At 39.5% G+C, this 117,510-nt stretch overlaps 7 protein-coding genes, 2 long non-coding RNA genes and 19 pseudogenes across 11 annotated transcripts in view; 23 read left to right on the top strand and 5 right to left on the bottom strand.

Annotated features, from left to right (window-relative positions):
* Positions 1-2,258: 2,258 nt before the first annotated feature.
* LOC147943501 (uncharacterized) lies at positions 2,259-3,238 on the bottom strand. Its single transcript, XM_087512263.1, has 2 exons — positions 2,729-3,238; positions 2,259-2,681 (listed from the first exon to the last, which is right to left on the bottom strand). Exons 1-2 carry the CDS (start codon positions 3,236-3,238, stop codon positions 2,259-2,261), a joined length of 933 nt encoding a protein of 310 aa, XP_087368389.1.
* Positions 3,239-4,901: 1,663 nt separating this feature from the next.
* On the top strand, positions 4,902-6,179 carry LOC104789088 (putative F-box protein At3g23960 pseudogene; annotated as a pseudogene).
* Positions 6,180-9,048: 2,869 nt separating this feature from the next.
* Positions 9,049-10,263, top strand: LOC104789087 (F-box protein DOR pseudogene; annotated as a pseudogene).
* Positions 10,264-13,003: 2,740 nt separating this feature from the next.
* LOC104786399 (F-box protein DOR pseudogene) lies at positions 13,004-14,547 on the top strand (annotated as a pseudogene).
* Positions 14,548-15,468: 921 nt separating this feature from the next.
* On the top strand, positions 15,469-16,906 carry LOC104786398 (putative F-box protein At3g23960 pseudogene; annotated as a pseudogene). The gene has a single exon (XR_015556624.1). The product of XR_015556624.1 is annotated as a putative F-box protein At3g23960 pseudogene (transcript).
* A 3,129-nt stretch (positions 16,907-20,035) lies between these two features.
* LOC104786397 (uncharacterized) lies at positions 20,036-23,688 on the top strand (annotated as a pseudogene). Its single transcript, XR_015556623.1, has 4 exons — positions 20,036-22,335; positions 22,407-22,929; positions 23,000-23,099; positions 23,187-23,688. The product of XR_015556623.1 is annotated as an uncharacterized LOC104786397 (transcript).
* A 3,712-nt stretch (positions 23,689-27,400) lies between these two features.
* On the top strand, positions 27,401-30,075 carry LOC147943500 (uncharacterized). The gene is made up of 5 exons (XM_087512262.1): positions 27,401-27,439; positions 27,558-27,629; positions 27,731-28,639; positions 28,702-29,454; positions 29,533-30,075. The coding sequence occupies exons 1-5, from the start codon at positions 27,401-27,403 to the stop codon at positions 30,073-30,075; spliced, it is 2,316 nt and encodes a 771-aa protein (XP_087368388.1).
* A 2,266-nt stretch (positions 30,076-32,341) lies between these two features.
* LOC147943499 (uncharacterized) lies at positions 32,342-37,125 on the bottom strand (annotated as a pseudogene).
* Positions 37,126-37,317: 192 nt separating this feature from the next.
* Positions 37,318-39,518, top strand: LOC104733767 (uncharacterized). Its single transcript, XM_087512261.1, has 7 exons — positions 37,318-37,417; positions 37,462-37,602; positions 37,753-37,963; positions 38,049-38,175; positions 38,266-38,553; positions 38,651-38,881; positions 39,081-39,518. The coding sequence occupies exons 1-7, from the start codon at positions 37,318-37,320 to the stop codon at positions 39,516-39,518; spliced, it is 1,536 nt and encodes a 511-aa protein (XP_087368387.1).
* Positions 39,519-40,570: 1,052 nt separating this feature from the next.
* Positions 40,571-41,743, top strand: LOC147943498 (putative F-box protein At3g23960 pseudogene; annotated as a pseudogene).
* On the top strand, positions 41,630-48,950 carry LOC147943496 (uncharacterized). Its single transcript, XM_087449751.1, has 6 exons — positions 41,630-41,849; positions 47,054-47,264; positions 47,350-47,476; positions 47,567-47,854; positions 47,952-48,182; positions 48,382-48,950. The coding sequence occupies exons 2-6, from the start codon at positions 47,056-47,058 to the stop codon at positions 48,817-48,819; spliced, it is 1,293 nt and encodes a 430-aa protein (XP_087305877.1). The 5' UTR covers positions 41,630-41,849; positions 47,054-47,055; the 3' UTR covers positions 48,820-48,950.
* LOC147943497 (F-box protein DOR pseudogene) lies at positions 44,172-45,434 on the top strand (annotated as a pseudogene).
* Positions 48,951-49,867: 917 nt separating the features above from the next.
* LOC147943495 (putative F-box protein At3g23960 pseudogene) lies at positions 49,868-51,040 on the top strand (annotated as a pseudogene).
* A 2,438-nt stretch (positions 51,041-53,478) lies between these two features.
* Positions 53,479-54,760, top strand: LOC147943494 (F-box protein DOR pseudogene; annotated as a pseudogene).
* A 1,163-nt stretch (positions 54,761-55,923) lies between these two features.
* Positions 55,924-58,175, top strand: LOC147943493 (uncharacterized). Its single transcript, XM_087512260.1, has 7 exons — positions 55,924-56,023; positions 56,138-56,209; positions 56,361-56,571; positions 56,657-56,783; positions 56,874-57,161; positions 57,259-57,489; positions 57,689-58,175. Exons 1-7 carry the CDS (start codon positions 55,924-55,926, stop codon positions 57,959-57,961), a joined length of 1,302 nt encoding a protein of 433 aa, XP_087368386.1. The 3' UTR covers positions 57,962-58,175.
* A 1,002-nt stretch (positions 58,176-59,177) lies between these two features.
* Positions 59,178-60,350, top strand: LOC147943492 (putative F-box protein At3g23960 pseudogene; annotated as a pseudogene).
* A 2,434-nt stretch (positions 60,351-62,784) lies between these two features.
* LOC147943491 (F-box protein DOR pseudogene) lies at positions 62,785-64,066 on the top strand (annotated as a pseudogene).
* Positions 64,067-65,229: 1,163 nt separating this feature from the next.
* On the top strand, positions 65,230-67,481 carry LOC147943490 (uncharacterized). The gene is made up of 7 exons (XM_087512259.1): positions 65,230-65,329; positions 65,444-65,515; positions 65,667-65,877; positions 65,963-66,089; positions 66,180-66,467; positions 66,565-66,795; positions 66,995-67,481. The coding sequence occupies exons 1-7, from the start codon at positions 65,230-65,232 to the stop codon at positions 67,265-67,267; spliced, it is 1,302 nt and encodes a 433-aa protein (XP_087368385.1). The 3' UTR covers positions 67,268-67,481.
* A 1,002-nt stretch (positions 67,482-68,483) lies between these two features.
* LOC147943489 (putative F-box protein At3g23960 pseudogene) lies at positions 68,484-69,656 on the top strand (annotated as a pseudogene).
* Positions 69,657-72,084: 2,428 nt separating this feature from the next.
* LOC147943488 (F-box protein DOR pseudogene) lies at positions 72,085-73,463 on the top strand (annotated as a pseudogene).
* Positions 73,464-75,963: 2,500 nt separating this feature from the next.
* LOC147943487 (uncharacterized) lies at positions 75,964-77,218 on the bottom strand (annotated as a pseudogene).
* Positions 77,218-77,854, top strand: LOC147943486 (uncharacterized). The gene is made up of 2 exons (XR_015598152.1): positions 77,218-77,483; positions 77,582-77,854. It is a non-coding gene; the product is annotated as an uncharacterized LOC147943486 (long non-coding RNA).
* A 19,495-nt stretch (positions 77,855-97,349) lies between these two features.
* Positions 97,350-100,954, bottom strand: LOC147943485 (uncharacterized). Its single transcript, XM_087512258.1, has 7 exons — positions 99,729-100,954; positions 98,604-98,699; positions 98,281-98,339; positions 98,165-98,235; positions 97,727-98,083; positions 97,514-97,633; positions 97,350-97,415 (listed from the first exon to the last, which is right to left on the bottom strand). Exons 1-7 carry the CDS (start codon positions 100,952-100,954, stop codon positions 97,350-97,352), a joined length of 1,995 nt encoding a protein of 664 aa, XP_087368384.1.
* Positions 100,955-104,627: 3,673 nt separating this feature from the next.
* On the top strand, positions 104,628-104,939 carry LOC147943484 (putative F-box protein At3g23960 pseudogene; annotated as a pseudogene).
* Positions 104,940-108,391: 3,452 nt separating this feature from the next.
* Positions 108,392-109,564, top strand: LOC147943483 (putative F-box protein At3g23960 pseudogene; annotated as a pseudogene).
* Positions 109,565-111,994: 2,430 nt separating this feature from the next.
* LOC147943482 (F-box protein DOR pseudogene) lies at positions 111,995-113,373 on the top strand (annotated as a pseudogene).
* A 2,500-nt stretch (positions 113,374-115,873) lies between these two features.
* On the bottom strand, positions 115,874-117,129 carry LOC147943481 (uncharacterized; annotated as a pseudogene).
* Positions 117,129-117,510, top strand: part of LOC147943480 (uncharacterized) — a 637-nt gene continuing 255 nt past the window's right edge. The window contains exons 1-2 of the long non-coding RNA XR_015598147.1: positions 117,129-117,394; positions 117,493-117,510. The exon at positions 117,493-117,510 is cut by the window's right edge and continues 255 nt beyond it. This is a non-coding gene — a long non-coding RNA (uncharacterized LOC147943480). The remainder of the gene's footprint in view (positions 117,395-117,492) is intronic.

Genomic DNA, 117,510 nt, shown 5'->3' with positions numbered 1-117,510 from the left:
AGTCTACTCTTGGTCTTTGAGAGAATCCTTGTGCTACAAGCCGTGCTTTGTATCTCACGATTTCATTCTTCTCATTTCTCTTTCTTACAAAGACCCACTTATGTCCAACTGGTTTAATTTCAGGTGTTATCCTCAAGATCGGACCAAACACCTCTCTCTTCCTCAAAGAGTTTAGCTCCACATCAATAGCTTCTTTCCATTTAAGCCAATCTTTGCTTTGAGTGCACTCTAATATAGATGTGGGCTCTAGATCCTCATTCAGTTCAAGTGCTACCTTGTATGCGAAAATATCATCGACGTCGATATCCTTACGGTTCCAAGTAATTCCAGACATGATGTAATTGATCGATATCTCATCGTTACCAATATTCTCAGGACCTAGAGGTTCAGCGTCCTGAACCCCATCCGGCTCCTTACCATGTGCCGCGGCCATGTCTGTTTTCTCGGTAATTCCCTGAACCTCGGTATGTTTTGCACCTTTAGTCTTTCGAGGATTTTTATCTTTGGAACCTAATGGTCTACCTCGTTTCAAACGGGTTTTAGACTCTGTAGCAACTTGAGTATTGTGTTCCTTCTGAACATCAATTCGTACTGGTGCATTGCAAGCTGGTATGTACGATTTAGTCACTCTCTTTGGGTCAGCAAAGGAATCTGGCAATTGATTAGCTAGCTGCTGTAAATGTATAATCTTTTGAACCTCTGCATCACATGCTAGAGTTCGAGGATCTTGCCAATTTAAGGATGTTTGATTCCATGTTAATTCCTTGACCAGCTTGCTATTCTCTCCACCCATTACAGGGAATTCGGACTCAACAAATTGACAGTCCGCGTATCTGGCCTTAAATAAATCTCCTGTGAGTGGCTCGAGATACTTTATGATGGTGGGAGACTCATATCCAACATATATTCCCATCCTCCTCTGAGGTCCCATCTTAGTTCTCTGTGGTGGAGCAATCGGTACATAAACGGTACAACCGAATGTCTTGAGATGGGATATGTCTGGCTCATGACCCGTTAATAGTTGGGATGGTGAATACTTATGCTCACTAGATGGCCTGATGCGTATGAGCTCTGCTGCATGCAATACTGCGTGTCCCCAAGCCGACACAGGGAGCTTCGACCTCATTAACAATGGTCGAGCTATCATTTGTATTCGTTTAATGAAGGACTCAGCCAGTCCGTTTTGTGTATGGACATGTGCCACAGGATGTTCCACACTCACCCCCATGGACATACAGTAATCATTAAATGCTTGGGATGTGAATTCACCAGCATTATCTAGACGTATAGTCTTAAGTGGAAAGTCTGGAAAGTGTGCTCTTAGCCTTATAATCTGAGCCAACATCTTTGCAAAGGCGAGATTTCTTGTGGATAACAAGCAAACATGCGACCATCTGGTCGATGCATCTATCATCACCATAAAATATCTAAACGACCCACTAGATGGGTGTATTGGTCCGCATATATCTCCCTGAATTCTTTCCAGAAAGTTTAAAGTCTCTCTTGTGACTTTCACTGGTGAAGGCCGTATAACAAGTTTCCCTTGTGCGCATGCTACACACGTGAGATGTTTAGGGATAACTTTCCTTTCATTTAGGTTGTGCCCATTCGAACTCTTAATTAGTTTACGCATCATGTTCGAACCCGGATGGCCTAGCCGGTCATGCCATAAAGTGAATTCTTCACTAAACATTCTATGCTTTGCCAAGTTAGCCTCTATCATATTTATCTTAGCATGGTACAAGCCAGTGGCTAGTGCAGGTATAGTCTCTAGGACCTTCTTTTGTCCATTCACATTTTCTGTAATGTATAGGAACTCTCTAGTTCCTTCACCCTTGGTTTCCACATGATAACCATTTAATCTTATATCTTTAAAGCTCAACAAATTTCTCTTGGAGCTGGGTGAGTATAAGGCATCACTTAATTCAATGTGTGTTCCATTAGGCAACAACACGTGAGCCTGGCCGTAGCCCTCTATAAGGTTTGCTATACCCGCAATTGTACTAACATTGGCACTTTTCATGGTGAGGTTTATAAAATATCTTTTATCTCTTAAAATAGTGTGGCTGGATCCACTGTCCACCACTAGTTCACTCATATCCTCAGCCATTTCTATAAAACAACATTTGTGTTTTAACTCAATAAGGCAAATAATTTATAAAATAAATCCTTGAATTTAAACCAAATCAATTATCCAATACATAGAAATAAATCAAGCATAAAAGCATAGTCTTAAACCAAAATAAAAACCGAAAAATTCATTCATTCTCTGTAAAGAGGTCGGAAGTCTCTAGGGAGTCATCATTCTCATGATCGAAGTCTCCTTCATCATCGAGATGCACCAAGTTAGCTTCTGAGTTTTTCTTCAAACTTTCTTGATATGCATCAATAAGATGTTTGGGAGTTCTGCAGTTTTTCATCCAGTGGTTTGACATACCACATCGGTGACAAACCGATTTTGCCTTAGCTTGTGGCTTCGAGATACCACGGCCTCTACCACCGCGTCCGCGGCCAGCTTGGCCCCCTCGACCACCACGTCCTCTACCACCACGGCCGCGGCCGTAGTGTCTCTCTCTGTGGACGTAGTTGGTCTCTTTGGGCTCTTTAGGCTCCTTAGGCTCTGTAGAACTTTTCTTTCCCGCATCCACTTTGTGTGCTTCTGGTAATGGGGCTGTACCGCACTATTCATCAGCAACAGCTCATTGTTCTGCTCAGCTAGCAGTAACACCTCATTGAGTGCCCCATACTCGGTATACTTTGTTTGCCGGTATTGTTGCTGAAGAACCATGTTATTAGGGCTAAAGGTAGACAAAGTCTTATCAATTAGCTCCTTCTCTGTAACCACCGTACCACACAGCCTAAGGACTGAGACAATCCTAAAAAGCTCAGAGTTATACTCGTCCAGGGTTTTCAAGTCCTGGATCCTTAGGTGTTTCCACTCATACTCGGCCTTTGGAAGGAGCACCGTCTTTTGGTGCCCATATCGCCGTTTAAGCGTTGTCCAAAGGTCGAAGGGGTCCTCAATAAATAGGTACTGGTTCTTGAGACTCTCAGCAATGTGGTGATGCATATGCTGGATACACTTGTTCTTATTCTTGTCCGAGGTCTTGTTACCCTCTTCGACACACTCGTACAAGTCTTTTGACTTCAAGTTGATCTTGGTGTTCATTGCCCATAGCAAGTAATTGTCACCAGAAGCATTTAAGACTGGATAGTCTAAGCTCTTAAGGCTTGCCATCTGCATACGACAGAAATAGACATCCGAATATTAGCATGCGATATTTGAGATCGAACCATGCACTCAATCATTAGGACATGCGATATTTGAGATCGAACCATGTCTTAGGCCATGCGATATTTGAGACCGACCATGCCTTGTTATATTTGGTTTTTGGTTTAAATTCATGCATGCAAGACAACAAAAGCAAATAGGCTAATGCATGCAACAATTTCAAGTAGGATTTCCTTTTTCTTAAGTTTCCTTTTTACTCTAGGATTTAGTCTCTTTAAAACTTTGGATAATTGCTAAATTAATTTAGAGACTTATCATGATCAATATTTTAATTCCGAATTCATGATCTCACAATTATGGAAATTTAACAAAATAATTCCACTTGAGCGGATTCAATCCTAGAACACAATTCTAGTTCATGCGGCCAATTCTCCAATATACTATCATGGTCCGATTTAATTATATGATGCATGAACAATCCAAGTCTATCATCCTAGAACAGTTAGATTAAATCTCTTCTATGCTTCTAACAATTTAATTCTAGGTTCTTATGCAACACAAATAATCAAGCAACTTTAAACAATTTAAATCAACCAAAATCGGATTTCAAAGCTTGATGTATAAGGTGCAATTGTCAATCAATCTAACAATCCTAATCAACCGATTTTTAAGTCTTAGGATTTATAGGATTCAAGGTTTGTTAGATTGTATACTTGGATATTTTAGGGTTCCATAGTTTTAAGTTCAAGTTCGATTATAGGGTTTTGAGAAGGTTTGAACTTTGTTTACCTTAACACCTTAGGGTTCTGACTGGATAGGATCTGGGAGCTAAAGACCTCAGATATCACGAACCTCGAACCTTGAACTGCTTCCACGGACCACGAACTTGCTTCCCACGAACCACGAACCGCGAACAGCTTCCTCGCGAGCAACTCCTTGCGCGCGAACTCACCCCCGAGCCTAGTAACTATAAACCTCGATAGGGTTTTAATAGAAACTCGATCACAAGCTAAGGATGCTTGTGTATCGGACAGAACTTTGAGATCAAGAGATTCTCGAAGAAGGAGAAAGAACAAGAGGCGGTTTTAGGGTGTTTAGGGAAGAAGGATCGGCGGCTGCCTATTAGGGTTTTTAGGGTTAGAGACTCGTGCTGATAACGTGTTATGAAAGTAGAGTTTAGGGATAAAACTCTTGTGTTTATTATTGATAATTCCCAAAGATTACATGCATATATATAGTAGAGTACAATGTCTAGGGTTAAACCGACTTAAGGATTAAGGGCCGAGTAAGGCTTTGGCCAATGGGCCGAAGCTGTATGGACTGAGTAAAGCCTATGGACCGAGACTCCATACCTTAGTACATGGGCCGGTCTAGTGAGTCCACTAAGTGTTTCACAACACTCATTCCAATCCAATCATGTATGTTTCCAGATTTTCATATCACAAGTCGGACACAACCAAAAAAGAAAGAATCAGATCAGCTTTGAATGAACTTCCGATATTGGGCCTTAATGTTTGGACTACGAGGGCTTTCTCTAAAAACAAGATTGCATTATCGACTATTTTTGAGTCTTAGACGAAATAAGGTGACAAACTTTTTAATACGACGTTATTTTTTACTTTGTTCCAACTTAGGCGAATCTAGGGTTTACCGCAGCAGAGTCTCCACCATGAAATCACGTAGTCAGAACGTCTCGGAGGATCTTCTAACCATATCTCGACCCAATACGCGATCGATAACCTTAAGTAATGGAAGAGGAAACTCATTGCCGATCTCAATCGATCTCGTTATCGATATATTCTTGAGGTTACCGGTAAAATCTATAGCAACATGTCGTTGCGTATCAAAGCTCTGGAACGCCGTACTTAGCTGTCAAGATTTCACGGAGTTGTTCTTGACAAGATCTTACAATCGCCCGCAAATCTTGTATGCGTGTGAAGACAACAAAAGATTCGTCTTCTTCTCCTCACATGAGCCTCACAATACTGTTGAGATGTCGTCTGTGTCTCCGAATCATCTTACGCATTTCCCCAGTTCTAATGAAATCTTTGGTCCTAGCAACGGCTTCGTCTTTCTTAATGGTTTGCGGACATTAAAGGGGAAGAAAAATAAAGGACTGTTGGTGTCGGTGCTATTTAACCCTAGCACGGCACAATATATAACTTTACCTAAAATGAAGAGGAATACTATGATTGGGCTGCAAGGCTATGAATGTGATGGCATACAATTCAAGCTGATGAATTATTTGGGGTATGATCCGATTGAAAAACAACTCAAGGTATTGTCCATGACCTTGCCATATGGAATACATGATGAGAACTTTTTGGAGTATCAAGTTCTAACGCTAGGAGCTAGGAAACCTTCATGGAGAATTATCAAGTGTTGCGTACCCCATTTCTCTGGTTGTAAAGGGATATGCATTGATGGTAATTTGTACTATGTAGCTAGGATCAACAGGTCTTTCGAGGTTTATATGATCGCTTGTTTTGATTTTAGGTATGAGAAGTTCAGTTTTATGAAAGTCATAGAAACTTTCAAGAGAGACCTGCCTGTTACAACAACTCTGATAAACTATAATGGTAAACTAGGTTCGCTTATCTCGGATGAGTCCAACAGCCACTATGTTAGTAGAAATAGTACATGTTTTGAGTTGTGGGTACTAGATGACGCTGGAAAACGTGAATGGACGAAGCATGTTTACGTGTTACCTCCTCTGTGGAAGAATCTAGTTGGGGAGGACAAGTTACACTTTGTTTGAATGATTGGTACGAATGAAATTGTGTTGTCACCGAATCATCAATATGTGCCTTCCTATGTTTTCTACTACAACATCGAGAGAAACACGATCATAAGAGTTAAAATCCAAGGAATGGAAGCGTTTGACGGTAACAGATTTCGCACATTTCTAAACCATGTGGAGAACGTGAAACTTATTCAACCTTTTTAGGACTTTAAAACTGACATTTTGTAACATGCTAGTTTAGTTATATATAAAAAAAGCCATCTCGTCTGGCTGATTCAACTAGGGGATGATATAAAATCTTGTTATTGTAAATTATATAAATATTACTAGGAGTTGCTCCGTGCTACTCACGGATTTGTCTTCATATTTTTCCGTAAGTTTAGTTTTTAAAACAGCTAATTATTACGATATTATTTTATACAACCCAAATATCTATATATATATATATATATTTTTTAATTACATTTTGGGTTCTACCCTTTTATTTATATATATTTATAAAGTTAATCCCTAAAATTTTTCCAAAAATAGCATTACATCAGATTTTGTTTACTAAATATTTCACATACTATTCCAACTTAAAAAAAATACAGTATTGATGGAAACATAAATTATGATATATTTAACCACACCTTCTATTTTGTATTGAAGATATTCTTTCTATGAATCTTTTGCAAAGAAAGAAAACAACAATTTGATTACTATTTTGTTTTCCAAAACCTGTGAGCTTTGATTCTTAAAATAAGAAAAACTTCGATTCACATCTATTTAAATATTATAATTAATAAATATAAACTTAATAAAATTTTAAAATATTACTGTAAAATTAAAAATTTTTAAATACTATATAATATGGTTATATAGTAGATAGTTTATAAAAATGACATGTTGAAATTAATAAAATATCATTAAATTTGTGCTAATACGGGTTAAATCCTTATTTTATTATTTGTCAACACTATTAATATCAGAATATTTGACATATAAAAATTAAGTTGATTAACTAAGATTGTTTAAAATAATTAAATCATTAGGTAAAATATGACTTAATCATAGTATATAAATGACTTACTATGTATATAGATCCACTATTTTCTGTTATATTAATTAAAATCAAAATAGAATCTTAAACACTAAACAAAAAAAATTAAATATAACAAACAGATGTTCATAAAGTATATTTCGGGTTAAAAAAATAATATAAACATTTAGCTGCACAAACAATCAGAAAATGTAGTTATTCCTCTATTTGGAAAACATCCAATATTTAATACACAAATACAATATAAAATATAAATAATAATAATAATTATATGCACGTGGTGTACCGTAGGTTAAAATCTAGTATATATTATAATCTTATATCCTTAAATTATTTAATCATCAAATTATTTGTTAAGAGAAAAAAATTATTATGTAAATTCAATTGAATTACACTAAATATTTAAAGAAACAAAATAACACTTGTGAAAGAAGAGATCATCAAATGATAATCTTTTGGAGCTTGCCAAAAGAAAACTTTACTTTAGTATTAAATTATATAATATAGTAAGGTTTCTTTCAACTCTTACTCTAAGAATCATCATTATATATTAAAATTCTTTTAAAATCAAATACACATGCAATTATTTATTTTCTTTTATAAATATTTTAAAATGATTGCATAAATCATCAAAAGATGAACAATAATAAAAATAATTTAAATTTTTGGAAAAATTATTCAAGACTTAGTAAGATAATATTTCTTCTAAAGTTAGGAACTTCACAAAAACGGATTAGCCGAACAACGATATTATTGTTACCAGTGTTTTGTTGTTTGTTGGAAACTGAATCGAGGGTAGAATAGAGAATAAATGTTTTAGTTTTCATATTAATTTGAAAGAGGATGTGTTTGTATAGTAATAGGTTATTTTTAGAAAACCAAACTTTATAGAATGTTTGAACCTTTAAAAGAAAGAAGGGATTGAGATCAAATATTAGATATCATAAATTTGCAAGTGTTTCAAAATAATAAGTTAAAAATGAGAAGTAATCTAAACAAAAATGAAAATTGAGGAAAAATAGTGGGTAGATATAAGGCAATGCATAAAATGATGGTATTATTTCAAATTAAAACATAACTGATTATGTTCATAATTTATTCTGAAATTCCTAATATGAAAACTTAGAAATTTTATGTAATTCAAAAATACCATGATGTTTGAAATAATAAGTGTGAATCTAAGAAAATAATTATAGAATTAGATTAAAACATCTCACAATCTTACGTAGTTTCCAGAAAATAAGCTCAAAATTTTAATTTTATATAAACAATTTTTTAAAAAGTTAAACTAATTTACTTAAATAATACCATCCCACCATCTTATTTAAATTTGATTCTGCTTGTGCCTATGAAAATTATATAAGATTCAAACACAGAAATTAAACCCAAAAATTCAAACCTATAAATTTAATTTAATATTGGTTTAGTTCTAAGATGAAACCAACCATACACTGATATAAGGTGACTCTAGATTCTTGAAGGCTGCATATGTTTCTTATTAAAAAATAGAGGAAAAAAATGTTGATGTTTTTTTTTTTGGTTTTATGGGCCTGTAGTTAATTAGGTCCAAAGGAAAAAAGTACAGGTGTCAGAAAAATAGTTAGCCAAGTGTGATGTGATGTTAAGAAAAACTTTCTCATATTATATAAGATTCCAAAACAGAGAAGTCTCGTCAAAATGTGATGTCCGGATGCTAAATAAAGGTTTAGATCCAAGAATTGGTCATCATGTTTCTATAAACCTCGCCACAAAAGGATGTTTGACTAGCCTTTGTAGAACAACAGTAGAAGAGGTAAATCACAAGTGGAGAAAGCATCAACCTATTTTACAAAATTAGAATAATTTTGCTGAATTACATTAAACTCATAATACAATTTTTAGAAATATTTTTAATTAATATCCTGAGCGATTTTATTTTATTTCCAGTGGAGATAAACTTTAGGAACATTACTTTTTTACTTATTCTCGTAACACAGTTGGTAACTCAGCGAAATCTAGTTTAGGGTTAGGGTTTAACGCAGTCTCCTCGCAATGAAATCACAGCAGCAACACGTCTCGGAGGATGATCCTCAAACCATCGTTGCACTCAACTCACGAGCTTCAAAGTCAGTCAATGGTGGAGAAAACTCAGATGCGATCCCAGTTGATCTCATCTTCGAAATACTCTTGAAATTGCCGACGAAATCTATAGCGAGATGTCGCTGTGTATCGAAGCTCTGGTCTTCCATACTTGTCCGTCCAGATTTCACGGAGTTGTTCTTGACTAGATCTACAACTCCCCCGCAAGTCTTGTTCTCCAGCCCAAATAACCGCGAGTTGTTCTTCTTCACGGCACCGCAGGTCCAAAATCCAGATCAGAACTCTTCTCTTGTATCCCGGCCTTATCACACGAAGCCCCCCTTTGATTGTTGTTCCCCTCGAATTTGTGTTCCTGTCGGCGGTTTGGTCTGTCTTATATATAAGCGGAACTTAGAGGGAGGGAATGAAATAGTACCAATGATATGCAAACCTAGCACTGGACGACAAGCCTTACCTTTACCCGCATTGAAGACGACAAGGGTTCAGGTGAAAAGCTTTTTTGTTTATGATCCCATTGGTAAACTATTTAAGGTATTATTGTCCATGATCTTGCCATGTCATGGAAACGAAGGGAACTGTAAGGAGTGTCAAATTCTGACATTAGGGACTCAAACACTTTCATGGAGAAAGATTGATTGTTGTATACCCCATCGTCCTATATATCGTGGGATATGCATTGATGGCTGTTTGTATTATCAAGCTTTGGTCGATGATCACCGTTCAGGGGTTTCTACGATAGTTTGCTTTGATGTTAGGTCTGAAACGTTTAGATTTGTGAAGAAAGATATAGCGATGTCTAGTGAATCAACTCTGGTTAACTATGAGGGTAGATTAGGTGCACTTCAGTCAGATAGGGGTAATAAAAGAGTTAATAGCCAAACTAGAAGTCTTGAGTTGTGGGTTCTGGTAGACGCTGAGAAAAATGAATGGTCGAATAACGTATATGACTTGCCCCCGTTGTGGAAGAATATAGTTCCAAAGGCTGAGTTATGTTTTGTTGGATTGACTAGTACAAATGATATTGTGTTGTCCGAACGCAATCCATTTGACATTTTCTGGATTTTCTACTACAATCTCGAGAGGCACACAATCATAAAAGTTGAAATCCAAGGAATGGATGTGTATTTCTCTTACTATCATAGAGTTCAAACCTATCTAAACGTGTAATGGATGTGTGAAGCTTTTGCAATTGTAACGGCTCATGAGCTCCTAGTATTCATCTTTTTTGGATACTATATTTATTCCTCTTCGCGGCGGTGATCTAGCGCCTAGCGCCTATAACACCTTAAAATTTATTTTATAGATTTTATGAAAATGTAATTAAATGATATAATAAAGTTAAAAAGAGAATATAAAAATTTAGTTTTAGATGTTAATTATATTTGAGTCTCATATATATATTTGTATAATAATTAAAATTTAACCCATGAGTATTATTATAATATTAATATTATATTATCATATCATATGAACAAAGAGTTCTTAAAATTCTTAAAATTTATTTTAAAGATTTTATGAAAATGTAATTAAATGATATAATTAAGTTAAAAAGGGAACTTAAAAATTTAATTTTGGATGTTAATTATACTTTTGGAAAACTAATGTAAATATTATTAAAAATTAAGGACAAATAAGATAAATAGTGTCTCGAGCTCTGTGAGTGCAACACATCATCATTTTGTGTGAGAATGTTTCTCTTTTAATATATAAGGGATGTTTTTACTGTAATTTTTATTTACAAAATGTATAATATTTATCAGTAATTAGAATCTAAAATTTGATTGTGTAGTATATATATATATATATATATATTGTATAATAATTAAAATTTAACCAATGAGAATTATTATAATATCAATATTATATTATCATATCATATGAACAAAGAGTTCTTAAAATTCTTAAAATTTATTTTATAGATTTTATGAAAATGTAATTAAATGATATAATAAAGTTAAAAAGAGAATATAAGAATTTAGTTTTGGATGTTAATTATATTTTTGGAAAACTGATGTAAATATTAAAAATTAAGGACAAACAAAGGAAATAGTATCTGAAACTCTCTGAGTGCAACACATCAGCATTTTGTGTGAGAATGCTTATCTTTTAATATATAAGGGATGATATAATAAAGTTAAAAAGAGAATATAAGAATTTAGTTTTGGATGTTAATTATATTTTTGGAAAACTGATGTAAATATTAAAAATTAAGGACAAACAAAGAAAATAGTGTCTGAAGCTCTGTGAGTGCAACACATCAGCATTTTGTGTGAGAATGCTTCTCTTTTAATATATAAGGGATGTTTTTACTGTAATTGTTATTTACAAAATGTATAATATTTATCGGTAATTAGAATCCAAAATTTGATTGTGTAGTATATATATATATATTTTTGTATAATACTTAAAATTTAACCCATGAGAATTATTATAATATCAATATTATATTATCATATCATATGAACAAAGAGTTCTTAAAAATCTTAAAATTTATTTTATAGGTTTTATGAAAATGTAATTAAATGATATAATTAAGTTAAAAAGAGAATATAAGAATTTAATTTTGGATGTTAATTATATTTTTGGAAAACTGATGTAAATATTATAAAAACTAAGGACAAATAAAGGAAATAGTGTCTGGAGCTCTGTGAGTGCGACACATCAGCATTTTGTGTGAGAATGTTTCTCTTTTAATATATAAGGGATGAAAATGTAATTAAATGATATAATTAAGTTAAAAAGAGAATATAAGAATTTAATTTTGGATGTTAATTATATTTTTGGAAAACTGATGTAAATATTATTAAAAATTAAAGACAAATAAAGAAATAGTATCTGGAGCTATGTGAGTGCGATACATCAGCATTTTGTGTGAGAATGCTTCTCTTTTAATATATAAGGGATATATGTTACAAAGATTAAAAAAAAATTATAAATTATAAACAAAAGTAAAAAAATACATTTATTTAATTTATATTAACAACATATAAATATTTATAATTACGTATATATATACATATATATAACTTAATAATTTAAATATATGTAGTTAAGAAAATATATATATATTTAAATAAAATTTATGTAATTTTAAGTGGTTTAGACGGTCATCTAGGCGTCTGATGAGCGTCTAGATGGCGTCTAGGCGGCCGCCTAGACCGCTTTCTTTAACACTGATATATATACATTGAAGAATGGTTGTTCTAAAGTAAGTTTTAGCCTTGTATACTCGTTTCTTCATGAATAAAGCCACTTTGTGACCTTTGTATTGATGAGTTATATGTTTAGTCATCCATAGATCTCCATCTCTCGCGCGCATGTCCCTTGATGTATACATTTAAAATCCATCTCTTGTGGCAGCTTCAGCAAGGGGATGATATATAGTACTAATCCAAAAGAGAGGATTCTAAAATTTGAAATTCTGATGCTAGATGAAAGGTGGAAGAGTTTTTAGATTCAAGAAATTATCATAACCTTGCCGAAAGGAGGTTGTGAAGCTATTTTGGTTCCATATTGATTGTATCAATTATCATAATTCTTTTAAAATACTGTTTTTTTTTTATCAAGAATTGAAAACTTCTCGAGAGATTATCGAGGTCGTCATAGAATGAAGTTCTATTTTGTGATGATTCATTTACTAAAGAAGCTTAAATGAATCAAATGTTTATATGAAAAATCCGTATCATGTATAAAAAAATGAAAATTCAAAACCATTTTTGTGGATTATATTTCAAAATTAAAAATTACTCAAACCGGGTAATTGAAAATATTTTCATTCATTATCCTAAGATTAAGTACCGATCTGTATTGTTAGAATATGAAGAAAACCAAAACATAAACTGGTACGGTTACGGATACCGGTACGGTTCTTGATTTTAATTTTGTTATATCCAATTGTTGTCTCAATCATCTGGGGAAACCAAAAAAAAAAAAAAAGGCAATAAGTGTGGTTCGTCGTCTACGACGGAAACTAGGGTTGAAGGAATCAGTGTGGTTCGTCGTCTACGACGGAAACTAGGGTTGAAGGAAGTGTCTCCGCCATGAAAACACGACGGCAACACGACTCTGAAGATGCTCTAACCATTTCCCGGCGCAGTACCTCCAACCTCAATGAACGGAAGAAGAGAACAATCAGAGCCGATCCCAGTTGATCTCATTTTCGAAATCCTCTTGAAATTGCCGACGAAATGTATAGCGAGATGTCGCTGCGTATCGAAGCTCTGGTACTCCATACTCCTCCGTCCAGATTTCACAGAGTTGTACTTGACCAGATCTTCAACTCGCCCGCAACTCTTATTCGCCTGCGAAAAAAAAAACGAGCTGTTCTTCTTCACGGCACCGCAATTCCAAAATCAAAATGAGTACTCGTCTCTTGTGTCCGCGAGTTATCAGATGAAGACTCCCTTTCAACGTTTTTTCAACTCTCAAATCTGTGGTCATGTCGGCGGTTTGGTCTGTCTTACACATCCGCGGGTCTTTAATAAAAGGAAGGAAATTATACCAATGATATGCAACCCCAGCACTAGTCAAGCCTTACCTTTACCCAAAGTGAAGACGAGGAGAGTTAAAGTGAGAACCTTTGTGGTTTATGATCCCATTGCTAAACTATTCAAACTATTGTCTATGACTTGGCCATGTTATGGAACCAGCGGGAAGAATTGTGAGGAGTATCAGGTTCTGACATTAGGGGCTCAGACACTTCTCTGGAGAATGGTTGATTGTTGTTTACCCCATCATCCTGTAGACGATGGGATATGCATTGATGGTTGTTTGTATTATCAAGCTATGGTCGATTTCGGTTCAGGGCATTATACAATAGTTTGCTTTGATGTTAGGTCTGAAACGTTTAGATTTGTTAAGAAAGCTAGGGGCATGGCGCTGTATGGTGCTTCAGTTCTGGTAAACTATGAGGGTAGATTAGGTCAACTTCAGTCAGATGGGCTTCACATAGCTGGAATAGTTACTTGCCATACTAGAAGTCTTGAGTTGTGGGTTCTAGTGGATGCTGAGAAACATGAATGGTCGAAGTTTGTATATGCATTGCCATCTATGTGGAAGAATGTTGTTGCAGAGGCTGAGTTATACATTGTTGGAAGGACCAGTACAAATGATATTGTGTTGTCGCGGCACTATTCATCGGACGTTTTCTACTACAATCCCGAGAGGAACACAGTCATAAGAGTTGAATTCCAAGGAATGGATGTGTTTAACCATCTTAGAGTCCACACCTTTCTGAACCATGTGGAGGACGTAAAGCTTATGCAACTGTAATGGAGATCATGTGCTCTTATGACCATCTCTCCCATGTCCTTTTTTTTTATTTATGTAATAAGATACTTATATGTTAGTCGTCCATAGGTTAAGACCATCTCTCGCATGTCCCTTTTTTTGTTTTATTCATGTAAGATATATGTTTTGCTAACATGAATAAGAGCAGAGTAGTTACTTTTCTTTTCTGTGTTTCTTATATTCTAGCATCTTTATCTCCTTGATATGCGATTAAAAAAGCTATCTCGTGTGGCACATTCAGCAAGGGGATGGATGATATTGATAGATAGTCTTGTTATTTGCAGAATCTTTAATAAATACTAATCTAAAACAGAGATTTCTTAAATTTGATATTCTGATGCTAGATCAAGGTAGAAGAGTTAAGAACAAGAATATTGCTTTTTAAGTTAAAGGTTTCTGCTTGACCTTGGCAAAAGGATGGTTGTGAAACCCTTGTTGCAGAGCTAGTTTTGTACCATTTCGATTGAATCAAGTAGAACCTGCGTTTTATGATACCAGAGAACAGAGTCTTAACAAATAGAATGGTTTTGGCTGGTTTTGTGTAGTGTATCTTTCTACTGGTTTTGTGTAGTGTATCTCCTTTTGGCTTGCTTATTTGGATAACTATTTTGTAATTTTCTCTCAGTTTCTATGGATATGTTTTCTATACTTATAGAATTTGTTCAGTACACTCGGGAGCAATTTGAGTTGTCCTAATTAAAGCCTAAACTTTAGGTTTTTAAACATGAATTGGGTGATCGTCTAACTTGATTTCTGACTGTAGCCTCTAAATTTAAGTGGCTTTTTTACAAATTGTATAAAACTCTGTGTGCATACAAACAGTATACTGGAAAGGCCAAGTAATCATACACATCAGCTCACAAAATAACGAGGAAAAAAAAAAGTGTTTACATCACATATTTACACATGAATCATGCACAAAGATTAGCATCTAGAAATGTGAATTAATGTTTTTGTTGATCAAATTACCTCCTTGAACCAAAATCTTGATCCTTTTATAAATGTGCAAGTTGGATAAACGGGCCCTAAAGTTTGGGCTACATGGGCTTTTCTCTTAACCAATATTACATACACGTTGTTGTTTTTGTTAACTTTGTTTTTTTTTTTAATACTCTGTCCCAAAAAACAAAAACGAGTCTAGGACGATCAGCAGTGTCTCCACCACACCAATGAAATCGCGGCGGCTAAACGTCTCAGACGATCGTCTAACCATTTCTCGACGCAACACGCGATCGATAACCTTAGTAAATGGAAGAGGAAATTCATTGCCGATCTCAATTGACCTCGTTATCGAGATATTCTCGTGGCTGCCGGCGAAATCCATAGCTAGATGTCGTTGCGTGTCGAAGCTCTGGAACGCCGTACTCCGCCGCCCAGATTTCACGGAGTTGCACTTGAGCAGATCTTCTTCCAGCCCGAAGCTCTTGTTCGTCTTGCGCAACATGAATGGGTTCGTCTTCTTCACCTCACATCTGCCTCAAAATCCTGTTGATAACTCGTCCATTGCTGTAGCCTCCAATCGTCTTAGCCATTTCCCTTGTCGCAATGGAATCGTTGGTCCAAGTAACGGCTTCGTCCTTCTTAGAGGTGTCATGGGAATGAAAAAGCATTTGTTTGTGTCGTTGCTATTTAACCCCAGCACCGGACAAGTGTTACCTTTACCAGCAGTGAACACGAGGAGCAGGAGGTTTGGGATGATTATTTGTATGGGGTGTGATTCAGTTAACAAACAGTTAAAGGTATTGTCCGTTACCTTGTCTGATGAAGGATCAGATTTTGAGAAATTTGAGTATCAAGTTCTGACGGTAGGAATTGGAAAACCATCATGGAGAATGGTCGAATGTTGCAGACCGCATTTACCCGGAACTCGAAAGATATGCATCAATGGTGTTTACTACTATACAGCTCGTGTCAACATGTTTTCTAGAGACTCTGTAATAGTTTGTTTTGATTTTATTTCTGAGAAGTTCAGCTTTCTGAACCTCAGTGGACCGATGGAAGCTCCAACAGATCTGATTAATTACAATGGCAAGCTAGGTTTGCTTGTGTCTGACTTTTGTCATGGAGGAAATACAAGATTCGAGTTATGGGTTCTTCAAGACTTGGAGAAAAAGGAATGGTCGCATCATGTTTATGTATTTTCTCCTGTTTGGCAGAATGCAGTTGAGAAGACCATCTTACACTTATCTGGAGTGGTTGGTACAACTGAATTTGTGTTTTTGCCGATGACACTGTCTGATCCTTTCTATGTTTTCTACTACAATGTCGAGAAGAACACTGTCGTTAGAGTTGGAGTCCGAGGAATGGAAGCGTTTAAACGTTATAGTGTTGACGCCTTTGCAAATCATGTAGAGAATGTGGAGCTTATTCGAGCATTTTAGGAATCTGTAACTTGAGATTGTGTAACATTAACTTGTTTGGCTCTTTAAGTTCTTATCTGACAAGGATTAATGACCATGTGTACTAGTTATCATTTTGTTTGCTTATTGGACATTAGTATGTTTTGTTTCCTGTGATAAAAGGGATATGCATCTGATAGGTTCTCTAAGGCATGTAATATGAGAAAGAAAAGCGTGAAGAAGCATGACTAATGTGCTGGCACGTGAAGAACTGAAGTGGGAAATGGAAGCGTTTTAACATAACAGTTTTTTTCCACCTTTGTAGACCACATAGAAGATGTGAAACTTATGGAAGTGTCTTTTTAGGATTTTGTAACTTAAAGAGAGATTTTGTAACGTTAGCTAGAACTAAGGCTCTTCAGTTGTCATCATGAGGATCATGGGATCTTAATTCAGTCCATAACTTGTAGTTTATCTCCTTTTGGCTTATTGGATGACTATATTCTGTTATTTTTTTGAGATTCTTTTCTGGATATATATGTTTGAACACTAGAGTCTACAGAATATGTTCAGTACACTCCTAAGCCTAAAAAGATTATGGGTGAAAAATATACCGAGAAGGCGAAGTGCTTGGTTAAGAAGAAAATGTTTGGCAAGACAGACACTCATATCATCAGTAGAAAACTAAAATTACGGTCACAAATACAGAGCGACAGAGGAAAAATAAAAACAGAGTGCTTTACATCACATCTTCGTATGAATTTATACAGAAAGTAAAGTTTGGGCATATAGACTGTGAATTAAATGTTTTTATTGATCCTTTCTTTTGTTCTTTGACATCAAAGGTATCACAAGCCGGGTGGGCATTTTAACCGAACCAAACCAAACCAAACCAACCAAACTCAAACCGACCCAAACCAAAACCCAAATATACACTCAAACCATTTGGTTAGGTTTTTCCTCAACCTGAACGGTTATCGATAACCCAATGTGTTTATGTTAATCAATATTATTAGATTTGGAAATATGTAAGAGCAAGTGCATTAGCGTTAGTTTGGTTTGTCCTTCGGTATTAAAATTTTAAATTTAGATCGAAATAAACCAATTCTCGAAGAAACGTTCCTCCAAACGGGACGTAATTTGCTGCGTCCTTCTTTACACGTGGCAGCGTCTGCGTGGTTGGTGTTGTTTGGGTAGGGCGAACCCAAAAATCGGTTCGTCCAGTTCATTTGTGTTTTCTCTCCGACTCACTACAATTTAAATTTAAAATATTATTATTTTATTCAGGAGACCAAAATATTATTATTTTATTCAGGGGATCAACTGTGAGAGACACCAATGCTCATATCAAACTTAAGAAACTCTGAAAATAATCTTATTATATTTGAGGGACCAAAATGTATCCTACACCAATGCCCATGCTCTAAGCTCACAAGTACTACACACGATTGCATATTGCCAAAAGGAGGTTGTGAACTTCTACTTAATAGGCATTTGATTATAATATGGTTGGTTTTTTTAGGTTTTTTTTTTCGTGGTTTATTTGAATTATTCAATTTATAAGTTGCTGATTATTTTAGGATATCAAAAGACAATGAATTTGGTGAAGTGACCTTAGTGTAGTGGCAGGAGGTAAGTCCATTTGTAGAAGGCACCATCACACGAGGGATCGAGTCTGCTTCCTACGAATGTAGGAATTTGGCTAATGGGCCGGCCAGTTGTGGCCCAATGGTTGACAAAAAAAAAAGGACAATGAATTTGTTTCTTACATTAATTGATTTTTCTTGAACCGAATTAAAACTGATCCGAACCAAACCAAACCGAACACAAACCAAACAAAACTAACTTTGGTTGAGTTTTATGAAAAACCGAATAAACCGAACCCAAACCAAACCCGAAGGTTAACCAAAATTCTCACCCCTGCTGGCCAGACACTAAAGGGGGTGTATTGAAACAATGGTGGAGGATTCTATGGTGTGAGAACTGAGAATGAGCTTCTCCTTCCGAAGTGATTTAAATGTGGAGGAGCTTATCGCCGTAAAAAAGTTCCGAGCTGAATTGAGAGAGAGTTTGAGAGTTTGAATTTGTATTGCTGTTGTTGGAAAAAATATTCGATCCCTTACAAGTGACACCCCCCTTACATACTTATACCCACTAATTTATGACCCAATTAATGCACAATTAATAGGACACGATTTGCGCGGACCAATTAATCCTCTTGAATGCAGGAATCTTTGACCGGGCTCGAGCTGCGAGCTGACCAGCACGAAGTATCTCCGCGCTCTCTTCCTTTCTCTGGGCCTGATGGGCCGATCAGTAATCCGCTCTTGGCCCATCAGATAGGCCCGGCCCAGGTCCTCTTGCCTATCGCCCGAGATGACAGATCGTGGGTACAACATATGGGATTTAGGAAATTTGGAATTTTGATAGATTTTAGGAAAGTTGATATGATTTATGGTAAAATTCTTTCAAATCTCACCTAAAACTATGAGATTTGGATTTCTGTATTTTTAACTATACAAATCCTCTCAAATCCTCCAGAATTCCTAAAACTTATTAAAATCGAAATCCACAAACTGTTTTGAATAACAATGGATTTTAAAGTAGATTTTTAAATCATCAGTTCAATAACAGTGGATTTCAGGAGACTTTTTAAAATCCCCAATAGAATAACATAGGATTTGTAATTTTTATACAACACTAGTAAAAATGTATCGTATAGCCACTTCACCGTCACGGTCACTCCGTGGCATTTTTCAAAATAGTGACGAAACAGTCACATAAAGTCACGAAAATGAAAAAAGATTAAAAACGTGACTATGACGTGGTATAATCGTGGCTAAAAGAGTCACGACATAGTCACGGCAGTGACTGTCACTAATATAGCCACGCAAATTCACGTTAAATTCGTGAGAACAAAGTCACAAAGTAAAAATGTGATAAATTGGTGACAATATAAGCAGGCCCGTTTCTAAGGGTGGCAAGTGGGACAAAAGCCTAAGGTCCAAAATGTTTTTTTTGTTAAAACTTTTAAACGAAAAGGCCATAAAAAACACAAAAACAAAAAATTTAGTGTTAGAAAGGCCTACAAATTTGTATTGTCTACGGGCCAAAATTTTTTAAAGACGGGCCTGAACTTAGCCACAGTATATCCACACAATTTTCGTGGCTAGGGGAGTAGTCAAATCAAATAATTGAAAAACAGAGCCTCCGTCGTAGTCGAAGTCTGATTTCCGTAGTGGAGCAGAGAATATATTCGATTTTTTTCCACGGGCAGAAGAGTGTGACTATATTCATGTCTATGAGTTAGCCACTGAAGAAATCGTTGCTCTTTCATGGATACATTAGTGTCCCTTTAAAATAAAAAGTCGATTTCTTCAGAGACAAAATTGTTTTTTTTTTGGTTTCAGACAATTGTTTCAGTTCATCTTCTCTTCTCTTATTTCTTTTTTCTTTTTATGTCTCATTTTCTCTTTCTTCCTCACTCTATCAAATGTCTCGTTATTTTCAAAGTAGAGAATGGATGGATCGACATATTGATCCAACAAGAAATCGTGTATCAGAAGAGTTTTTAGAGGGAATTGATGTTTTTCTTGCGTTTGCTTGTAGTCAAGCATCTTACAAAGAGTCAGGCACTATATTGTGTCCTTGTGCACGGTGTAAAAATCGAAAGCAGAGAGATGCAAAAACTGTATCTAGCCATCTTTTTCGAGTTGGATTTAAGGGAAACTACTATGTTTGGTCAAGCCATGGAGAATGTTACTATGATGCTGGTGAATCCTCGAGAGCAAATCATTTTTCCGGTGAAGAAGCAATGTGGGATGAACAACACACAAATTTCACGACTGGTAATGATGAGAATTATCCATATGCAAATATTAATGAGGGGCAAGACGTGTCATCAGCCCATGTACAAGAGAATCTGATGGAAACAACCAACGAAGAACCATACCATGATAGCATTTTCCAAGCTTTTGAAGCAGCCAATCAACCTCTTTACGATGGGTGTGCTGAAGGAATTTCTCAACTATATCTTGCTTCACGTATGATGAAGGCAAAAAGCGATTACAATATGGTAGAGGCATGTGTTGATGAGATATCACAGACTATCAAAGATGTTTTGCCCAAACCAAATGCAGCTCCTGCATCATATTACGAGGCAAAAAAGTTGACAAGAGCACTTGGGCTGCCTGTTAAAAAAATTGATGTTTGTGAGGATAACTGCATGCTCTTCTGGAAGGAGGATCGATCACTTCTATGCTGTCGGTTTTGTGGTAAAGATAGATACCATCCAAACAATGGAAAAGGAAAAAGTCGACCAAAACAGAGGATGTTTTATATGCCAATAACAGAGCGGTTAATGCGGCTATACCAATTAGAGACAACTGCATCTCAAATGCGCTGGCATGCTGAGCATTTGTCTCCTGAAGGAGAAATGCATCACCCATCAGATGGAGCAGCATGGAAGCATTTTAATGAGGTATATCCTCATTTCGCAGCTGAAAGTCGCAATGTATATCTTGGCTTGTCAACAGATGGATTTAACCCAATTGGTATGAATGGTGAGGCACATTCAGTTTGGCCTGTGATTATAACTCCTTATAATTTACCCCCTGGCATGTGTATGAAAAGGGAATATTTCTTCTTGTCGATACTAGTTCCTGGGCCAAAACATCCAAAGAAAAGTCTACACATCTATCTTCAGCCATTGATTGAAGAATTAAAGAGTTTGTGGAGTGACGGTGTGGAAACGTACGATATATCAAAGAAACAAAAATTTACGATGAGAGTTGCATTGATGTGGAAAATCAATGATTTTCCAGCATATGGCATGGTCTCTGGTTGGATGACGCATGGGCGTTTAGCATGTCCATACTGTTTAGACGAGACACAATCGTTTTGGTTACAAAATGGAAGGAAGCATAGTTGGTTCGATTGCCACAGAAAGTTTTTGCCTCAAGATCATCCTTATAGACGAAATGTGCAAGCATTTAGACGAGGCAAAGCAGTTACAGAAGATCCTCCACCATGGTTGAATGGAGAAGAAATTCTATACGAAAGAATAAATAACATTGTTGGGTTATCAAAAACAGTTGATTGTGGAGGAAATGGACATGAGAAGCCTGCTCGAACTGTAAATGGATATGGGGTTCATCATAATTGGGTCAAAAAGAGTATATTTTGGGAGTTGCCGTACTGGGAAATCTTCTTCTTCGACACAACCTTGATTTCATGCATGTTGAGAAAAATTTCTTTGATAATCTCATCAACACAGTATTAAATGTTCCAGGAAAGACCAAAGACAACATAAAATCAAGGTTGGATCTCTTAGCATTGTGTAGAAGATCGAGCCTTCATATACAACAAGACGGAACGATGCCTGTGCCAAACTTTAGGCTATCAAATGAAGGTAAACGAGAATTCCTTCTATGGTTAAAAAATGATATAAGATTTCCAGATGGGTATGCATCGAAGTTTGGTCGTTGTGTTGACATAAATCGTTGGAAGTTATCGGGTCTGAAAAGTCATGATTGTCACGTTATCATGCAACGACTTCTCCCATTTGCGTTTTTGGAACTTCTTCCCAAAAATGTTCACACGGCAATTTCAGGTAATATATTCGATGTTATTTATGTACTTTAACTTGATAAAAGACTAATGTTTGTTAATATATATGTGTAGATATTGCACTCTTCTTTCGAGATATATCAGCAAAGATTTTACGAAATGAAGATGTTAATCTTTTGAAAGCTAATATCGCGGTGAAGCTTTGTAACTTAGAGAAAATATTTCCTCCATCGTTCTTTGATGTTATGGAACACCTTCCCATACACCTTCCAGATGAAGCTGCTTTAGGTGGTCCAGTTCAATATAGGTGGATGTATCCATTTGAGAGATACATGTATCATCTGAAAAAGAAAGTCAAGAACAAGGCACACATTGCAGGTTCAATAGTAGCACAATGTCTGAACGAAGAGATTTCAAATGCATCAGCAAATTTCTTTGGAAATCCAGAAGTTAAAGATGAACCAATAGGTCCTGGAGATATTCGATTTACATATGATGATCCAGATGTGCCGAGCTTTTTTTATCATGAAGGTCGAGCTGGTGGGAAAGCAACAAATAAATGGTTAACAGATGATGACTACACCGTGCTCCAAACATTTATGTTGCTTAATTGTGACAAATTTGAGCCATATGAAAGGTATTGATTTCAGTTTCTATGGATAACATATTTAATTTCAGAACTAAAACTTTTTTTCTTACAAAAACAGAGTGTTTGAAGAGTATATGGCAGAGCGTAACCCACAAATGACTAGTAACGAACTGCAGATAGCGAAAGACCAACACTTTGCGCAATGGGTTAAAGACTACGTGAGTTCTATAAAAAACTCAGGTTGTTATTCTATAAAAAAATTTGCAGGTTCACTGAAAATACTAACTATGATATTCAATTTGCAGATTAACAATGCAACCGAGTCATATCAATTTCCCTTGTGGATGTTAGATTTCGTACAAGGTCCAAGACGTAGTTATTCATCATGGCCTATATATTTCTCAAGAGGATATTGTTTCCACACACATAACCATGGACAAAATAAGAAAACTCAACATTACGGCGTTTGTGTTCGCGGAACGACCGACATGGATTATTACGGGCTAATAGAGGAGATCATGATGATCGAATACCATGGTGCTGTTGGATTGAAGGCTATGATTTTCAAATGCAGGTGGTTTGATACAACGGAAGGTGAGGGAATGCGCAAACATCCAGCAGGCATTATTGATGTTTCACCACGCAGACAATACCATAAATATGATCCATTTGTATTAGCTGGTAACTGTGATCAGGTGTGTTTTATTCCTTATCCACGTGTGCATCATAACTCCGCAACTGACTGGTGGGCTTGTACGAAAGTTATGCCTCGAGAGAGATGTGAAACATCTGAAATTGCTCTAATTGCATTACAAGATGATACACATAATCATGTGGTGGCACCAAGTTCAATGATGCGAGTTGAAACACATGTCGTTGAAGATGCTTCAGACTATGATACGTTGCCGGTGTCTCCTCCTAATGATGAATACGTATCAGAAGACGAATTAGAAGATTTGTGTGATGATTCTGATTCTGATACTGATTATGATGTCGATTATGGTTCTAGTTAAGTTTAGTTCAATTCTAGTGTTTGGAATTCAGTTCTCTGTTTGGTTCTCTGTTTGGACACAATAATATTCAGTTGTATTTTCGAATTTGTTCTCTGTTTGGAATTCAATTCTCTGTTTTATTCTATCCTGCAGTTTTTCTTCGTTAAGATGGTGATATTGGTTGTGTCATGTTTTGTTCTATCCTGCAGTTTTTTTTGTCTTGTTTTGTTCTGTCCTGCAGTTTTCCATCAGATTATGGTTAAAGATAATCATCTTCTTCTACTAGGCACAAAGCATTAGGGAGGACTGGGATCAACATACGTAATATATATTGAATGAATACTTATAACTAATAGATGGTTTGGAAACAAATTTGGTCTTTAATCTAGGGAACAATACAGCAGCGTACATGGCTCCAAATAAATTATTCAGGTCTTGCTCTTTCTCTCTGTTTTGGTTTTTGGATGAATACGTCAGAAAAAAACAGAATGGCTTACAAGACATAATGATTAGAATAAAGTGATAAATGATCAAACTCTCGTTGGTCTCTTTATCATCTCTTGATGATAGTATGATCAAACTAGGATTCTTTCACGTGTAAATTTGTTTCATTATGTTTGGTAACTAATTTTCTACCAAAGAGTCAAATTATATCCTTTACAATATATGTAAATCCCACTTAATATCATATATAAAAACACATGTTTTTCTATACGTTATCGTGTTTTAATTTAATATCATGCTTTGTAAGTTTTACCAAATTATTAAAGTTGAATTGGACCAGCGAAAAAACCAAATTATTTGGTTTTCCCGGTGCAAAAAAGATTAAACACCAAAAAAAATTTGGTTTCCCGGGTTAATGGAGTAAGACTAAATTTTACACCAAAATAATTTTGGTGTCCCGGGTTAATGGTGTATAACTTTTACACCAAAATTAATTTTGGTTTCCCGGTTTAGGTTAAAACAAAGAAAACCCTCGCCCTTATATCTTTGCCTCCGTTCCTTTACATTAACACTTAGAAAAAAAACCCTCGCTCTCAACGAAAACCCTCGCTCTCAAATCTTTTCCTCAACAAAACAATTCTCAAAAACAAACGTATTCTCCAATTCGAATCGGGATGGCTTCCTCCGGTCAAGCCTTTGACCGTCGTCGCTCACGGCCTTCTTGTTGATGTATGAAATCCACAATATAAATAATAAGAGTAAAGTGGGATGAATCGGATCTGGTCCTTTTATTTAACGTAGAATTTGCAGAAGGGTTTACAGGAAAAATGGCGATTACAGAGCAAAATGCAGTTAATATGAAAATAATTGCTTTTCTCTCTCAAATTGCCCAGAATTTCGGATCCCTTTTCTGACAATGATGTCAGGTATTTATAGTGGAACCTTGACCTAGGGTTTCTTCTGTCTTCAGGCAAAATGACGATTTTGCCCCTACGGCCTGTTGGGCCTGATCCAAGACTTTTGGCCCAAAATCTCTTCAGAATCTTATGTTTGGGCTTCAGGAACGTTGGGGGCAAAGCCCATATCCAACAATGGTCCCCCCTTAGTCCGATGTGCGATGGCTTGCTTGAGCCCGTCGGTTACAGTTCTGCATTTCTAGGTCTGTTTTGCAGAAGGAACAGAAGATTTTTAAGAGCTTTTTCGCCTTCCGGAGGGTTCAGGGATGGATAGTGTGTTGGGCACGTTTTTCGAGGTATCCGGGAGATTCCGGGATGAACAGTGCATCGGGCACGTTTTTCGAGGTATCCGGGAGATTCCGGGATGAACAGTGCGTCGGGCACGTTTTTCGAGGTCAGTTGGGCTTTAAACGGGAGCTTTCTGTATTCTGCACGTTTCCCGAGGCGCGGGAAATGGAAAAAACTTAGAAACTAGGGTTTTCTTGGTCAACGTGCTGGTCCCCCCATATATATATATATGTCTTTGACCTAGTCTTTACTCATTAATCTTCTTCTCTCCACAAGGTAAATTCTTTTCTCTTTCTCCCTTATCTCTTCCTTACTTCATTTTTTGCTTTAAATTTTTGGTGTTTGTTCGACTATGGTCTCGCCGAGACTGGATCCTTGCCGCCGGCCATGATGTTTTGTCGCCGCCCGGTATCCTCCCGCCTACCGCCGAATTTCTTTTACCGCCGGTCATTGTTCTCGCCGATTCCTCCATTGCTACGCGCCGCCGACCCTTGCCGCCGTGGGAGGTTCTAACCGCTGCGGGAGACTTTGCTCCGGAGGTGTCGCGTTCATGCCGGTTCTTTGCCCGAACGGCCTGATGACTCCGCGTTTTCTGCCACCATCACGAGGCTTCGTGGTCTCGCCGTTCGAAATTGCTCATCCCGCCGTCGAATCTCGCCATATACAGCCGGGACCGTGAGGCATCCTGGTCGGGCCACCGTGATGCATCCGCCCAGATCCGCCACCGTGCCGCCGCGTCTTTGTTTGTCGCCTTCGCGCGACCTCAAGATTCGTGCGAGCATGATGTTGTGACGCCGTGGCCGCCGGACTGAGCCGAGACCGTGAGGCGTCTCGGCTCCTCGCCTCTGCTCGTTTTCGTTCCTGGCGTGCTCCGGTGTGACAGTGCGTGTAGATCCGGTTGCGAGCAGGACTTGATGCGGAGGCGTGTTGACGCACTTGTCGACGTACCTTGGAGTGGCGTGGTGGGCTCGAGATCGTGAGTTTTGCGGATGCGATGGCGAGGTCAGGGTCGGTATGCTTGTCTTCGCCCGGATGGTGAGGTTGTTTTGCGCGGAGGGCGAGTCCGTGTCGCGATGTGATGAGCTTGGTGTGTTGATGTCTGGGCAAACTTAAGATTATTAGCGCGTGAAATCCTGACGAACTCTAGTTGGCGAGCTCACATAAGAGATTCGGGATCGAGATTGGCGGCCTCGAGTGTTTCGCGAGTTGACGTGATCACGGCAAACTGGAGATTTTGACGGTGTAGTTCGTGATGCTGGGGCGTGCTTGCGGAATGGCGTGCCGGGATTGATAACCCGAACCGTTTGTGCTGGCGAGGTCGGTGTCTCGTGCACTGGAGCGGCAAGGTTTGGACTTTTGGCTGGCGAGGTCAAAAATCTTGCTGGTGAGATTGCTATATTTGTACGTGGGCGAGCTGGGTTCGTGGGCGAGCTGGGTTCGTGGGCGAGCTGGTTTCGTGGGCGTGATAGAGGCTTGGGTTACGGCGAAGTTAACTGCGAGATGGGTTCCATCCGGGGCTGGCGAGCTGGAGACCTTAACAGTGAGCGGTTCGTGGCGCTGTAGCGTGCTCTCTGGTCTTGATACGGGAACTTTGGCTTGGTGATGGTTCGTATGCTGTTCGAGATCAAGAGGTCTGCCACTGGTGAGCTCGATTTTGCGAGGTGGAAGAGGGCGAGCTCGAGTTCAGGTTGATGGTGGAGCTCGCGGGATTAGATACGGTGATGCTAATGTGCGTATTCGACAAGTTGTGCTCGCGTGACATCATGGCGAGACCGAAATTTATGATGGGGAGCTCGCGAGTGTACCTGCGGAACGTTGATGTGGTGATGCCTCCACGAGATGGTGAGCGGCGAGCTCGATGTTGCGAGAAATGCTAAAGTACGTATGAAGCTGGCGAGCTGGAGATTTGCCGGTGAAGTAGTTTGTGGCGCTAGGATGTGCTTGCGGGATGACGAGCTGAGATTGAGATCGTGGTGAGCTCACACTTTGGCGTGAGGGTTCCGTTGAATCTGACGAGCTCATCGCAATCGGAATGCGGGGAAGCGACAGTGACGGAGCGCAGCGTGCAGTACGTAGTTCATTCCGGTGTGATCGTTCTATCCGGATTTTGCGGTGCTTTCAAGATATCTTTACTCCCATACTGACCGGTTGCTTGGTTGGTTTTGCCAGGGCGCCATGGCTTCGGGAGATGACTTCTTTGGTGACATTCCGGAAGAGCTCGAAAATGACCAGTATGGCGCGTCAGATGGGGACCTCGACGAGACGGGAAGGGAATTTCCTTGGTGGGAGCCATCAGAAGGAAACGGTGTTGTGACGGATTTGGCGGATCTTTCGGTAGATGAGGTTCGGGAGCTCGAAGAAATGTTCCCGATGGGTGACCAGGCACTCAGCCTGATTCCTCTTCCTCTTGGTCGGCGTCGTGGTAAGGTTCTTCCGTACGTGGAACGAACTGTTGTGGAGGATTCTCCTAGGTCTCTGGTCGCTGGTCTAGCTGTTGGTGATAGAATTCCGAGGCGGTGCAGAGACCGTACGGGAAATGAGGAACGCATTTCCCGTGACGCAGGGAGTACATTATGCGATGAGGATTCCCTAGCCCGCGTCCTTGATCTCTTCCAAACGCCAAACAGTCTGAAGTTCGTGCTACCGAGTGCAGACGAGCGCCCGTGGGACTGCTCTGAAGGTCATCTCTGCGTTTACGAAGATTATTTTACCGATGGCGGTCTGTGGTTCCCTGTCCCAGAATTTCTGAAGAGCTTTTGTGCGCGTCGGGAGATTCCGCTCTCGCAGTTGTCGATTTCCAGCGTCCGTAATGCAGTGGGGCTTGCGATAATTAGCAACCATATGAAAGTCAAGATGAGCACAGACCTCTTTGAGTTGCTGACTCGATTCCTACGTGACAAATCGGGGCTATGCGTTGCTTGTTGTGCGATCGGACTCATGATCATAAGTGGCCAGAGGAGTCATATCCATGATTGGCATAGGCGGTTTTTCTTTGTGGAGATAAACGATGCTTCGGTTGAAGATCCCGGGACGACCTGTCCTCCTGCTTGGAACTTCAACCCCGGTAGCCGTTACTGGGTTGGGCTCCTATCGTTTAGGTGTTTCTAACTGTTTTCTGATCTTATGTTTTATCTTTGCAGGAAAACCGCCATCTTCAGCTGCGCGCGACTTGGGAACTGTTGACAGAGGTGCTGCTTTTATTAGGTGTAAGGTTTTACGGTGGCCGAGAGTTCTTTCTCATCTCAAGACTTGTGAGTTTTGCGGTTTATCCTCATTTTCGAGATTCACGTGCTTTCATGACTAAGACGTACATTTATCCTGTAGGTTCGCGGACTGGATTGCAAATGGGGGACTGTCCGATGCCATGCTACGCTGACCTGTTCGATGCTGAGGAGGTGCCAGCTGTTGCTACCGAGGTTGTTGCGCCGAACGCTGAGACCGGCTTGGAGGTCGTTGCTGTGGAGCTCGAGGATGGCGAGGTTCCTGCTCCCGCGGGTGAGACTGACCGCATATCCCGTTCTGCCGAGGTTGATGCTGCTCGTGCCGCGAAGAAGCCTTCCTTGGTGTCTCGTAGGAGTGTTTCAGCAGCTGGTGGCGATCGCTCCTGGAAGAGATCATTACGTTCGAGTCCCCGGAGTGATGCTGGAGGTAGTTCTAGGCGTCCTCATCATGCAGAAGATGGGCGCGGGGAATTCGACCCGCAGACGGAAGATGGTCGTGAAGATCACTCCTTCTCATATCGCTACGACGTGAAGGACCAGGCGCTCGTTGGGAACTCGCGAGCTTGTGCGGACCTCGCTAGCAGGATTGACGGTGACTCTGCTCTGCTTCTTACCTCTCGTGATTTGGCTTGTCAAGACTCGTACGAGCAAGCCGTTCGTCGACAGTTTCAGGTTTGTATTCTACCTCTCAGTTCGCCCCGATACGGATTTTACTCAGTCATAATCAAATTATTTCGTTTGGTGCTTTAGGCGATGAGCTGGATCAACCATCTCGCTGGCGACTGTGATGATAAGGTGCGCGCCGCTAGGAAGGAGACCTCGCTTGCTCAGGATGCATGTGTTCGGGCTGAGCGGTCAAGCAAAGAAAACGCAGCGATGGTCAAGGAGCTCACGGCTTCACTCAAGCAATCTCAGCGCAAGTTCACCTCCGAAACGGAGCGACTCAGGAAAGCGAGGGATGAGCGCGTAGAGGAGGAGCGTGCCAAGGCTGCTATCGTGATCAAGGCACATGAGGAGCGTATTGATCGTTTTAGGAAGCATGTGATCGCAACACGCAAGAAACAGCCCCATTTGCTCACTCTTAGCAAAGTGACCGGAACTAAACAATGTTTTACGAAGTTGATCAGTAGAGGTATTGCTATTCCCGAAGAGAGGATGGCGCGTCTTGCTACTGGCGAGAAGGAGTTCACGGCAAAATCGAACGGGGTTGTGGTGCCGCCGCTTCATGATGATGATCTCGAGCCATTCCCGGAAGCTGCTGGTGGAGGTGCTGATGATGTCGCAAACGAGTGATATGTCCTCGTATTATTACTTATCGTTATTGCTTTTGAGTTTCACTTGTTATTTCGTACTTGGTTGCTGAGTGCTTCTGTACTTCTCCTTCAGATGTTTGCAAACTCGTTTGCTTTTGCTTTATAAACTTGGTTATTTGCTCTCTTGCACAAGTGTTGATTATTGCCGAATTTTTGTTTTCTTCGTAATGATGAAGTTGCTTTCGTTTTATCTTTTATCGTTGCGGGGCATATTTTGCGGTGCAGGACGTCTCCTGGCTTATCCTGGATATGTTATTCCCCGTAACTGCGAGAGTAGAAAAGACGGACTTGTCGTACTAGTTAGGTGCGTTCAGTCGTGACCGGCTTACCCTGTGGGTGCTGCAGGAATCGCGAGAGTGTGCGAGTCGGGGTCTTCGGCTTATTCACTCTGCGCCCTGCTAGCTTTGCGAGTCTGGGCTCGGCTTATAAATCCTTGCCGAAGTAAGGACGTGGATTATTTCACCACGGCACTCATGCGGAGCGCTTGCGAGTATGGACTCGGCTTTTATTCTTTACCGAAATAAAGTATGGATTATTTCACCATTACATTCATGCGGAACGTAGAACTTTACACCTGGCCAAGGCGTCAGTGTAAAGACGAAGGATTTGCGCGAAAATTTTATTTTTTATTAAAGTAATAGTTGGACCTCGTGAAAGGCTGCCTACGTACCCTCGAGAGGGATCAAACCAATCGTAGTTCGTATTACATAAGAATGCTCGGTGACGAGCTGGTTTTTTTTTTTTTTTTTTTTTTTGATAAACATGCTCCAAGTTGATTGACTAATGGTAGTAGCGCTTGAGGTTGGTGGAATTCCAGGATCGCGGGACTGGTGTGCCGTCCATTTCGAGTAGCTGATAGACTCCTGGCTTGACTATCTTCGAGACTAAGTAGGGATCTTCCCAATGCGCGCCAAGCTTTCCTGCGTTCTTCTCCGTGGTGTTTTCGAAGACTTTGCGGAGGACGAGATCTCCCTCGTCAAAGTAACGAGATTTGACTTTTTTGTTGTAGAACTTTGCGGCAGCTTGCTGGTAGTTCTGGATGCGCAATAGTGCCTGGTCGCGCTCTTCTTCGATGAAAAGGAGTCTGTCACATAGCATTTTGTCATTCAGCTCCGGATTGTATATGAGCATAGATCGTCGGAGTGTCGGGATTCCCACTTCGGCAGGTGCGAGTGCCTCCATACCGTATGCGAGTGAAAACGGGGTTCGTCCGGTGGAAGTGCGCGGGGAAGTTTGGTGAGACCACAAAACGCCGTCGAGTTCGTCTGCCCAGAGTCCTTTCTTCGCGTCGAGTCGTTTCTTAATCCCGGCGAGGATTGTCTTGTTTGTTGCTGCGGCTTATCCGTTGTCCTGCGGGTATCGTGGAGTTGACTTGCTAAGACGTATCCGCCACCCAGGGCAGAAACCTTCAAACTGGAGAGAAATAAATTGTGGGCCGTTGTCACATACGATTTCGTATGGAAGTCCATGCCTGCATATAATATTTTTCCACACAAAGTTCTGGACTTCATTAGCTTCGAGCGAGGCATACGACTCTGCTTCAACCCACTTTGTAAAGTAGTCCGTCATAATGAGGAGATATTTCTTTTGATTTGACGGAGTTAGGGGGCCGACGATATCCATGGCCCATCGCATGAAAGGGTAAGGTGGGGATGTGGTCCTCAGGAGTTCTGTCGGAGAATGGATGAATGGTGCATGTCGCTGACATTTTTTACACTTGTTTGCGAATGCAGTACAATCGGCAACCATGGTCGGCCAGAAATGGCCATTGCGACGAATTCGAAGTGCCAATGCTCACCCCCCGAGTGGTTACCTCCAGCGCCTTCGTGGACTTCTCGCATGATGTCGTTGACGTCCTTTGTATTAACGCAGATAAGAAGTGCGCCATTTGCCTCCCAACGAAACAAGCTACCATCCAACATCGTGTAGTGTGCGCTCTTGACGCAAAGTCGTCTTGCTTCCCACTTGTCTTTCGGCATAATTCCGTCCGTGATGAATGCTATAATTTCAGTTTGCCAGTCGTCTCGCGAGGAGGTATCGGGTGCTGGCACGGGAATAGCTGGAGGTGCTGAGGTTGGAACGGGCGTGGTGGAAGTGCTTGCGTTTGTGGCCGTTGAGGCTGATCTCGTGACTGCCAAGACGACTGCCGAGCTAGCGCTCGGGTTTGCTGATGCTTCTGTTGAAAGTGCGGCTTCAATGAGTTCGACGTCAATACTTGGTTGATCAATGCTTTCCACCGGAATTACTCAACGGAGGTCTGGGTCCAATGTAGAGGCTAGCGTTGCAAGTGCGTCTGCGGGAGCATTGTCGCTGCGTGGAATCTTGACGAGCTCAAAGAACTCAAACTGTTGTGAGAGGTCGCGGACGACTTTCAGATAAGCATCCATGCGTGCGTGTCTTGTTGCATAATCCCCACTGAATTGGTGCGTGACCAGCTGTGAATCGCAGTATGCTTGTATCTTTTTGACTCTGATTCCGTGTGCGAGGCGTAATCCAGCGATTAGCGCTTCATACTCAGCATCGTTGTTTGTGGCAGTGAAAGCAAGGCGGAATGACTGCTCTAAGATTTCTCATGTCAGCGAGGTAAGGCGTACGCCCGCTCCCGAGCCCATCTTCGAAGAAGCACCATCAACGTGAAGTGACCATATCTCGGGTGGAGGTGAGTCAACTTCGAGTTCCGGAGAGAGTTCAACGAGAAAATCTGCGAGGACTTGTGATTTTGCGCAGGTGCGATTCTTGTATTCGATGTCATACTCGCTCAATTCAACTGCCCACTTCGCTAGACGACCTGACTGACTTGGGCTGTGAAGGATTGTTCTAAGGGGCTGGTTGGTCAGGACTTCGACTGTATGAGATTGGAAGTAAGGGCGAAGCTTGCGAGCTGATATTACCACCGCGTATGCCAGCTTCTCAAGAGTCGGGTACCGAAGTTCTGCACCATCGAGAGTTTTGCTCACATAGAAGATTGGATGTTGCTCTCCACGATCTTCTCTGACAAGCACACCACTTACAGCTGAACAGGAAATGGCGATGTAGAGATACAAAGTTTCTCCTTGCTCGGGTTTAGCCAGGACTGGCGGGGATGACAAGTAATCCTTCAACTGCGTGAATGCTAGCTCGCATTTCTCATCCCATTCAAAACGTTTGTTGCCGCGAAGAAGCTGATAAAATGGCAAACACTTGTCTGTCGAGCGAGAGATGAAATGGTTAAGTGCAGCAATGCGTCCAGTTAGACGCTGAACCTCGCGTGTATTCCTAAGAGAAGGGAGGTTGATGATTGCCGAGATCTGTTTTGGATTTGCTTCTATGCCGCGCTTCGTAACGAGGTATCCCAAAAACTCTCCGGAAGTGACCCCAAATGTGCATTTCGCTGGATTCAGCTTCATGTTGTACTTGTTGAGTATCTCGAAACATTGTTTTAGGTGTGCGACGTGGTCTGCGGCCTGAGCTGATTTGACGAGCATATCATCAATGTAGACTTCCATCGTTCTCCCTAGCTGACTTGCAAACATCCGGTTCACTAATCGCTGATACGTTGCACCCGCGTTTTTTAGTCCGAAGGGCATGACTCTGTAGCAGAAGGTACCCTGTTCAGTAATGAACGCAGTTTTCTCGCGATCATCTTTGTGCATCATTTTCTGGTTGTAGCCTGAGAACGCGTCCATGAAAGACAACAACTCGTTTCCTGCTGTGGCTTCGACGAGCTGATCAATGCGCGGAAGAGAAAAACTGTCTTTCGGACAAGCTCTGTTGAGGTCTGTAAAGTCGACGCAGACTCTCCATGTTCCGTTCTTCTTCTTAACGACGACGGGGTTACTCAGCCAATCTGGGTAACGCACTTCTGTAATTGATCCCGCATCTAGTAGCTTCCGTACCTCATCATTGACCGCGGTTGTGCGTTCTGCTCCAAGCTTTCGACGCTTTTGCTTGACGGGCTTGTAAGTCAGGTCAACGTTGAGCTCGTGGCTGGTAATGCTTGGATCGATCCCGGTCATATGATCTATCGTCCATGCAAATGTGGTTGCGTTTTTGCGCAAAAACTGGACGAGCTCGTCTCGCAGAGCCATTGGTAACTCGGAGCCTATTCCCACGCAGCGTTTGGGATCGGACAAATCGATGTTGACTTGGATTACAGACTCCTTAGAAGGAGGTGTGCGTGGGTCTCGCGGTGGAGTTGATTCAGCAATTACGAAAGCCCTTGCGTTCCGCATCTTTTTCTCAGTGATAAAACAGGTCCGTGCCATCAGAGGGTCTCCGCGCAGCGTATAGATTCCGTATGCATTCGGGAACTTAACACATTGATGATATGTAGAAGCAACAGCGTGCATCTTGTGGAGCCATGGTGTTCCCAGAATGACATTGTAGACGATGGGTTTGTCCACAATTGCGAAGTTGAAGCACTGCATTGTCACGCCGACGTAGATTGGAAGTGTTATAGTTCCGACAGTCATGATGGTGTCTCCATCGAATCCCGTCAAAGGCTGCATTTCATGGACTGTGTTGCGCAGATCAATCTCCATCTGGATCAGTACATCCTTGAATATCACGTTGACCGAGCTTCCGGTGTCAATAAGGATTCTTGTCACTGAACTTTCTCCGATTACCATTTCTACGACAAGTGGGTCATTGTTCGGACTAGCGTTGCGTGCGTCTTCTTCAGTAAACGTAATTGGTGCTGTGGATGTCTTGAACATGTTGCTGTGAGAAGGCATGTTGCGCTTTGTTTCTGTTTCGCGACAGTAGGCTTGGATTGATCTAACAGAATCGCGGCATGTTGACAAGCCGCCCATAATCATGTTGATCCTTTGGCGAGGAGCTGGTGGTTCATCGTGCTCTTCTGCTTCATGATTCCGTTTGGGGGGAGGAGGTAAGCGAGCGACTTCCTGTTCTCGGTCATTTTGTGCCCATGCTCGGTCATCCTGTGCGACAGCTTCCTCTTCGCGCCGTCTGTCGTGCTGCTGTTCGTCTCTTAGGCAATACTGGTTATCTTTGTGTGTGACAAATTTTCTCCGCTCTCGTTCTACATCGACGTCACCTTTTTGTACTTATTCAGAAGCAGCATTTGAAGTGTTTTGCACTCCTCAGTCGAATGTCCGTTGAACCTGTGGGACTCGCAGTACGGTCGCTTGCCTTTGAAGCCGGGATTATCGGATTCGCGGTTCCATTTGTTCCAAGACTTGTTCGGTTGTTCTTTTCCATCAATTGCAAACATCGTCGCTTTTCTTCCTTTCTCGGCTCGGGCGTAGTCCTTGTTGTAGTGTTGGCGTGGTTCGTGGTACTCATCTACGGCTTTTCCTTTTGAGTCTGGAGTCTTTTCAGATGCTTTTTCGGTTGTACCAGGTTGATCGGGGTTCCTCTTACCTCTGTCTTCTTCGACTAGGATATATCGGTTGGCGCGTGCGAGTACTTCCCCCAAGCTTGTGACAGGCAAGATTGTTAGATCGTCCTTGAACCTGGTTCCCCGAGCGAGCGCATTTTTTAGTGCGCCGATTGCTGATTCGTCACTTATAGATAGTCGGGACACGACATCCTTAAATCTATCCATGAAAGCCCGTAGTGATTCGTCTTGTTTCTGATACATCCTCCATAGATCGGCATTTGACGCGGGTGTGCGCATGAAGCACTGGTGATGCTGAAGGAATGCACTTGTTAATGCTTCGTATCCATCGATCGAGTTGGCCTCGAGTCTTGAAAACCAATTTAGCGCTTCGCCGGAAAGACTCTCGACAAACAGCTGACAGCTCCCTGCATCTGCTTCCTCAGGTGAAAAATACGATCGACTGATGTGTATTGTCATTGACTTCAGGAAGACGGTGGGATCGCCTTTTCCATCGTATGGAATTGGTCTGTTCTTGCTATTGTTGGGATTATGCTTGACCCTAACTCCTGAAACTCTTGTAGTGAAAGGTGAACGTCTTGCATCCGCTAGGACGGTTTCTAGCTCTGGTGCTGCACTTGTTGCTCGGTGCATCTGAGTCGTAAGTGTTTGCAGCTGAGCTTGCATCTGCTGAAGTTCTTGCCGTAGCGCGTGATTCTCAGCATTCTCGGAGCGACTTGGATCAGCACGCTGATCTGCGGAGACCTGACTGGCCTGAAAATGTACCCTTGGCTGCTCACCATTGGGTCCGACGATGATCGACGAGAGACGGGGCCTTCCATTAACGTTGTGCTCAGCTCTTGGTATGTTAGCGGTGTAATGGTTAGCTTGCGGAGCATGGTGGTCAGCTCGTGGAGCATAGAGGTCAGCTCGCGGAGCGTTGAGGTCAGCTCGCGGAGCGTGGAGGTCAGCTCGCGGAGCGTTGAGGTCAGCTCGCGGAGCGTTGAGGTCAGCTCGCGGAGCGTTGAAGTCAGCTCGCGGAGCGTTGAGGTCAGCTCGCGGAGCGTTGAAGTCAGCTCGCGGAGCGTTGAGGTCAGCTCGCGGAGCCTTGAGATCAGCTCGCGGAGCGTTGAGGTAAGCTCGTGGAGTGCGTGGTGCCAATGCGTCATCCTCCTGTCGCCGATGATACCTTGCATGGTCATTTCGTCCTTGCGATTCTATCTGCGCCGCTTGACCGCTCATCTTGTCCAAGGTTCTTCGTACAGCTTCGTCAAGCGCGGCTTGACTGATTTTCACGTGTCTGGATGATCGACGGGGGTAAATGTCGCGCGTAGTGCCCATATCTTCGCGGCCATTTGGAGCGTCTTCAACAGCTACTCGATCAGGAAGGATTGCTCCATTGGTTCCGCCATTTGTCGGAGCGACACGCATAGCGCCTACGGCTTCACGGTCGGTTGGATTGACTCCAGTGGTTTCGCGAACAGGGGACGTAACGCCTTCGGCTACGCCATTGGTGGGAGCGACACGCGTAGTGCCTACGGCTGCGCGGTCAGTGAGTGTTGCGTCCTCGCCCGTTACTGCTTCGGGCCTGTTGACGCCTTGGAGTTGGTTGGTCCTCGCACGGGTGCGCCCCCATACGGTGCGTGGAGGAGACACGTCGCAGGCTGGGGAGGAGTTCACGCCTTCGTTGCTTGAGTGATTGGTCTGAGACATGCTTCTGGTTTTCCGAAAACGCCTTGTTCTTCAAATTCTTCTCGTCAAAATGAAAGGATCTCGTTCGGCCCCACGGTGGGCGCCAAATTGTTGATGTATGAAATCGACAATATAAATAATAAGAGTAAAGTGGGATGAATCGGATATGGTCTTTTTATTTAACGTAGAATTTGCAGAAGGGTTTACAGAAAAATGGCGATTACAGAGCTAAATGCAGTTAATATGAAAATAATTGCTTTTCTCTCTCAAATTGCCCAGAATTTCGGATCCCCTTTTCTGACAATGATGTCAGGTATTTATAGTGGGACCTTGACCTAGGGTTTCTTCTGTCTTCAGGCAAAATGACGATTTTGCCCCTGCGGCCTGTTGGGCCTGATCCAAGACTTTTGGCCCAAAATCTCTTCAGAATCTTCTGTTTGGGCTTCAGGAACGTTGGGGGAAAGCCCATATCCAACACTTCTGACTTGAATCTGCCGGGTAAATCGTATTCTTCTCTTTCTCGATATGAGTTTCTTCCCTTTCAATGTATAAACGTTTAGGTTTTTGGATCTGTTTGAGAGTTCTGCTTTGTTTAGGTTTTCGGTCTGTTTCAATGTATAAACGATATGTGTTATGCTTTGTTTTCAGATATGCAACAGAGAAGGCCTACAAGGTCTTCACCTTTAGGTTCTCCCAGTCCTCCAGGTCCTTCCATGCCTCTAGAAGCTATTGGATCTACAAGCGCAGCATCTTCAGCTGCAAACAACTACGCTCGTAGAACCGAAGACGCATTACTACGTGCTGCCTCAAGAGAAGGCCAACCACACCTCCATCCAAGGAAAATCAATGGTGCTTTATGGTAAGTTAAAAGGCAAAATTCTATGAATGTCTATAGCATGAATGTATAATTTTTTTGTCTCTGATTCTCATTTTTCTTCTGCCAGGTTTGGTATAGACCCCTGTGTCCACAAATTCATCCGGACAACTTGGCAAGGCAACTACATGGGACCATGGTCAAGCTGGAAATTTGTTCCTCAGGAGAGGAAAACAAACTGGTGGCAAACTTTTGTGGTAAGTGTTTAGAATTTATACTACTATTTCTTACTTTACATTTGTAAGTTTACTTACTCATATTTACTAATGTTTCTTTTAATGTTGTAGCAAAACTTTTATTGGGAGTCTCGATTTTATAACCTGGTCTACTTCCTCTGGAAACTGCATACGCAAACTACAATCTGTCAGCGCATCAGCAAGAAGAAGAGGGAAGGTAAGAAACCTAAGTACATTGATGATGAGGATTGGACTGAACTGCTGGAGCAATGGGCAACCGAAGCAGCAATTCAGAGGAGCCAGTCAGCTGCTAATTCTCGTACATCAGATCCTGATGGCAAAGGGATGCACAAACATTGTGCAGGTCCTCAGAACTTTTTAAAGATTGAGTATGATATGGTAATGATAAACTGTTAAACCTCTCTTTTTTGTTTCTATCTTAGTATAAATCCGTAATAAATATACTTCTGTTTTTTTTTTCTCTTTTATTGTGCAGATGATTGCGTCTGGTCTTGATCAACCACCACCTTTCACGGATCTTGTGCGGAAGACTCACACTCGTAAAGATGGAACTTTCATTGATGAACGAGCTAAGTCCCTTGTACTTGATGTAGAGGAAGCTGTTACACTGATTACGAATGATGATGGATCTCCCACTTCTGTCAACCAAACTGACTCAAGTGATGCTACTCCTACCCACATTCTGGTAAACCAAGAATATCTCAAGGTACTCTTGAAATAACTTTCACTTTTGTATTACGTGGATTATGTTTTGTATGATGTATGCACGTTTCATTCACAATCCATAAGAGAATGTTAATTGTTTTGATTTAGTTTTTGTTGTGACTGGATGTTTTTGACTTATGGTCTGAATGTTTGTCTTTGATTGTTGGTTGATACTCATTTGGTTTTATATCCATTCACAGCGGGGTAAGTCAAGCAAAGGACGCATTTATGGAATAGGCAGTGTTCAATACCGGGATTTCGATCCTTCTGAGACTGTCCCAGCTTCTCTTCAACGCAATCTCGACATAGACTTGCGTATCTCTGGCTTGGAAAAGAACTCTGAAACTGTCAACACTAATGTTGAAACGCTCAAGGCTGACATGACAACACTCAAAGATGATATGGTTGCCTTGAAGAGTGAGTTCAAGGACGAGATGGCTGCAGCACGAGCTTCACTAAATGTGATTCTACAGGCTCTTGGGGTGAATTCTGCTACTGTCCAACAGGTTAATCATACTCAACCTTCTGTTCCTGCTGCAACACCTAGTAATTCCACTGCCCTGAATGCCACAATGCCTAATATTGCCTCGACCTCGACTCCACCTTTGACTCAAGCTCAACAAGCTGACTTTGCTTGATTGTTTATCTTTTAGCTTTGCAAAATATTTGCAACTTTTGTAAGACTTAATCGGCTTTTGTAAGTTTTTTGGAATCTCTTGGATCTTTTTGTAAAACTTTGGAAATATATGATATTGTATTTTAGATTTTATATTTCACGTTTTCAGTTTTTATAATTTCTATTTCATGTTTCAGATTTAGAAATTTTAGGGTAAATGTTTCAATATTTTATTGAATCTGCAATCCACGATTAGTCACATAAATATTTGTGACATAGTAATTTTGTCACAATGGCAATGTCACGATGGTTCGTGGTTAGGAAATGGCACTGTTTAGACACAAGTGGTTTGTGTCCACTATAGTCACTGAATAGACATGAACATAATCGTGGCTAGCTGACCACGAAAATATGCCTGACCATTTCGTGGCAATTACTCTCACGAAATAAGCGTGCCAAAATCGTGGCTAATAACCACGAAAATCTGCCTGGCTATTCCGTGGCAAATATTGTTACGAAACACGCGTGCCAAAATCGTGGCTATAACGTCACGAAAAGCCACGAAATATTTTAGTCCACGATCGTATAGACACGATATTTTTCCGTGTCATGCCGGGTCTGTTGGATCATATAGCCACGAAAATATGACCTTATTCACGGAATATTCCATGGCTATAGGCTCTGTTTTTACTAGTGCAAATCACCTAAAATGTCAAGTTGAATACACCCCCCAAATATTATCACAATGTGAATGCCTTCTTCTCTGAATTCTTGGTCAATGCATGTTTCCAAATTTTGTATTTTTTTTTTTTATAAATCCTAATCCAATAAACGGGCCTGAACATTTGGGCTAGATGGGCTTTCTTTTAACCAAAGATTTTTGATTAACAGAGAAAAACTCTAAACTTTATTATACTGCGTGTTTAGGGCAAAGTGAGACTACATTATTATTTTTTTGTTGTTTTTGTACATTGAAGAATCTGAGGCGGGTCTAGGGTTCTTCTTGCTGCAGTGTCTCCAGTCTCCACCATGAAATCACGGCGTCAGAACATTTCTCGGCGCAATACGCGATCGATGACCTTTGTAAATGGAAGAGGAAACACGTTGCCGATCTCAATCGAACTCGTGATGGAGATATTCTCGTGGCTGCCGGCGAAATCTATAGCGAGATGTCGTTGCGTGTCGAAGCTCTGGAACGCCGTACTACGCCGCCCAGATTTCACGGAGCTGTACTTGACCAGATCTTATTCTGACCGCCCGCAGCTCTTGTTCGCCTTCCGCGACGAAAAGGAAAATGGGTTCGTCTTCTTCTCCTTACAGCATCCTCAAAACCCTGTTGAGAACTCGTCCTTTGCTGCAGCCACCAGTCGTTTTACCCATTCCCTCAAATTATATGATATCGTTGGTATTAGTAACGGCTTCGTCCTTCTTAGAGGTATCAAGAGAAATCCTCCAGGAGTGTTGTCGTTGCTATTCAACCCCAGCACCGGACAATCGTTACTTTTACCGGAAGTGAAACCGGTAGTGAAGCCCGATTGCTATATGATTGGGCTGACTAAGTTTATGGGGTATGATCCAGTTAAGAAACAGTTCAAGGTATTGTCCGCTAACATGTCAGGTGTATGCGGAGATTATGAAAGATATGACGAGTTTCAAGTTCTGACACTAGGAATTGGGAAACCATCATGGAGAATGGTCGAATGTTGCTTACCCCATTATCCCAAATCTGGAGGGATATGCATCAATGGTGTTTTCTACTATCTAGGTGCGGCCGACAGGGGTTTTGATCAATCAATAATGGTAGTTTGTATTGATTTAACTTCTGAGAAGTTCAGCTTTCTGAACTTCAGTGGACCGATGCAAGGTGCAACTACTCTGATAAATTACAATGGGAAACTAGGTTCCCTTATGTCTAAATATTTTTATGGGAGAGATACAAGTTTTGAGTTGTGGGTTCTCGACGACTTGGAAAAAAAGGAATGGTCCAAGCATGTTTTTGTATTATATCCTCCTGTTTGGCAGCATGCAGTTGAGGGGGCCACATTACGCTTTTTCGGAGTGGTTGGTACAAATGAATTTGTGTTTGTGCCGGCATTTCTGTATAAGCCTTTCTATGTTTTCTACTACAATGTTGAGAAGAACACTGTCGTAAGAGTTGGAGTTAGAGGAATGAAAGGGTTTTATGGTGATAGTGTTGACGACTTTTCAAACCATGTGGAGAATGTGGAGCTTATTCGAGCATTTTAGGAATTTATAACTTGAAGAGGTTGTGTAACATAGCTCTTTAAAAGTTCTCATCATAAAGACCATGGGAATCTTACTTGAGTCGTCGTTATTTCTCCGCATCTCTTGGGTAAGTTATCATTTTGTTTCCTTGTTGGATATGTATGTTATGTTTCCGGTGAATCTGTGATGTTGTGAAACTTATGTGGATACTTAATGAATCTTATTATCTTATTTATCACTTTACATAATTGCTAGATCAGCTTTAACGAACCTCCGATATTTAGGCCTAAATTTTAGGCTAAATGGGGTTTCCCTTAAACAAAAAAGCATGCACAATCTTTTTTTCGAAATGGAGATTGCAAACTCGGTATCTCCACCATGAAATCACGGCGGCGGCACGTCTCGGAGGATGGTCTAACCATTTCCCGACGACGCAATACACGATCGAATACCTCACTTAATTAGTGAAAGAGAACATTCATTTCCGATCCCAACAGATCTCATTAACGAGAGATATTCTCGATGTTGCCGTCGAAATCTATAGCTATACGTCGTTGCGTATCCAAGTTCTGGGCCACCATACTTAGACTTCCAGATTTCACGGAGTTGTTCTTGACCAAAACATCAGCTCGCCCGCAGCTGTTGTTTGCTTGCGAAACAAACCAAGGGTTGGTCTTCTTCTCCTCACACCAGTCTCCTCATCAAAGCCAATCAGCTTGCACATTTCCCCAACGCATGTGGACTCATTGGTCCTAGCAACGGCGTCGTCTGTCTTACTGAAAAACGGATCTTAAAGGGAAGGAAAAATCCAGCGTTGGTGTCGGTTATATGTAACCCTAGCACCGGAGAATCTTTAACTTTACCTAGAATGAAGACGAGGAAGAGGAGTGGGCTGAGAAGCTATTTTGGGTATGATCCGGTTAAGAAACAATTCAAGGTACTGTATATGACTTGGTCATTTGATGGGATCTGTAAGGAGCATCAGATTCTGACGTTGGGAACAGGGAAATTGTCATGGAGAATGATCCAATGTTGCTCACCACATGATCCCATACATTAAAATCAAGGGATATGCATCAATGGTGTTTACTACTATATAGCTCGTGTCAACATGTTTTCTGAAGAGTATATGATAGTTTGTTTTGATTTTAGGTCTGAGAAGTTTATTATTTTAAAAGTCATGGAGACTTTAAACATGTTGCCCAAACCATGTAGTCGTCGACGTTGGAGAGAGTCATCGGCCGGAGTGATACACTTCCCGGAGGCAAAAAGCTCATGCTTGGTTGCCTTTCTTGTAAGTCCATCCCCATATAGGATAGTGATGATCGTTTGAGATATCACATCACTATGTCTAAGCGGTGACTTTTATAGACAGATCACGATCTTACAAAACAATATAGGGATCCTCCCTATAGCTTTATTGACTTTAAAAACAACACTAAAATAGTACCATTTGCTATAGTTGTTAAAGGTAAGCGGTCCAAACGTCTTCTTTGTTATTTTTTGTTAACTACGTGCCTTATAGTCAACAAAAGTTTAGAATTAAACTAAAAAATCAATCAAAATTAAAGCTTTATTTCAACATATACAAAGCTGATGTTTTTTTCACCACTTTTGCAAAGTTCAGGTTTTTATGACGTTTTTCCGATAAAAAAATAGAGATAAAGTTATAAATTAGTAAATTTATAAACTTAGTTGGAAGAAAAAATGCCAAAAAACATGATTTATTTAATATTTTCCAAAAACATGAATTTTTATCGGTAATATGATTTATTTAATATTTGCCGAATCACCAATATGTGCTAATCTTTAACATGAATGTATAATTTAACACTAACAAACATAGTCTCAAATTTTAAATATATATATATATTATTAATTATATTATATTATAATTGAAAATAATAATATACACCAACTTTTAATGGAGAACATGAATTTATAATTTAACAAGAGAAATTGAATAACGTAACCTCTTGATATTAAAAAAAAAAAACTTTAAATTTTTGTGTTTGTTTGAAAAAAAAAAACTTTTCTTTTCTTTATCCTAATAATTGTAACTCTTGATAGTAATTGTTGTTCTATTAAATATATGATAGCTTTATTTTTCTCCTATATCTAGTATTTTACAAATATTTACACAATTATTATATGTGATGATAGAAATATCAAAATTTATATTTATGTTACCTTTATTCATATTTCATTTTGATATTTTTTTTGGTTGTATTTTTTTTCATTTTGTTTTTAATTTATATTTTAGTGTAAATTATTGTTTTTAATAATAATAAAATATTACAAAATATGAGAGAATTAATTGATGTATTAAATTTAGATTTTATGTTATGAACGAAAAGACAAAAGAGAGAAAAACCAACTTTATATAATAAGATATAGATTAGTACATAAAGAAAACTTTAGAACATTGCTTTAGGGTTTAACGCAGTCTCTCCGTCATGAAATCACAGCAGCAACACGTCTCGGAGGATGGTCCTATTGCACTCAACTCACGAGCTTCAAAGTCAGTCAATATATGGTGGAGAAAACTCAGATGCGATCCCAGTTGATCTCATCTTCGAAATACTCTTGAAATTGCCGACGAAATCTATAGCGAGATGTCGTTGTGTATCGAAGCTATGGTCTTCCATACTTCTCCGTACAGATTTCATGGAGTTATTCTTGACCAGATCTACAACTCCCCCGAAACTCTTGTTCTCCAGCCCAAATAACGACGAGTTGTTCTTCTTCACGGCACCGCAGGTCCAAAATCCAGATCAGAACTCTTCTCTTGTATCCCGGCCTTATCACACGAAGCCCCCCTTTGATTGTTGTTCCCCTCGAATTTGTGTTCCTGTTGGCGGTTTGGTCTGTCTTATATATCAGCGGAACTTAGAGGGAGGGAAGGAAATAGTACCAATGATATGCAAACCTAGCACTGGACGACAAGCCTTACCTTTACCCGCATTGAAGACGACAAGGGTTCAGGTGAAAAGCTTTTTTGTTTATGATCCCATTGGTAAACTATTCAAGGTATTATTGTCCATGACCTTGCCACGTCATAGAAACGAAGGGAACTGTAAGGAGTGTCAAATTCTGACATTAGGGACTCAAACACTTTCATGGAGAAAGATTGATTGTTGTATACCCCATCGTCCTATATATCGTGGGATATGCATTGATGGCTGTTTGTATTATCAAGCTTTGGTCGATGATCACCGTTCAGGGGTTTCTACGATAGTTTGCTTTGATGTTAGGTCTGAAACGTTTAGATTTGTGAAGAAAGATATAGCAATGTCTAGTGAATCAACTCTGGTTAACTATGAGGGTAGATTAGGTGCACTTCAGTCAGATAGGGGTAATAAGTTACTAGCCAAACTAGAAGTCTTGAGTTGTGGATTCTGGTAGACGCTGAGAAAAATGAATGGTCGTATATGACTTGCCCCCGTTGTGGAAGAATATAGTTCCAAAGGCTGAGTTATGTTTTGTTGGATTGACTAGTACAAATGATATTGTGTTGTCCGAACGCTATCCATTTACCATTTTCAATATTTTCTACTACAATCTCGAGAGGCACACAATCATAAAAGTTGAAATCCAAGGAATGGATGTGTACTGCCATCTTAGAGTTCAAACCTATCTAGACCAGGTGGAGGACGTGAAGCTCTGGTGCTGCACTTGTTGCTCGGTGCATCTGAGTCGTAAGTGTTTGCAGCTGAGCTTGCATTTGCTGAAGTTCTTGCCGTAGCGCGTGATTCTCCGCATTCTCGGAGCGACTTGGATCAGCACGCTGATCTGCGGAGACCTGACTGGCCTGAAAATGTACCCTTGGCTGCTCACCATTGGGTCCGACGATGATCGACGAGAGACGGGGCCTTCCATTAACGTTGTGCTCAGCTCTTGGTATGTTAGCGGTGTAATGGTTAGCTTGCGGAGCATGGTGGTCAGCTCGTGGAGCATAGAGGTCAGCTCGCGGAGCGTTGAGGTCAGCTCGCGGAGCGTGGAGGTCAGCTCGCGGAGCGTTGAGGTCAGCTCGCGGAGCGTTGAGGTCAGCTCGCGGAGCGTTGAAGTCAGCTCGCGGAGCGTTGAGGTCAGCTCGTGGAGCGTTGAAGTCAGCTCGCGGAGCGTTGAGGTCAGCTCGCGGAGCGTTGAGATCAGCTCGCGGAGCGTTGAGGTCAGCTCGTGGAGTGCGTGGTGCCAATGCGTCATCCTCCTGTCGCCGATGATACCTTGCATGGTCATTTCGTCCTTGCGATTCTATCTGCGCCGCTTGACCGCTCATCTTGTCCAAGGTTCTTCGTACAGCTTCGTCAAGCGCGGCTTGACTGATTTTCACGTGTCTGGATGATCGACGGGGGTAAATGTCGCGCGTAGTGCCCATATCTTTGCGGCCATTTGGAGCGTCTTCAACAGCTACTCGATCAGGAAGGATTGCTCCATTGGTTCCGCCATTTGTCGGAGCGACACGCGTAGCGCCTACGGCTTCACGGTCGGTTGGATTGACTCCAGTGGTTTCGCGAACAAGGGACGTAACGCCTTCGGCTACGCCATTGGTGGGAGCGACACGCGTAGTGCCTACGGCTGCGCGGTCAGTGAGTGTTGCGTCCTCGCACGGGTGCGCCCCCATACGGTGCGTGGAGGAGACACGTCGCAGGCTGGGGAGGAGTTCACGCCTTCGTTGCTTGAGTGATTGGTCTGAGACATGCTTCTGGTTTTCCGAAAACGCCTTGTTCTTCAAATTCTTCTCGTCAAAATGAAAGGATCTCGTTCGGCCCCACGGTGGGCGCCAAATTGTTGATGTATGAAATCGACAATATAAATAATAAGAGTAAAGTGGGATGAATCGGATATGGTCCTTTTATTTAACGTAGAATTTGTAGAAGGGTTTACAGAAAAAATGGCGATTACAGAGCTAAATGCAGTTAATATGAAAATAATTGCTTTTCTCTCTCAAATTGCCCAGAATTTCGGATTCCCTTTTCTGACAATGATGTCAGGTATTTATAGTGGGACCTTGACCTAGGGTTTCTTCTGTCTTCAGGCAAAATGACGATTTTGCCCCTGCGGCCTGTTGGGCCTGATCCAAGACTTTTGGCCCAAAATCTCTTCAGAATCTTCTGTTTGGGCTTCAGGAACGTTGGGGGCAAAGCCCATATCCAACACTTCTGACTTGAATCTGCCGGGTAAATCGTATTCTTCTCTTTCTCGATATGAGTTTCTTCCCTTTCAATGTATAAACGTTTAGGTTTTTGGATCTGTTTTGAGAGTTCTGCTTTGTTTAGGTTTTCGGTCTGTTTCAATGTATAAACGATATGTGTTATGCTTTGTTTTCAGATATGCAACAGAGAAGGCCTACAAGGTCTTCACCTTTAGGTTCTCCCAGTCCTCCAGGTCCTTCCATGCCTCCAGGAGCTATTGGATCTACAAGCGCAGCATCTTCAGCTGCAAACAACTACGCTCGTAGAACCGAAGACGCATTACTACGTGCTGCCTCAAGAGAAGGCCAACCACACCTCCATCCAAGGAAAATCAATGGTGCTTTATGGTAAGTTAAAAGGCAAAATTCTATGAATGTCTATAGCATGAATGTATAATTTTTTTGTCTCTGATTCTCATTTTTCTTCTGCCAGGTTTGGTATAGACCCCTTTGTCCACAAATTCATCCGGACAACTTGGCAAGGCAACTACATGGGACCATGGTCAAGCTGGAAATTTGTTCCTCAGGAGAGGAAAACAAACTGGTGGCAAACTTTTGTGGTAAATGTTTAGAATTTATACTACTATTTCTTACTTTACATTTGTAAGTTTACTTACTCATATTTACTAATGTTTCTTTTAATGTTGTAGCAAAACTTTTATTGGGAGTCTCGATTTCATAACCTGGTCTACTTCCTCTGGAAACTGCATACGCAAACTACAATCTGTCAGCGCATCAGCAAGAAGAAGAGGGAAGGTAAGAAACCTAAGTACATTGATGATGAGGATTGGACTGAACTGCTGGAGCAATGGGCAACCGAAGCAGCAATTCAGAGGAGCCAGTCAGCTGCTAATTCTCGTACATCAGATCCTGATGGCAAAGGGATGCACAAACATTGTGCAGGTCCTCAGAACTTTTTAAAGATTGAGTATGATATGGTAATGATAAACTGTTAAACCTCTCTTTTTTGTTTCTATCTTAGTATAAATCCGTAATAAACATACTTCTGTTTGTTTTTTCTCTTTTATTGTGCAGATGATTGCGTCTGGTCTTGATCAACCACCACCTTTCACGGATCTTGTGCGGAAGACTCACACTCGTAAAGATGGAACTTTCATTGATGAACGAGCTAAGTCCCTTGTACTTGATGTAGAGGAAGCTGTTACACTGATTACGAATGATGATGGATCTCCCACTTCTGTCAACCAAACTGACTCAAGTGATGCTACTCCTACCCACATTCTGCTAAACCAAGAATATCTCAAGGTACTCTTGAAATAACTTTCACTTTTGTATTACGTGGATTATGTTTTGTATGATGTATGCACGTTTCATTCACAATCCATAAGAGAATGTTAATTGTTTTGAATTAGTTTTTGTTGTGACTGGATGTTTTTGACTTCTGGTCTGAATGTTTGTCTTTGATTGTTGGTTGATACTCATTTGGTTTTATATCCATTCACAGCGGGGTAAGTCAAGCAAAGGACGCATTTATGGAATAGGCAGTGTTCAATACCAGGATTTCGATCCTTCTGAGACTGTCCCAGCTTCTCTTCAACGCAATCTCGACATAGACTTGCGTATCTCTGGCTTGGAAAAGAACTCTGAAACTGTCAACACTAATGTTGAAACGCTCAAGGCTGACATGACAACACTCAAAGATGATATGGTTGCCTTGAAGAGTGAGTTCAAGGACGAGATGGCTGCAGCACGAGCTTCACTAAATGTGATTCTACAGGCTCTTGGGGTGAATTCTGCTACTGTCCAACAGGTTAATCATACTCAACCTTCTGTTCCTGCTGCAACACCTAGTAATCCCACTGCCCTGAATGCCACAATGCCTAATATTGCCTCGACCTCGACTCCACCTTTGACTCAAGCTCAACAAGCTGACTTTGCTTGATTGTTTATCTTTTAGCTTTGCAAAATATTTGCAACTTTTGTAAGACTTAATCGGCTTTTGTAAGTTTTTTGGAATCTCTTGGATCTTTTTGTAAAACTTTGGAAATATATGATATTGTATTTTAGATTTTATATTTCACGTTTTCAGTTTTTATAATTTCTATTTCATGTTTCAGATTTAGAAATTTTAGGGTAAATGTTTCAATATTTTATTGAATCTGCAATCCACGATTAGTCACATAAATATTTGTGACATAGTAATTTTGTCACAATGGCAATGTCACGATGGTTCGTGGTTAGGAAATGGCACTGTTTAGACACAAGTGGTTTGTGTCCACTATAGTCACTGAATAGACATGAACATAATCGTGGCTAGCTGACCACGAAAATATGCCTGACCATTTCGTGGCAATTACTCTCACGAAATAAGCGTGCCAAAATCGTGGCTAATAACCACGAAAATCTGCCTGGCTATTCCGTGGCAAATATTGTTACGAAACACGCGTGCCAAAATCGTGGCTATAACGTCACGAAAAGCCACGAAATATTTTAGTCCACGATCGTATAGACACGATATGTTTCCGTGTCATGCCGTGTCTGTTGGATCATATAGCCATGAAAATATGACCTTATTCACGGAATATTCCATGGCTATAGGCTCTGTTTTTACTAGTGCAAATCACCTAAAATGTCAAGTTGAATACACCCCCAAATATTATCACAATGTGAATGCCTTCTTCTCTGAATTCTTGGTCAATGCATGTTTCCAAATTTTTTTTTTTTTTTTATAAATCCTAATCCAATAAACGGGCCTGAACATTTGGGCTAGATGGGCTTTCTTTTAACCAAAGATTTTTGATTAACAGAGAAAAACTCTAAACTTTATTATACTGCGTGTTTAGGGCAAAGTGAGACTACATTATTATTTTTTTGTTGTTTTTGTACATTGAAGAATCTGAGGCGGGTCTAGGGTTCTTCTTGCTGCAGTGTCTCCAGTCTCCACCATGAAATCACGGCGTCAGAACATTTCTCGGCGCAATACGCGATCGATGACCTTTGTAAATGGAAGAGGAAACACGTTGCCGATCTCAATCGAACTCGTGATGGAGATATTCTCGTGGCTGCCGGCGAAATCTATAGCGAGATGTCGTTGCGTGTCGAAGCTCTGGAACGCCGTACTACGCCGCCCAGATTTCACGGAGCTGTACTTGACCAGATCTTATTCTGACCGCCCGCAGCTCTTGTTCGCCTTCCGCGACGAAAAGGAAAATGGGTTCGTCTTCTTCTCCTTACAGCATCCTCAAAACCCTGTTGAGAACTCGTCCTTTGCTGCAGCCACCAGTCGTTTTACCCATTCCCTCAAATTATATGATATCGTTGGTATTAGTAACGGCTTCGTCCTTCTTAGAGGTATCAAGAGAAATCCTCCAGGAGTGTTGTCGTTGCTATTCAACCCCAGCACCGGACAATCGTTACTTTTACCGGAAGTGAAACCGGTAGTGAAGCCCGATTGCTATATGATTGGGCTGACTAAGTTTATGGGGTATGATCCAGTTAAGAAACAGTTCAAGGTATTGTCCGCTAACATGTCAGGTGTATGCGGAGATTATGAAAGATATGACGAGTTTCAAGTTCTGACACTAGGAATTGGGAAACCATCATGGAGAATGGTCGAATGTTGCTTACCCCATTATCCCAAATCTGGAGGGATATGCATCAATGGTGTTTTCTACTATCTAGGTGCGGCCGACAGGGGTTTTGATCAATCAATAATGGTAGTTTGTATTGATTTAACTTCTGAGAAGTTCAGCTTTCTGAACTTCAGTGGACCGATGCAAGGTGCAACTACTCTGATAAATTACAATGGGAAACTAGGTTCCCTTATGTCTAAATATTTTTATGGGAGAGATACAAGTTTTGAGTTGTGGGTTCTCGACGACTTGGAAAAAAAGGAATGGTCCAAGCATGTTTTTGTATTATATCCTCCTGTTTGGCAGCATGCAGTTGAGGGGGCCACATTACGCTTTTTCGGAGTGGTTGGTACAAATGAATTTGTGTTTGTGCCGGCATTTCTGTATAAGCCTTTCTATGTTTTCTACTACAATGTTGAGAAGAACACTGTCGTAAGAGTTGGAGTTAGAGGAATGAAAGGGTTTTATGGTGATAGTGTTGACGACTTTTCAAACCATGTGGAGAATGTGGAGCTTATTCGAGCATTTTAGGAATTTATAACTTGAAGAGGTTGTGTAACATAGCTCTTTAAAAGTTCTCATCATAAAGACCATGGGAATCTTACTTGAGTCGTCGTTATTTCTCCGCATCTCTTGGGTAAGTTATCATTTTGTTTCCTTGTTGGATATGTATGTTATGTTTCCGGTGAATCTGTGATGTTGTGAAACTTATGTGGATACTTAATGAATCTTATTATCTTATTTATCACTTTACATAATTGCTAGATCAGCTTTAACGAACCTCCGATATTTAGGCCTAAATTTTAGGCTAAATGGGGTTTCCCTTAAACAAAAAAGCATGCACAATCTTTTTTTCGAAATGGAGATTGCAAACTCGGTATCTCCACCATGAAATCACGGCGGCGGCACGTCTCGGAGGATGGTCTAACCATTTCTCGACGACGCAATACACGATCGAATACCTCACTTAATTAGTGAAAGAGAACATTCATTTCCGATCCCAACAGATCTCATTAACGAGAGATATTCTCGATGTTGCCGTCGAAATCTATAGCTATACGTCGTTGCGTATCCAAGTTCTGGGCCACCATACTTAGACTTCCAGATTTCACGGAGTTGTTCTTGACCAAAACATCAGCTCGCCCGCAGCTGTTGTTTGCTTGCGAAACAAACCAAGGGTTGGTCTTCTTCTCCTCACACCAGTCTCCTCATCAAAGCCAATCAGCTTGCACATTTCCCCAACGCATGTGGACTCATTGGTCCTAGCAACGGCGTCGTCTGTCTTACTGAAAAACGGATCTTAAAGGGAAGGAAAAATCCAGCGTTGGTGTCGGTTATATGTAACCCTAGCACCGGAGAATCTTTAACTTTACCTAGAATGAAGACGAGGAAGAGGAGTGGGCTGAGAAGCTATTTTGGGTATGATCCGGTTAAGAAACAATTCAAGGTACTGTATATGACTTGGTCATTTGATGGGATCTGTAAGGAGCATCAGATTCTGACGTTGGGAACAGGGAAATTGTCATGGAGAATGATCCAATGTTGCTCACCACATGATCCCATACATTAAAATCAAGGGATATGCATCAATGGTGTTTACTACTATATAGCTCGTGTCAACATGTTTTCTGAAGAGTATATGATAGTTTGTTTTGATTTTAGGTCTGAGAAGTTTATTATTTTAAAAGTCATGGAGACTTTAAACATGTTGCCCAAACCATGTAGTCGTCGACGTTGGAGAGAGTCATCGGCCGGAGTGATACACTTCCCGGAGGCAAAAAGCTCATGCTTGGTTGCCTTTCTTGTAAGTCCATCCCCATATAGGATAGTGATGATCGTTTGAGATATCACATCACTATGTCTAAGCGGTGACTTTTATAGACAGATCACGATCTTACAAAACAATATAGGGATCCTCCCTATAGCTTTATTGACTTTAAAAACAACACTAAAATAGTACCATTTGCTATAGTTGTTAAAGGTAAGCGGTCCAAACGTCTTCTTTGTTATTTTTTGTTAACTACGTGCCTTATAGTCAACAAAAGTTTAGAATTAAACTAAAAAATCAATCAAAATTAAAGCTTTATTTCAACATATACAAAGCTGATGTTTTTTTCACCACTTTTGCAAAGTTCAGGTTTTTATGACGTTTTTCCGATAAAAAAATAGAGATAAAGTTATAAATTAGTAAATTTATAAACTTAGTTGGAAGAAAAAATGCCAAAAAACATGATTTATTTAATATTTTCCAAAAACATGAATTTTTATCGGTAATATGATTTATTTAATATTTGCCGAATCACCAATATGTGCTAATCTTTAACATGAATGTATAATTTAACACTAACAAACATAGTCTCAAATTTTAAATATATATATATATATATATATATTATTAATTATATTATATTATAATTGAAAATAATAATATACACCAACTTTTAATGGAGAACATGAATTTATAATTTAACAAGAGAAATTGAATAACGTAACCTCTTGATATTAAAAAAAAAAAACTTTAAATTTTTGTGTTTGTTTGAAAAAAAAAAACTTTTCTTTTCTTTATCCTAATAATTGTAACTCTTGATAGTAATTGTTGTTCTATTAAATATATGATAGCTTTATTTTTCTCCTATATCTAGTATTTTACAAATATTTACACAATTATTATATGTGATGATAGAAATATCAAAATTTATATTTATGTTACCTTTATTCATATTTCATTTTGATATTTTTTTTGGTTGTATTTTTTTTCATTTTGTTTTTAATTTATATTTTAGTGTAAATTATTGTTTTTAATAATAATAAAATATTACAAAATATGAGAGAATTAATTGATGTATTAAATTTAGATTTTATGTTATGAACGAAAAGACAAAAGAGAGAAAAACCAACTTTATATAATAAGATATAGATTAGTACATAAAGAAAACTTTAGAACATTGCTTTAGGGTTTAACGCAGTCTCTCCGTCATGAAATCACAGCAGCAACACGTCTCGGAGGATGGTCCTATTGCACTCAACTCACGAGCTTCAAAGTCAGTCAATATATGGTGGAGAAAACTCAGATGCGATCCCAGTTGATCTCATCTTCGAAATACTCTTGAAATTGCCGACGAAATCTATAGCGAGATGTCGTTGTGTATCGAAGCTATGGTCTTCCATACTTCTCCGTACAGATTTCATGGAGTTATTCTTGACCAGATCTACAACTCCCCCGAAACTCTTGTTCTCCAGCCCAAATAACGACGAGTTGTTCTTCTTCACGGCACCGCAGGTCCAAAATCCAGATCAGAACTCTTCTCTTGTATCCCGGCCTTATCACACGAAGCCCCCCTTTGATTGTTGTTCCCCTCGAATTTGTGTTCCTGTTGGCGGTTTGGTCTGTCTTATATATCAGCGGAACTTAGAGGGAGGGAAGGAAATAGTACCAATGATATGCAAACCTAGCACTGGACGACAAGCCTTACCTTTACCCGCATTGAAGACGACAAGGGTTCAGGTGAAAAGCTTTTTTGTTTATGATCCCATTGGTAAACTATTCAAGGTATTATTGTCCATGACCTTGCCACGTCATAGAAACGAAGGGAACTGTAAGGAGTGTCAAATTCTGACATTAGGGACTCAAACACTTTCATGGAGAAAGATTGATTGTTGTATACCCCATCGTCCTATATATCGTGGGATATGCATTGATGGCTGTTTGTATTATCAAGCTTTGGTCGATGATCACCGTTCAGGGGTTTCTACGATAGTTTGCTTTGATGTTAGGTCTGAAACGTTTAGATTTGTGAAGAAAGATATAGCAATGTCTAGTGAATCAACTCTGGTTAACTATGAGGGTAGATTAGGTGCACTTCAGTCAGATAGGGGTAATAAGTTACTAGCCAAACTAGAAGTCTTGAGTTGTGGGTTCTGGTAGACGCTGAGAAAAATGAATGGTCGTATATGACTTGCCCCCGTTGTGGAAGAATATAGTTCCAAAGGCTGAGTTATGTTTTGTTGGATTGACTAGTACAAATGATATTGTGTTGTCCGAACGCTATCCATTTACCATTTTCAATATTTTCTACTACAATCTCGAGAGGCACACAATCATAAAAGTTGAAATCCAAGGAATGGATGTGTACTGCCATCTTAGAGTTCAAACCTATCTAGACCAGGTGGAGGACGTGAAGCTCTGGTGCTGCACTTGTTGCTCGGTGCATCTGAGTCGTAAGTGTTTGCAGCTGAGCTTGCATTTGCTGAAGTTCTTGCCGTAGCGCGTGATTCTCAGCATTCTCGGAGCGACTTGGATCAGCACGCTGATCTGCGGAGACCTGACTGGCCTGAAAATGTACCCTTGGCTGCTCACCATTGGGTCCGACGATGATCGACGAGAGACGGGGCCTTCCATTAACGTTGTGCTCAGCTCTTGGTATGTTAGCGGTGTAATGGTTAGCTTGCGGAGCATGGTGGTCAGCTCGTGGAGCATAGAGGTCAGCTCGCGGAGCGTTGAGGTCAGCTCGCGGAGCGTGGAGGTCAGCTCGCGGAGCGTTGAGGTCAGCTCGCGGAGCGTTGAGGTCAGCTCGCGGAGCGTTGAAGTCAGCTCGCGGAGCGTTGAGGTCAGCTCGTGGAGCGTTGAAGTCAGCTCGCGGAGCGTTGAGGTCAGCTCGCGGAGCGTTGAGATCAGCTCGCGGAGCGTTGAGGTCAGCTCGTGGAGTGCGTGGTGCCAATGCGTCATCCTCCTGTCGCCGATGATACCTTGCATGGTCATTTCGTCCTTGCGATTCTATCTGCGCCGCTTGACCGCTCATCTTGTCCAAGGTTCTTCGTACAGCTTCGTCAAGCGCGGCTTGACTGATTTTCACGTGTCTGGATGATCGACGGGGGTAAATGTCGCGCGTAGTGCCCATATCTTTGCGGCCATTTGGAGCGTCTTCAACAGCTACTCGATCAGGAAGGATTGCTCCATTGGTTCCGCCATTTGTCGGAGCGACACGCGTAGCGCCTACGGCTTCACGGTCGGTTGGATTGACTCCAGTGGTTTCGCGAACAAGGGACGTAACGCCTTCGGCTACGCCATTGGTGGGAGCGACACGCGTAGTGCCTACGGCTGCGCGGTCAGTGAGTGTTGCGTCCTCGCACGGGTGCGCCCCCATACGGTGCGTGGAGGAGACACGTCGCAGGCTGGGGAGGAGTTCACGCCTTCGTTGCTTGAGTGATTGGTCTGAGACATGCTTCTGGTTTTCCGAAAACGCCTTGTTCTTCAAATTCTTCTCGTCAAAATGAAAGGATCTCGTTCGGCCCCACGGTGGGCGCCAAATTGTTGATGTATGAAATCGACAATATAAATAATAAGAGTAAAGTGGGATGAATCGGATATGGTCCTTTTATTTAACGTAGAATTTGTAGAAGGGTTTACAGAAAAAATGGCGATTACAGAGCTAAATGCAGTTAATATGAAAATAATTGCTTTTCTCTCTCAAATTGCCCAGAATTTCGGATTCCCTTTTCTGACAATGATGTCAGGTATTTATAGTGGGACCTTGACCTAGGGTTTCTTCTGTCTTCAGGCAAAATGACGATTTTGCCCCTGCGGCCTGTTGGGCCTGATCCAAGACTTTTGGCCCAAAATCTCTTCAGAATCTTCTGTTTGGGCTTCAGGAACGTTGGGGGCAAAGCCCATATCCAACACTTCTGACTTGAATCTGCCGGGTAAATCGTATTCTTCTCTTTCTCGATATGAGTTTCTTCCCTTTCAATGTATAAACGTTTAGGTTTTTGGATCTGTTTTGAGAGTTCTGCTTTGTTTAGGTTTTCGGTCTGTTTCAATGTATAAACGATATGTGTTATGCTTTGTTTTCAGATATGCAACAGAGAAGGCCTACAAGGTCTTCACCTTTAGGTTCTCCCAGTCCTCCAGGTCCTTCCATGCCTCCAGGAGCTATTGGATCTACAAGCGCAGCATCTTCAGCTGCAAACAACTACGCTCGTAGAACTGAAGACGCATTACTACGTGCTGCCTCAAGAGAAGGCCAACCACACCTCCATCCAAGGAAAATCAATGGTGCTTTATGGTAAGTTAAAAGGCAAAATTCTATGAATGTCTATAGCATGAATGTATAATTTTTTTGTCTCTGATTCTCATTTTTCTTCTGCCAGGTTTGGTATAGACCCCTTTGTCCACAAATTCATCCGGACAACTTGGCAAGGCAACTACATGGGACCATGGTCAAGCTGGAAATTTGTTCCTCAGGAGAGGAAAACAAACTGGTGGCAAACTTTTGTGGTAAATGTTTAGAATTTATACTACTATTTCTTACTTTACATTTGTAAGTTTACTTAGTCATATTTACTAATGTTTCTTTTAATGTTGTAGCAAAACTTTTATTGGGAGTCTCGATTTCATAACCTGGTCTACTTCCTCTGGAAACTGCATACGCAAACTACAATCTGTCAGCGCATCAGCAAGAAGAAGAGGGAAGTTAAGAAACCTAAGTACATTGATGATGAGGATTGGACTGAACTGCTGGAGCAATGGGCAACCGAAGCAGCAATTCAGAGGAGCCAGTCAGCTGCTAATTCTCGTACATCAGATCCTGATGGCAAAGGGATGCACAAACATTGTGCAGGTCCTCAGAACTTTTTAAAGATTGAGTATGATATGGTAATGATAAACTGTTAAACCTCTCTTTTTTGTTTCTATCTTAGTATAAATCCGTAATAAACATACTTCTGTTTTTTTTTTCTCTTTTATTGTGCAGATGATTGCGTCTGGTCTTGATCAACCACCACCTTTCACGGATCTTGTGCGGAAGACTCACACTCGTAAAGATGGAACTTTCATTGATGAACGAGCTAAGTCCCTTGTACTTGATGTAGAGGAAGCTGTTACACTGATTACGAATGATGATGGATCTCCCACTTCTATCAACCAAACTGACTCAAGTGATGCTACTCCTACCCACATTCTGCTAAACCAAGAATATCTCAAGGTACTCTTGAAATAACTTTCACTTTTGTATTACGTGGATTATGTTTTGTATGATGTATGCACGTTTCATTCACAATCCATAAGAGAATGTTAATTGTTTTGATTTAGTTTTTGTTGTGACTGGATGTTTTTGACTTCTGGTCTGAATGTTTGTCTTTGATTGTTGGTTGATACTCATTTGGTTTTATATCCATTCACAGCGGGGTAAGTCAAGCAAAGGACGCATTTATGGAATAGGCAGTGTTCAATACCAGGATTTCGATCCTTCTGAGACTGTCCCAGCTTCTCTTCAACGCAATCTCGACATAGACTTGCGTATCTCTGGCTTGGAAAAGAACTCTGAAACTGTCAACACTAATGTTGAAACGCTCAAGGCTGACATGACAACACTCAAAGATGATATGGTTGCCTTGAAGAGTGAGTTCAAGGACGAGATGGCTGCAGCACGAGCTTCACTAAATGTGATTCTATAGGCTCTTGGGGTGAATTCTGCTACTGTCCAACAGGTTAATCATACTCAACCTTCTGTTCCTGCTGCAACACCTAGTAATCCCACTGCCCTGAATGCCACAATGCCTAATATTGCCTCGACCTCGACTCCACCTTTGACTCAAGCTCAACAAGCTGACTTTGCTTGATTGTTTATCTTTTAGCTTTGCAAAATATTTGCAACTTTTGTAAGACTTAATCGGCTTTTGTAAGTTTTTTGGAATCTCTTGGATCTTTTTGTAAAACTTTGGAAATATATGATATTGTATTTTAGATTTTATATTTCACGTTTTCAGTTTTTATAATTTCTATTTCATGTTTCAGATTTAGAAATTTTAGGGTAAATGTTTCAATATTTTATTGAATCTGCAATCCACGATTAGTCACATAAATATTTGTGACATAGTAATTTTGTCACAATGGCAATGTCACGATGGTTCGTGGTTAGGAAATGGCACTGTTTAGACACAAGTGGTTTGTGTCCACTATAGTCACTGAATAGACATGAACATAATCGTGGCTAGCTGACCACGAAAATATGCCTGACCATTTCGTGGCAATTACTCTCACGAAATAAGCGTGCCAAAATCGTGGCTAATAACCACGAAAATCTGCCTGGCTATTCCGTGGCAAATATTGTTACGAAACACGCGTGCCAAAATCGTGGCTATAACGTCACGAAAAGCCACAAAATATTTTAGTCCACGATCGTATAGACACGATATTTTTTCGTGTCATGCCGGGTCTGTTGGATCATATAGCCACGAAAATATGACCTTATTCACGGAATATTCCATGGCTATAGGCTCTGTTTTTACTAGTGCAAATCACCTAAAATGTCAAGTTGAATACACCCCCCAAATATTATCACAATGTGAATGCCTTCTTCTCTGAATTCTTGGTCAATGCATGTTTCCAAATTTTGTATTTTTTTTTTTATAAATCCTAATCCAATAAACGGGCCTGAACATTTGGGCTAGATGGGCTTTCTTTTAACCAAAGATTTTTGATTAACAGAGAAAAACTCTAAACTTTATTATACTGCGTGTTTAGGGCAAAGTGAGACTACATTATTATTTTTTTGTTGTTTTTGTACATTGAAGAATCTGAGGCGGGTCTAGGGTTCTTCTTGCTGCAGTGTCTCCAGTCTCCACCATGAAATCACGGCGTCAGAACATTTCTCGGCGCAATACGCGATCGATGACCTTTGTAAATGGAAGAGGAAACACGTTGCCGATCTCAATCGAACTCGTGATGGAGATATTCTCGTGGCTGCCGGCGAAATCTATAGCGAGATGTCGTTGCGTGTCGAAGCTCTGGAACGCCGTACTACGCCGCCCAGATTTCACGGAGCTGTACTTGACCAGATCTTATTCTGACCGCCCGCAGCTCTTGTTCGCCTTCCGCGACGAAAAGGAAAATGGGTTCGTCTTCTTCTCCTTACAGCATCCTCAAAACCCTGTTGAGAACTCGTCCTTTGCTGCAGCCACCAGTCGTTTTACCCATTCCCTCAAATTATATGATATCGTTGGTATTAGTAACGGCTTCGTCCTTCTTAGAGGTATCAAGAGAAATCCTCCAGGAGTGTTGTCGTTGCTATTCAACCCCAGCACCGGACAATCGTTACTTTTACCGGAAGTGAAACCGGTAGTGAAGCCCGATTGCTATATGATTGGGCTGACTAAGTTTATGGGGTATGATCCAGTTAAGAAACAGTTCAAGGTATTGTCCGCTAACATGTCAGGTGTATGCGGAGATTATGAAAGATATGACGAGTTTCAAGTTCTGACACTAGGAATTGGGAAACCATCATGGAGAATGGTCGAATGTTGCTTACCCCATTATCCCAAATCTGGAGGGATATGCATCAATGGTGTTTTCTACTATCTAGGTGCGGCCGACAGGGGTTTTGATCAATCAATAATGGTAGTTTGTATTGATTTAACTTCTGAGAAGTTCAGCTTTCTGAACTTCAGTGGACCGATGCAAGGTGCAACTACTCTGATAAATTACAATGGGAAACTAGGTTCCCTTATGTCTAAATATTTTTATGGGAGAGATACAAGTTTTGAGTTGTGGGTTCTCGACGACTTGGAAAAAAAGGAATGGTCCAAGCATGTTTTTGTATTATATCCTCCTGTTTGGCAGCATGCAGTTGAGGGGGCCACATTACGCTTTTTCGGAGTGGTTGGTACAAATGAATTTGTGTTTGTGCCGGCATTTCTGTATAAGCCTTTCTATGTTTTCTACTACAATGTTGAGAAGAACACTGTCGTAAGAGTTGGAGTTAGAGGAATGAAAGGGTTTTATGGTGATAGTGTTGACGACTTTTCAAACCATGTGGAGAATGTGGAGCTTATTCGAGCATTTTAGGAATTTATAACTTGAAGAGGTTGTGTAACATAGCTCTTTAAAAGTTCTCATCATAAAGACCATGGGAATCTTACTTGAGTCGTCGTTATTTCTCCGCATCTCTTGGGTAAGTTATCATTTTGTTTCCTTGTTGGATATGTATGTTATGTTTCCGGTGAATCTGTGATGTTGTGAAACTTATGTGGATACTTAATGAATCTTATTATCTTATTTATCACTTTACATAATTGCTAGATCAGCTTTAACGAACCTCCGATATTTAGGCCTAAATTTTAGGCTAAATGGGGTTTCCCTTAAACAAAAAAGCATGCACAATCTTTTTTTCGAAATGGAGATTGCAAACTCGGTATCTCCACCATGAAATCACGGCGGCGGCACGTCTCGGAGGATGGTCTAACCATTTCCCGACGACGCAATACACGATCGAATACCTCACTTAATTAGTGAAAGAGAACATTCATTTCCGATCCCAACAGATCTCATTAACGAGAGATATTCTCGATGTTGCCGTCGAAATCTATAGCTATACGTCGTTGCGTATCCAAGTTCTGGGCCACCATACTTAGACTTCCAGATTTCACGGAGTTGTTCTTGACCAAAACATCAGCTCGCCCGCAGCTGTTGTTTGCTTGCGAAACAAACCAAGGGTTGGTCTTCTTCTCCTCACACCAGTCTCCTCATCAAAGCCAATCAGCTTGCACATTTCCCCAACGCATGTGGACTCATTGGTCCTAGCAACGGCGTCGTCTGTCTTACTGAAAAACGGATCTTAAAGGGAAGGAAAAATCCAGCGTTGGTGTCGGTTATATGTAACCCTAGCACCGGAGAATCTTTAACTTTACCTAGAATGAAGACGAGGAAGAGGAGTGGGCTGAGAAGCTATTTTGGGTATGATCCGGTTAAGAAACAATTCAAGGTACTGTATATGACTTGGTCATTTGATGGGATCTGTAAGGAGCATCAGATTCTGACGTTGGGAACAGGGAAATTGTCATGGAGAATGATCCAATGTTGCTCACCACATGATCCCATACATTAAAATCAAGGGATATGCATCAATGGTGTTTACTACTATATAGCTCGTGTCAACATGTTTTCTGAAGAGTATATGATAGTTTGTTTTGATTTTAGGTCTGAGAAGTTTATTATTTTAAAAGTCATGGAGACTTTAAACATGTTGCCCAAACCATGTAGTCGTCGACGTTGGAGAGAGTCATCGGCCGGAGTGATACACTTCCCGGAGGCAAAAAGCTCATGCTTGGTTGCCTTTCTTGTAAGTCCATCCCCATATAGGATAGTGATGATCGTTTGAGATATCACATCACTATGTCTAAGCGGTGACTTTTATAGACAGATCACGATCTTACAAAACAATATAGGGATCCTCCCTATAGCTTTATTGACTTTAAAAACAACACTAAAATAGTACCATTTGCTATAGTTGTTAAAGGTAAGCGGTCCAAACGTCTTCTTTGTTATTTTTTGTTAACTACGTGCCTTATAGTCAACAAAAGTTTAGAATTAAACTAAAAAGTCAATCAAAATTAAAGCTTTATTTCAACATATACAAAGCTGATGTTTTTTTCACCACTTTTGCAAAGTTCAGGTTTTTATGACGTTTTTCCGATAAAAAAATAGAGATAAAGTTATAAATTAGTAAATTTATAAACTTAGTTGGAAGAAAAAAGGCCAAAAAACATGATTTATTTAATATTTTCCAAAAACATGAATTTTTATCGGTAATATGATTTATTTAATATTTGCCGAATCACCAATATGTGCTAATCTTTAACATGAATGTATAATTTAACACTAACAAACATAGTCTCAAATTTTAAATATATATATATATATATATTATTAATTATATTATATTATAATTGAAAATAATAATATACACCAACTTTTAATGGAGAACATGAATTTATAATTTAACAAGAGAAATTGAATAACGTAACCTCTTGATATTAAAAAAAAAAAACTTTAAATTTTTGTGTTTGTTTGAAAAAAAAAAACTTTTCTTTTCTTTATCCTAATAATTGTAACTCTTGATAGTAATTGTTGTTCTATTAAATATATGATAGCTTTATTTTTCTCCTATATCTAGTATTTTACAAATATTTACACAATTATTATATGTGATGATAGAAATATCAAAATTTATATTTATGTTACCTTTATTCATATTTCATTTTGATATTTTTTTTGGTTGTATTTTTTTTCATTTTGTTTTTAATTTATATTTTAGTGTAAATTATTGTTTTTAATAATAATAAAATATTACAAAATATGAGAGAATTAATTGATGTATTAAATTTAGATTTTATGTTATGAACGAAAAGACAAAAGAGAGAAAAACCAACTTTATATAATAAGATATAGATTAGTACATAAAGAAAACTTTAGAACGTTGCTTTAGGGTTTAACGCAGTCTCTCCGTCATGAAATCACAGCAGCAACACGTCTCGGAGGATGGTCCTATTGCACTCAACTCACGAGCTTCAAAGTCAGTCAATATATGGTGGAGAAAACTCAGATGCGATCCCAGTTGATCTCATCTTCGAAATACTCTTGAAATTGCCGACGAAATCTATAGCGAGATGTCGTTGTGTATCGAAGCTATGGTCTTCCATACTTCTCCGTACAGATTTCATGGAGTTATTCTTGACCAGATCTACAACTCCCCCGAAACTCTTGTTCTCCAGCCCAAATAACGACGAGTTGTTCTTCTTCACGGCACCGCAGGTCCAAAATCCAGATCAGAACTCTTCTCTTGTATCCCGGCCTTATCACACGAAGCCCCCCTTTGATTGTTGTTCCCCTCGAATTTGTGTTCCTGTTGGCGGTTTGGTCTGTCTTATATATCAGCGGAACTTAGAGGGAGGGAAGGAAATAGTACCAATGATATGCAAACCTAGCACTGGACGACAAGCCTTACCTTTACCCGCATTGAAGACGACAAGGGTTCAGGTGAAAAGCTTTTTTGTTTATGATCCCATTGGTAAACTATTCAAGGTATTATTGTCCATGACCTTGCCACGTCATAGAAACGAAGGGAACTGTAAGGAGTGTCAAATTCTGACATTAGGGACTCAAACACTTTCATGGAGAAAGATTGATTGTTGTATACCCCATCGTCCTATATATCGTGGGATATGCATTGATGGCTGTTTGTATTATCAAGCTTTGGTCGATGATCACCGTTCAGGGGTTTCTACGATAGTTTGCTTTGATGTTAGGTCTGAAACGTTTAGATTTGTGAAGAAAGATATAGCAATGTCTAGTGAATCAACTCTGGTTAACTATGAGGGTAGATTAGGTGCACTTCAGTCAGATAGGGGTAATAAGTTACTAGCCAAACTAGAAGTCTTGAGTTGTGGGTTCTGGTAGACGCTGAGAAAAATGAATGGTCGTATATGACTTGCCCCCGTTGTGGAAGAATATAGTTCCAAAGGCTGAGTTATGTTTTGTTGGATTGACTAGTACAAATGATATTGTGTTGTCCGAACGCTATCCATTTACCATTTTCAATATTTTCTACTACAATCTCGAGAGGCACACAATCATAAAAGTTGAAATCCAAGGAATGGATGTGTACTGCCATCTTAGAGTTCAAACCTATCTAGACCAGGTGGAGGACGTGAAGCTCTGGTGCTGCACTTGTTGCTCGGTGCATCTGAGTCGTAAGTGTTTGCAGCTGAGCTTGCATTTGCTGAAGTTCTTGCCGTAGCGCGTGATTCTCAGCATTCTCGGAGCGACTTGGATCAGCACGCTGATCTGCGGAGACCTGACTGGCCTGAAAATGTACCCTTGGCTGCTCACCATTGGGTCCGACGATGATCGACGAGAGACGGGGCCTTCCATTAACGTTGTGCTCAGCTCTTGGTATGTTAGCGGTGTAATGGTTAGCTTGCGGAGCATGGTGGTCAGCTCGTGGAGCATAGAGGTCAGCTCGCGGAGCGTTGAGGTCAGCTCGCGGAGCGTGGAGGTCAGCTCGCGGAGCGTTGAGGTCAGCTCGCGGAGCGTTGAGGTCAGCTCGCGGAGCGTTGAAGTCAGCTCGCGGAGCGTTGAGGTCAGCTCGTGGAGCGTTGAAGTCAGCTCGCGGAGCGTTGAGGTCAGCTCGCGGAGCGTTGAGATCAGCTCGCGGAGCGTTGAGGTCAGCTCGTGGAGTGCGTGGTGCCAATGCGTCATCCTCCTGTCGCCGATGATACCTTGCATGGTCATTTCGTCCTTGCGATTCTATCTGCGCCGCTTGACCGCTCATCTTGTCCAAGGTTCTTCGTACAGCTTCGTCAAGCGCGGCTTGACTGATTTTCACGTGTCTGGATGATCGACGGGGGTAAATGTCGCGCGTAGTGCCCATATCTTTGCGGCCATTTGGAGCGTCTTCAACAGCTACTCGATCAGGAAGGATTGCTCCATTGGTTCCGCCATTTGTCGGAGCGACACGCGTAGCGCCTACGGCTTCACGGTCGGTTGGATTGACTCCAGTGGTTTCGCGAACAAGGGACGTAACGCCTTCGGCTACGCCATTGGTGGGAGCGACACGCGTAGTGCCTACGGCTGCGCGGTCAGTGAGTGTTGCGTCCTCGCACGGGTGCGCCCCCATACGGTGCGTGGAGGAGACACGTCGCAGGCTGGGGAGGAGTTCACGCCTTCGTTGCTTGAGTGATTGGTCTGAGACATGCTTCTGGTTTTCCGAAAACGCCTTGTTCTTCAAATTCTTCTCGTCAAAATGAAAGGATCTCGTTCGGCCCCACGGTGGGCGCCAAATTGTTGATGTATGAAATCGACAATATAAATAATAAGAGTAAAGTGGGATGAATCGGATATGGTCCTTTTATTTAACGTAGAATTTGTAGAAGGGTTTACAGAAAAAATGGCGATTACAGAGCTAAATGCAGTTAATATGAAAATAATTGCTTTTCTCTCTCAAATTGCCCAGAATTTCGGATTCCCTTTTCTGACAATGATGTCAGGTATTTATAGTGGGACCTTGACCTAGGGTTTCTTCTGTCTTCAGGCAAAATGACGATTTTGCCCCTGCGGCCTGTTGGGCCTGATCCAAGACTTTTGGCCCAAAATCTCTTCAGAATCTTCTGTTTGGGCTTCAGGAACGTTGGGGGCAAAGCCCATATCCAACACTTCTGACTTGAATCTGCCGGGTAAATCGTATTCTTCTCTTTCTCGATATGAGTTTCTTCCCTTTCAATGTATAAACGTTTAGGTTTTTGGATCTGTTTTGAGAGTTCTGCTTTGTTTAGGTTTTCGGTCTGTTTCAATGTATAAACGATATGTGTTATGCTTTGTTTTCAGATATGCAACAGAGAAGGCCTACAAGGTCTTCACCTTTAGGTTCTCCCAGTCCTCCAGGTCCTTCCATGCCTCCAGGAGCTATTGGATCTACAAGCGCAGCATCTTCAGCTGCAAACAACTACGCTCGTAGAACCGAAGACGCATTACTACGTGCTGCCTCAAGAGAAGGCCAACCACACCTCCATCCAAGGAAAATCAATGGTGCTTTATGGTAAGTTAAAAGGCAAAATTCTATGAATGTCTATAGCATGAATGTATAATTTTTTTGTCTCTGATTCTCATTTTTCTTCTGCCAGGTTTGGTATAGACCCCTTTGTCCACAAATTCATCCGGACAACTTGGCAAGGCAACTACATGGGACCATGGTCAAGCTGGAAATTTGTTCCTCAGGAGAGGAAAACAAACTGGTGGCAAACTTTTGTGGTAAATGTTTAGAATTTATACTACTATTTCTTACTTTACATTTGTAAGTTTACTTAGTCATATTTACTAATGTTTCTTTTAATGTTGTAGCAAAACTTTTATTGGGAGTCTCGATTTCATAACCTGGTCTACTTCCTCTGGAAACTGCATACGCAAACTACAATCTGTCAGCGCATCAGCAAGAAGAAGAGGGAAGGTAAGAAACCTAAGTACATTGATGATGAGGATTGGACTGAACTGCTGGAGCAATGGGCAACCGAAGCAGCAATTCAGAGGAGCCAGTCAGCTGCTAATTCTCGTACATCAGATCCTGATGGCAAAGGGATGCACAAACATTGTGCAGGTCCTCAGAACTTTTTAAAGATTGAGTATGATATGGTAATGATAAACTGTTAAACCTCTCTTTTTTGTTTCTATCTTAGTATAAATCCGTAATAAACATACTTCTGTTTTTTTTTTCTCTTTTATTGTGCAGATGATTGCGTCTGGTCTTGATCAACCACCACCTTTCACGGATCTTGTGCGGAAGACTCACACTCGTAAAGATGGAACTTTCATTGATGAACGAGCTAAGTCCCTTGTACTTGATGTAGAGGAAGCTGTTACACTGATTACGAATGATGATGGATCTCCCACTTCTATCAACCAAACTGACTCAAGTGATGCTACTCCTACCCACATTCTGCTAAACCAAGAATATCTCAAGGTACTCTTGAAATAACTTTCACTTTTGTATTACGTGGATTATGTTTTGTATGATGTATGCACGTTTCATTCACAATCCATAAGAGAATGTTAATTGTTTTGATTTAGTTTTTGTTGTGACTGGATGTTTTTGACTTCTGGTCTGAATGTTTGTCTTTGATTGTTGGTTGATACTCATTTGGTTTTATATCCATTCACAGCGGGGTAAGTCAAGCAAAGGACGCATTTATGGAATAGGCAGTGTTCAATACCAGGATTTCGATCCTTCTGAGACTGTCCCAGCTTCTCTTCAACGCAATCTCGACATAGACTTGCGTATCTCTGGCTTGGAAAAGAACTCTGAAACTGTCAACACTAATGTTGAAACGCTCAAGGCTGACATGACAACACTCAAAGATGATATGGTTGCCTTGAAGAGTGAGTTCAAGGACGAGATGGCTGCAGCACGAGCTTCACTAAATGTGATTCTATAGGCTCTTGGGGTGAATTCTGCTACTGTCCAACAGGTTAATCATACTCAACCTTCTGTTCCTGCTGCAACACCTAGTAATCCCACTGCCCTGAATGCCACAATGCCTAATATTGCCTCGACCTCGACTCCACCTTTGACTCAAGCTCAACAAGCTGACTTTGCTTGATTGTTTATCTTTTAGCTTTGCAAAATATTTGCAACTTTTGTAAGACTTAATCGGCTTTTGTAAGTTTTTTGGAATCTCTTGGATCTTTTTGTAAAACTTTGGAAATATATGATATTGTATTTTAGATTTTATATTTCACGTTTTCAGTTTTTATAATTTCTATTTCATGTTTCAGATTTAGAAATTTTAGGGTAAATGTTTCAATATTTTATTGAATCTGCAATCCACGATTAGTCACATAAATATTTGTGACATAGTAATTTTGTCACAATGGCAATGTCACGATGGTTCGTGGTTAGGAAATGGCACTGTTTAGACACAAGTGGTTTGTGTCCACTATAGTCACTGAATAGACATGAACATAATCGTGGCTAGCTGACCACGAAAATATGCCTGACCATTTCGTGGCAATTACTCTCACGAAATAAGCGTGCCAAAATCGTGGCTAATAACCACGAAAATCTGCCTGGCTATTCCGTGGCAAATATTGTTACGAAACACGCGTGCCAAAATCGTGGCTATAACGTCACGAAAAGCCACGAAATATTTTAGTCCACGATCGTATAGACACGATATTTTTCCGTGTCATGCCGGGTCTGTTGGATCATATAGCCACGAAAATATGACCTTATTCACGGAATATTCCATGGCTATAGGCTCTGTTTTTACTAGTGCAAATCACCTAAAATGTCAAGTTGAATACACCCCCCAAATATTATCACAATGTGAATGCCTTCTTCTCTGAATTCTTGGTCAATGCATGTTTCCAAATTTTGTATTTTTTTTTTTATAAATCCTAATCCAATAAACGGGCCTGAACATTTGGGCTAGATGGGCTTTCTTTTAACCAAAGATTTTTGATTAACAGAGAAAAACTCTAAACTTTATTATACTGCGTGTTTAGGGCAAAGTGAGACTACATTATTATTTTTTTGTTGTTTTTGTACATTGAAGAATCTGAGGCGGGTCTAGGGTTCTTCTTGCTGCAGTGTCTCCAGTCTCCACCATGAAATCACGGCGTCAGAACATTTCTCGGCGCAATACGCGATCGATGACCTTTGTAAATGGAAGAGGAAACACGTTGCCGATCTCAATCGAACTCGTGATGGAGATATTCTCGTGGCTGCCGGCGAAATCTATAGCGAGATGTCGTTGCGTGTCGAAGCTCTGGAACGCCGTACTACGCCGCCCAGATTTCACGGAGCTGTACTTGACCAGATCTTATTCTGACCGCCCGCAGCTCTTGTTCGCCTTCCGCGACGAAAAGGAAAATGGGTTCGTCTTCTTCTCCTTACAGCATCCTCAAAACCCTGTTGAGAACTCGTCCTTTGCTGCAGCCACCAGTCGTTTTACCCATTCCCTCAAATTATATGATATCGTTGGTATTAGTAACGGCTTCGTCCTTCTTAGAGGTATCAAGAGAAATCCTCCAGGAGTGTTGTCGTTGCTATTCAACCCCAGCACCGGACAATCGTTACTTTTACCGGAAGTGAAACCGGTAGTGAAGCCCGATTGCTATATGATTGGGCTGACTAAGTTTATGGGGTATGATCCAGTTAAGAAACAGTTCAAGGTATTGTCCGCTAACATGTCAGGTGTATGCGGAGATTATGAAAGATATGACGAGTTTCAAGTTCTGACACTAGGAATTGGGAAACCATCATGGAGAATGGTCGAATGTTGCTTACCCCATTATCCCAAATCTGGAGGGATATGCATCAATGGTGTTTTCTACTATCTAGGTGCGGCCGACAGGGGTTTTGATCAATCAATAATGGTAGTTTGTATTGATTTAACTTCTGAGAAGTTCAGCTTTCTGAACTTCAGTGGACCGATGCAAGGTGCAACTACTCTGATAAATTACAATGGGAAACTAGGTTCCCTTATGTCTAAATATTTTTATGGGAGAGATACAAGTTTTGAGTTGTGGGTTCTCGACGACTTGGAAAAAAAGGAATGGTCCAAGCATGTTTTTGTATTATATCCTCCTGTTTGGCAGCATGCAGTTGAGGGGGCCACATTACGCTTTTTCGGAGTGGTTGGTACAAATGAATTTGTGTTTGTGCCGGCATTTCTGTATAAGCCTTTCTATGTTTTCTACTACAATGTTGAGAAGAACACTGTCGTAAGAGTTGGAGTTAGAGGAATGAAAGGGTTTTATGGTGATAGTGTTGACGACTTTTCAAACCATGTGGAGAATGTGGAGCTTATTCGAGCATTTTAGGAATTTATAACTTGAAGAGGTTGTGTAACATAGCTCTTTAAAAGTTCTCATCATAAAGACCATGGGAATCTTACTTGAGTCGTCGTTATTTCTCCGCATCTCTTGGGTAAGTTATCATTTTGTTTCCTTGTTGGATATGTATGTTATGTTTCCGGTGAATCTGTGATGTTGTGAAACTTATGTGGATACTTAATGAATCTTATTATCTTATTTATCACTTTACATAATTGCTAGATCAGCTTTAACGAACCTCCGATATTTAGGCCTAAATTTTAGGCTAAATGGGGTTTCCCTTAAACAAAAAAGCATGCACAATCTTTTTTTCGAAATGGAGATTGCAAACTCGGTATCTCCACCATGAAATCACGGCGGCGGCACGTCTCGGAGGATGGTCTAACCATTTCCCGACGACGCAATACACGATCGAATACCTCACTTAATTAGTGAAAGAGAACATTCATTTCCGATCCCAACAGATCTCATTAACGAGAGATATTCTCGATGTTGCCGTCGAAATCTATAGCTATACGTCGTTGCGTATCCAAGTTCTGGGCCACCATACTTAGACTTCCAGATTTCACGGAGTTGTTCTTGACCAAAACATCAGCTCGCCCGCAGCTGTTGTTTGCTTGCGAAACAAACCAAGGGTTGGTCTTCTTCTCCTCACACCAGTCTCCTCATCAAAGCCAATCAGCTTGCACATTTCCCCAACGCATGTGGACTCATTGGTCCTAGCAACGGCGTCGTCTGTCTTACTGAAAAACGGATCTTAAAGGGAAGGAAAAATCCAGCGTTGGTGTCGGTTATATGTAACCCTAGCACCGGAGAATCTTTAACTTTACCTAGAATGAAGACGAGGAAGAGGAGTGGGCTGAGAAGCTATTTTGGGTATGATCCGGTTAAGAAACAATTCAAGGTACTGTATATGACTTGGTCATTTGATGGGATCTGTAAGGAGCATCAGATTCTGACGTTGGGAACAGGGAAATTGTCATGGAGAATGATCCAATGTTGCTCACCACATGATCCCATACATTAAAATCAAGGGATATGCATCAATGGTGTTTACTACTATATAGCTCGTGTCAACATGTTTTCTGAAGAGTATATGATAGTTTGTTTTGATTTTAGGTCTGAGAAGTTTATTATTTTAAAAGTCATGGAGACTTTAAACATGTTGCCCAAACCATGTAGTCGTCGACGTTGGAGAGAGTCATCGGCCGGAGTGATACACTTCCCGGAGGCAAAAAGCTCATGCTTGGTTGCCTTTCTTGTAAGTCCATCCCCATATAGGATAGTGATGATCGTTTGAGATATCACATCACTATGTCTAAGCGGTGACTTTTATAGACAGATCACGATCTTACAAAACAATATAGGGATCCTCCCTATAGCTTTATTGACTTTAAAAACAACACTAAAATAGTACCATTTGCTATAGTTGTTAAAGGTAAGCGGTCCAAACGTCTTCTTTGTTATTTTTTGTTAACTACGTGCCTTATAGTCAACAAAAGTTTAGAATTAAACTAAAAAGTCAATCAAAATTAAAGCTTTATTTCAACATATACAAAGCTGATGTTTTTTTTCACCACTTTTGCAAAGTTCAGGTTTTTATGACATTTTTCCGATAAAAAAATAGAGATAAAGTTATAAATTAGTAAATTTATAAACTTAATTGGAAGAAAAAATGCCAAAAAACATGATTTATTTAATATTTTCCAAAAACATGAATTTTTATCGGTAATATGATTTATTTAATATTTGCCGAATCACCAATATGTGCTAATCTTTAACATGAATGTATAATTTAACACTAACAAACATAGTCTCAAATTTTAAATATATATATATATTATTAATTATATTATATTATAATTGAAAATAATAATATACACCAACTTTTAATGGAGAACATGAATTTATAATTTAACAAGAGAAATTGAATAACGTAACCTCTTGATATTAAAAAAAAAAAACTTTAAATTTTTGTGTTTGTTTGAAAAAAAAAACTTTTCTTTTCTTTATCCTAATAATTGTAACTCTTGATAGTAATTGTTGTTCTATTAAATATATGATAGCTTTATTTTCTCCTATATCTAGTATTTTACAAATATTTACACAATTATTATATGTGATGATAGAAATATTTATATTTATGTTACCTTTATTCATATTTCATTTTGATATTTTTTTTGGTTGTATTTTTTTTCATTTTGTTTTTAATTTATATTTTAGTGTAAATTATTGTTTTTAATAATAATAAAATATTACAAAATATGAGAGAATTAATTGATGTATTAAATTTAGATTTTATGTTATGAACGAAAAGACAAAAGAGAGAAAAACCAACTTTATATAATAAAATATAGATTAGTACATAAAGAAAACTTTAGAACATTGCTTTAGGGTTTAACGCAGTCTCTCCGTCATGAAATCACAGCAGCAACACGTCTCGGAGGATGGTCCTATTGCACTCAACTCACGAGCTTCAAAGTCAGTCAATATATGGTGGAGAAAACTCAGATGCGATCCCAGTTGATCTCATCTTCGAAATACTCTTGAAACTGCCGACGAAATCTATAGCGAGATGTCGTTGTGTATCGAAGCTATGGTCTTCCATACTTCTCCGTACAGATTTCATGGAGTTATTCTTGACCAGATCTACAACTCCCCCGAAACTCTTGTTCTCCAGCCCAAATAACGACGAGTTGTTCTTCTTCACGGCACCGCAGGTCCAAAATCCAGATCAGAACTCTTCTCTTGTATCCCGGCCTTATCACACGAAGCCCCCCTTTGATTGTTGTTCCCCTCGAATTTGTGTTCCTGTTGGCGGTTTGTTCTGTCTTATATATCAGCGGAACTTAGAGGGAGGGAAGGAAATAGTACCAATGATATGCAAACCTAGCACTGGACGACAAGCCTTACCTTTACCCGCATTGAAGACGACAAGGGTTCAGGTGAAAAGCTTTTTTATTTATGATCCCATTGGTAAACTATTCAAGGTATTATTGTCCATGACCTTGCCACGTCATAGAAACGAAGGGAACTGTAAGGAGTGTCAAATTCTGACATTAGGGACTCAAACACTTTCATGGAGAAAGATTGATTGTTGTATACCCCATCGTCCTATATATCGTGGGATATGCATTGATGGCTGTTTGTATTATCAAGCTTTGGTCGATGATCACCGTTCAGGGGTTTCTACAATAGTTTGCTTTGATGTTAGGTCTGAAACGTTTAGATTTGTGAAGAAAGATATAGCAATGTCTAGTGAATCAACTCTGGTTAACTATGAGGGTAGATTAGGTGCACTTCAGTCAGATAGGGGTAATAAAAGAGTTACTAGCCAAACTAGAAGTCTTGAGTTGTGGGTTCTGGTAGACGCTGAGAAAAATGAATGGTCGTATATGACTTGCCCCCGTTGTGGAAGAATATAGTTCCAAAGGCTGAGTTATGTTTTGTTGGATTGACTAGTACAAATGATATTGTGTTGTCCGAACGCTATCCATTTACCATTTTCAATATTTTCTACTACAATCTCGAGAGGCACACAATCATAAAAGTTGAAATCCAAGGAATGGATGTGTACTGCCATCTTAGAGTTCAAACCTATCTAGACCAGGTGGAGGACGTGAAGCTTATGCAATTGTAACGGATCATCGGCTCTTAGTATTCAGTTTTTTTGGATACTATATTTATTCCTTTTTGCACTAATGGTTCATATATATTCATTGAGGAATGGTTGTTCTAAAGTAAGTTTTAGCCTTGTATACTCAGTTTCTTCATGAATAAAGCCACTTTGTGACCTTTGTATTGATGAGTTATATGTTAGTCATCTATAGATCTCCATCTCTCGTGCGCATGTCCCTTGATATATACATTTAAAATCCATCTCTTGTGGCAGATTCAGCAAGGGGATGATAGATAGTCTTGAAGCTGCAGACTCTTTATATACTACTAATCCAAAACAGAGGATTCTAGAATTTGATATTCTGATGCTAGATGAAAGGTGGAAGAGTTTTTAGATTCAAGATATTTCGATGCCAAAAGTAGGACCTGTGAGTTGCATACTTGCATTTTTTAAAAATACTGTTTTTTATCAAAAGTTGAAAACTTCCCGAGAGATTATCGAGATCGTCATAAAATGAAGTTCTATTTTGTGATGATTCATTTACTAATATAAGAAGCTTCGACGAATAAAAACTAGGTTTGAACCCGCGGTACACCGTGGGATGATTTTTAATTTTATTGTGTTTTTAATATATATTTTTTATTGTTAATCTTTAAGTATTAGTAGAAATAATATAATATATTTTGTGATGTATTGACATATTTTGTATTTCATATAATAAAAATACAATAAAAGAAATAATTAAGTTAAAAATTTTAGTGTTGGTTAGTTCAAACCCGTTATGCTAGACCTGTCGCGCAACTGATTTAAAGATTTTTAGCCCCCACAGAAAATTATCCTACTGTAGTATATATAAAATATATTTATTTTTTTATTGAAATATTTAGACCTGCAGTTGCATCCGTCCAATACAATTTACTTTAATTAATAAGTCTAAATGTGGATACTAATTAACATGCGATCCATCGCGGTACAAAACTTTTTGTTTAAAACATAACTTATGATTTCAATGTTATAGTATATTTTAGAAAATAAAAAATGATATATATTTTGCTATTTAATGTCATTTACGTTTTATTTATCTTGAAAACCATTACAATAGAAAAATAACTATATTTTCAAAAGTGGTAACCAATTAAATTTATTAATTATGTAAAATCCTAGTGCTTTGCAAAACAAAAACACAAATTACATGACCCGTTTTTAAAAAAGGGTCTTTTGACATGTTAAAAAAAAATTATCTAAGTACAATATTTTTGGAAACCATATTATTAACTTATTTCAACACTTACAATAATTTTGGTCTAAGAATGAATCATAATACTTGTTATTTAACAATAGTACTTATGTTGTAAAAAAAAAAAAACAATAGTACGTATAATTTAGTTTGTGTATCATAATACTTGTAAGTTTAATTTAAATGCTAATATTTAAATATAGTTTAATTTAGAATTTAAATGGTAAAACAATTAAATATGATCCATCTACAGCCACGACAATTTACGGTGACATTGGTTACATGTTTTTTTTTTTTTCACTGGATTAATATTGACTAAGGATTGAAAGGGTTCCATGGCTTGCAGAAAACCTCGGTCTTGAGAAACCACTATATGTACAATTACCAACAGACTACACCCTATTCTAACCCCCTAAGATACATGTTATAGACTTCTAGTAGTCATGATCTGTCCTTGACACAAAGGATTGAACTGGGGCATGTTATGAGATGACCCGTTTAAGAAGAAGCGGATGTTCACGCCTCGTCACACAGTGTTGTCTTCTCTTCCATTACCTGAATATTTCGTTCGTTTTGCAGAAGCCTGCAACTTCTCAATCACAAGCTGGGCTAAGAACGGAGACACGCATAGCTGCTCTAGTCCACTCTGTGCCTTCTCTTCCTCTACCTGAACCTGCAACATCTCTACCACAAGCTGAGTTAAGAGCAGAGACGCGCAAAGCTACTCTTGTTCACACAATGGTGCCTTCCCATCTTATAATTGAACATTGCATTTTGCAGAAGCCTGCAGTTTCACAGCCACAAACTGAACTGAGAGACCTGGTTGCATTTACTCACGAAACAACTCATGCTCCCGCCGTGAAACCTGAGATCTGTCCTGATTTCACCTCCGTAGACAAACCAGCGATAGTCACAACCAGAAAAGCTTCAGCTCCAAGGAGATCACTGCAAGATTGTAGAGCCATTTCACGTTCATATACTTGAGCATACTTAATTATACAGATAATTAAAAAAACGGGGACTCATATGTTCATATATGTGTCAAAGTTTTAGAGTCGAGATATGGGGGGTGTATTGAACTTGATATTTTAGGAGATTTAGTGAGATTTTAATATTTTAGAATTGTGAGAGATTTGAGTGTAATTTTAGGAGATTTGGTTATTAAATTTGGGATTTTAGGATTTGATGAGATTTGAGTTTTGAGATTTTTGAGATTTGATTATTGAATTTTAGGTGATTTTGATATGTAAAAATAAAATAAAAAGAGCAACTTGGAATGTCATTGATTAATTTACGTAAGCTTCTTTCATACTTTGATTAATTTAAGAAGAAAAATAGACATTGGTCATGTTCTTTTTCCAATCGTTGGTGAAGTAACTGCGACACAAATAAAAGGCCCAAGATGATATGCATTTCGAAAAAATAAAGAGCTGTCACTGTTAACCAAAAAGTGAGGTTCGTAAAAAAATTAATCTAATATGAAGAAACTGCAGCTCTCATGAGATATAAACCGGTTACAATGATGACACTGAACACTATAAATATTCCTCATGAGCATGATGACTACACGATCAAAGAGAAACTCATTTTGCCAATGAGTGTTTAAAGTAGTTGGAAATTAATCAACGATGGTTTGTTTAGCACATCCACAAGAAAATGAAGTTGTTGATCTGTTTTATTCTCTCGTGAAATATTGAATTGTTGACGATATGTAATGCAGCAGCAGCAGAAGAATGAATGTCTCAAGTTGTTACCAACCGTCGCCGACTCGCCGTTGTCGGAAGCTCCGCTGCGGAGGTGGCTGAGACATCTGATTTTGATACATATTGGGTCGGTCTTTTAGTGAAACAGAGCACGCCTTTTCAGGCAGATCCTTCATTGGAGACAATGTTGGTGTTGAATCTTCTTCGGTTATATTGTCGTCGTCTTAATCATCTTCAAGCCGTGACGGTGAAGACTGAGGTGTTTCAAACGGTGTGGTTTGTTTACTTGTAGCTTCGTTTGAGTAAATTGGGTTTGATATGTAGATGAAGTTATCAACAGAAGAAGCCGTGGTTTCTTGAATCAGATCAAGAGAAGCTTGTAAAGATGGTTCATGGTGAAAATGGGTTTTGTTTGGAGTTTGAAGAACGCATGTGCAAAGAGGATTGGATAAAGAATCGATGTTAGATGATGGTGACGGAGAAGGTTCGTTACTTGTGGTAGAGATGGATTGGTTGAGAGTTGTGGTGGTCGTGGCGCCGCCGGCAGTTGAGACCGTAGTAGTGATGGGGAGGCCGAGAGAGTTGTGACGACGCCGGCAGAGTAAGAGAGAGCAGTAGAGAGTTGCACTTATAAAAAAAAAAAATTGCAGTAGATGTTGAACTCCTATTAAAAAGAATATTTTCTTTCAAAATTTCACCATTTAGGGTGGGATTTTGTAAGACATATTTTTTAACTAGAAATATTAGAAAAGTATCCTAAAATCCCATTCTATAGCTTTTTATAAAAAATTGTGATTTTTTGAATAACAGTAGATTTGAGTTGAGATTTATAAATTATTGATTGAATAACAAGAGATTCTAAATGATTTTTATAAATTTCATATTCAATAACATAGGATTTCAAATGATTTTTAAAAATCATCAATTAAATAACAGGAGATTTCAGAATATTCCAAAATCTCTTAAAATATCAAGTTCAATACACCCCCATGGTGTATTTGTGATGATTTTAATCTATGTGGTGATGAGTATATTTATAGGTGGTTCACGTATTAGTGTTTAGGTTAGAGTGTTTAATGATACACTGTGTGCAAGCACAAAATCTTTGATTCTTTTAATTGAAAATCTTTATTCGAATATTAAGGATTGAGTTTAGGGAAGTTTGATTGAGCGATGATTCAGGTAATTGCTGTGGTGATTTAGTTTTGAAGATTTTCTGGATAAATTTTTGAAAATTTGATTGAGCGATGATTCAGGTAATTGTTGTGGTGATTGAGTTTTGAAGATTTTCTGATAATTTCGATTATGTTTCAAACAAATAATCGGAAGGATTTTTTTTTTTTGGATTTCGTAGAGGCCGAAGATAATGGAGTCGAAGCCCAACAACATACAAACCGGGTTATAAGTGAAAGGACGCGGATCCTTGTTTGAACGGGTCGGGTAATGTCGATTGACAATTTCTGACAAAATTACCCCTTTCAATTTCAATAAACACTCTCCTTCATAACTAATTGAGTGGCAATTTTGGAAATTTTTGGCAATTTTTGAATTTGTACTTCTCTATTATATATATAGAGATGTTATATGAGAAATCCATATCATCTATAAAAAAATGAAAATTCAAAAACATTTTTTGGATTATATTTCAAAATTAAAAATTACTCAAACCGGGTAATTGAAATATCTCATTCATATGAAGAAAAGCAAAACATAAACCGGTAGAGTTTCGGCTACCGGTACGGTTCTTGATTTAAATTTTGTTTTATCCAATTGTTGTCTCATTAATAATAGGGAATTTTGCATATACACCCACTTTTCTACAAAGTAATATCACCTACACCCACTTTCAGCTATTGCTATACTTTTTATATGTTTATTAACTATGCTATCCTCTAGCTTAAACTTTATTAACAACAATACATCTAAGATCTTTCTTTCTTCCTCTATTATCTCCATATCTCTAATATTTTCTCTCTCCTTTGCTCACTGTATCAAAACACCAATAGCCTGTAACTTCTTCTCCTTCCATGGCTTCTCTAATTGTCTCTATCTCTTTCTTTCTCTCATTATCAAAATCAACCCTTTCTTCTCCATCCTCTTGTCTCTCTTTTATCTCATACACTTTCATTTTTCAATCATCTTATCCATCCTCTCTTTATCTCTCATCTTCAAACTATAATTAGATTGATGTTTGATTTGAACAATAAGTGAATGATGCTTTCAGATGTAGAAAAGTTTAATTTTGGATTTTAGGTGTTTTTTGGATGTAATTTGGTGGGAGTTAGAGAATTTGCAATTTGGGTTGCTGATTCAGTTATGATTTGTGAAATTAATCTTTTAAAAGAGGAATACTTTCCTCAGGTTAGACTATCAAACTTTGTTTAATAGTAAAACCATATTACCGAATCCATGATACGCAATCCATGTGGTCATAGTTTGGGATTTAGAGTTTAAATGTTTAGGATTTAGGGTTTAAATGCATAGGCCAATAATTTCCTTTTAATTTGAATACATTGATCATATATATCCATGTGGTCATAGTTTGGTGTATACGCTTGGATGTTCATAAAAAAAAAAAAACAAAAATGTTTTAATGTAAACAATAGTAAAACCATATTACCAAATCCATGAAAACACGGCGGCGGCACGACTCTGAGTCTGATGATGCTCTAACCATTTCCCGGCGCCATACACAACCAGAGCCGATCCCAGTTGATCTCATTTTTGATATCCTCTTGAAACTGCCGACAAAATCTATAGCGAGATGTCGCTGCGTATCGAAGCTCTGGCCTCCATACTCCTCCGTCCAGATTTCACAGAGCTGTACTTGACCAGATCTTCAACTCGCCCACAACTTTTGTTCGCCTGCGAAAAAGAAAATGAGCTGTTCTTCTTCACGGCACCGCAATTCCAAAATCCAAATGAGTACTCCTCTCTTGTGTCCGCGAGTTATCAGATGAAGACTCCCTTTCAACGTTTTTGTAATCTCATATATAATAATTTTACTACTTGTCCAACTAATCTTATAATGTAAACCTTGGTTTCAAAGTTAGTAACTCACTAGATTGTGACACGTGTCAATTTTAAAGATTAGAGATTTTATCATGTGTTAAACAAAAACTTTTTTTAACAAATTTTAAAATTAAAAAGATAATTATAAGAAATTAAACATTTAAACAATTTTAATAAATATAAAAATATAGCTCTTATATGTATATAAAAAGATAATACTAATTCTATAACAAAAAAGAATTCAGAAAACTATAAAATTAATATTACTATAATACCATAATTAAATAAATTATACCGTCAATTATTTATCCTAAAAAAAAGGATCGTAGATACATACCTTCATATAAACAAATAAATTGTCTCATAACAAAATAGTTTCTTCAAATAGGCCATATTGAACTTCTTTTTGTGTGAATAAGAGCAGAGTAGTTACTTTTCTTTTTTGTGTTTCTTATATTCTAGCATCTTTATCTCCTTGATATGCGTTTAAAAAAGCTATCTCGTGTGGCACATTCAGCAAGGGGATGGATGATAGATAGTCTTGTTATTTGCAGAATCTTTAATAAATACTAATCCAAAACAGAGATTTCTTAAACTTGATATTCTGATGCTAGATCAAGGTGGAAGAGTTAAGAACAAGAATATTGCTTTTTCAGTTAAAGGTTGCTGCTTGACCTTGGCAAAAGGATGGTTGTGAAACCCTTGTTGCAGAGCTAGTTTTGTACTATTTCGATTGAATCAAGTAGAACCTGCGTTTTATTATCCCAGAGAACACAGAGTCTTACCAAATAGAATGGTTTTGGCTGGTTTTGTGTAGTGTATCTTTCTACTGGTTTTGTGTAGTGTATCTCCTTTTGGCTGGCTTATTTGGATAACTATTTTGTAATTTTCTCTCAGTTTCTATGGATATGTTTTCTATACTTATAGAATTTGTTCAGTACACTCGGGAGCAATTTGAGTTGTCCTAATTAAAGCCTAAACTTTAGGTTTTTAAACATGAATTGGGTGATCGTCTAACTTGATTTCTGACTGTAGCCTCTAAATTTAAGTGGCTTTTTTACAAATTGTATAAAACTCTGTGTGCATACAAACAGTATACTGGAAAGGCCAAGTAATCATACATATCAGCTCACAAAAAAAAAAAAGTGTTTACATCACATATTACACATGAATCATGCACAAAGATTAGCATCTAGAAATGTGAATTAATGTTTTTGTTGATCAAATTACCTCCTTAAACCAAAATCTTGATCCTTTTATAATCCACTACATTAGGCCCGCGTATTAACGCGGATATAAGGAAAATATGTGAAATTTTAAGTTATATTCCAAATATTAATTTTATTTCTTTTGATTTTTTTAAAACTGAATTTATAGTTCACACACTCCATCTTGCAATACAATTTCTCTATATATTACATCAGAATAAAATTAGATTATCCATTCAATCCCAATGAGTAACTTTCAATATTTTCATATCAAAAAAATATGTGCATTGTATCAAATTTACATCTTACTTAATACTAAAAACAACTAAAAATTAATAAAACATAATTCTCAAAGAAAAAACTGAAAATTAATATTATCTCATATTTGAAAAAGTAACAATATCTTAAATATATGTTTTTCATATTTTGGAATCTCATATGTAATAATTTTACTACTTGTCCAACTAATCTTATTATATAAACCTTGTTTTTCAAAGTTAGTAACTCACCAGATCATGACAAGTGTCAATTTTAAAGATTAGAGATTTTATCATGTGTTATACAAAAACTCTTTTTTTAACAAATTTTAAAATTAAAAAGATAATTATAAGAAATTAAACATTTAAACAATTTTAATAAATATAAAAATATTGCTCTTATATGTATATAAAAGATAATACTAATTCTATAACAAAAAAGAATTCAGAAAACTATAAAATTAAAATTACTATAATACCATAAATAAATTATACCGTCAATTATTTATCCTAAAAAAAAGGATCGTAGATACTTACCTTCATATGAACAAATAAATTGTCTCATAACAAAATAGTTTCTTCAAATACACCTAGCCCTGGATATTTGGGTACCCCTTCGGGTTCCGATCGGGTATTTCGGATTTTCGGGTATTTCGGTAAAAGGGTCCTAGACCCATTCGGGTATTTCTAGTATTCGGATCGGATTTCGGATAAACACCCATCGGATTCGGATCGGGTTCGGGTACCGTTCAATACCCGAAATATACTTCAGATTTGGGTACCCGTTCAATATCCGAATTCAAATCTCTCCAACTCTGATATTAAAGGTGAAGAAAATGTATGACATACATGTTTCTAGTGGAAAATATTCTATTTGTTTTGCATTTCTTCTTCTTTGTGTTTTTTTAATATGTAAAAATAATATTTTGGTATCTAGAGTTCATGAGTATGGAATAAAAAAATGCAATTAAGTCTCTACATATTAAGTAAAATTTCTCATATCAAAATTTCTTTTTAAAAAATGAAAGTTGTACATAGTAATATATAAATAGTGGAAGTTTGAGAATTAGTTAAAGATATTAAAGTGGCAAAATGGTTACAGTGCACTCACTTAATGCTTTAGGTCATCGGTTTGAATCCTACAATTGACTATTTTGCACTATGTTTATACATGTTCGGGTTAATTCGGGTACCCGTTCGGATATCGGAAAATATCCGATCGGGTTTGGGTACCCGGTTTCAATAAATCCTAAACCCATTCAGATATTTTAAAATTTTGGATGCGGGTTCGGATCGGGTTCAGGTCGGATTTTCGGGTTCGGGTATTTTGCCCAGGGCTAAATACACCATATTGAACTTCGTTATATTATTAAAACTTTTTTTTATAAAAAATAATTTCGTATAAAGTTGTCTCATTTTTATGAGGATATTTCATATTGTAAAGTAAAGCTATGTGACAATTTTATAAACTATATGATATTTTCTCTTTTTTTTTGGTCAAAATTTAACTACGAGACCAAACTTTTCTTTGAAAAATCATATATATACGCAATTTAGAGCATATATTTGTATATTATGCATATATTCTTTTTTTTCTTGCGATTAGTAAACTTAACTTTAAATTCATCTTCTATTTCTAATTTTCAGGCATAAAATTTTTGAGGAAAAATAATAACCGATTATGAACTTTCAATTAATTTATGATAATGTTAGTATAGTTGTTTAGAAAAAGATAATGTTAGTATAGTTTTATCGGTTATTATTTTTCCTCAAAAATTTTATGCCGGATAGACTTTTGTCCACGTTGGGTGTTACATCAACATGAGGGGGTAATAGCATAGGAAATATGTAAATATTTTATAAACCTAGATATTACTAGTATTCGGTTCTATCACGTTTATGAAACTTGTATGTGTATAAATACTTCTTCTACCCTGTGGAATAAAACAACTTGAACATTCTATTCTATTGTATTTCAAACTTTTTTTTTTAATACTCAGACGAGTCTAGGGTTTCCTCTCCACCAATGTTATCGCGGCGGCTAAGCGTCTCAGACGATCGTCTAACCATTTCTCGACGCAACACTCGATCGATAACTTTAGTAAATGGAAGAGGAAACTCATTGCCAATCCCAATTGACCTTGTTATGGAGATATTCTCGTGGTTGCCGGCAAAATCTATAGCTAGATGTCGTTGCGTGTCGAAGCTCTGGAACGCCGTACTACGCCGCCCAGATTTCACGGAGTTGTACTTGACAAGATCTTTTTCTCGCCCTTAGAAAACGAGGACGGGTTCATCTTCTTCTCCTCACCTCATCCTCAAAATCCTGTTGAGGAGAACTCGTCGTTGTTTGCTGTAGCCGCCAATCGTTTAACCGATTCCCTCAGATTATGTGAAATCGTTGGTATTAGTAACGGCTTCGTCTTTCTTTGAGGTAACATGATCTTAGAGGGAAGGAAAAAGCGAGTGTCGGTGTCGTTGCTATTTAACCCCAGCACCGGTCAATCGTTACCTTTACCGCGGTTGAAGACGAAGAGCAACATGATTACTTTTATGTGGTATGATCCGGTTATGAAACAGTTAAAGGTATTGTTAGATGAAGGATGTGGAGATTATGATAAGTATCAAATTCTGACACTCGAAATTGGAAAACCATTGTGGAGAATGGTCGAATGTTCTATACCTCATTTACCCGTAACTGGAGGGATATGCATCAATTGTGTTTTCTACTATCTAGGTTCGGCCGACAGGTCTTCTGATGAATCGATGCTAGTTTGTTTTGATTTTAGTTCTGAGAAGTTCAGCTTTCTGAACCTCAGTGGACCGATGGAAGATGCAACAACTCTTATGAATTACAACGGCAAATTAGGTTTGCGTATGTCTGACTATTTTTTTTTTTTTTTTTTTGACAACAATAGAATCAGCTCAAAAGAGCCAATTTGGAGGAAAAGAGTTCACAAACAAAACATGTTGCGGTGACAGTTGCGCTTGGCGTGCCAGAGAATCCGCTTTGACATTCGCATTACGGGGAACCAGAGATAGAGGGAAGGAAGAGAACTCCGCTTGATCTATCTTGATGTCGTCGAGGTAGGGTGTGAAAGCCGGCCATTCATGAGGAGAAGACACCATCTTCACCAAATCAGAACAGTCCGTATAAAAAACCACGTCCCGGTAATCATGTCCAATCATGCAACGCATAGCCCAAATGAGAGCTTCTATTTCAGCAAGGAGTGGAGACAAATGATGAGGACATCAATAGTAAACTTCCGGAAGAACCCGTTCTGCCATTTCCCGAAGAACCCGTTCTACCATTTCCTGAAGAACCCGTTCTACCATTTCCTGAAGAACCCGTTCTGCCAACAATGATACACAAACCTATGACAAGGCTGGGAGCAAGAACCTTAAGGGAAAAATTCAACAAGTCCATTGCAAGTCTGATTACTCTCATTGAACTAGAAGATTCCAAAGAAAAGACTCCACAAGCATCATTTTTGCCAGTTCTACAAGGAATTAAAGAACCCGTTCTTTTCATCATTTTCGAAGCAATCAATGAAGGGTTGGAGCGTGCATGAGAGCTATTATCAAGGTAAGTGTTTGAATTCAAATAATAAATGGTCATTCTTTTCTTGTTTGCAGGAATCGACCGTTGGGTCTTTATGAGTCTTTTATTTATTTAAGTCCTAAAATCGAGTCTGTTGTTTTTGCAAGTTTAGTCCTTTTATTTGTAATAAATTTTGACCTAGAAGGTCCCCTGCTGCTGGACCATTATATAAGGTCTCTTCTCAGCATTGTAACCTTTCAAGTTTAATGAAATAAAATGAGAGTTTTCTTAGGTTATCTTCTGAGATAGAAGCAACCACCCTTTTCTCCTTCTTCTTGTGTGTGAATCCTTGAAGACTCAGATTTGACTTATCATAGATCTTTTCACAGATCTGTGTGGCGTCCCTCAATCCACCCATCTATCCTTTCATCTTCCACTGCTACCGAATAGACAGAACAGTGTTTTCAACCATTTGTCTATTCTCCATCTCTTCACTGCGTTCCATCTATCATCCACCGAATAGGCAGAACAGTGTTATCAACTATTTGCCTATTTCCATCTATCCATGTGGGTTCCCTCATCTGGGTTCCTATATCATCTCGTATCAGAGCTAAACGCTCCAAATCAGGTTTTATCTATCCTTTTGTTTCAGTTTGCTTTCCTTTGTTTGTTTCATTTTGTGTCTGTTTCAGTTCATTTTGTTTCAGTTCGTTTTTCACTTTTAGATCTGTTATTTTCGAGTGTCTTTGTTCTATTTTGACTGGTCATCTTCTTAAAAAAAAAAAAAAATTCGTTCAGATCTATTCAGATCTGTTTATTAGATCTGTTAGTTTTTGGACCTTTCGACTTCCTGTGCACTTGATCTCTTTTTCTTACTCTTACAGAAACGATTTGAACTATGGGAGAACAAGGAGGAGAAGTGAACATGGCTGAGATGCTTGCAGCTATTCAAACCCAACTCCAAACGCTTTGTGATCGCATGACACGAATTAAACAACCCCCACCTGCACCAAGAGCACCAGTTCGTAACTTGCCAAGAGGAAACCATGAGGTTGATAATGGAGATCAGTCTGATTCAGAGAAGAATATCAAGATCTTAATCAACACCAAAGGCCAAGGAGACACTACCAACAAGGTAGAGGACGCGATGAGGGCAACATAAGAGAAGGAGGCTATGATCTTAAGCTCAATCCGCCGACATTTGCTGGAAAGGTTAATCCTGAAGCTTACATTGACTGGGAAAGACGTATGGAGCATATCTTTGGCTACTACAACTATTCTGAACAGAGAAAGGTATCCCTAGCTGCTGCTCAACTTACCGACAATGCCTTAGCTTGGTGGGATAGAGATGTATCTGAGAGGAGGAGGCACAGACATATACCAATCACTACTTGGGATGATATGAGGTTTCAGCTAAAAAAGAGATATGTCCCAGCTTATTACCACTGGGAGCTACAAAAGAAGTTCTGCAAGCTCTCACAAGGAAGCAAATCTGTTGAGGAATACTTTGAAGAGTTTGAATCTCTTAAAAACATATTGGAGGTAGAAGAGTCTGAGGAGAACTTGATGGCACAGTTTCTAGATGGTCTTCATGATCGGATTGCTAGAAAGGTGGAAAGATAAACATATCATGATCTTGAAGAGTTGTTGCATCTAGCAGTCCAAGCTGAACAACACATCAAAAGGAAGGCAGCTGCTACTAACCGCAGTAAGACTCCATGGACACCACCACCTCAAAAACCTTTAGACAAGGGAAAATCTCTTGATGTGGACCAGAGATTTAAAAGAGCTGCACCTGAGGCATCAAAAGTAACCAAACCAGAGCAAGGTAAGCCTACTAACCAAAGAGCTCGTAATATTACTTGTTTTAAATGTCAGGGAAAAGGACACTATGCAAGGGACTGCCCAAACCAGCGAGTAATGATCCTTAAAGCCAATGGAGAGTATGAATCAAAAGATGAGGAAGAAGAACGTGTTGAATCTGAGGAGGATATTGTGGACTATCCAGAGATGGGAGAGCTTCTAGTCATAAGGAGGGCTCTTAGCACTCTTTTTGATCCTGAAACAATTCAAAGAGAAAATATCTTCCACTCTCGCTGGTCAATAAACTCTAAGGTATGTAGCTTAATCATTGATGTGGTTCATGTACTAATGTAGCCAGCAAGTATTTGGTTGATAAGCTAGGTCTCCAAAAGACAAAGCATCCCCATCCATATCGACTTAAGTGGCTCAATGATGAGGCTGAACTAAGGATCTCCGAGCAAGTCACCATACCATTTACCATAGGCAAATATTCAGATCAAGTTGTGTGTGATGTGGTTCCTATGCAAGCTGGACACCTTCTTCTAGGACGGCCATGGCAATTTGATAAGGAGACTTTACACAATGGCCAAACCAACTACTACACCTTCTCACACAACAACAAGAAGCATACTCTAGCTCCACTCACCCCTCAAGAAGTGCATGAAATGCAACAAACAATGTCAAAGGGAGCTAAGGGCATCTCCAACCCATCTCTATATTTGCTTTTTAACTCTATTTTAGAGTAAAATCTACTCCAACCCATCTCTATTTCTACCTCTATAATAGAGATCTCTATTTTTTCCTCTTTTTTTTTTTTGTCAACCTCACATTAAGCTAAAATAAAACTCCTCGATTGGTTACCCAATCTGGAGGGAAATTGTTTACAAAAGATGTTTCTGATAAAAGCACTCTAGAAGATCGAGCTAAGCAATCAGCCTTCATATTGGACGTCCTGGGGATCTTGATCAGGGAAAAGGGGGGCAAGGAAGCACTAAGCATCTGGAACTCCTCAAGAAGCGTTGAGAAAATCGGCCACTCCTCCGGAGCTTGCATCATCGCTAATAACTCTGTAGAATCCGTCTCGAATCTTCGGCAATCAATTCCTCTAGAACGAATACACTCCATCGCCCATAATAAAGCTTCTAGCTCTGAATGAAGTGGGGAAACACTGCGACGTTGACACCTGGCACCCATTACCAAGGTCAGATGTTCACTATCACCACACCACCATCCTAACCCTGAATGATGTTCTGTGGCTTTCCACGAGCCATCAACCTGACAATAAATTGATAGCTCTAGCGTACTCGAGGACTCTTTTAAAACGGGTCCCGCCCTTACGGCTACCTGGGCTTCCTCCCACCATAATAGATCACGTAAAGCCTGATCGATAATATCAGTTGGCTCTGATTGTAACCCTTGAAAGACTTTATTATTCCTATCCTTCCATAAGAACCAGACCAGCCACGGAATCGAACTATGTGTAACGCCTGAAGCCAAATGGGCTAAACCTTTTCCATATATAAAATCTAAATTGGAATAGATTGAACCAAGAGGGAACTTGTCCATATTAGATCCAGCAAAAATCCTCTCCCAAACCCGACGAGAATGAAGGCATTGAAATAAGGTATGATTAATCGACTCTTCCTCCATTTCACATCTCTTGCATACCGTATCACAATTAACTCCCCGGGAGGCTAACCGCACCATCACCGGAAGAGAACCCGATGCGATCTGCCAAAAGAAATGTTTTATTTTAGGTGGAACCGGGAGGTCCCAAGCCTTAGCCTTCAGAGCATTAAAATTGGGACCATACTCAATTTCAGCTTTCATATCTTGGGCTACCTTATACCCTGATTTAACCGAATACCGACCAGAATGTGAATAATGCCACACCAAACGATCAGGTCTATAAGATTTGCTAATAGGCAAACTAAGAATAGTTTGAATATCCTCCGGATCCATATATTCTTGTAATATAGGGAGGTACCAATCTTTAGTCTGTGGGTTAATCAAATGATTTACCATTAAATTTGGATGAAGGTGCCGTCCCCTACCATTTGCAGGTCGAGGATGCTGGTCCGGGATCCACGGATCACGCCAGACCGAAATGTTAATACCCGAGCCAACCGACCATCGGGCTCCTTTCTCCACTAGGGATTTAGTTGAGAAAATGCTTCTCCACCCAAATGAGGGAGAGTATGGTTTTGTAGCCATTAACGGATGTTTGTTCCTGAAATATCGACCCCTAAAAACTTGAGCAAATAAAGAATTCGGAAACTGTATTAAACGCCAATACTGTTTAGCCAATAACGCATCATTAAAAGTTTCCAAATCTCGAAATCCCAAACCTCCCTCTGATTTATCCTTACAAATTTTATCCCAAGCCACCCAGTGGAGCCCCCGATCTTTCCCTTCAGAACTCCACCAGAAATTTGAAATTGCACTCGTCAATTTAGATGTTAAACCTTGAGGAAGTTTGAAACATGACATTACATGCGTGGGCAGGGCCAAAGCAACCGACTTTATTAAAACCTCCTTCCCACCCTTAGATAAAAATTTTGCATTCCAGCCATTTACCCGTCATTCAACCGATCGCGAACGTAACCGAAAACTTGAGCTTTCGATCCTCCAAGACTCTCAGGGATCCCCAAATAGGAGCCCAAACCCCCCTCCTTGGAAATGCCAATGACGGACTTAACCTTTTCCTTGACCTCTGAAGGCACTTTTTTACCGAACATAATAGAGGATTTATCCAGGTTTACCTCTTGGCCTGACGCTTTACCATAGTTACCAATGATATCCATCACCGTTGAACATTGTTCCTCATCTGCTTTACAAAAAAATAAACTATCATCCGCAAACAACAGATGAGAAATAGGAGGAGAATCTCGGGCAATCTTGACGCCCGATATTTTTTCCTCCCTCTCTGCCTTTTTTATATTAGCTATCAACACCTCTGTACAAAGAATAAACAGATAAGGGGATAAAGGATCCCCCTGTCGCAGTCCCCGTTTTGGCAGTATGGAGCCGCGTGGTTGACCATTAAGCAACACTTGATAGGAAACCGAACTCACACACCACATTATCCAAGAAATCCATCTGGAATCGAAGCCTAGCCTCAATAAAACCGCCTTTAAAAAGTCCCATTCAACTCGGTCATAGGCCTTGCTCATATCCGTTTTGAAAGCCAAAAATTCCGAACTACACATCCTATTGGTCTGTAAACCATGGAACATCTCTTGTGCCACCAGAATATTATCTGTAATTAACCGTCCAGAAACAAAGGCCGATTGTGTTTCAGAAATAATCGAGGGCAAAATCTTTTTTAACCGGAAGCAAAGAATCTTCGATATGATTTTATAACTCACATTACACAAACTAATAGGCCTGAACTCTGCCATTCTTTTAGGCACTTCAACCTTTGGGATCAGACAAATATTAGTTTCATTAATTCTTGGATCAAACTGTCCAGTCCGAAAGAAATCTCTGACTAGAACAATCAGATCCCCTTTAAGGCTCGCCCAAAACCTCTGAAAGAAAAGTGCGGTCATCCCATCCGGTCCCAGGGTTTTCTCCGGGTGCATCGCAAATAAAGCCTTACGAACTTCCATCTCCGATATATCCTTAGTTAGCTCCCTATTCATACGCTCAGTAACAAAAGGATTGACCGCTTGTACCATCTCTGAAATAATCTGAAATAATCTGACGCAATCCTCTCCATACCCTCAGTCGATTCAACCCAAACATCCTCTGAATCAAACAGCCCCACAATCTTATTCCTAGCTCTCCTCTGTTTAGTAGAAGCATGAAAGAAACTCGTATTCTTATCCCCAACCCGCAACCAAAATTTCCTGCTTTTCTGTTGCCAATACAATTCCTCATCGTGGTAGGCATCCTTTAGCTTCTTCTCAATAATACGGATTTCCGCTTGCGAAATAGCATCATCTTTTTTAGCATCCTCTAAAGCCGTCTTTAGGGAAGATATAAGAGTGTTACTATTCGGAACATTCTGCTTCCTCCACCATGAAATAGAATTCCTACAGTTTTTAATTTTATCTACAAACACCGGTGTTCTGAAATTTCTAGTACGATTCCACCCCGATTCCACGGCTCCGGAAAACCCCTCTTTCCCCATCCACCACTTATCAAAACGGAATTGACGAAACCGCCGAACCCCAGATTTCGCACAAGAGGCTAATATAGGACGATGATCCGAACCTATCATTTCCAGATAATCTACTCGCGAACAAGGGAACAGCGCATGCCAATCTTCATTCCCTAGAGCGCGATCCAACCTACAACGGACCACCTGGTTATTGCAACGATTACCTCGCCAAGAAAGAAAATCCCCATAACACGGGAATTCTAACATTCCACACTCTCGAATCATCGAAATAAATGGAAGGAAGGAAGAAACCGATCTTAACGCACCTCCCGATTTTTCATGATTACCAATTAATTCATTAAAATCACCTATCATAAACCAAGGATTCTGCCGAACAGCACCAATTTCTATTAATTTGTCCCAAACCACCTGTCTACACCCCGGCACAGGATCACCATAAACGAAAGAAATAAAAAAGATTTGAGACCCTAAAAAAGCTTGAACATCTATTAACCGGTCACAAGCAGAAATAACTTCAAGTTTTATATTATTGTTATAGAAAATAGCCAAACCACCGCTAGACTCACAGGGTTCGACCGTATACAAATGATGATAACGGAAATTATTCTGAAACTTTTTTAAATAAGAAAAACATCATTTTGTTTCTGATAAAAATAAAATATCCGGTTTATTCTGCTTCCATAAATCCTTCAGATAGTTCTCTGTTAGATCTGCACCAATGCCCTGACAGTTCCAACTCAAGATCTTCACGTTTGAGCCGGCGGTTTCGGGAGAGCCACCATCCCTTTCTTCTGCTTGCGGGTTCCTCCTCCCTTGCTGCCACCCTCTGACTTTTGTTGAGTTGACCGGACAGTACCTGTATTCTTACCAGCGTCACCTGCAGATTTCAATAACAGAGCTTTAGCTAATAGCCGTTTACCCGGCGAAGCAATAGCTACAACATGTCTTTTATTCCCCCTAGCACCACTATAACCAGAAAAACTACCTTTCTTAGCCTTAATGACCTCAGTATTTCCCAACTTAAAAGATTTCATAGCCTTATTAACCTGCCCCAAATCATCAACTAGATAAGAAGAGTTAGAGATAGTACCTTGTGGAGCAACGTTCTCGGGATCTGACATACCCTTCTCCTGATCCGACTGAGCACCATCGTCATCAACACCAGTATCCTCTTCATGTTCTGAAGCCTCACCCTCATGATATTCCCCATCTTCGAGTAAGTCATCGGAACTCACTGAAAACCCAGCCTCATTGTCTCCACCATTCGTTCCCTTAACTTCCTCCATTAGAGAATCCTCATCCCGATCCACCAAATCATTAACTGAAGGGATAACCGGCTCATGAACAGCAGTAGCCTGCAAATCAAGCTTCTGCTTCGCCTGATACAAAAGTTTTGGCCAGGCAGGTCCATTCCCCTTTCTAGTAGGTTGCGAACGGGACTGTTGAACCAGAAAAGTACCAGCACCCTCCCTAGACTCTGCATTTCTCCCATGACTCCTCTGAATCCAAAATCCAACTGATTCTTTGCTTGAAATCTAAGCCCATTCTTTGAGCTTTCACCATTACGCCCCAGCTGATGATCTCTGTCACGGTAAGACTCTGAATTAAAATCCAGAGAACGTTTAGCAAACTTCCTTGGCTTCTCCCAACCACCCTCAAAATGTTGAACCTTCGGTTTGAGCAAGGGTTGATTCCACGAACCTCCCCTCCTATCATCGACTTCCCCCTGACCCCGACCCCCTTCACTTTTACTTACCTCTGGACATACCTTAGCATCATGAGTTAACCTCAAGCAATGGCTACAGTAGCCAAGCAACTTCTCATACTCTAACGAGGCCACCACCTCATCACCAGTATTAAAAGGGACCAGTAGATGAAAAATGAGAGGATTAAACCCATTGATCGTGACAAGTAAACTACCAGATTCCTCATCTACCTCTCGAAGGATCCCAACCTTCTTCCTAATTGCCTGAAGGGTTGCAACCTCCCAAAAATGCATTGGTATCCCCGAGACTTTAACCCAAAAAGTAATGGCTGAAGGATAAGTATCAGAAATAATAGGCTCCCAACGAACCAACGACAACATCCAGTTATCAAAGTGATAAGGACCATTCCTTAGCACTCCTTGGAGATCATCCTCTGTCTCAAAATTGAACTGGAAAGTGTCCCGACCCAAGTCAGCACCTTCAACCCTCTCCTCGAGCTTCCAGATCTTTGGCAAATTCGCGACCAGGGATTCCATTCGCTGGACCGTTGGATTCATCAATCTCCCAATGAGAGTGAGAGAAAATTGTTGGATACGATGTGCCATAACGGAATCTGAAATCTTGACCGTTTCTGTTCGAACCAAGGCAGCTTTACCTTTGTTGAGATTCAGTTGAGCCATGTTAACCCTGCCAATAACCGAAACACGATGAAACCCTTGAGACAAAAAAGAATAACTCAAAGAGAACAACGTAAAAACAAAAGACTCTCGAGAGGAAAATGCTTCTCCGAGATTGAATGAAAAAAGCGAGATGAGGAACCATGACACCATCAGGAACCAAATAAATACCCATAACACAGAAAGAAAGAGCACAATCTCCATTAATCCACAAACCCGTAAACCAGCTGTAGAATCCCTAAACAAAAGTCTAAGGAATATTTGCTTACCCGATAGAACCTGAACCCAAATCTCCCACTTTCCTTTTTCACACCCAAATCCCCTAACACATCCATAGACAAGTCTCGAGGAATCCAAAACCGTATCCCAGCAAAACGGATTTATCGCTATCAGTATGAACAGCCAATCCTCTGACCCGAATCCCTGAGAGACAAAATCCCTCACTCCCCAAGTTCCAGCTAACTGACCCATCGACAAAATCTGAAACGAAATCTCCCTCTTTCCATTTCCACACCCGAATCCTCCATCATAACCATCAACGGAGCCCACCATAACCATAACCAAATCCAACCAAATCGGATCCGTCATCTTATGTGATAACAGCCAATGATCCGATCCATATCCCTGAAGAGCGAGATCCCTCCCTCCCCAAATCCCATGAATATCTTCCACCCAATCCCGATATATCACCATTAAAGACGCTAAAGATCGCCTCTCCCCATCAAGCCGCTCCCGAAATCCAAAAGGAAACCCCAAAAATCCATCTCGATACCCGCCGCCGTGAACCATTCAGCTCTAAAACCTAATCGCATACGCCATCGCCAAAAGTTTTTTGTCTACGGTTCCTCTATTTTTTCCTCTATATATAGAGGAACTCTATTTTTTCCTCTATAATAGAGTTGAACTTTTTTATTTATAAAATGGTCCTTGAACTTTTAACACTTTTATATTTATGATCAAAATAAATAAATTATATATTTAATGGTCCTTAAACTTTTAACACTTTTATTATTTTATATGATGCAATGTATTTCTTTTAATAAATTTGATATTTAAATAATATTTATGAATGTTAAAAATTTAAATAATATCATAATTTTATGAAAGTTTCATAAATACTAAAATAAATGGGTTAGCTTGCAACTTTTATAAGTAAAAGATATTAATAATAAAATTAAAAAGGAATCTCCATGGAATATTCTTTTTTAGAGGAAAAAATAGAGGTATCCATTGGAGCAAAAGTCACTTCTATTAGAGAGTTCCTCTATTTTAGAGGTAAAAATAGGGAAAACCATTGGAGATTGTCTAAGTCAAACAAAACCAATCTTTACATAACACCTTCTACTGTTTTGAAATCAATTAATTCACAGGACAAGGTGCTACTAATGATCTTTAAGGAAGGTTTGTTTTCAGGTCAAGAGGAGAAAGACTTACCACCATAAGTGCTTGAATTACTAGGAAGGTTTAAAGAGGTCTTTCCTGAGGAGATACCACCTGGACTACCGCCTATAAGAGGAATCGAACATCAAATTGATCTAGTTCCCGGAGCACCATTGCCTAACAGACCAGCCTACCACGTAAACCCTGAAGAAGCAAAGGAGCTGGAAAAGCAAGTTCGTGATCTAATGTCAAAGGGCTACATTCGTGAAAGCCTAAGCCCTTGTGCTGTACCGGTTCTTCTAGTGCCTAAGAAAAATGGAACTTGGAGAATGTGTGTAGACTGCAGAGCAATCAACAACATCACTGTCAAATATAGACATCCCATTCCCAGGCTTGATGACATGCTAGATGAGCTTAATGGAGCTACTGTCTTTTCTAAAATTGATCTAAGGAGTGGTTATCATCAAGTCAGAATGAAAGAAGGTGATGAATGGAAAACGGCTTTCAAGACAAAACAAGGATTATATGAGTGGTTAGTCATGCCATTTGGACTCGCCAATGCCCCAAGCACCTTCATGAGGTTAATGAACCAGGTCCTAAGGGAGTACATCTGTAAGTTTGTCGTTGTTTATTTTGATGATATCTTGATTTATAGCACAAGTCTTGCAGATCACATAAAGCATCTTGAAATGGTGATAAAAGCGCTTAAGGCTGAACATCTCTATGCTAATCTTAAGAAATGCACGTTTTGCACTGATCAAGTTGTGTTTCTAGGATTTGTTGTGAGTTCTCAGGGACTAAAGGTCGATGAGGAAAAGATCAAGGCTATACAAAACTGGCCAAATCCAACAACCATTGGACATGTTAGGAGCTTCCATGGGCTGGCTAGCTTCTATAGGAGATTTGTGAAGGATTTTAGTACCATTGCTGCACCCTTGACATCAGTGATTAAAAAGAATGTGGAATTCAAATGGGGTCAAGCAAAAGAGGATGCATTCAAACTGCTCAAAGACAGCCTAACAAATGCACCTGTTTTGGTACTTCCTAACTTTGATAAAATGTTTGAAATTGAATGTGATGCTTCTGGTACAGGAATAGGTGTTGTTCTAACTCAAGGAGAAAAACCAGTAGCATACTTCAGTGAGAAACTCAGTGGAGCTGCACTTAATTATCCAACATATGATAAAGAACTCTACGCTTTGGTAAGATCTCTAGAAACTTGGCAACATTATTTGTTATCCAAAGAGTTTGTTATTCATACAGATCATGAGACACTCAAGCACCTAAGAGGACAAACTACACTTAAGAAGAGACATGCAAGGTGGCTTGAATTTGTGGAGACATTTCCATATGCGATTAAGTACAAGAAGGGCAAAGAGAACATTGTAGCTGATGCTTTATCAAGGAGACATGCTTTGATCACTACAATGGAGGCTAAAGTCATGGGATTTGATCATATCAAAGGTTTATATGAGGAGGATCCAGATTTCAAAGAAGCCTTTAAGGAAACAAGCAAATCCGCTTATGGGTCATACTACCAACATGATGGATTTCTCTTCAAGGACAAAAGACTGTGCATTCCTCAAGGATCCATGAGAGAGCTGCTAATAGGAGAAGCACATAGAGGAGGACTTATGGAACATTTCTTTTGGCCGCATTTGAAAAGAGATGTGGAAAGGTTCTGCGCAAAGTGCATCACTTGCTTGAAAGCAAAATCCAGGTCACATACTTATGGTTTATATATGCCTTTGCCTATTCCTAACCTACCATGGGTAGATATTTCTATGGATTTTGTTTTAGGGCTACCTAAGATCAACAACCAAGATTCTATCTTTGTTGTGGTGGACCGGTTCTCTAAAATGGCGCATTTCATTCCATGTAACAAGACAAATGATGCTACTCAAACTGCTGAAATCTTTTTCAAAGAAGTTGTGCGTTTACATGGAATCCCAAGGACCATTGTTCCAGATCGAGACACCAAATTTCTCAGCCACTTTTGGAAGACTTTGTGGAAAAAGCTAGGAACTAAGCTACTCTTCTCCACCACTTGTCATCCTCAAACTGATGGCCAAACTGAGGTAGTTAATTGTACTCTCTCCACTCTTTTGAGAGCTACGGTGGGTAAAAATCTCCGAAATTGGTTATCTTGTTTACCCTATATTGAATTTGCTTATAATCAGGCTAAGCATTCTGGTACCAAAAACTCTCCATTTGAAGTTGTCTATGGTTTTAATCCTCTAACCCCATTAGACATCACACCTCTGCCCCCAAGCTGTTTATTCTAGTGCAGAAGGAGTCACCAAAGCTGATTTTGTGAAGAAACTCCACCAAAAGGTTAAAGAGAATCTTGAGAAGAAGAGCGCAAAGAACAAAGAGCATGCGGATAAGCACCGCAAGGAGCTGACGTTACCTGGAGATTGGGTCTGGGTACACATGAGAAAAGAGAGATTTCCCAAGGAGAGAAAGTCCAAGCTGTCACCAAGAGGAGATGGACCATTTTGGGTCTTAGAGAAAATCAATGACAATGCCTACAAGATTGAGCTGCCAGGTGAGTTGAACATTTCTCCTACCTTTAATGTTGCTGATTTATCTCCTTTCCATGCAGATGAAATAGTTCTGCAGACAGAACTTTCTCAAGAGGGAGGGAATCATGAGGACATCAATAGTAAACTTCCGGAAGAACCTGTTCTGCCATTTCCCGAAGAACCCGTTCTACCATTTCCTGAAGAACCCGTTCTACCATTTCCTGAAGAACCCGTTCTACCATTTCCTGAAGAACCCGTTCTGCCAACAATGATACACAAACCTATGACAAGGCTGGGAGCAAGAACCTTAAGGGAACAATTCAACAAGTCCATTGCAAGTCTGATTACTCTCACTGAACTAGAAGATTTCAAAGAGAAGACTCCACAAGCATCATTTTTGCCAATTCTACAAGGAATTAAAGAACCCGTTCTTTTCATCATTTCCGAAGCAATCAATGAAGGGCTGGAGCGTGCATGAGAGCTATTATCAAGGTAAGTGTTTGAATTCAAATAATAAATGGTCGTTCTTTTCTTGTTTGCAGGAATCGACCGTTGGGTCTTTATGAGTCTTTTATTTATTTAAGTCCTAAAATCGAGTCTGTTGTTTTTGCAAGTTTAGTCCTTTTATTTGTAATAAAATTCGACCCTAGAAGGTCCCCCGCTGCTGGACCATTATATAAGGTCCCTTCTCAGTAATGTAACCTTTTAATTTTAATGAAATAAAATGAGAGTTTTCTTAGGTTATCTTCTGAGATAGAAGCAACCACCCTTTTCTCCTTCTTCTTGTGTGTGAATCCTTGAAGACTGAGATTTGACTTATCATAGATCCTTTCACAGATCTGTGTGGCGTCCCTCAATCCACCCATATATCCTTTCATCTTCCACTGCTACCAAATAGACAGAACAGTGTTTTCAACCATTTGTCTATTCTCCATCTCTTCACTGCGTTCCATCTATCATCCACCGAATAGGCAGAACAGTGTTATCAACCATTTGCCTATTTCCATCTATCCACGTGGGTTCCCTCATCTGGGTTCCTATATCAACAAACTTCGTCGGATATTGGTAGCTCCCATATCTGTCCTCGAATCTTCAGTGGAAGAACAAAACCAACCTGCACCTGCAAGAGCATTTGTCGCTTTCCAAGAGCCATCAACAAAACACCGATATCCTGTAAAAGAAGTAGGAAGAAAAGGGGTGGGCCCCCTTTGTCTTGTAGAGGGGACAAGTGGAGTGTGGGGTTGATCCTCATCCTCCACCAGACATTCGCCTCCCCCTCCGCCAAGCGAACTACATCCAGTGGATTTTCCATCACATTCTCAAAAATACGAGCATTTCGCGCCTTCCAAATATACCACATAAGCCACGGGAACGCGGCTGTCTGAGAGCCCGGATTAGAAGAACCTAAGAAATGGTCTACATTAGCATAAATAGACTCCGTCGGGAAAGAGCCAGGACCGACAGGAACCTGAGCTAAAGCCCACGCCTGCCGAGCCGGTGAGCATCGGAAAATAGCATGATTAATTGTTTCCTCTTCAGCCCCACACCGTACACACGCGGAGTCACACGGAATACCCCGCCGCCGCAGATTTGCCGAAACCGAAATACATCCTGTCAACACCTGCCACATAAAATGTTTAATTTTTGGTGGACAGGAGACATCCTAGACAGCAGTCAACAGAGGTGTTATCTCTGGACCCACTCGAGGGACTATCGTAAGCTGTGGAGCAGGACGACGTTCCACTTCATAACCAGATTTAACAGTGTACTTTCCTGATTTCGTATAATGTCAACCCATGGAATCATCTAGGCGACGACTTCCTAAAGGAATAGCCCCTATGAGATCAACATCTTCCGGGGCAAGAAACTCCTTGAGCCTATCCATACGCCAAGTATTAGTGTGACAATCAATTAAATGAGAGATTTTAAGAGAAGGATCCTTATGGGGACCCTTGCTGAACGCTGGTCTTGGGGATTGAGCCGGTACTCAGGGATCCGTCCATATCGAAATGGAGTCCCCCGAACCAACCCGTAAAATAAGGCCTTTATTAACCAAAGATCTAGCGGAAGTAATACTTCTCCACACGTAAGATGGAGAATAAGAGCGTATCGGATCCATAGAGTTGGAATTGCGATAATACCTGCCCTTCAAAACCCGAGCAAACAATGTATCCAGGGCCTCAATCAGCCTCCACAGTTGTTTTACCAGCAATGCCGAATTAAAAGCATCGACGTTCCTGAAACCCAAGCCCCCCCAACTGCTTACTACAACAGAGTTTATCCCAAGCTAACCAGTGCAACCCCCCAGACTGTCCTGAAGTACTCCACCAAAAATTTGCCACTGCACTCGTAAGTTTTGACGTTATTGTTTTCGGTATCCAAAAACAAGACATCACAAAAGTGGGGACAGTCGTGGCAACGGACTTGATCATCACCTCTTTTTCCCTTTGGAAAGAAGTTTTGCCGACCAACCCGTCGTTTGTCCCTGAAGACGGTCCCGAACAAAAGAGAAAACTTTTGTCTTGGACCCTCCCAGACTCTCCGGTAGCCCGAGGTATGATCCCATCCCACCCAAATTCGAAATTCCCAAAACCCCCTGCATCTCTGTCCGCATAGCGTCATCCACCTTATGACCAAATTGAATCGAGGATTTGGCAAAATTTATTTGCTGACCCGATACAGCCTCATACTGTTTTAAAATATCCAAAATAACCCCACATTGAACCTTATCCGCTTTGCAGAAAAAAAGACTATCATCTACAAAAAGCAGATGCGTAATTGGCGGGCACTTGTTTGCTACTTTAATCCCTGTTATTTGTTTTTCCCGTTCTGCCCGCTTAATATTTGCAACTAAGACCTCCGTGCACAAAATAAACAGATAAGGAGACAAAGAGTCTCCCTGCCGTAAACCCCGTTTGGGGACAATCCTACCATTGGGTTGGCCATTTAAAAGAACCTTATATTCAACAGAAGTGACACAAAACATAATCCGAGAAATCCATGTCTCCCCAAAGCCCATCTTCCGTAACAAAGCCTCAATAAAACCCCATTCAACCCTATCATACGCCTTACTCATATCCGTTTTGATCGCCATAAATTTTCCTTTACACGATGGATTTGTTCATAATCCATGGAACATCTCCTGAGCGATGAGGATGTTATCCGAAATCAATCGTCCTGGGACAAAAGCAGATTGCGTATCCGAGATAAGCTAGGGTAACACACCTTTTAACCGTTGACACAAGATTTTTGAAAAAAGCTTATACCCCACATTACACAAGCTAATGGGCCGCATTTCCGCCATCCAGGTTGGCTTAGCCACCTTCGGAATCAAGCAAATATGCGTCCTATTCAGACTTTTATCAAAAACACCCTCTTCAAAGAACCGATTTACCATAGCCACAAGATCCTCTTTGACCACTCTCCAAGCCTTCTGGAAGAACAACGCTGTCATTCCATCTGGTCCCGGGGCCTTATCCGGAGACATCAGGAATAAGGCCTTACGGACCTCCGCCTCCGTTGCTGGAGCTGTTAAACGTTCGTTTACGTCCTCCGTTATTACCCTCTTCACCTCGCTTAAAGCATCCTCAAAATTTGACGGATTAATAGAAGTAAACAAATCCTCAAAATACGAGACCGCCACCGTGCAAATATCATCATCCTTAGTTGACCAAACATTATTCCTGTCATAAAGGCCAGTGATCCTATTGCGAGCCCGTCGCTGCTTTGTTTGAGCTTGAAAATACTTCGTGTTTTTATCCCCCACCCGCATCCATCGATTACGACTTTTTTGATACCAATAAATTTCCTCATCATTATAGGCGTCCCGCAGACGCATGGTTAAATCAGTGATAACCCCCAATGAAACCGCATCATCCGCTTGAGCCACTGCCAACTGGCGTTTAAGGTCCTCAATAGTGTCTCGTCCAAACGGAACCTGCTCCTTGCACCAATGAGATATAGCTCGTCGGCAATTCACAATTTTGTCCACAAAAGATGTCGGACCCTCATGATGTCCCCCGTTCCATCCCTGCGAAATAGACTCCATCAGACCCGCCTTGCCAACCCACCTACGATCGAACATAAAAGTTCGTCTCCCTCGCGATCTCTTGGCACCTATATTGACAATAAGCGGGGCATGATCCGAAGCGATCCTTGGCAAATATTCTGTAACCGTGTCCGGAAACAAATCATGCCAGTCCTCGTTACCCAAAGCCCTATCCAAATGACAACGGATTGGTTTTTTATCCCTCCAACCCCTCCACGACAAACAATCTCCGAGATATGGAAATTTCAAGAAACCACAATCCCGAATCATCCCATTAAAGGAAAGAAATGAAGAAGCAGGACGAAGTTTACCCCCTCTCTTCTCATGATTACCTGTTAATTCATTGAGATCCCCAATAATAAACCAGGGAGTCGACCGAGTTGAGCTTATTCTCAATAACCGTTCCCATACTAAATCCCCGATTTTTAGGGACAGGATCCCCATAAATAAAAGTGAGATTAATTACTCGCCCATTGTAGACAGTCTCGACATCAATTAAACGGTTTGACTCAAATAAAATTGACACATCAAAAACGTCTTTATTATAAAAGAGAGCCAACCCTCCACTACAACCAATAGGTTCCACAGTTTTTAATTTTTTATAGCCAAAATGGCCTACAAATTGTTCCAAAAAAGAAAATGATTGCTTTGTTTCCATTAGAAATAAAAAGTCTGGCCTATGCTTATTCCATAGATCCCGGAGATTCCCGATGGTGGCCTTATTTCCGAGACCTTGACAATTCCAACTCATAATATTCATTTAAAAACCATTGGTTTTGGTGGTTTTAGTCCACCGTGACCTCCCTTAGGCCCTTCCTGGGCCTTAAGAGTATGCTCGCTTTCCCCAAGAGCCGGAACAGTTAGAGGAGGTCTTCGCCTTGGTGACAATAGCAGATTAGTGTTCCACTTCTTCGTGCTGACCCCCCTAAGAACCAAATGTCCTTTCCTTTCTTCCCCTTCTCCCCTTGAGCCGCCTGAATATCCCCGCTAGTCGGTGCCATGTAGACATCCCCTACACCATCCGACTCCACCAGATCTTTGTCAGCCCCCTCTTCAGCCAACATATCATCTTCTTCCATGTCAAAAAGCTCCCCAGCAGTCTCTCCCACCACCATAGGATCCTTGTCAACAACACGAGTACCGTGTAATCCCAAGTCTCCAATATCGAGCTCCTCCACAATTGAAAACTCCTCAATTGAAATATCCTCAGCCAAAACCTCTCTCATTGGAACCTCAACACTAGGGGCACTCGAACCTGCCGCTGCGACTGTAACAGCACAAGAACCACCAAGTAAAATCCCCTCCTGCTCCTCTCCCGCTTTTTCCTTAACAACCTTAACACCAACTGTATCCATAGGAGGGATACCCGACTGTGATCCTAAACACACATTACCCACAGCTCCAGGCGAACCATCGAGAATCTGACCTTCTTCATGAGGGCTCTCCACCAAACCAATGTTGCTGTTAGACCCTTCCTCAACAATAGTATCCTGAAATAAAGCCTTCTTGACAGATTTTTGTTTTGACTGCCCCACCTCTGCCTCCCCTATCTCCTCCGAAACTGGTGGCAAGACTGGAGCAAATTGTTGCCGAGCCTGACCCCTAGGGAGACCCTGCCTTCCCCGGAATTCCTGTGTGGTACCCGAACCAGAAGCCCCCTTGGACGACCCCTTTCTGCGAGACGACGAGCCTGAATGATCCTCTGCTCTAGGTTTAGCACCCCCATGGTGAGACCCATTGTGATATCCCTTGGAAGCACCACCATAAGAAGAACCCCTTCTCACATCTGCCAGAACCGCCCCTTTGTAGCTCAGAAGCTGACCCTCATCTTGCTTCTCTTTCGAGGGAGAGAGTCTAGAAGCCAAATCCTTACCCTTCGCAAGGGGACAAACAACCTCATCATGACAAAGACTACTACACTTCTTACACCACCCATGCAACCTCTCATAGAACAACTTGACCACTGTGACTTCCCCATTGAAGAACTCGATATCCGTCTCGAAACACAAAGGTTTCAGACCATCGATGGTCACTCGCACCCTCCCTCTGTCAATATCGACAGCCTCCACCACCCCCAAGTCAGAACCAATGTCTCTAAGGAGGGGTTCCGCCCAGAACTAGATTGGAATATCAGAAATCCGGACCCAGAATTTTAGTGATGAAGGATAATTAGGATCCACCACTGGTGTCCACCTCACTAAGGACACCATCCAGGAATCAAAGTGATAAGGCTCCTTGGACAAAACCTCAACAATGTCCGCCTCCTCGTCGAAGTGGAACTGAAATTTGCCTGATCCTAGATCAGCACCAGCGACCCTCCCCTCAACCTGCCAAATGCGAGGCAACATGATCAACAACGATTTCATGTCTTGCACTTGTGGGTTAAAACACCTCCCGACCACAGTTTTTGAGTAACCCGCAATAATAGCCGAATTGTCGAAGTATGAGATCTTGATTCTGCGCCTTGGCATCACTTCCCCCTCTTTCTGACCCGCTAAACCCTTCCCCATGAGACTACCTTGCGACATATTAACCCAAACAAACACTCTCAAACACACAACTTTGTGACCCAAAAGAACCAAAAGCAAAATGAAGAGAAGATAATCAAGAAAGCAGTGCCGAAACATAATGATTCCCAACCTTCTTTTATAGTGAAACCACCACCAAACAATCCAGCAAAGCATTAAACTCCGAAGATACTGAAGGTGGAACCGTAATGAAGAAGATTGATTCCCCAAGACAACAAATGGAATTATTCCCATCAAGGTTGATACGACCCACACACCCTGCACCACAAACCTTAACTCCACCGATCGACCAAATCTGATAAACTTCCCATAAACCCTTCTCCCGCAGCTATGACAGCCCATATCAAATCCCGTATCTGTCAGAAATCGCAGACAATGAAGTTCCAATCTCTGAACTCTCCCAGCTATCAAACCACAAGAAGATCCGCTCTTAAAAATCCAATAAGTCAGAGATTCAGCCTCAAACATCAGTTTCTCAGACCTAAAATAGATCAGATGTGAAACCACAAACGGCAAGTTACCGACCTTGTAAAACCCCCATCGCTCAAGAGAAAGAATACAATCCCGAGATCTTCGTTCTTCCTTGTAAACCTCTGATACATCTGAATCCCTGGTAGCACCAAATAGAAACCAAATCTCCAGAGTGAACCGCGAAACAAGCACAAGAATCCCCCAAAGTATTGACCATATCAAGCCCCCATCACTCCAAATCGAGGAAATTGGGAAGCCGCATCCAAAGCTATTCCATCGAAAACCCACAAATCCAGAACAAAGCGCCAGAGTAACTTGGAAGATCCCAAAATCTCCAAAAACAAACCCCCAAATCTCCACCAGATCCTTTCTAGGTCAAAAACCCTAGATCGCCGTCGCCTTCAGCATCGCCCAAGAGAGAGAGAGTATTTTTTTTCTTCTTCCTTTTTGTATGTCTGACTATTTTAACGGGAAAAGTAGTGGTTTTGCGCAGGACTGGGCACGGGACGGGTACCCTTGAATTTTCTCCGACCCTTTACTCGTCCCGACCCTAACGGGTAACAGAAAAAATTTACTCATACTCGACCCTTAAATAACGGGTACCCGTTTCTCCGGGTACCCGGTAAAAAATAGTTGACCCTTTACTCGTCTCGACCCTTTATTATTACCCGGAAAACGAGTACCCGATAAAAAAATGTTAATAATCGCAATAATAATTTTATCTTTTGAAATCCAAAAAATGAAAAATTCATAAATTTATGCAATATATAGTTCCAAAAGTTATAAAATTACGAATTTTGAAAATAAAAATAATATATTAATTCACTTAGGCTAAGTTGAACTTAGGTTTTAACTCTAACTCTATAAATTAATAATAAATAATAATAATAATAATACAAAATATTAACGGGTATTTACGGGTCGGGTAGCAAAACGGGTAAAGGGCCGAGTAACGGGACGGGTATTGAAAACTAAACTAATACCCTATACTCGTCCCTTACTCACGGGTAATATAGTTATAATACCCTTTACTCGACCCTAAAGCTGCGGGTACCTTTTTTTCGGGACGGGTACGAGCCGAGTAACGGGTCGAATACGGGTAACGGGTATTAGTGCCCATGCCTAGTTTTGAGTTATGGGTTTTGGAAGACTTCGACAAAAAGGAATTGTCCAATCACGTTTATGTATTTCCTCCTGTTTGGCAAAATATAGTTAAGAAGACCATCTTATGCTTTTCTGGAGTGGTTGGTACAAATGAATTTGTGTTTGTGCCGATAAAGGTGTCTGATCCTTTCTATGTTTTCTACTACAATATCGAGAAGAACACTGTCGTTAGAGTGGGAGTCCGAGGAATGGAAGCGTTTAAACGTTATAGTGTTGAAGCCTTTTCAAATTATGTGGAGAATGTGGAGCTTATTCGAGCCTTTTAGGAATTTGTAACTTGAAGATTGTGTAACAAAGCTAGTTTTTCTCTTTTAAGTTTTCATCATAAGGATTAATGACCATGTCTTAACTCTAGCTAACGTTACAAAACCCTAAAAATAGCACTAGGTCTGGCACTGCACATCTTCTATGTGGTCTACAAAGGTGGAAAAGCCTTAATTCTAGCTAACGTTATGGAAGAGCCTTAATTAACGTTACAAAATCCTAAAAAGACACATATTTCATAAGCCTTAATTCCATAAGCTTCACATCTTCTATGTGGTCTACAAAGGTGGAAAAAACTGTTATGATGAAACGCTTTCCATTCATTGGAAAGCCGGCACTGCACATGACTAATAGTAAATGTTTAGAGGGTTTTTAGAAAATAGCACTGGGTCTAGGTAAAGTTTGAGCCGGCCCTGGTCATGTGGATCAAGGTCTTCCTTTGTGAATTGAAGAAGTAAAAAAGTATCATGTTGTATGTTCTTTAATATTTCGAAAAGCAACAATGGTCCAAGCATATACATATATGTATTGCCACCTTTGTGGAAGAATGTAGTTGAAGAGGCCAAGTTTTACTTTGTTGGAGTTTATATATCTACGAGTACAATATTGAAAAAGGAACAATCGTTCTTCTCGACATTGTAGTAGAAAACATAGAAAGGATCAGATTCCAAAAGGAGTCGTTGGTACAAATGAATTTGTGTTTGTGCCGATAACACTGTCTGATCCTTTCTATGTTTTCTACTACAATGTCGAGAAGAACACTGTCGTTAGAGTTGGAGTCCGAGGAATGGAAGCGTTTGAAGGTTATAGTGTTGACGCCTTTGCAAATCATGTAGAGAATGTGGAGGTTATTCGAGCATTTTAGGAATCTGTAACTTGAGATTGTGTAATATAGCTAGTTTGGCTCTTTTAAATTCTCATCACAAGGATTAATGACCATGTGTAGTAGTTATCATTTTGTTTGCTTATTGGACATTAGTACGTTTTGTTTCCTGTGATAAAGGGATATGCATCTGATATAGGTTCTCTAAGGCATGTAATATGAGAAAGAAAAGCGCGAAGAAGCATGAGTAATGTGCTGGCACGTGAAGAACTGAAATGGGAATGGAAGCGTTTTAACATAACAGTTTTTTTCCACCTTTGTAGACCACATAGAAGATGTGAAACTTTTGGAAGTGTCTTTTTAGGATTTTGTAACTTAAAGAGAGATTTTGTAACGTTAGCTAGAATTAAGGCTCTTCAGTTGTCATCATGAGGATCATGGGATCTTAATTCAGTCCATAACTTGTAGTTTATCTCCTTTTGGCTTATTGGATGACTATATTCTGTTATTTTTTGAGATTCTTTTCTGGATATATATGTTTGAACACTAGAGTCTACAGAATATGTTCAGTACACTCCTAAGCCTAAAAAGATTATGGGTGAAAAATATACCGAGAAGGCGAAGTGCTTGGTTAAGAAGAAATTGTTTGGCAAGACAGACACTCATATCATCAGTAGAAAACTAAAATTACGGTCACAAATACAGAGCGACAGAGGAAAAATAAAAACAGAGTGCTTTACATCACATCTTCGTATGAATTTATACAGAAAGTAAAGTTTGGGCATATAGACTGTGAATTAAATGTTTTTATTGATCCTTTCTTTTGTTCTTTGACATCAAAGGTATCACAAGCCGGGTGGGCATTTTAACCGAACCAAACCAACCAAACTCAAACCGACCCAAACCAAAATCCAAATATACACTCAAACCATTTAGTTAGGTTTTTCCTCAACCTGAACGGTTATCGATAACCCAATGTGTTTATGTTAATCAATATTATTAGATTTGGATATATGTAAGAGCAAGTACATTAGCGTTAGTTTGGTTCGTCCTTCGGTATTAAAATTTTAAATTTAGATCGAAATAAACCAATTCTCGAAGAAACGTTCCTCCAAATGGGACGTAATTTGCTGCGTCCTTCTTTACACGTGGCAGCGTCTGCGTGGTTGGTGTTGTTTGGGTAGGGCGAACCCAAAAATCGGTTCGTCCAGTTCATTTGTGTTTTCTCTCCGACTCACTACAATTTAAATTTAAAATATTATTATTTTATTCAGGGGACCAAAATATTATTATTTTATTCAGGGGACCAACTGTGAGAGATACCAATGCTCATACCAAACTTAAGAAACTCTGGAAATAATCTTATTATATTTGAGGGACCAAAATGTATCCTACACCAATGCCCATGCTCTAAGCTCACAAGTACTACACACGATTGCATATTGCCAAAAGGAGGTTGTGAACTTCTACTTAATAGGCATCTGATTATAATATGGTTGGTTTTTTTAGGTTTTGTTTTTCGTGGTTTATTTGAATTATTCAATTTATAAGTTGTTGATTATTTTAGGATATCAAAACACAATGAATTTGGTGAAGTGACCTTAGTGTAGTGGCAGGAGGTAAGTCCATTTGTAGAAGGCACCATCACACCAGGAATCGAGTCTGCTTTCTACGAATGTAGGAATTTGGCTAATGGGCCGGCCAGTTGTGGCCCAATGGTTAACAAAAAAAAAGGACAATGAATTTGTTTCTTACATTAATTGATTTTTCTTGAACCGAATTAAAACTGATCCGAACCAAACCAAACCGAACACAAACCAAACGAAACTAACTTTGGTTGAGTTTTATGAAAACCGAATAAACCGAACCCAAACCAAACCCGAAGGTTAACCAAAATTCTCACCCCTGCTGGCCAGACACTAAAGGGGGTGTATTGAAAAAATGATTTTGGAGGATTCTATGAGATTTAGGAAATTTGGAATTTTGATAGATTTTAGGAAAGTTGATATGATTTATAGTAAAATTCTTTCAAATCTCACATAAAACCATGAGATTTGGATTTCTGTATTTTTAACTAAACAAATTCTCTCAAATCCTCCAGAATCCCTAAAACTTATTAAAATCAAAATCCATAAACTGTTTTGAATAACAGTGGATTTTAAAGTTGAATTTTAAATTATCAGTTCAATAACAGAGGATTTTAGGAGACTTTTTAAAATCCCCAATTGAATAACATAGATTTGTAATTTTTATACAAATCACCTAAAATGTCAAGTTGAATACACCCCCTAAATATTATCACAATGTGAATGCCTTCTTTTCTGAATTCTTGGTCAATGCATGTTTCCAGATTTTGTATTTTTTTTTTTATAAATCCTAATCCAATAAACGGGCCTGAACATTTGGGCTAGATGGGCTTTCTTTTAACCAAAGATTTTTGATTAACAGAGAAAAACTCTAAACTTTATTATACTGCGTGTTTAGGGCAAAGTGAGACTACATTATTATTTTTTTGTTGTTTTTGTACATTGAAGAATCTGAGGCGGGTCTAGGGTTCTTCTTGCTGCAGTGTCTCCAGTCTCCACCATGAAATCACGGCGTCAGAACATTTCTCGGCGCAATACGCGATCGATGACCTTTGTAAATGGAAGAGGAAACACGTTGCCGATCTCAATCGAACTCGTGATGGAGATATTCTCGTGGCTGCCGGCGAAATCTATAGCGAGATGTCGTTGCGTGTCGAAGCTCTGGAACGCCGTACTACGCCGCCCAGATTTCACGGAGCTGTACTTGACCAGATCTTATTCTGACCGCCCGCAGCTCTTGTTCGCCTTCCGCGACGAAAAGGAAAATGGGTTCGTCTTCTTCTCCTTACAGCATCCTCAAAACCCTGTTGAGAACTCGTCCTTTGCTGCAGCCACCAGTCGTTTTACCCATTCCCTCAAATTATATGATATCGTTGGTATTAGTAACGGCTTCGTCCTTCTTAGAGGTATCAAGAGAAATCCTCCAGGAGTGTTGTCGTTGCTATTCAACCCCAGCACCGGACAATCGTTACTTTTACCGGAAGTGAAACCGGTAGTGAAGCCCGATTGCTATATGATTGGGCTGACTAAGTTTATGGGGTATGATCCAGTTAAGAAACAGTTCAAGGTATTGTCCGCTAACATGTCAGGTGTATGCGGAGATTATGAAAGATATGACGAGTTTCAAGTTCTGACACTAGGAATTGGGAAACCATCATGGAGAATGGTCGAATGTTGCTTACCCCATTATCCCAAATCTGGAGGGATATGCATCAATGGTGTTTTCTACTATCTAGGTGCGGCCGACAGGGGTTTTGATCAATCAATAATGGTAGTTTGTATTGATTTAACTTCTGAGAAGTTCAGCTTTCTGAACTTCAGTGGACCGATGCAAGGTGCAACTACTCTGATAAATTACAATGGGAAACTAGGTTCCCTTATGTCTAAATATTTTTATGGGAGAGATACAAGTTTTGAGTTGTGGGTTCTCGACGACTTGGAAAAAAAGGAATGGTCCAAGCATGTTTTTGTATTATATCCTCCTGTTTGGCAGCATGCAGTTGAGGGGGCCACATTACGCTTTTTCGGAGTGGTTGGTACAAATGAATTTGTGTTTGTGCCGGCATTTCTGTATAAGCCTTTCTATGTTTTCTACTACAATGTTGAGAAGAACACTGTCGTAAGAGTTGGAGTTAGAGGAATGAAAGGGTTTTATGGTGATAGTGTTGACGACTTTTCAAACCATGTGGAGAATGTGGAGCTTATTCGAGCATTTTAGGAATTTATAACTTGAAGAGGTTGTGTAACATAGCTCTTTAAAAGTTCTCATCATAAAGACCATGGGAATCTTACTTGAGTCGTCGTTATTTCTCCGCATCTCTTGGGTAAGTTATCATTTTGTTTCCTTGTTGGATATGTATGTTATGTTTCCGGTGAATCTGTGATGTTGTGAAACTTATGTGGATACTTAATGAATCTTATTATCTTATTTATCACTTTACATAATTGCTAGATCAGCTTTAACGAACCTCCGATATTTAGGCCTAAATTTTAGGCTAAATGGGGTTTCCCTTAAACAAAAAAGCATGCACAATCTTTTTTTCGAAATGGAGATTGCAAACTCGGTATCTCCACCATGAAATCACGGCGGCGGCACGTCTCGGAGGATGGTCTAACCATTTCCCGACGACGCAATACACGATCGAATACCTCACTTAATTAGTGAAAGAGAACATTCATTTCCGATCCCAACAGATCTCATTAACGAGAGATATTCTCGATGTTGCCGTCGAAATCTATAGCTATACGTCGTTGCGTATCCAAGTTCTGGGCCACCATACTTAGACTTCCAGATTTCACGGAGTTGTTCTTGACCAAAACATCAGCTCGCCCGCAGCTGTTGTTTGCTTGCGAAACAAACCAAGGGTTGGTCTTCTTCTCCTCACACCAGTCTCCTCATCAAAGCCAATCAGCTTGCACATTTCCCCAACGCATGTGGACTCATTGGTCCTAGCAACGGCGTCGTCTGTCTTACTGAAAAACGGATCTTAAAGGGAAGGAAAAATCCAGCGTTGGTGTCGGTTATATGTAACCCTAGCACCGGAGAATCTTTAACTTTACCTAGAATGAAGACGAGGAAGAGGAGTGGGCTGAGAAGCTATTTTGGGTATGATCCGGTTAAGAAACAATTCAAGGTACTGTATATGACTTGGTCATTTGATGGGATCTGTAAGGAGCATCAGATTCTGACGTTGGGAACAGGGAAATTGTCATGGAGAATGATCCAATGTTGCTCACCACATGATCCCATACATTAAAATCAAGGGATATGCATCAATGGTGTTTACTACTATATAGCTCGTGTCAACATGTTTTCTGAAGAGTATATGATAGTTTGTTTTGATTTTAGGTCTGAGAAGTTTATTATTTTAAAAGTCATGGAGACTTTAAACATGTTGCCCAAACCATGTAGTCGTCGACGTTGGAGAGAGTCATCGGCCGGAGTGATACACTTCCCGGAGGCAAAAAGCTCATGCTTGGTTGCCTTTCTTGTAAGTCCATCCCCATATAGGATAGTGATGATCGTTTGAGATATCACATCACTATGTCTAAGCGGTGACTTTTATAGACAGATCACGATCTTACAAAACAATATAGGGATCCTCCCTATAGCTTTATTGACTTTAAAAACAACACTAAAATAGTACCATTTGCTATAGTTGTTAAAGGTAAGCGGTCCAAACGTCTTCTTTGTTATTTTTTGTTAACTACGTGCCTTATAGTCAACAAAAGTTTAGAATTAAACTAAAAAGTCAATCAAAATTAAAGCTTTATTTCAACATATACAAAGCTGATGTTTTTTTTCACCACTTTTGCAAAGTTCAGGTTTTTATGACATTTTTCCGATAAAAAAATAGAGATAAAGTTATAAATTAGTAAATTTATAAACTTAATTGGAAGAAAAAATGCCAAAAAACATGATTTATTTAATATTTTCCAAAAACATGAATTTTTATCGGTAATATGATTTATTTAATATTTGCCGAATCACCAATATGTGCTAATCTTTAACATGAATGTATAATTTAACACTAACAAACATAGTCTCAAATTTTAAATATATATATATATATTATTAATTATATTATATTATAATTGAAAATAATAATATACACCAACTTTTAATGGAGAACATGAATTTATAATTTAACAAGAGAAATTGAATAACGTAACCTCTTGATATTAAAAAAAAAAAACTTTAAATTTTTGTGTTTGTTTGAAAAAAAAAACTTTTCTTTTCTTTATCCTAATAATTGTAACTCTTGATAGTAATTGTTGTTCTATTAAATATATGATAGCTTTATTTTCTCCTATATCTAGTATTTTACAAATATTTACACAATTATTATATGTGATGATAGAAATATTTATATTTATGTTACCTTTATTCATATTTCATTTTGATATTTTTTTTGGTTGTATTTTTTTTCATTTTGTTTTTAATTTATATTTTAGTGTAAATTATTGTTTTTAATAATAATAAAATATTACAAAATATGAGAGAATTAATTGATGTATTAAATTTAGATTTTATGTTATGAACGAAAAGACAAAAGAGAGAAAAACCAACTTTATATAATAAAATATAGATTAGTACATAAAGAAAACTTTAGAACATTGCTTTAGGGTTTAACGCAGTCTCTCCGTCATGAAATCACAGCAGCAACACGTCTCGGAGGATGGTCCTATTGCACTCAACTCACGAGCTTCAAAGTCAGTCAATATATGGTGGAGAAAACTCAGATGCGATCCCAGTTGATCTCATCTTCGAAATACTCTTGAAATTGCCGACGAAATCTATAGCGAGATGTCGTTGTGTATCGAAGCTATGGTCTTCCATACTTCTCCGTACAGATTTCATGGAGTTATTCTTGACCAGATCTACAACTCCCCCGAAACTCTTGTTCTCCAGCCCAAATAACGACGAGTTGTTCTTCTTCACGGCACCGCAGGTCCAAAATCCAGATCAGAACTCTTCTCTTGTATCCCGGCCTTATCACACGAAGCCCCCCTTTGATTGTTGTTCCCCTCGAATTTGTGTTCCTGTTGGCGGTTTGTTCTGTCTTATATATCAGCGGAACTTAGAGGGAGGGAAGGAAATAGTACCAATGATATGCAAACCTAGCACTGGACGACAAGCCTTACCTTTACCCGCATTGAAGACGACAAGGGTTCAGGTGAAAAGCTTTTTTATTTATGATCCCATTGGTAAACTATTCAAGGTATTATTGTCCATGACCTTGCCACGTCATAGAAACGAAGGGAACTGTAAGGAGTGTCAAATTCTGACATTAGGGACTCAAACACTTTCATGGAGAAAGATTGATTGTTGTATACCCCATCGTCCTATATATCGTGGGATATGCATTGATGGCTGTTTGTATTATCAAGCTTTGGTCGATGATCACCGTTCAGGGGTTTCTACAATAGTTTGCTTTGATGTTAGGTCTGAAACGTTTAGATTTGTGAAGAAAGATATAGCAATGTCTAGTGAATCAACTCTGGTTAACTATGAGGGTAGATTAGGTGCACTTCAGTCAGATAGGGGTAATAAAAGAGTTACTAGCCAAACTAGAAGTCTTGAGTTGTGGGTTCTGGTAGACGCTGAGAAAAATGAATGGTCGTATATGACTTGCCCCCGTTGTGGAAGAATATAGTTCCAAAGGCTGAGTTATGTTTTGTTGGATTGACTAGTACAAATGATATTGTGTTGTCCGAACGCTATCCATTTACCATTTTCAATATTTTCTACTACAATCTCGAGAGGCACACAATCATAAAAGTTGAAATCCAAGGAATGGATGTGTACTGCCATCTTAGAGTTCAAACCTATCTAGACCAGGTGGAGGACGTGAAGCTTATGCAATTGTAACGGATCATCGGCTCTTAGTATTCAGTTTTTTTGGATACTATATTTATTCCTTTTTGCACTAATGGTTCATATATATTCATTGAGGAATGGTTGTTCTAAAGTAAGTTTTAGCCTTGTATACTCAGTTTCTTCATGAATAAAGCCACTTTGTGACCTTTGTATTGATGAGTTATATGTTAGTCATCTATAGATCTCCATCTCTCGTGCGCATGTCCCTTGATATATACATTTAAAATCCATCTCTTGTGGCAGATTCAGCAAGGGGATGATAGATAGTCTTGAAGCTGCAGACTCTTTATATACTACTAATCCAAAACAGAGGATTCTAGAATTTGATATTCTGATGCTAGATGAAAGGTGGAAGAGTTTTTAGATTCAAGATATTTCGATGCCAAAAGTAGGACCTGTGAGTTGCATACTTGCATTTTTTAAAAATACTGTTTTTTATCAAAAGTTGAAAACTTCCCGAGAGATTATCGAGATCGTCATAAAATGAAGTTCTATTTTGTGATGATTCATTTACTAATATAAGAAGCTTCAACGAATAAAAACTAGGTTTGAACCCGCGGTACACCGTGGGATGATTTTTAATTTTATTGTGTTTTTAATATACATTTTTTATTGTTAATCTTTAAGTATTAGTAGAAATAATATAATATATTTTGTGATGTATTGACATATTTTGTATCTCATATAATAAAAATACAATAAAAGAAATAATTAAGTTAAAAATTTTAGTGTTGGTTAGTTCAAACCCGTTATGCTAGACCTGTCGCGCAACTGATTTAAAGATTTTTAGCCCCCACAGAAAATTATCCTACTGTAGTATATATAAAATATATTTATTTTTTTATTGAAATATTTAGACCTGCAGTTGCATCCGTCCAATACAATTTACTTTAATTAATAAGTCTAAATGTGGATACTAATTAACATGCGATCCATCGCGGTACAAAACTTTTTGTTTAAAACATAACTTATGATTTCAATGTTATAATATATTTTAGAAAATAAAAAATGATATATATTTTGCTATTTAATGTCATTTACGTTTTATTTATCTTGAAAACCATTACAATAGAAAAATAACTATATTTTCAAAAGTGGTAACCAATTAAATTTATTAATTATGTAAAATCCTAGTGCTTTGCAAAACAAAAACACAAATTACATGACCCGTTTTTAAAAAAGGGTCTTTTGACATGTTAAAAAAAAATTATCTAAGTACAATATTTTTGGAAACCATATTATTAACTTATTTCAACACTTACAATAATTTTGGTCTAAGAATGAATCATAATACTTGTTATTTAACAATAGTACTTATGTTGTAAAAAAAAAAAAACAATAGTACGTATAATTTAGTTTGTGTATCATAATACTTGTAAGTTTAATTTAAATGCTAATATTTAAATATAGTTTAATTTAGAATTTAAATGGTAAAACAATTAAATATGATCCATCTACAGCCACGACAATTTACGGTGACATTGGTTACATGTTTTTTTTTTTTTCACTGGATTAATATTGACTAAGGATTGAAAGGGTTCCATGGCTTGCAGAAAACCTCGGTCTTGAGAAACCACTATATGTACAATTACCAACAGACTACACCCTATTCTAACCCCCTAAGATACATGTTATAGACTTCTAGTAGTCATGATCTGTCCTTGACACAAAGGATTGAACTGGGGCATGTTATGAGATGACCCGTTTAAGAAGAAGCGGATGTTCACGCCTCGTCACACAGTGTTGTCTTCTCTTCCATTACCTGAATATTTCGTTCGTTTTGCAGAAGCCTGCAACTTCTCAATCACAAGCTGGGCTAAGAACGGAGACACGCATAGCTGCTCTAGTCCACTCTGTGCCTTCTCTTCCTCTACCTGAACCTGCAACATCTCTACCACAAGCTGAGTTAAGAGCAGAGACGCGCAAAGCTACTCTTGTTCACACAATGGTGCCTTCCCATCTTATAATTGAACATTGCATTTTGCAGAAGCCTGCAGTTTCACAGCCACAAACTGAACTGAGAGACCTGGTTGCATTTACTCACGAAACAACTCATGCTCCCGCCGTGAAACCTGAGATCTGTCCTGATTTCACCTCCGTAGACAAACCAGCGATAGTCACAACCAGAAAAGCTTCAGCTCCAAGGAGATCACTGCAAGATTGTAGAGCCATTTCACGTTCATATACTTGAGCATACTTAATTATACAGATAATTAAAAAAACGGGGACTCATATGTTCATATATGTGTCAAAGTTTTAGAGTCGAGATATGGGGGGTGTATTGAACTTGATATTTTAGGAGATTTAGTGAGATTTTAATATTTTAGAATTGTGAGAGATTTGAGTGTAATTTTAGGAGATTTGGTTATTAAATTTGGGATTTTAGGATTTGATGAGATTTGAGTTTTGAGATTTTTGAGATTTGATTATTGAATTTTAGGTGATTTTGATATGTAAAAATAAAATAAAAAGAGCAACTTGGAATGTCATTGATTAATTTACGTAAGCTTCTTTCATACTTTGATTAATTTAAGAAGAAAAATAGACATTGGTCATGTTCTTTTTCCAATCGTTGGTGAAGTAACTGCGACACAAATAAAAGGCCCAAGATGATATGCATTTCGAAAAAATAAAGAGCTGTCACTGTTAACCAAAAAGTGAGGTTCGTAAAAAAATTAATCTAATATGAAGAAACTGCAGCTCTCATGAGATATAAACCGGTTACAATGATGACACTGAACACTATAAATATTCCTCATGAGCATGATGACTACACGATCAAAGAGAAACTCATTTTGCCAATGAGTGTTTAAAGTAGTTGGAAATTAATCAACGATGGTTTGTTTAGCACATCCACAAGAAAATGAAGTTGTTGATCTGTTTTATTCTCTCGTGAAATATTGAATTGTTGACGATATGTAATGCAGCAGCAGCAGAAGAATGAATGTCTCAAGTTGTTACCAACCGTCGCCGACTCGCCGTTGTCGGAAGCTCCGCTGCGGAGGTGGCTGAGACATCTGATTTTGATACATATTGGGTCGGTCTTTTAGTGAAACAGAGCACGCCTTTTCAGGCAGATCCTTCATTGGAGACAATGTTGGTGTTGAATCTTCTTCGGTTATATTGTCGTCGTCTTAATCATCTTCAAGCCGTGACGGTGAAGACTGAGGTGTTTCAAACGGTGTGGTTTGTTTACTTGTAGCTTCGTTTGAGTAAATTGGGTTTGATATGTAGATGAAGTTATCAACAGAAGAAGCCGTGGTTTCTTGAATCAGATCAAGAGAAGCTTGTAAAGATGGTTCATGGTGAAAATGGGTTTTGTTTGGAGTTTGAAGAACGCATGTGCAAAGAGGATTGGATAAAGAATCGATGTTAGATGATGGTGACGGAGAAGGTTCGTTACTTGTGGTAGAGATGGATTGGTTGAGAGTTGTGGTGGTCGTGGCGCCGCCGGCAGTTGAGACCGTAGTAGTGATGGGGAGGCCGAGAGAGTTGTGACGACGCCGGCAGAGTAAGAGAGAGCAGTAGAAAGTTGCACTTATAAAAAAAAAAAATTGCAGTAGATGTTGAACTCCTATTAAAAAGAATATTTTCTTTCAAAATTTCACCATTTAGGGTGGGATTTTGTAAGACATATTTTTTAACTAGAAATATTAGAAAAGTATCCTAAAATCCCATTCTATAGCTTTTTATAAAAAATTGTAATTTTTTGAATAACAGTAGATTTGAGTTGAGATTTATAAATTATTGATTGAATAACAAGAGATTCTAAATGATTTTTATAAATTTCATATTCAATAACATAGGATTTCAAATGATTTTTAAAAATCATCAATTAAATAACAGGAGATTTCAGAATATTCCAAAATCTCTTAAAATATCAAGTTCAATACACCCCCCATGGTGTATTTGTGATGATTTTAATCTATGTGGTGATGAGTATATTTATAGGTGGTTCACGTATTAGTGTTTAGGTTAGAGTGTTTAATGATACACTGTGTGCAAGCACAAAATCTTTGATTCTTTTAATTGAAAATCTTTATTCGAATATTAAGGATTGAGTTTAGGGAAGTTTGATTGAGCGATGATTCAGGTAATTGCTGTGGTGATTTAGTTTTGAAGATTTTCTGGATAAATTTTTGAAAATTTGATTGAGCGATGATTCAGGTAATTGTTGTGGTGATTGAGTTTTGAAGATTTTCTGATAATTTCGATTATGTTTCAAACAAATAATCGGAAGGATTTTTTTTTTTTGGATTTCGTAGAGGCCGAAGATAATGGAG

The sequence above is a fragment of the Camelina sativa genome, chromosome 5 (assembly GCF_030686135.1).
Source record: "Camelina sativa cultivar CO46 ecotype springtype chromosome 5, ASM3068613v1".
In the NCBI taxonomy this organism is placed as follows: domain Eukaryota; kingdom Viridiplantae; phylum Streptophyta; class Magnoliopsida; order Brassicales; family Brassicaceae; genus Camelina; species Camelina sativa.
The sequence above is the reverse complement of the archived record's forward strand: the minus strand, read 5'-3'. Positions and strand labels throughout refer to the sequence as shown.

Excerpts from the sequence above, each read along its gene's own strand:
- LOC147943493 (XM_087512260.1), top strand. The coding sequence starts at position 55,924 with ATGGCGATTACAGAGCTAAATGCAGTTAATATGAAAATAATTGCTTTT. Across the intron at positions 56,024-56,137 it reads TTTTCTGACAATGATGTCAG|AATCTTCTGTTTGGGCTTCA; the intron begins GTATTTATAGTG and ends AAATCTCTTCAG. Across the intron at positions 56,210-56,360 it reads TTCTGACTTGAATCTGCCGG|ATATGCAACAGAGAAGGCCT; the intron begins GTAAATCGTATT and ends CTTTGTTTTCAG.
- LOC147943501 (XM_087512263.1), bottom strand. The coding sequence starts at position 3,238 with ATGGCAAGCCTTAAGAGCTTAGACTATCCAGTCTTAAATGCTTCTGGT. Across the intron at positions 2,682-2,728 it reads AGTATGGGGCACTCAATGAG|TGCGGTACAGCCCCATTACC; the intron begins GTGTTACTGCTA and ends GCTGATGAATAG.
- LOC147943490 (XM_087512259.1), top strand. The coding sequence starts at position 65,230 with ATGGCGATTACAGAGCTAAATGCAGTTAATATGAAAATAATTGCTTTT. Across the intron at positions 66,090-66,179 it reads ACTGGTGGCAAACTTTTGTG|CAAAACTTTTATTGGGAGTC; the intron begins GTAAATGTTTAG and ends TTAATGTTGTAG. Across the intron at positions 66,468-66,564 it reads TAAAGATTGAGTATGATATG|ATGATTGCGTCTGGTCTTGA; the intron begins GTAATGATAAAC and ends TTTATTGTGCAG.
- LOC147943500 (XM_087512262.1), top strand. The coding sequence starts at position 27,401 with ATGGTGAGCGGCGAGCTCGATGTTGCGAGAAATGCTAAA. Across the intron at positions 27,440-27,557 it reads ATGTTGCGAGAAATGCTAAA|GGTTCCGTTGAATCTGACGA; the intron begins GTACGTATGAAG and ends CTTTGGCGTGAG. Across the intron at positions 28,640-28,701 it reads ACCCCGGTAGCCGTTACTGG|GAAAACCGCCATCTTCAGCT; the intron begins GTTGGGCTCCTA and ends TTATCTTTGCAG.
- LOC104733767 (XM_087512261.1), top strand. The coding sequence starts at position 37,318 with ATGGCGATTACAGAGCTAAATGCAGTTAATATGAAAATAATTGCTTTT. Across the intron at positions 37,603-37,752 it reads TTCTGACTTGAATCTGCCGG|ATATGCAACAGAGAAGGCCT; the intron begins GTAAATCGTATT and ends CTTTGTTTTCAG. Across the intron at positions 37,964-38,048 it reads AAAATCAATGGTGCTTTATG|GTTTGGTATAGACCCCTGTG; the intron begins GTAAGTTAAAAG and ends TTCTTCTGCCAG.
- LOC147943496 (XM_087449751.1), top strand. The coding sequence starts at position 47,056 with ATGCAACAGAGAAGGCCTACAAGGTCTTCACCTTTAGGTTCTCCCAGT. Across the intron at positions 47,265-47,349 it reads AAAATCAATGGTGCTTTATG|GTTTGGTATAGACCCCTTTG; the intron begins GTAAGTTAAAAG and ends TTCTTCTGCCAG. Across the intron at positions 47,855-47,951 it reads TAAAGATTGAGTATGATATG|ATGATTGCGTCTGGTCTTGA; the intron begins GTAATGATAAAC and ends TTTATTGTGCAG.
- LOC147943485 (XM_087512258.1), bottom strand. The coding sequence starts at position 100,954 with ATGGGGATCCTGTCCCTAAAAATCGGGGATTTAGTATGGGAACGGTTA. Across the intron at positions 98,236-98,280 it reads AGGGGCTATTCCTTTAGGAA|GAAAGTACACTGTTAAATCT; the intron begins GTCGTCGCCTAG and ends ATACGAAATCAG. Across the intron at positions 97,634-97,726 it reads TGGCGGAGGGGGAGGCGAAT|GATATCGGTGTTTTGTTGAT; the intron begins GTCTGGTGGAGG and ends CTTCTTTTACAG.